Here is a 144179-nt window from a genome sequence, read left to right on the forward strand (position 1 = left end):
AATCCCACGATTACCTCTGAACGAAACAGATCCGTCTCATTCCTTCGGGCCAGAGCTGCAATTGTCCTCCAATGGTTCTTAAAGCGCGCTACGTCGTTCAATCCTTTCGCAATGTCACCGTCTCGAAGCCTGTCAGCCGTATCTGAATCTTTCAACAAATATCATCCCGGGCGAAGAGTCGGTTTTCAAGGAGAATTTTGAAACCCCAAGTTTAAAATCCGTACTTTAAATCCGTCCGGCACACTAGAATATGCGTTCTTCGTTCCAATCTTGAACAGTGACGAACCACGAATGCCGAGGGTTTCTCAACCATTTCCAAACTGCACTCAGCAATAAAAATGTAATTTATGCGTCTTTTTCTTTATTTTCGCACGCCGGGGTTTGTGGGAAGAAAATGCGGAATAATTTTTATTTATATTTTTCTGAATGACTTACCCTCATCCGTCATTTATGCGCATATTTCCGGCGATACTTGTATCACTTAGACAGTGGTTCGGCGTTTCAAAACTCTCCGCCATTAGGATTATCGATGTTGGCGGCCCCCACCAAAAAAAAAAAAAAAAAAAGAAACTAGTTTCAATTTAAAATGTAAAAGATTTACTCAGTGCACCGCACTGAGTTTCAATAGAAACTCAGTAGGTTTTTTTGTTTTTTTTTTGTTTTTTTTTAGTTTCTATTGAACCGCCACAAAATATTTGCCACTGAATTTTAATTAAATTTTTAGCAAGTGCGTTTCAATTGAATATTTGGCAATAGTGTTTCAATAATACTTTTGTTATTGAGTTCCAAAAGAAATTTTGCAATTGAGGTTCAATAGAATTGATTGCAACTGTGCTTCAACATCATTCTTTAGCAAATGCGTTTAAAGAAATTCTGCAACGTGTGAGCAATTTTTGTCTTACACTTCCTGAAAGCATGAAACATTGCGGAAACAAAGCACATGAAGGAAACAAATACGAACATCATAAAGCACTCACAACACACTAATCACACTCCCCTTGAGTACTCCCCTGCCTTATACACCCTACATAGAAAAGGTGTTTATTTGACCGGTGACCACCTCAGCATTTATTAAGATTCCCTGTATGCTATCCCCTCCTCGTAAATCTGATATTTGATAAACACTCTTACGACGTCATTAGACTCTATTTCTTAATAAAAAAAAACATTGGTACAAGCAATATTCTTCGGTTTAGTCACTAATTCTACAAAAGTGATTCTTAGCCGGTACGTTATTGCTTCTCTGCATTGCACCACTCAGGCCAAGAAGAGGCATGATAGTTGCTGGCTTTAAAATAATTTTACTCTTATTTGTCTTTACAAATTAAGTGACTAGTATGATAGGCTCAATGACGTCACCCTAGGCACTGACAGAGTGAAAACGGCATGGCGTGTCTTTCAAAGACACGGCCTTTAGCACGCGCTCCATGCCTTGCACCTTGTTTTGACTGCGCGCGCGCGCTTTATGTACATAAAACGTTGAAGCGCTTTCGAAAGGAAAACAAGGGAAGCTCTTTTGTGTTGTTCTCACCTTGTCAGTGACATAGAAGTTATTCGAATGGACGCTACGCTCACGAAGGTGTCAAAAGTTTTGGATTTCAATTCTTGCACAAATGAATATCAGCAAATATGTTTATTCTGAGAGATATAAGTTTACTAAGGGTTGTTAGCAGCTGTGCCCTTGCAGGGTTCCTCAACAGAAAAGGCGGCAAACCAGCTGACGTCAACTACTCAATGACAAAACCTCGTATGAATCTCTTATGAAAAACAAAGAAATGTCTGTCAAATAATAAAACTCAAGTGCATGTCCAGTGGCTAAGCTCAGAATAATGAATGACAAAACTAATTTAATATCTAATGAGTAAACTTAAAATAACCAATATTGAGTGAGCTCTTAGCAATGAAACGCATTTGCAAAGAAATGTAATAAGTAAATTCAAAATAATTGACTTTGTGTTATTGATGATAAAACTCGTTTGTATATTGAATTCGTTAATTAAAAAAAAACTCAAAGGAATATATATTAAGTTCAAAATAAGGAAACTCAATTGCATTCTTAATGACTAAATTCTAAAAATATATGGAGTTCATTATGAGCGAACTCAATTGAATCCTTAATGTGTAAATTCAAAATAATATGTATTCAATTCTTAATGAAAAAAAACTCAATTTCATTTTAATGAGCAAATTCAGACGAATATATTTTAAGCTCTTAAAGAGCGAACTCAATTGCAATCCTAATGAGTAAATTGAATAGAATCGATATTCAGTTTCTTATGGCCAAACTCAATTAATTCCTAATGAGTAAATTCAATAGAATCAATATTAAGTTCCTTATGACCAAACCTATCGCATTCTTAATGAGTAAATTCAATAAAATTGATGTTCAGTTTCTTATGATCAAACTCATTAGACGCTGAGTTTATATTGAGTTTCAATTGACTCTATAGAAATACACTAGAAACTCAATTGAGAATCATTGATCATTTCTGTAAGTAGAAAATTGGGCCAAAATAAACCTCGTTCATATTTAAATAAGCATGAAAAGCTAGTTTTGTGTGCTTTTACGCTAGATTAAACGCAGGTGCGTCGAGGTATTGCATTTCTTGCGTTGCGACCGCGGAAAACGAACATAGCTTCAATCAAAACTAAAAATCCTTACAGCAAAAAAAAAAAATACTACACAGGTAATTTATTAAAACTACCTGACGGCCGTTGCCCAATGCGAGTCAGCATCTAGCTCTTATTTTTTGATGAGTTTCTGTTGTAACCTACACGATATCGTGTCAATTTAATCTCCAGGTATTGCAGTCTTTCTTCATGAACGTCCCAAGGCTGCCATCATCCTCTAAATATTGAATCATTACGCTCACGAACTTGAATCGATATAAATGTCCCTTACATTTTCTATGAATCAAAGGCAACAAATTATTTACTGACATTATTGTAACTTTCGTTCTTGTTTAGTTCCGAGTGAAAAGCTTTCTTTTTTAATGGCAGTTGTTTATAAAAATTTAGACCCTGAGATTAGATGAAATACAATAACATTTTTCTATACAGTTTACAATGTATTACTTACTCAGCGTTATTCTCTAAGTACTGATAGTGCGTTAAGCTTTCTTGTCAACAACTACGTTTTTTTTTAACTTCTCATAGTGTAAATATCGCACCGTTTTTTTTTTTTTTGCAGGTTAATAAATTTGATTTTCTTTTTAATTTTTCCTGATCTTCCAAGCCGCACAACTTTCGAAAACCCAAAATTTAGCGCATTTTCTCTGTATCTTTCTACCACGCTCTATGGATTATAAGCTTAAAAATCATTTCAACACGCACTGGGAGCGTTTCTTTCTTTTAAGGTTCAATTGAATTGTTATATGAGCGCTGCCGACTTTAGAAGTCAACCAATCAGATCGCTCGGAGAACCTAATGCACGGACGTGGGCTCGGAGGAGCCACAGTGAAGGAAGTCACTGGATGCGCCTACTCTTCTATAAAATTACACAAACCCCGTCAGGAAAGAAAACAAAAAGAGAAAAAAGGATGATGGGAAGTGTCATAAATACATGGCTTGCATTGTTGTCACATCAGCGTCCATTGTGGCGGCCTCGCGTTTGAGCACCTACCTTTTGCAGCATGCATTTCGAAGTACCGAATTTGTTGTTTGTTTTTGTTTTCTCTCGGCAACAACAAGATAGAAATGACAACCAGGGTCGCTAAACTCGTGGAACACAAAGATTCTTTGCGTTATCACGTAACGGGGGGAGCGGCCGAAAGGGCGTCGCAAAGTTGTTATTTTTTTCTCAGAAACCCGCAGATCCGTTTATCTTTGTGACGTTTTTTCACTGAAGGGGCGAAACATTCCTACCACTGCGCCGAATAAGAGCAGCACGAGAGAGCGCACAGAAACGACCGTGGTTCATACGTGTGACCTCCCGACAAAGATTATCAACTGCGACCAACATGTTTGATGGTATCTAAAAAGTACGGCACAGGCTTGGTGTGATTGCACCCTAAGATCAACACCCTCGAAGTCGACAGTCTTATATCGTTCTTATTTCCTCCGGTAAAGCAGAACTTACTGAAAAACGACCCTGCTTTTTTTTTTCCTTCCTCTAAGTAGCGTTGTCCGCCCACGGGCTGATTTTGCCTCCGGACAGTTGGCCCCCCATAGACTGGATACAATCATTTTACTGTTTTATTTTTCGAAGTACTGACTATTGACCACGTAGGGTACCAAGAACTTCGGTCTGGTCGGCTTTCTAAGATTAGTCGAACTGGGGCAGTTGTTTTCATCAACAGAAAAGAGTAATGTCAGGTGGTTAATATTGAAAGGGAAGTTTTAAAGGAATGCTTTACCAAACATTTCAGTGTACATAATAAGTGGCGCACCATCTTTTCACGATCCAACAGCAGCGGTGTGTTCGAGCACGAGAAATGAAATTGACGTCATAGTCCTCTATTTACGCTTGAGGTGACATTGAAATTTGTGGGCTCCCAAGAAAGGGAGAATGAAGACAGGCTTTTTATCTCCATAGTGAGGTCTGGTGTAAAATGTGGGCGATTAATTGATCTAACAAGCACGTAGCTTTCACTTGTGGAAATGAAAAGCCTGTCTGTATTTTCCTTTTGCCCGGAGCCCATGCTCTTCACTGTCATCTTAAGTGTGAATGGAGGACTATGACGTCAACTTCGTTGCGTGTGCTGCCGCATACGGGCGGCTGCTGGCAGCTGGAAAGATCGTACGCCACTTTTTGTGGAAACTAAAATGTTTGGTTCAGATTTCAGAACGCGATGACCCCAAGCTTCCATAGTACACAATCAAAATTCTCACCTTCAATTCGAACACGCGCCATCGATTTCGTCATTCACAGCTTATAATCATGAGCCTGACGTCAAGGGTGGGAAGCGTCAAAAGCGCTACCGCACCCGCCTGTATCCTACGAGCCCTCGCACTAGCCTCTTGCTTTGACCTGGCATGGCCGCTCTTGAGTTGATGAAAGACAAACCGTATTAATTACATAACAACTAAAACCATCATTTTGAAAATTGCACGCTGCTCTGTTTCTCGTCGTCTCTTAGTTGGAACACCTCAAAGCAGGTACGTCGAAACAGAAGGACGGGGATGGGTGCAATTTAGCCCCCCCCCCCCCCCAGTGGCGAGGAAAGAGGGGGAGGCGATCGGCCTAGGCCCAGACCTTCTATATAGTGTCAAGACATTTTAAAAGGTGCAATACAAAATTAGGCGGAAGTGATGTCCCCTTTTTCACTATCATGGTTCCCCCCCCCCCCCCCCCCCTTCCTATATCCCGAACATTTCGGGACATTTTAACCCCGAACTTTGTGCGTGTGTGTTATGGTCGTACCCCTTTCTATTTCCCTTCCCCCAGTTCTTTTCTCGCCAACCCCCGTCGCCCCCTCATCTCTCAAACACTGCCGACGTCGCTGCCCACACCGCCCCTGGGTGGTCCCGGTAGCGTCGTTGACAGGGGCGGAACATGAGCTCTAAAACCGCGTACACCGCGCGAGGCTCCACAATCTCACAAATTTCAGTCTTCGCCTCGATTTCGAAGCGAAGATTTTGACCTCAAATAACTCCTTTCCAAAGTTGTGAAAGATCCCTTTGCCGTCACCGATACCTCCCACAAACGACGATCTTGCGAGGTGTAAGGTCAGAGTACTCACAGGCTGCTTAGGGACAATCTAGACAGCATTGACTCTAACGCGGCGTAGGGATGTAGGGACGCGCGGGCGCGGCGTCATCAGTGCAGCAGCCGTTCCATCGGCTGTCCCAATGGTGTTGCTCGCACGCGCTTCGAAGGAGCTCGCTGCGACTGTGTTTCTCAAGCACCGAGATAACTTGTATGATTGACATCTCGTTCCACGTGACGCCATTTTCGCGTTAGTCCAAACAGCACGCCCTGCGAACTTCGGCCCCAACTTTGTGTTTGACGAGTTTAGTGACCCAACACTGTGCAGTGACGTCACGTGCAAGCCATGTATACTTGAAACTCGGGTAATATAATTTCAGTACAACTGAAACGATACGTAAAGGGTGCTGTGTCTCATTTTAAAAAAAAACGAAAAAATCCTAAAAATGTTTTAAATATTTTTTTAACTTTTAACTTCTCTTTACTTCTTTTATGATTCTTCAGGGATCCGCGCCACCTGTGGTGACAAAATTTACCCGGGTGAAAAGCGTCGAGGCTTCCAGACCAGTACCGTATTTACTCGAGTAATAGCCTCACTGTTTATGAGGAAAACCTGGGGGTTCGCTTTTCCGCGGAGCTCGCAGATTATCAATCACCGCGATCATCATTCCAGCTGTTTACAGAACAGAGATAACGTCTTCGTGCGAAGATACCATTTGTGGAGATGGCATTTGTGTGGAGAATCGTGTTCTCGATCTGGTTATTCGCTATGTTATTTATGCGCAACGCAATGATTGGCTGTATATGTGTTCTGTGGGAAAGTAGGCGCGAGGGTCTTGCTCATAAATAGTGCGGCTATTACTCGAGTAAATACGGTAAGTAGTTTATCTAGGGGCCGTGGTACTACCTGCACTTCCGCGCCATTTCTGCTCCTTGCAAGAAAATAAAAATGATTAGGGAGGGTTGGGAGAGGGGGAAGGAGAGAGGATGGCAACCCCGCCCGCACTTAACCGGGTTCCCGGTCCCAGCCATCCACCTTTCCATCTATGTAAACAATGGGTTACAGCATCGGGTTCGACGGCTTCAGCAATAGCGCGACGAAAGCACGAGCTTTCCAGCGGACTTGCCGACAAAGGAAGTCAGCCTTCCCTCCCGCTGTCTGATATGATGGGCTTTCTTACGCGGAGCCCACTTACGTGACGCGCCGCGTCTACATCGCGAAATCTAATGGTGCGAGTGACGAAAGAAGCGTCGCGATGATGTCCGGCGAAGGGGGACAACACTCTTCATGGAACGAGCACGTTTAGTCTGCTCTGGGCGAGACATGCGGCCCGAGCGACTGGGCGATTACGAAGCCGTGTATGCCTCGGAAGGAGATCCACGCGGGTTATGCGTCGCTGCGGACGACAACGACGGACGCCGTGCATCAGTTTGACGCTAATCAATTTGCGGAACGCGGATTGTGTATTGCTATGGACTGACTATTGAGATGACAAGTACCGATTCTGTTGTGTTTTTTTCTTATAAAATACAAAGTCAGCTTTCTTCGAGAGCCCAAGCAATTTTCATCAGTACGTTAGTACGCCAATGAGCGCTGCTAATCGGTACCAGTGCCTTATTGCTACTGGGGTGTTGTTATTGATAACGCGTTCATTGCTCCGCCATTGGTTCCTGAACGCTAAAATTAGGTGACGTCACCATTTCCTGGGCTGCCTTGTTGTGCACGTTCACGACCAGAGCGTTGGGGCCACCACCATATCTCCGTTCCCTTGGGCAAGCAAAAACACGTGACAAAAATTAACCACGCACGCCTGCCGCACGTGCTTGTGCTCAAGGAGCACCAGTACTGGTGCCCATAGAGCAACGGTAATGCAAAATGTCTCAGTGTGGGAACCCTCCGGGCACCTTGCTTGCTTCCTCGTAAATGTGTTCGTCGTACCGAATAATGACGCCATGGGAGAGCTTATCAACAACACAGCGTAGCTATTGCTTCAATGTCATCGCGCGCACAATCAATGATGCGGCGCCGCGCGGAGCGGACCGGGGGGGGGGGGGGGGGGGGGGGGGGGGGGTGGTTAAGCTTTATGTTAAAGGACGGTTCACACACTTGCAAACAAGTAGGACCGGCTGAGACGAGGCCGGCCTTTAAGCCTCTGGCGACGGCTTAAGACTGCTCCCCATCAGCGCATGCGGTCCTACGGCGTCGCAGGTGTATTAATACCAGGTCTTGTCACACTCGGTCATACTCGGCTGCAAGTGTGCAAATGGCGCTTACACTGTAAGAAATGCCTGCACGTCTACTTACCCGCAAAAAAAAAAACTGGAAGAGCCAATCTCTGTGATCTACAAAATCAAATCAGCGAATGATGAGGCGGAACATCTGTTTAGACCTCAAAATTAAGTCTGCGCTTTGGCATTACGGAATGCAAGCATGACGCTTTGCTTTGCGTAATGCCACATCACAGACTTCATTCTTAGGTCTAAACGGATGTTCCGCCTCATCATTCGCTGAGGCGATTTCGTAGATAGCCAAGATTGGCTCTTTGAGTGTTTTGCGGGTAAGTAGACGTGCAGGCATTTCTTACAGTGTAAGATTCTTCACCCCCCCCCCCCCCCCCCCGGCCCCCCACTGCGTTGAGTAGAAACGGAGTATGCCTAGCATTGTAGGAGCTGTCTATTAGTAGAGTAAGCTGGTAAGTTGTATGTGCGGTGTCATTAAAAAAAAAGTAATACAGTTCTCCAGCCTCCTCCCTCCACCCCCCCCCCCCCCCCTTTTCCAAAAAAAAAGAAGAAAATGTGCATAGGATTCTAGGCAAACTGTTCACAGCCCCAGGCTGAGACCAGTTTGTTTAGGGCTTCCTCAGCTTCGTGTACGTCGGTCACGTTTAGTTACGACAAAGAGCACGAGATATCTCAGAGGGGCACATTTTCATTGACAAAATATGAAAAGAATTCATATATCGAATATAACCTAAATGTTTGCAACCCCGATACACTGTGAATACATTACTTTAAAGTACAAAAAATGTAATCGCGTAATCACGGGAAATATAACAAACAAGGTGACTTGCAGTCTCATGCCGTCACGTTCCCTTCTGCTGTTCCTCTGGTTTCTTTATATTTTGTGTTTAATTTTTTCGTTAAATGCACAATTTTATTGAAATAATGTATAAAGAGATGTCTTGCAACCGTATTAAAACACTTTGCATATATATATATATATAAGAGTGTTTTCTTTTTTCCTTTTTTTTTAAAGTTACCGGTAACACTTCTTCGTTCAACGTTTTTCTTTTGAGTGGGGGAAATTCTCTCGTAATACACGAAGCTAAAAGCGGACGCCCACGTTTTTCGAAGTCTTATGCGCAAAGTTAGCAGTAGGCTCCGTCCCACCCAAAAATAGATCCAACGGCGTAAATAAATGCCCCTCAAGAGATCCGAGCGCACGCCTCACTCGCCATACAAGACACTGGCAGTACCACCGACGTTCAATCAAACGGGGAACACGAGTTTTTTTGTTTTTTTTCCCCGTCTTTCTAGCTCGGCGTTTTCCGATATTAAGCCGATTACTCGGAGCGAAAAATGCAGCTAATTAACTGAGCACACTCTCCAGAAAACGGATTACCAGCGAGGGAGCGCGCGCGGGTGGGCGCGGAAAAGCCACACGCGAGCAGCGAGGCAGAAAGCGCGGCCGATGGGACTGCAGCGTGCCTCTACGACGTCACGGACCACGTCCTCGGGCGAACCTCGGGCCCAGGAGACGAATTGATCACGGGGAAGACGAATGGCCCCGGGAAGACGGAGGGAAGAGTCCTCTCTGTCGCGGATCCCAGGGTCGAAACCTTCACCCGCCATCCGTCTAATTGCACCTAAAGAGCGTTCTGATGAGGGACGAAATCTTCTCCTTCAAACCTGCGGGCCTTCACTCACCTGATCAAGCTGGGTATGAAATCAGCGTCTTCTGGCTTTGTTTGTTTTTTCCCTTTTTGTAGGTGTACTTTGGGTTACATTGGCAGGATTCAAGTTGTCGTGAATTACCGTGACCCCCTCATACACTTCTGAGAAAGTCTATCACATTGGGCCCGTATCGAATACCTCCCGTAGTCGCTCACAGACTAACAAATGCGGGGCGTGGTTAGTTCCGAACGCATCTCATTAACGTGCCGCAGCCAATCATATTGCGGCATTCTACGATAAGAAACGCCCAAGAACCAACCACGAGGTCAGGACCGTTAAGACAATAAGCCACGCCTCGCCATTATTTAGTCATCAATGGCAACAGGAGGCGTTGTTATACCGGAGCGCGATATACCGGAACGCCATGCGGTCACTTCTTCTAAACAGTTCAATTAATAAATAGGAAGGGTGATCGTTGTTGAGTCCCGACGGCTGTGCCGTCTGAGTGGGAAAAAAATGTATTTGCCTTTTCACCGCTAAAAACGCGCGGCTCTCGCAACATGATACCAATGGCCCGTCTAATTGGTTGAACGGATCAAAATAAGACAAATGATCGGCGTTTTAAATTCATTGCGGTGCTTTTACGCAGGAGAACTTATCAGAAGGTATTGATGCCGGAAAATTATGAGCAGACATGTACACGCTACCCCCAAAAAAGTAACTATAGTCGGTTACAAGTCAAGAAGGTGAGAGAGGCTTCTACCACAAGCGTGATGCGCCCGTTTCAAATCCCTCCGCAGTCGAAAGAATAGTTCACTGAAAACGCCCCTTGTTCCGCTTCAATGGATAGATATTGGGTACAAAGTAATTAATGCCAACTTGTCTCCGATCCCACTTTTTAAGAAAGCGACCTTAGTATTCATCGGAGAGGGAACCGAGCCCGTGAACGTAGCCTTTTTATCCATCGGAGGGGGAGCCTAACCCCCGAAAGTTGTATTTGTTTCTATCGGAGAAGGAAAACCCCAATCTCCCTCTCGTGGCTTCCACAACGCTAAGTCAAAGTCGAAAGATAAGGCAAATACTTACAGGAAGGCAAATACTTACAGCAAGGCAAGACCCTTCTCCCGCGTTGGCCACGACGTCACGGAAATGACGGGACGCTATTGGATGCGGAGGTGGTGGAGGGATATATGAATCCCTTTGAAGGGGCATTTGCCGCTACCGTCTTGACCTGTAATTTACTATAAATACGCTACTCGTTAGCGAATCCGCAAAGGGAACGCGTTACGTGAAAACAAAACTAACGGGTTACTTTTCTCGATACTTTGATGGGCAAATACACAACTGCTTAAATATTTTATTGTTTATTGTTTTCTTTTTGGTAGTCATTGCACTAAAGCAGTAGCTGCCTCGTAAAGTTTTCGTCGGTTATGTTTCCCCGCTTCCCTGACAATACATCTCCAGCGACGCTGAAGAGTCGTTCTACTGACGCGCTCAAAGAAACGGCAATGTTGTTCTTCAGGAAGAGCTGGTGAATTTGGAATTCTAGTCTCTCTCTCTCTCTGTTTCTAAAGTTCCAATTTGACAATGGCTTCTGTGCCTTCGCGTGTTGGCAATCTCCGGGTCTACATTCGGTCTGTACACGTTTCTAAAAGCTTCAACCAACGAACCTTATTGGGTTCGCTAGGTGAAAAACACTCCCAGCTGGAGGGCTCGACTGACGTATTCAGCGATAAACGTTGTATGCTGTCATGGTGCTTAGTCATTTTTCTGGTTGCCCATCTGCCTTTGTCGCAATAGACGCATACTGAGGTTAGAACTCAAAGGAGACTGCTTAAACGGTGTTGCACACGCTACTCCTATAAAGTAAGAAACTGTCGTTACGCGTTACTTGACCTTAAAAGTAACTAACTACGTTAGTCGTTCTTTTTTTAAAAAAAAGTAATTAAATACATTACTCATTACCAAAAAAAGTAACTGGGTACAACGCGTTAGGTACAGCTCTGGTTATGAGACACAATATGAAGATATATGTGGGACATTTTTTGCTGTTCGAGTTATTGGTAGGCGGATGGTCGGCTAATTATAAATGCTGCTGACCGCAGTCAACCAAGTTCTCTGTGCGTTGAACTCGGGTCTTCGAACGCTCGCTCGACAAAGTGTGTTCCTATATTGCAACAAAAGCGCTTCAGAAAAACAAAGACATGGGAGACACAAGACAGCGCTCAGTGCCTCCCTTGTCTTCCTCGTCCCTGTTTTTCTGACGCGCTTTCACCGGAATGAAAGTGGGAACCTCGTCAACAAGTGTCCACAGCTGCGATCTTTCCACACCAATTCACGTTTTTTACGCCGCAGACCAGCATGTATAAAATTTTGCTTCCTGTTATACTCGGTCATGTATCGGAGGTTTCATCACACTGTAGAAAAACACGCTTGTTGTTGGCTAACAGTTTGTGCCGCCTGAAGCATCATCAACATCCCTCACGTACTCTACGCTTATACTTAAATATTGATCAACTCAGTGGTTAGATTATATTGAACCTCCCACGCAATTGGACGGACATCAACCTTTTACATACGCGGGTTCAACGGGGAGGCAACGGGGAACTGAAAACATTCTAGGGATAGCTCCCCCCCCCCCAAAAAAAAGAAAAAGAAAACAAAAGGGCACACAGGATTTTTTCTTTCCATTTTCCTTCTCCCCAACACTTATCAGTGCTGAATCTGCTATTCTTCAGCGCAGTGCGAGGTGCGCCAGGTTCGACAACAATGTGTAATTGCTACTCCGAGCATCAACCTTTTTGTTCCCATTTCCAGAATCAGCCAGTTCTATCAGCTCAACACTGGCTGAACCGGAAACTTTACTTGGCACCTTTTTACGTGTAAGAAAAGAATCGAGGGAATTCGACTCCGCTCAAAAAGTTAGTCGGTCTCGAAACTTCGGGTAAACAGGACACGTTCGTCTAGCCAGGAGAGTTGAACTCGCAAAACCAATGTTTTTGCGCCCACGGTGGAAGGAAACAGAGATGTCTGAAGAAGGCCATCCACGGGGGCCTTTGTTCGAGCTTCGCGCATCTTCCGGCAGGGGCGCTGAAGATTGAGGGGCCTTCACACAGTCGAGAACGCGCGCCTCGATGTCTTGTAGACGTGTGAGCGAAAAAGGACGATTCCTGGAGTGATTCTCATTCAATGCCTGATGCCCATTGAGGTACCCCTAGACATATTGCGCAATCTCTCAGCGTTTGTGACACATGCGAGCGAACGTTCGTCACATTCGCTCTGCGGTGTGGCGGCGCCGATTAGACACCACTCTCTTCTGCCATCTTGGTCGCACCCCTTCTTGTCACTACATTATGAACTATCCCGAAATCCACTCCGTCAGAATAAATTCGCTGACCGGCCTTACGCCGTCACGGTGCCACAATAAAACCTGCAGTGTCAGAAACTCGCTTTAAGCATTCTATACTGAAACGAAATAAAGGCAATGGGATGAGCTGGGGGGCCTATAGGTTGCTCATTTAGGTTAGAACCAGCGAAAGGAGATAAGAATAGACAACCGACCACTGGACTGCCAACTATTTTATTGAATCCTCCTCCTCTACTGATGTCCGTCCAATTCCTTCTCATTTTTCTTCATTACTCCTTTTGTTGTTCAAAAGGGGATCGGTGGCCGGATTGGCTAGCGCACACTACAACCACTCTATTCCCCGACATTGTTGCGGGCGCCGCCATTTTGGTGCTTGTGCAGAGCAGACGCAACTGCCGATCGACACGATTCAGAAGTGCGGCATCTATCAGCATTAGATTCGGTGTTAGGAAGATCATGTAATATTGCTTTGCTCTGTCGCGAACTGTTTAAACATGTGGGAAGGTCGGAAAAGCGTTTCCTGCAATTTCAGATAAAGCTTCAGATAACTGGCAGCTATGATTTTAAGCCACAATATGGGCAAGGAGCGTAACTCTGAACCGTGGCTTATTTAGTGGCACTAGCGCGCATCAGCTCAAAGTACGCCGAGCGAAAGATCACGCTGCATAACCCAGGGATCCTGGAGGAAGGGGGTAGCTGGGCGAGTTGGTGCTGGTTGAATATGATCAAAAGATAGCCCACAAAAAAGAAAGAACGAGGACAAGAACAGGAACTGAACACTGAAGACAGAAAGCGCTTGTCTGTCTTTTGAGTTCTGTTCCTGTCCTTGTACACGACTTTTTGTGCGCTATTTTGTGCGCCGCTAATTATCTTGGGTTCAATCCCCGCCCCTGCTTGTTCCGATTTTGATGAGCATCGTACCGGCGTGCGGTCGTGTCTCACTACTGCGTGGTGCACGTCAAAGATCCCAGGCTAGCGGTTGCATCGCACTAGCTAAATTTCTCATCAACAGCTGAGACACTAGACGCTCACTAAGGCAGACTAACCTCCGGGTGTGTAAACATACACACACCAAATCTTATTGTGTTGTCCCTTCCTTCTACATTTACTGATCAAGAGGATTGGTGCCTTGCAGAAACAGCTGTCCTTCACGTTGCAAAGTGGTTGAAATGGAACTCACGGAATTATCTTATTTTCATTCCATAGCAAAGGCCTCCAGCATGTACTGTGAAAGCTGGTTTTTGGGGTGTCCAAGGATGGTAACTTGCTCGAGGTTCGCTTTCTATTTGCATGATCATCAATGAGCAGCTATACTTCGTTTCAGCTTCCGTCCGAGCGCAGCCAAAGCTACGTGTGGCCGGAGCCAATCACACGCCGGCAGTAGGTCACGCGATCTCGCCTGCACTTTTGTATCACTCCGCTGCGCCGCCGGTCGGCCGCGCCGTCCGCGCACGTCAAGTATTTCGTCTGCTACGGGTGTATCAACGATATCGTCTGCTACAAGTTTAAAAAAGTGCCCTTTCACGTTCTGAAACTTAGTCACAGGGGATTCAGTACGTAGGCTGGCCGCTGGCATCTGTGTCCGAGCTTTCCACTCGTTCGGCATAGTTTCGAGTTGTAAGTACACGTTGCAATTTCCCCGATGACCCGGCCGTTGATGTTTCCTTGTATTGTTTGGATATACCAGGGCTCGAGGCGCAGTCCTTTCCACCAGCTTCTCGTCGTTCAATGTGATCGGCAGGTAAAGGGGTGCCCTGATTTCGCCGCGTATCTGAATTGCAGTGGCCCGGACGCTTTGCTTGTTTACAATGCATTCGCGGTACGACGCGGCCGGATCGAGTCTCCTGCCGAATTTGAAAGTTGACATTCATCACGACCTCTCGCGCCTGACGCCCAAACGTGCCTTTGCTAAAGGGCGTTTTGAAGCGACTCGGTGGAGAAAGCAGCGAAGCACATGATTCGGCGATTACGGGAACGAAATCACACAGAAAAACCGAGCGCTGCAGCCGTGTTGCCAGCGGATATACATGTTTTCGGCAAACCACATGCATTTACATATATTAATAGAAACATAAACTTCAGAGATTTGATTCCTTTAGTTTCAAATCATTCTCAGCAGTACACATCTGGAAGATTGCGCAGTTTCTATGCACAAAGCAGTTATTTTAAAAGAAATTACTTTTGCGGACTACTTTGTGGTGCGTAGGAATGCTCTTCTCGAAGTTGCGAACCGTCCCTCAGCCTTTGGCTGCGCTCGGACGGAAGCTGAAACGAAGTATAGGTGCCCAGGTGTCATCAGGTTTTCGAGGTTAGCTGCAGGTTCTCGACATCGGTCGTTTATACAACGCCCCATTTGTCCGACGTAGCAATACCCTCATCTCAAAGATATGTTTCAAATTACTTTCGTTTTGCACGGAACGTTCTTTGTATTGCGTCTGGTGTCACACTATTATTTCTTATTGGTTTGTGCCTGGTTTATCTTGAGGCACATAAAATATGCCTTATTTGATGTCGAACACACAACTTGCACGTTTTGCCGGCTCGCAATTCTTTTTTTTCATCTGTGTGTGACCTCCGTGAATACATGGAACCACCGAAAAGGGTTTTGTTTTTCTTGTTTGTTTTTTTCATTTTTTTTATATTATAATTAGTTGTTCCCTTGACGGTGCGGCAGAGTTTTTTGCATATGGAGGCTAGTAACGGTCTTGGATACCCGACTGCGTGCAGCCTAAAAATGTGTTTTTGAAAGCTTTGTTTGACTTCGTGTGAACAGGTTTTTGTTAGGCTTACTGAAGAGCTGTGATGTGCACATCTTGCTTGATTTTTGTTTGTTTGCTTACTTGCTTACTGACAGAAGAAGAAGAGCACTCAATAAAATATTTCATGGTCCAGCGGTTGGTTGTCGTTTCCTTACCTCTTCCCTTCCTTCCTTCCTATGTTCAGCTAGTTTCACCCGAAAAGACATAAAGGCAACCAAAAAAGGCGACCGCAGGACAACCGACCTTAGAAGCCTGGACTCCCGCTCCAAATGTCACGCCTTTGATTACCCGAATGACCGCGCCGCGGCGCTGTCTCTCTTAACAACTTCGTCTCTAGTTCTTAAGTAAGACAGGAAAGAGACGAATAAGTAAAAAAATAAAACGAGAATGTCTCTCACTTTCTTATTTTTACCTCGAAAGTCGCTTCAGCCCATTCAGACATATATATATGTTTTTCTTTTCATTTTTTTTACGACGCCGTTCGGGCGGGTGTCCACGACAAATCCGGTTTATCGATCGCCGGAGAGCGGGTCGTAATCCGAACTCCCCACAGAAGGCAATAAAATCGAAAGTGCACGCTTGTATACGGCGACAACGCTTCGGGAATCAAACCGACTCGATTCAGTCGGCGGTAAAATGAGAAGTGTTTTGGGGGGGAAGAAAAAAGGAGCTCCGCGACAAGCGTGTATAGCTCTTTCGTTGGAAAATTCGGCTCGTCTTGGCTCGGCTAGTCACGGTCCGGCTTGACAGCCACCGTCTTTCGCCCTCGCTGGTACCGCGTAATTCGCTAACTCCCACCGACAGAGGACGTAAATTCGGGGATACGAGGCGCGGGGAGAAGAAGCAGGACGGCCTCGGGACGAGGCTGGAGGGAAAGCAGTTGCTTTCGGAAGCGACATTAAATAAAGGAGGCATAAAGGGGAAAGCGGGGAAAGCGACGAACGGGCTCCGGTCTCTTGTAGTGGGTGTTCGCCTTGGTCGGAGTGGCGGAGTCGCGCTGGTGTTTTGCTTTGTTTTTATGTGTATGATTTTGTGATATCGTTATCGGTCACGGGGTATATCTGTTTCCCTTCGTTCTCTCGCATTTGCCTCCTCCGCCACGGTTGTCATTGAGAATCTACGCTCTTGAGTGTTTCATAGATTGATGAGGTGGGTTTCGCGTGTAACTCACGTTCGGCGCTAGTCCACTTTCACACTGTGCGTACATTCCGAGGCATTTTTTTTTTTTTTTTTTTTGCGTGTAGGGTATTTTGAGCAAAGGAAAGACATCTCTCCTAGTTACTTATTTACACTATCACGTTCAACGTTCGTTACTTTCCTGGCGACAGTTGTCCCAGTCGCGATAGGCTGCAGTGATGGCGAACGAGCTCGACTGGTATTGCCTGCTTTGTGTTCGATCTGTTGCACCTGGCAGTTCAAAAAAGCAGCGTTAGCGACATCTTCGGTGACGGGAAGAGTTAACGAACCACGCAGGTGTTTCGGAACTCTGACATTCTCGTAGCCCCCTCTACACTCCACAGTTTCATGATTTTATCGGCCTCGAGGTAGCGCAAGACGTGTCGAAAGCAGCCCGCTCCGGAGTTGCCACTCATACTGTTCGCGACAGTACACCCAGAAACAACCGTGGCAATGAGCGTTGTCCGGGGGAATATCTATTGAGTCTGGACCTACCGTTAAAACAAATTTGAAGATTACGAGCAAGAGAGAGAGCTCGCGATCAAGAAAAAGAAGTGGTCCAATTTGGGTAAAAACGCTTTTCAATTGAGACTTTTCTTTTCTTCTACATTTTCACTCGATGACTTTCAGCCACTTTGGGCTTCTCCCACTTTCCCAATCCGTGTAGTGACTTTGCCCTTGGAGAAGTCCACATCTCCTTCGACCACCCTCTTGTCCGTACTTCTTCCAATGCCTCCTTGATAGCAACGCCGGAATGCTGCAGTTTCTGCGTCATCTACAGAAGTTCATCGCCAAACACAGATTGAATGCGGGGGCTGCGTCCAATCATAGCCTCCTGTATACTGACAAAGCCTGGCAGATCACCACGAGAAGCGGCCGCCGGAATGAAAAAAGGTGGAGCGGCAGACAGCGGATGAGAGGAGAGCCACGTGACTGGCGGCCCGCTGCGGCGGGACGCCGAAACACACATTTCCCGAGCGAACAAATGTGTTTCGAGTCCTCGCCGCTGCAAAAGCTCTGTACAGCCATCCAGGTTTCCCATGAAATCGCTCTTTGATTATCGGCCCCACCAGACCCTCGCCCTCCAAATCTGCGACAGGGCTCTCTATGGCTCCGTCATCGAACTGCCAGGCTTCGCGCGTATAGAGGGGGCTATGGTCCAATATAAGCCCTACTATGGTCTCTGATACGTGGCGTAAAAAATTTTTTGCCTTAAGCCTCAACGGACACGACACAACATAGAATACTTGGTGGAAATGTTATTTCATCATGTGTGTGTGTCTAATACATATTTGTCTTTTGTCGTTGTTTTTTTTTCTTTTTGTGAAACTTCTAAAGGCGATTTCTTTTTTTACGTAGAGATTCACAATCGTAACACGAAACACAAAGCTCGATTTATAGAAGCATTATTGTTGTTAAAGACTTCTATAATTCATTATTTCTTTAACTAGTTAATCTTTAAGTTTTATGTGTTCAGAAGGAATAACTTACGCCTTTCTTATGATGCAGAACAGATTGTTAGATATAGACAGAAAGAAAAATATATGACTCAAACGCTGAGTTATAAGCGCCAATGACATCCTTATATGAGAAATTTGTAAATCGGTCATAATTCATGAGACTAGCTGAAATAAATAAATCTACTAGAGACGGGAAGTAACGCTAAAAAAATATGAATCATTGAAACATATAGCTGAAGTTAGAGTTCAGCAACGAATTAAATTAATAAGGCGTTTCTACAAAGAATATAATGAACAAGAGTTGTATTCTTTTTAAAGTTTACTACGTGAAAAACTACAAGCACGAGTGGGGAACTTCAGCAGTGCTTCGCGCTGCCCGCGTATTTACACAATCGATGTTTGTTGTATTCGAAATGAGGAAAGCGAGAGCGGTTTTCTTGCTCTTGATTTGTTAGGCATCGAGATAACCTTAATTTAGTTGTTCCTAATGCTAGGTCATTCGGTCAGACATGCCTCGATGTTTCTACAATTTAGGATACATCAAATATCTCGTGTCTTGTCAGGTGGCGATACGTTTTTGTCGACCACTCGCGAACAGCGTGCCGACAATGATTCCCAAGCCCCAAGCGGATGCGGTATTACTCCTATATATGGGTATCCGCATAAATATGGAAATATTTAGCTTCAACGTCTCCAATTTCTAAAATAGCTGCTACAAAAAAAAAAAGATAAAAATCGGCAACGGCGTTTGCGTCACTGGGAGGGTAAGAAAAAAAAGTTAGTAAAAAAACGGTGAAATGTAAAACAAAAAAGCACACAATTTGGGGACCGCGAACGTTGCGTTGAGGAGGGGGGGGGGGGAGGGAGAAGGGAGGGGTCACACACTCATATTTCAGGCATCATTTGCGCTGCTGAGAAAGTTCAAAGGGCGACTGGCGTCCGTAAAAGAAGGATCTGCACGATATTCCTTTCGATTTCCCCGACTTTGCATCTTCCTTTTTAGAGAGTCCTTACGAACACTCTCGTGTTCGTAAGGATTCCGGCGAATTTCGTAAACTTTCTCTTGCCGGCTGCTCATCGCTCCTTGCCGCAACTACGCAACCACCAGCAAACGAAGCTTTAAAAACAATCCCTTAAAAAAAGTGAAAGATGCTTTTATAGATGCAAAGTTCAAAATCTTTTTTTCGTGCTTCCATATTAACCGCACGTTATTTCAAACGGAAGCACACACACAAAAAAAACAACAACACAAAATAGGGGACCAGCGACCGTTTCAGAAAGATACCGACAGCGTTCCTTTTAAAGGGAGCCTGCCGGGACCTGCTTTAAGAGTCCTACCGCGCCTTCACGATATATTCCCATTTACGCCGGAATTTTTATGTGCTTATTTATAATCGGCAGGAGGATCTTCATTTTATTTTAATAATAGTCACTGAAAGCTTAATAAACTCGGGGTTGCCGGGTTGCGGGCATATCTACTTTTATGTCGTACAAAAAAATACATACACCAATTTCTTTTTCTTTTTTTTTTTTTTCTTTTACGTAGATTACGATTTTTAGTGTGCAAATCTCAATGCCATCGTTTATGTAGGAGAGTCTCATACCGTGACCTACAAGGAGGAAGCCATTGGTTGCCGCTAGGGGTCACGTGACCGCTTATTCCAGCCAATGGGAGTCAGGCGTCACGTCACACACACTGAAAACGTTCTGCTACATTCTAAAAAAAGCCCGTGCGTCTGCTTTCCCGCACAACACTCGGAGAGCCAATCACCGCAACTTACGGAGGCAGATCAGCGAATGACGATGCCCAAACATATGTTTAGACCAAAAAATGCAGCCTGATTTGTGACATTAAGCAATGTAAACGTGACGTTTCGGATTGCTTAATGTCACAACTCAGACTGTGTTTTTTGGTCTAAACATATGTTTCGGCATTGTCATTCGCTGAGCTGCCTCCGTGAGTTGCGGTGATTGGCTCTCCGAGTGTTGTGCGGGAAAACAGACGCACGGGCTTTTTTTATAGTGTACGGCGGTGAAACTGTTCCGACGGCCAGCGAAGTTCGAAATGTGTAAGTCCAACACAAATCGTTAAATTCGTGACGTTTTCCCGCCTCCCTTTTGCATCTATCTCTCCATTCACCAAGTTTCTCTCGCCAAAAAAGTAATTTGTGTAAAGTACTAAAGGCGAAATTCTCGTAACGAAAGCAACGTATTTTGACGAACGACATCGTATTGTAGTGCTGATAGATTTAAATTTATGCAATTATTTTTTCACATTGCGGGTGATAAATGCGACCCAAAATAAGAATAAAAAAAAACGCTTTTGCCCGTTGGCACAATATGTACCGTGCCACAACACAAATGAATAATTCGAAGGTTTGTGACAAAACCAAACCGAGAAGCAAGCTAATGTTTCATGGAATATTTTCATACCTTTCTTAATTTACTCAAAAACAACAGACGCTCGAGTGAAGTTGTAGAACTTTACACAAGTTGTCAAACATTGAGGTATCAATTATAATGTAAGGACTTTTACTGTATCTGCAATCCGCATCTGGTACGCACACGAACGCTTCGCGGTAGCTGAGGCCGAGGCCGAGGAGGTTCGTGGGCAACCTGCATTTTATTAATTTTATTTATTTTATTTCTCAATACCGTTAAGCGGGTAAAAAAAAACACAAAAAACGGAGGGAGACAATGAGACGACAGCGCTGGAAGACGTGAAAACACCGAGCTCTGAACGGAAGGATTTGTGGAGAGACGCAAGACTAGCTAGCCGCCTCCGCCTTCGCTCACACTTCGAACGGGTTCGAACGCCAAACCCCGGCGTTCAGCGTTCGCATTCGAACCCGGTCAAACACTCCTCCTTCCACTGTTCCTCCGTCTTTCTTTTTTTCATTGTTTTCGTATTATTTTAACATGACCAACCAACTATCTCGACTGCACACCTTGCTACACAAGTCGGTGTTTTGGAGTCTCCGCACGTTGTTCTATATCCTCCTCTCTCTCTCAGTTCCTAAGGGTATATATAGTCATTGACAGTTAAGGAACTTCCGAGCGTCTTATTATTGTTCCCCAACCAAAAAGAGAAAGGTATTCGCCAACGAGCATTTCAAAAGAGCGAATCAAGAAGCAAATAAGCGTGAACGCAACAAGCGCCGCGCTGCATCCCTTAAGTTGTCAACGAGTGTAACCTTCTTTTGGCGGCTGGCGCCGGAGGGGTTACCACATTTTGCTGCACAAAAAACTTTTACGGCGAGAAAGTAGTCCAAAATGCGTCTTTGGCGCGCTGGAACAGCGAGGAGGGGCACGCCAGTCAGAGTGAAATACATATAACGCAAAAAGGGATTTACGCGCGATGAGGCAGTCAAGCGCGAGCAAGCGCTCGGTGAGATAGGGGGGGGGGGGGGGATAAAAGCCTATAGGCTCATCTGGATGGTAAACAAACGCCCGAGCGGTGCAAAGAGCAGACGAAGTTGCACAGCGTATACAAACGTGTCAGGAAATGTAGTAAATACGCAATACTAAGGTAAATAAATTACACGACGACGATAAAAAAAAAAAGAAAACCACGTGAAACTAAAGTTTTGTTTACAACAATAATTTCTCAGATGTACGCGATCCCACGTAATGGGAACCTTTCAGAAGCTTGTGCATGGGGTATGATTTGCCGCGATATACTTCTTGGAACAAAACTCGCGGGTATTTATTTCTTCGGTCAGTTCATGCAGAAGCAGCGAGCACGCTCACGTGAATAATTCTTTCAGTTCCCAAAAGGTCACATTCGTCTTCTTTTTTTTTTGACAGTCATACTGCGTGTTATTAAATCCTTACACCAATAGTTGTTTGAATTCGTAAGCTGAATAAAGGATTACAAATTATTGATATTTTAAGAGCTTTGCGGAGCAATGTACACTCCTTGTCTATTGAAAGTATGCGATGTCTTTTTCTGTTTTTTTTTTTCTGTACAACGTTTATTTCTCGTTTATATTTAGGCATACCATTAGTTTTATGTAGCTTTCATACAATATGTGACGTTTTTAAACTGAAAATTGCGACGAACAAACCGCAAAAAAGTCCGCAGTGATAAAATAATAAAATTTAAAAAAAAAAAATATGCACAGTACGCACCAGTTTGCAGAGCCTTGCGCGGACGCCGGTATTAACATGTGGATTGTTCAGCATTCCCGACTGGAGACACAGGTTCGCGTCTCCGAGTAATCATTCCAGCCGATGCAATTGGCTCAGGCGTACCTCCGACGTCCCAACCCAGACTTCGATCTACTTACCTATGACCCGGCGAACAACAGCAACAACAACAACAATCTAGCCAGACGACACGTGATGCCGCCTCTGAAACGCGCACGCACAAACAAAACAAAAAATCAGCAAAATACATTGTATTGCCAATGCCACTGGCCACAATGAAGCGGAGATGGAGCACCTCCGGTTGCCGGACAAAAGGAAACAGTCACTTTGGGATGCAAACCCGATCTCAATGCTACGGTCTCCCTCAACGGGGAAAAAAAAATCAAAGATCACAACGTCTTCTGTTCGAGCCGCCGGAAGTTTAGATTGACAAACAGTCTCATTCGGATAAGCAAAGTTCATTCGGACAAGCAGAGTCGATATCCACCCACGTCTGCTTTATATCGAGCATGAGACTCCGTGAATATTTCATGTTGCCCTTTTCTAAATAATTCCTCATGGGACGCTGCTGCCATAAATATTAAGCTGCTGACTCTTTTCTTGTGCAAAGGGGGCTTTCGCTTTTTTTAAAAAATCGGTGAGTCTTTTTTTTTTTAAAGAAAGCCGTTGTGTTTTGTTTTTTTTTGAGACCTATCTTTTGATTTTTTTTTGTTCGCGTAGGTGCCTCTTTACGTATTAAAATAGAGATTGGTTCGTGTTCCGCCAGTGTAGATATATGTGTTCCTTGTGTGAGGGTTTTCGCTTCCTACCTACGTCGCCGTTTGCGTTGCGGGAAGGTCACGCTGGGTTCCGTTTGTTGCTCGAGATAACAAAACAGGTGCGGCGCGTTACGGTCCTTCGGTGCGTGTACTTGAAGGTGGCGTTTTTGAAACCCGTACTATGTTAAAACCTCATTCATCTGGTCTCCGGATATACGTCTACCGCAAAGGCTGAAACGCGCCGCGAACCTCTTCGAACGCTGAGACGCACAAAAGCACGAGAACGAGATACGGCGTACCTCCAGATTGGATGAGGAAAGCTAAGCTGCTTACCGTGTTCTCTATCATCGTAACCAAAATCTTTAAATTGACAAGCCTCGCGTTTTGGTCTCGGTTTTTGCAACGTTACTCTGAAAACACCGGCCGCTTCACATATTCGATGGAATTAGCGTTTTAGAACAAAGCGCGCTTCAGTACTGTTTCTGTATCTCTATCACTCAGTCACTAAACTTATTAATTCAGCTATTAATTAACGACATATTGATCAAATAATAGACCGATCAAAGATTTCACCAATCAGCGCGTCTTTTCCTCTCTGTCTAGGTGGCTATACACCTCTTTCCCGCACTATTTATCAATCTCTGTCTTTCACGCTTTATTCATCTATCTTTTTCTCGTTCTATTTACCCATCTCTTTCTCGCTCTGTATTTTTATCTATTATTTTCCCTCCCTAGCTCTTTATATTCTTGACTATCTCGCTTTCTTTGTAAATAATTCAATTTATTAATGAATCGCATTATCAAATGATAAATAAGTAAGCCTGTTTATCTGTATTTTTTTAACCTCTCTTTCGCTAACCTAGCTTTTGAGCTGCAGCCCTGCGGCTGTTTTCACGATGACCCGACCCAGTAAAACGGCATTAAAAAAAAATTGATCGGCATCCTTATCTTAATCATTATAAAGCGATTGACCGGCATCCTTATCTTAATCATTATAAAGCGAGCAAAAAAAATAAATAAATGCAAAACAATATAATTTCCACTTTCTCCGAGCGCGAAATTAAAATTACCCACGAGGGGTAATTTTGGCGTAGCCTGTTTGCGCGACGGGGCCCGTGTCAGAGCGCGCATTCTCCCTTTATCCGAAGGCCGACCTTTTCAGGAGTGTCTCTGGGGAAGCTGCTAAATCAACAACAGGTGCCAATGTTTACAAGCATCGAACGGTGTTTTTGCCTGCACTTGTATGCGCACCTCTCGACGACAAAGAGGTTGTTAGGATCGTATAATCAGATCAACTCGTGGTTGTCGTGGCAACGGTATACGTGGGTCGCACAATGCGTGGAATATTTGCAGAGGACCGCTTCCTTCATTTTTGAATACCATGGCGCCATCTAGCGAGCGTCAAGTTCTCCGGCCATGCTGAGTGGTTAGAAATTGGAATACAATTCAGCGCTCAAAAGACAAGGACACAAAGACGAGAATCAGACAGCACAGTGCGCTTGTTCTGTCTGATTCTTGTCTTTGTGTCCTTGTCTTTTGAGCCCTAAAATGTATTCCAAGTTCCAAAACCAACTAGCACAACAATCTACTATACTGATTAGAAATGTTGGCGAAAGTGCTCTTCGGGGCGCCGCTCCCGTGTTGGGCGTGCTAGTTGAGTGCTCCAAAGGTCTGGGTATCCGACTTAGGGCGAGTCTTGTGTTATTGTGTGCCGCGGATGGTGTTTTTCAACTCATTAGAAACTTTTCTTGCCCCGCATTATGGCATCCGCCAGTTCGGCCATGCTGAGAAGAGCGGCTCTGAACGCCGCACTAAACGCGCCACCGATAAAAATCAGAGGAGAGTATTCAAAATGTGGTTTCAGTTCACAGTGATTTATCTTTTACTTGAGGTTCTCCGCCGTTTTAGATGCAGGATATACCGAGAATATTTTTGGCGTTTCGTGCCGTCGACAACAATGAATTATACCGTATTTACTCGAGTACTAGCCGCACTATTTATGAACACGGCCCTTGCGTCTGCTTTTCCGCAGAACACATATACAGCCATTAATCATCGCGTTACGCAAAAATAACGTGGCAAATAACTAGATCGAGGGCACGATTCTCCATACAAATGCAATCTTCACAGATGGTATCTTCGCGCGAAGACGTTATCTCCGTCCTGAAGACCGCTGAGATCATGCTGCCGATTGCGGTGATTGGTAATCTGCGAGCTCCGCGGAAAAGCGAACCCTCAGGTTTTACTCACAAACAGTGCGGCTATTACTCGAGTAAATACAGTACTGGTCTGGAAGCCCGTTAAATGGCTCTTGTCTGCCGCTCTACCTTTTCACTTTCGGCTGCCGCGTCACGTGACGATCTGCCAGGCTTTGTCAGTATGGAGAAGGCTATGATCGAGCAAATAACACGCGGTTTTTTCGGCCCCTATAAATAAGCTACACATCGAAGAAAGCGGAAACTCCGTCAGAATGTGACACTGAGCGGTGGTGATAAAATGCGAAAATTTGAGCGCATGACCTAGATCAAAAGATACAAAAGAAATAAAAAAAAATTCTATAAGCCGACGTCCTCTTAAACAAACCGAAATTTGAGATTACGGCCGCTATAAAAAGTAATCTCAGTAAAAAAAAAAAAAAAATCTTTTTAGCAGGAAAGAAAACAAAGTTGTATTTACTTAATAAGCTTTCTTTTTTTTTCTTTTTTTTTAGCTGAAATATTTGCTGCACACGCCCGCAGTCTCAAATTTCAAATTTGATCAAAATTAGGCTCAGGTGGACGTCGGTTTATTAAGAATTTGGTTATTCTGTGGTATCTTTTGATCCAGGTAACGCCATCTGCTCAAACATTCGCATTTTATCACCACCATTAGAGTCACATTGTCACAGAGTTTCAGCTTCCTGCGATGCGTAGTTGATTTATCCAGGTCAAAAAACCGGGATTCATTTTTTTCAATTTAAACCTGTACACTCTGAAAAAAAAAAAAGGGTGTCGTCTTACACCCTTTCGTCCGATATAATGCACCCCAAAGCTTTAGTTCTACGTACAGCCCACAGATGTCAACCAGACGGCCAAGATTTTTAGGAGAGCCTTGATAACGGTGAGATATACCTCATTAAACCGCTAGGGTACGTATAAAACCTATAGAGAAAAACACACCGAGGTGTTTGCAGTAAAACAAAAAAGAACTCCGATTATTATTATTTTTGAGGGTCAGTAACACGTTCATGAGCTATTTTAATAAGTTGTACCACTCGGCTATCAAGCAGCTCGTGAAAGTTGCTACCGTCGGTGCGACGTCAGCACGCTGATCGTGGAACTGAAGTTTTGGGGTGTCTTATACGGGACAAGGGGTGTAAGACCATACCTTTTTTTTTTTTTTTCTGAGACTGTACTTATCGGTACATCCCATTCTCCGAGACGGCAGGCTGTGTGTAAGAAGCAGAAAACAAAATCCTGTGCCTTGCCACCTCTCGCAAATGAACTACGCGCTGAAGGCCAAGGCGCCGCGCACTCTGTTTCCCTCAGGCTACACGCGGGCATTTTTTCGATAAAATTAGCGGATACATCACGTGGGTAATCGCTATGTTATCATGAACCATTTCCCGCTAAATTTAGCCGAGACATTTTTCCGCTCAAAATCACGGTGTCACGTGAAGCCATGACGTCACGTAACATTGTGTCATCACGTAACGCGGTCATGTGACGTCACGTCACGAGACGCCATGATGTCACGTGACACTGGGACAAAAAGCCTCAATGAAACAGACCTGGACATTCGCTGCCAAGCCTTGCCCAAAATGGCCGTTGCCGTCAAAAAACAACGGAAGCAACAAAATCGTTCTCTTCATCTGGAACTCTGTGTCGGTCGAAACAGTCGAACTCATCGCTCCAAACCTTCACCCAATAAGAACTGCAGGAACAACAACAAAGAAGTTGAACATGGCCTCTTGAGACACAGCTACCGGAACCTCAAGTTTTTCGACAAACGACACCCCAGTTGGCACGGAAACTAAAATGAGCCAGAGGGCTTACGGTGCTTAGAGTAACAAACTCTCCGGTGCTCGCATCCCCCGACGTAAACAAAAACGTCAGCACCGCAAAATAAACGCCCGTAGAACTATACTCTGTTTGACTTTGCAATGGACCGCGACGGACCTTAGGAGCAAATACCAGCCAATGCAGAGCTGTTAACATCTCACGTGACAACGCGGTCGTTGTTCCCCTCTTGAAGTCACCCTTAAACTCACACGGCATTTGGATTGGCTTGGGTGGCTGACTGCGAAGTTGAGAAAAAAATATATATATATACTCAGCCAAGAATTTGAGAGTGATATAAGTGCGGAGGGCAGCGTGGAATATCCCACAGATCACAAAACAGCCCCCGGGAGAGTCACTCGAAATTGCAGGCAGCTGTTTTTGTTTTGTTTTTTCTTTAAGCCGAGTAGATAGACATGTTCAACGAGAGCTGCTTTAGTCACTACTGAGAACGTTAATGCCTTCCCAACTGAGCCCGGCTTGTTCCCAACAAAGCGGGGTTTTGTTCTGTTATTTTTTTATTCTTCTGAATTTACGATCGTGCCGAATTGTTGTGGGAGTTGGCACAAAACCAAAAACTTTATACGAAATCAGAAATAAAACCGACGAAAGAAATGGGTCATGCGTTGACGTTGACGACAGCACCTTTGGGTATTGGGCACCAGATGAGGGGCGGCGCCTGAAAAACATTCGCGAGTCAATAATGATAGAAACAAGTACTCTTCTTTGTTACGACAATTGAACTTCCTGAAAAAGTTGCGAGCTGTATTCCAAAAATGTTTATAAGAATTAGATTCAGCGATTTGAGCACGCCAGACTGCATTAATGTGTTTAGTAACAAATCTTCTACCTTCGTTCTTTGTTTGTTTCAGAAGGACGTTGGCCTGTGCGATTTTACTTTTTGTTTTGTCTTTATGAAAATGGGGGGGGGGGGGGGGGGGGGAGGGGGGGCACGCGGCCCTGACGTCACGCAGCTGCGGTGGCGCTGTCGACAGCACTGCGCAGGCGCAGACGCGACGCTTCACGCGAATTCGGTTTCTGCGCACGCGCAGTGCCCACACCTGGTGTGGGCAAACGCGGGTTTGTTTGTAAACAGCGTGTCGGTCTATAAACTACTCCGATAACGAACCTAATCTGTCGTACATTATATTTAAATATATAAATAAGAAAAACACTGAGTCCCCTATACGCCCAATATCAAGCTGTTACCGTACGCAGGAGACCAAAAGAAACTGGTTATCCATGAAAATATTTCAAAAAATATGAAGGAGGAAATAAAAAAAAGAGAAAGAGTCATAATGAAAAAAAAAATTAAAACTGCTCCCGGAATAACATTTAAACTCCGCGTAGCCCCCACCCCACCCCCACCCCACCCCACCGAAGAACGCAACAAATTTAACAAAATATTAGCAAAAAACAGAAAAAGTAAGGATCAACCAATACGTTAACACCGGATGCACGTGACGTCAAGCCCGCATTCGAAATTGAATAAATCACGAAAAAAACGAGAGAGCCAACCGGAAACGGAAGTGAGGGGGTGCGGGGGAGGGGAGGGCAGCGAAACACAAGACCGTGTGCCGATCTCGGTGCAGTAGCGAAGCAGCAAACGATCGTCACGCCGCCGCCGCCGCCGCCGTCGCAGCACCAGCGTCATAGTCCGACGTAAAATATGATCCGCTTCCGGCTAAGACCGAGGCCGACGCTCGCAGTGCCGACCAAAGCCGCAAATCCTTCTCGCGGTTCGAGTCTCTCTAGAAACAAAAACAGTCGCAAACGACACTCGACAACAAGAAGACAACAGCAACGACCACGACGACAAGAGCACGCTTGATGCGCCCCGTCGTGGGCGTGAGGATTCAGCGCACATATCGCTCCATCAAGCTTTTCCTCTCCCCACCAAAGTATCATTTTGTTCTTCTTAGTTTCTCCCCACTTTTCGAGAGAAAGAAGCGCGCGGGCGAAGGATTTCAAAATGTTTACGGACGCTTTCAGAAAAACGTTCCGCAGATACGTTATTTGTTGGATGGGTGGAGGAGGGACGGGTGGGCACCCAGGGGTGGCCGAGGGAGCGACTCATTGCGTTGCTGTAGTTTGAGCCTCGAGAACCCTTCTCGATCCTTGCCCGCCTAAGAATAGAGAAGATGGAGTGGCGCGAACATGGTTTTCGGGAAAGCAGAAGGAAGAGAAGAAGAAAAAAAGGGAGGAAGTCCGCCTTTGAATTTGAGAACCGACACTCTCCGACTTGGCGAGGCACCGACCAACTTTCTTCACGGCGAGTCTGAAAGGGGTTTCGCGAAGTATTGACAGCTCGTCTTTTTTTTGTTTCCATTTCTTCAGTTTTTTTTTTTTTTTATGAAACGTGTTTACTATTATTTTTTGTTTGTGGTTTCGAAGCTGCTTTTGACGAGCGCTCCTACAAATTTGAAAGGCAAAGCAGCACTGCGTGGACGACTGGTTTGTAACTCCGGCAGAACGGAGGTATGTTGAAATAAAATGTGACGCTTCGTTAAATCCCTTGTCGATCGCCGTGTGTGAAGCCCTGTCTTGTAACTTTTGGCGTAATCAGCGAAATGTCTTCTTTTTTTTTTTTTACTTTCACAGAAATCTTTGTTGGCTGGCGGTCTATATGATGAAATGATTAAGTTGTGCACAAAAGGAGAACTGCCATCAATATTTTTTTCTTAGCATAAATGTAGCTGGCCACAGGGCGTTCCTAACTGACAAAAGAACCAAACTGCAAACATTTTGGACCCCATAAAAAATATCAGCAACCAAAAATCGAAGTTTTTGGCATTTTAGGTCGAATAACTCTTTGACGTTCCCGTATTGTCGTGTCTGTCGGCTGGCAGTTCAAATCTTTTTCTATTAATGCTTTTCTTTTTCTGGTTCTTTTTTTTTTCTATTGATGCTTTTTTCTTTTTTGCTTTGTACGTGGCTTTTTCATCGAAAAAAGTAATAACCTAAGTAGCATGCATTCCAAGCCTGAATGTGAAAAATGGCGACGTCGCACGCTCTGTATGTAGACAGAAGTCTTGTTCTGAACTTCTGACGGCCCGTCCAATACGTTTGCGGACAGAACGCAGCTTCTGGCGTGTTTCCACTTAACGTCCGTGACAACCCTACACTCTAAAAAAAAAAAAAAATCCTTTTTGGAAGATTTTTCCACGCCCCAAGAACTCTTTCAGCTCGTGAAGAACGGCTTCACCCCAAGCACTATATCGCCCCCTAGCGCACTAGAAAGGTAACTGGGCGATGAATAACTTTTTCAAACAAAAGAGGCGCTTAAAAAAAAAAAAAAAACTTACATGTTTTTCACGCAAAAAACCTTTTAGGATGTTCTTAAAATAACTTTTTTAGGCTGAAAATTCTGGACAAGCCGTACTATACTTAAAAGCAGTGTTGTACCCGTTACTAAAAATAAGTAACGAAATAGCTTGGAAAAAAGGTAACGCGTTACAAAGCTCCATTACCATTTTGCGAATGGAACGAAATATCGGTGTCGTTACTTGCCATGACTAACAGGCGTTACTTCTACGTTAGTTTGTCGTTACTTTGTGTTTCACTATTTGTATATGACAGCAGTTAGTATTTGACTGTAGAGTCTCAACCACACGCGTCTCTACAAGAGTGTCGAACACGTCTTGAGAAACGGGAGCTTGATGCATTTGGTCGATCTTCCTCTGCTTCAGCAAAGGCGTGTCTCGAAAGTGGGTTGTAGTCTCGGTATTTTGTTTCTTTTAAAATACAGCAAGCTCTGATAGCTTCTGCGAATGGAGGGACTGGCGGAAAAGAACCACTGTTAATTTCTAGTTATCAGTGGTGTATAACAACGAAATATAACCTAAATAAACTGCACTACGAAGTAGTATAGAAGCAAATTGTCTAAATAAATCGCAAACTTACACAAATATAAAATAGGCGTGTTAATAAATAACTGCCATGATTGATTTACCCTCCTTCTGAAATATACAAGTAAGCTAAACTAAGCCGCTTTCGAGGACGTTTCGCTAGCTTACATCAATGAGCATTGTGAGATGTATAGCTAAAAAACTGCAACAAACAAAACGATCTCGAAAGAAAGGTGCGTTTTTTTGGCTAAAAAAGCTTAATGAGAACATTTTAAGGAAAAAAAGTGAGATTCAAGAATAACTCACCTTAATCTGCTTTTTCAAATTAGATTTCGGCATCCTCGCTGTGCTCAGCAGCTTGAGTTTCGGCATACAGAGCAGACATTTAAACAGCAAATTGTCTGACTTCGTTTCCCTCAGTTCAAACACAGCACTTAGCCCGGGCCATAATAACGGAGTTTCGGCGGCCGTTGTCATCTTGCACGAAAAGTGAGTGCGAGATGGCTGTAAAAGGGGCTTTTATAACAAGCGTTCCAAAACGGTCTTGTTGATTAGAGGCAGAAGTTGCATGACCAACGCAACTGTACAATACACGGATTGCTCACAAACAGCATACCTCTTAGCCACACCGGTTTTAGTCACAGTCCTGTTTGGGCTACACAAGCAACGAAAAGAGAACACCTATAGCTTATTATAAGCAATAATTATAACCAAAGAAAATTATTGGTGATTATAAACGAAGTATAGCACCCACCATACTTTGGTTATAATCACATGTGTCCTCTCAGTATCGTTGTGTGTATCTTAAAAAAGGTGGCAAGCGTTTATAAGCTGTTTACCCTAAGTTTCTCTTTCGCATCCAAGAACCTATTTTTATTTTATTCTTTTTTTTTTCTTTTTTTTCACGCCGGCAGCAGCAAAGTAGGGTTGAAGCAGACCAAAGCCATCACTATTACTACTATGAATGTGTTTCTCTAGAAGAATGGTACAGTTGCCTTCACACACAACCAGGAAATGCGAGAAGGATAAGTTGGCGCAGCGTCCAGCATAGATAATTCGGTCTTTAAATGCCAGGGAGTTGGGGGCTAACTGCGATACAAACAAGGTGCCGGCCGTGGTGGTTACGCAGTCTTTCGTAAAATTTTTCAGGCGCTAAGGGAGAAAGAATGCCCGAAGGAATTAGTGAGTGGTGACTTTGTGAACAAAAGTCATTGTCCAGCGAGAGACAGCACCAAATTTGTACCACGGCGACAGGGATTCTAAAAGATGGTGACGCCTTTCTGACGACGGACGCCTTTCAATCCTGCGATAACCTTGCCACTTGCATTGGTTCAAAGCGTGGGAATGTCAACGCTTCCAAATTTAAAGTTTATCCTTTCTGTTGTTGACAGAAGAAGAATTTATTTATTTTGAAGTGAATTTTACCAGCTGGATTAGCTAGGGATGATTAGGCAGAATCCTTTGAGCGGCGGCAGACTGTGGCCTTCTGGGCGGATGTCTCTTTCCAGCGAGACGGCTGCTCTTTCAGGACACGGCGACGGTGGTCTAGTATAGCTTGGATACAAAGACTGCACCAAGGATGCTTAGGAATACCGCAGAGCAATAACCTCGCGTCTTTTGAGCCCGGTCGTGGGAACGTTTAGAGTGTCTTCCGAGGGAGTTTGAAATCACGCCGTTTATACATAGCTTTATTAGGGTTTCTTCGCCACTTTTTATAGTGCGCGGAATAAAAATCATTTTGCTTTCAAACCATTATGCAGCCATTTTATTCAGAAGTAACGAGTAACGGGTAACGTAATTTGATAGCAGATAGCGTAAAATAATAACGACATTACTTTACTCGTTACTCATTTGGGATTCTAATGAGTAAGTTAGTACGTTACTAAAAAATTAACGCGTTACCAGTAACGTCGTTACTTGTATCGCGTCAGTTCCAACACTGCTTAAAAGTTATTTTTCGAACAGATTTTTTTTTGTTTTTTTGTTTTTTTGTTAGAGTGTAGACAGCGACGCTAAAGTATAGGAGTTCTATCGTTGTTTTTCTAAGACGTAAATCACAGTCTTTGCGAAATATAAAAAAAAAATCGCAGACACAAAGTCTTATGCAGTAGTCGGGTAGAGCTAATTAGACTCAATCGACCGGAAGAACCCGCAGCCTGAGACAAGAAGAGAAAAACGCCAATGGTAGTCTCGAAGTCTTCTTACGGGGCGGTAACCCCGCTGGGCTCTCTTTCTGGTTTAACGAGGCTTACGCAACGTTACCTAACCGACGTCCCTGCGGCAATTACACTCGACTCTGCAAGCAGAAAAACATTTAAAAGAAAGTCAAGCACCTAGGTACGACCGGCTTTTGTGGAACGGTATAGTTGAGTTGGTGCCCAGGAAGAAGGAACGACTCCGGCCGGGTTTTCTGTGTGTTTATAGTTTATATTGTTTTGCTCATTCGCATAGATTGTGTGCCTTATATAATGTTATGCAAGCAGCGCGAGACGCGATAAACAGCACGGCATTTTGTCTTCTTGAATGTTCGGCGCACCGTTTGTGTTTGCGCGCCGTTCGAGACTCCGGAAGGCTTTCCCTTACCAGACCCGCTTTCGTGGTTTTGATTTGGTTCGATTCAAACTTGTTCTGGAAGTTCCGAACGAACAACAACCGGAGGCATTTGCATGCATGCAAATTGAGTACGCTTATATGGCATCTGCACAGAGCTGATACTTGAAATAAATATCGAATAATGTTGCCGCAACAACAAAAATATCTGTGGTCCTTTAGTCAGGGTTGGGGAAAGAATCGATTGGCGTTGCGAAATCGGGTGACTATAGAACTTTAGAAGCTTCCAGTGCAGTACACCAATACCGCCAAAACAAGCAGGCCTACACATTCTCTCCCAAAGGTCATTACTACTGAACCTACGTAGTGTTGCCTAGCTTGGGACAGCTAAGTCGGCAGCACTTGCGCCCTGTAGTTCTCCCGTTTTGAGCAGCGCCCCCGGCGAGCAACAACAGGCCTATTGCAGCGTGTCACAACGAGCGCGACACTGGGACGTGGAGACGCCAGACGGACGCTTCTGCCGGTTGGCGGTGCGCTTTCATTGTACTTCACGGTGTTTGCCGCTTGGAGGAGGACGAGGATTCACTTTCGATGACGTCATGAGCAGGTCTTGGTTGTCTTTTGAATCTTACCCAAATGCATCGGAGTTACTCCGGCGGGTCGTGTCACTCGCCAACACACATTGATACACGGTGGACGCGGGAAGGTTTCAAAACGCCAAGGTACAAAACCCTTACCCTGGAGTAAGGTCGAGTAAATTTTGGTACACATAACTTCTAGATGATGTTGACCCCGTAAGTGATGACGTCACAACATTGTGTTGTGCTTCAAACAAACCCGGTTGCTAGGGCCGCTTTTATGGATAAACGCAGGGGGGTTCGACGCGAGGTTAGAATTTGTCTAATATAAATGTTAATAACGTCTTTTCTAGGCACTGTGTCTCTTCAATATTTAATGGACCTTTTCCGAGAAGCGTTCTGCGCACGCGCGAGCGCCCGATGCCAAGCGGTGGAAGTCGGCACGAAAAATCGAGGAAATTCGGAATGAGGCTCTGGATGAGCGAATAGAACACGTAATTGCAACATATATATAATTGTGTTACACAAAAAAAGACAGTGGACGGAAAGAAAATCACGACGTTTGGGTGGACGCCACGGATTCCCCTTTTCAAAGTCGCGTTGGGCACACGACGCAGCTCAGAGAGCGAAGAAACTGGTAGCGTAGCTCCCATTATCGATTGGTAGTACAGGTAAATCACTTCCTCGATTTTTAGTTCGTGCAGCCACCACCTGGTGCCGTCAGTATTTGGAAAAGGTCCATTATGAATACTTTTTTCTATCGGCTCAGTGCCATATCACGATGATAAATGCCGGTAATAAAGTTTTACAACCGGTTTTGCCTTGCTAGCGGACGGCACGATGACTTCATGGGTCCAGTGGTCCTTTACCATAGAGCACGCGACTGAGTTCAATTAAGTTCGTGAAGAACGACAAAAATACTCTTCTCGTGATTAATTTTTGTGGGATTTCGGAAGCGAAAAGTGCCCGTCCAGAACTTTGATCGACGCTCCAGGTGTGCGAGTGCGCGAACGCCTGCCCATAGAGGTTTCCGCAATATTTGAGAAGGGGGAAAACACTGTGACGACCAATCACGTAATGATAATTAGTAACGACGACAATGTGAACCGCATCGAAGTCGAATTGCAGGGCAGCAAGCCATCCAAGATGTTATGACGGCACAGAAGTTGCCTAATGCACATTTGTGTGATGAAACAAAGTCTCCAGAACAGATAAAAACGGATACTGTATTTTACCCAGTTTTTTCGCAATTTGATCTTACTAAAACAAAAACAGAATTTGTTTTTACTGTATTAGTTACAAGTAGGAAACAGAACTCACTCTCATGTTGCGAGCCTGCAAACAAAATGTGGGGCCTCAAACCAATCATCTCCGAGTCAAAATGATTGCTCCTTCGTCACAATGCGGTCAACTGTAAAATAATTTTAAAAATAGCCTGACGCACGTTGTTTTGATATCAGAGTATTCAATCGTTGTAGTTTTAGTAGATCTATATACGTGCGATGATTTTCTTGAAGGAGTATCTCGTATCGCACGTAAATTAAATTCGTTTTATAAACATTCGGAGTTTTCTTAGACTTACAATCTTTCCAGTAAATGCAAGATTGAAATCGTATCATTATACAAACGATTGAAGTTGTTCCGACGACACACATCAGTCAATCGGCGTCCGTTCGGCGTCTTCTGCTGCAAGCATTTCAATACGTCTCGAGGACCGGAAGTTGTCCGTCGCAAATGCTTAAACAAAAAACAAAAAGATTATTGGCAAACTTCTATTGTGGTAAGTGTGAGATTGAGGATCGCTGTATCTGTTCTTTTTAAACATTTAAATTGAACCTCGGATTTTTTTGTTAACGATCGTTCTTTCGGAACGAAGTTTAATCCCATGTATTCGTTCACAGAAACGCCCCTAGCAACGGTTTGTTTGGATCATCCACGTAACACATAAGGGGTCACTTGGGCATCGACGGAAGCCTCCCAGTGCACACTGGGAGGCTTCCAGTACACGTTGGCTTCCAATATGTGGAGCGTAAGTTCGTCTACTTCTTGCGCAGTGGTTGCAATGGCGTCAGAACGCCGAGCTCTGATTGGCTCCGATTGGAAGGATAGTGGTCAGACCTCAAGGCAGCTAACATTGAGGTTTACCCCCTATCCCTCCACCAGAGCCAATCGGAGGTCGGCGTTTCGATGCCACTATACACAGGCAACCAGCATGTCCTAGTTCCTAGAACATTCTAGTGTACGTTTATGTATACTGGACCTCCTTTCCAACACGCTTCTTGAAATGTGCCGTGAACGTAGCGTACACGGTACAACCTTGCAATACCGACAGCAGCGGATGCTACGAGCCATCCAAGCCAACCGAAGGCCGTGTGAGTGTCACGTCACTTTAGAGAGGGGACGCCGCAACGAGTGGAGGGCGCGTTCGCAGAGCTGAATTTGCTGAATTAACTCGCATAGCGTACGCTGCGTTTCGGACGTCAGCTGAAACGGACTATAAAATTCCACATTGAATGGGGGCGGAGGTGCTGATAAACGGACGCTGCTGGCCCCCTCTACGGTCCCCGTACGACAATACTCTCGGGCACGCTCGCACGTCAGGCATCGCCGTCTGTCGGCCTCGGTTAGCCGCGGGGTTTCGGGAGGATTAAGGGAGACCGGCCGTCGTTCTTGATCCAAACCCCCTCGACGCATGCGCTCGGGGAGGCTTCGTCCTGTCGCTGTCGCGTGGGCCCGTCACCGCTAATCCCCTCGAAATTAATCTGCGAGCAGTCCAGACTGCGGGACGGGCCTGCCTGCCCGTCTTGGCCGCCTGTCTCAGCTGGCGTAAGGAGCTGTCCTTACACGTGCCGGGAGCTATTGTCGAGCACGTCTGTCTTGCCGGAAGAAAGAGGCGTCTTTTAGCGCTTCGAACTTTTTGAAGGCTCTTTTCTTATCAATGCTCGTTCGCACATTTGCGTTTGAGTCTGTTAGAGTGCATCGGGTTCTCCTTGTAACCCTAGTAGTAGTAGGAATATGTTTATTAAGAGGGAAAAATAGACTGGCTATTGTCATCATATCTGGCGGGGATGGGAGGTAGTATACGTCGGACGAGGCGGTGGGATGAGATCATATGTGTAGTGCCAGGTTTGCTGACCTGACATAGTCAAAGAACGGGTCAGTGATCAGCTTTCTTTGTTGTATTCCTTATCTTGGGGAGTCACCCAGTCTGCATACCGTGGGGTTCGTAAATTGTGTCCCCTAGCGCACTGATGCAGTGTATCACGAAGCCCCGGAACGCTTTTAAACTGCTCCTAATTTATGTTTATAATTATATTACACATCCGTGGCTTCAACAATTTCCGACAATGTTACAAGCGACAATTGCTCATATGCTATAATGCGTACATTTTCTCTGGAAAACACTGAAAAACGTTCGATCTACAGGGTGTCTCAAGTAGCGGCCAGGCTCTTTAAATCGACCGCAAAAATCGATTTCTTAACCTATCGCGCTACGATTTTGTGCAGAGTGGCCAACAGGTGGTGCATTTTTTCTATAAATCTTGTGAAAAGCAAATTTACCTAAGGTAGAAAGGTAAAAAAAAAAAGAAAACTTAACTCTTATGGAAACGCAGCGAAGCCACCAGTCTTCAAACAATAGGGCGGCGCTTGGCACGGGTGACAAAAAAATGGCGGAAGCGGTCGCGACGCCAACTGTCACCCACGAACGAGCATACGTCACCGAGTCGCGGCGTCAATTATCAGACGATATTTTCGACTCAAAAACGGCGTGAGCTTTTCCGATGTCAGTTGCGAATGCTTGATTTTATCGTCCTTACTAATAAAACACACTAAATTTATACATAATCGATTAAAGAAATGAGTGTCAAGATATTTTGACATTTGTCTTATTTATGGCATTACTTATGTCGTTTACTTTGCAGTTCCTTGTTTTTGGTTCTGCGACTGTCGAAGCCTGCGGAACGCACGCCGCCTTTGAGTCGAAAGTTCGTCTGATAATGACGCCGGCTCTCGGCGCCGTATGCTCGTTCGTAGGCGGCAGTTGGCGTCGCGACCGCCTGCGCCATCTCTTGTCTCCCGTGCCAAACTGCGCCCTATTGTTTGAAGACCAGTGACTTCGCTGCGCTTTCATATGAGTTAAGCCTCTTTCATATTTTACTCTTTTTTTACCCTTTGCCAATTTTATATAAAAAAAATTGTACCATCTATCAGCAACGCTGTACAAAATTGTAGCCCGGTAGGAACCGAAACCGACTTTTCCGGTCGATTGAAAGAGCCTGGCTGCTGTTTGAGACACCTCGTAGCTATGAAGAAGGAGTGTTCGTCAGCTTCTTTTGCAGGGATTGTGAGGACGTTAGAACGCCGAGCTGTGATTGGCTCTGATTGAAGGATAGTGGGTAGCCGCTTGCTTTGAGGTCTACCCACTATCTTTGAATTGTAACCAATCAGAGATCGACGAACTTGCGCTGCGCAGACACAAGTTGAAAATGTTCCAGAGATATTCGGTAGATGGCGCCAGTGTACCAGTGTGTTAAGCGCTAACAAAAATAGGCAACACACTCGTGCACACTCAAACGTAAAGCATGAATCGATTTATTGATCCGTAACAAAAGTGTGCCTGTTAAGTTAGCAGGCACATTTTTCTTTCATTAAATAAAAGAAGTCAGCGTAAATTGGCTACGCGTGAACACACATTGTACACCGCTTATAGAGCTTTCAGTCCAAAAATTAATGTATAAATCTGCCTTTAAACATTTGAATACAAAAAAGTAATATAAATGTAGCAACAAATAGATTCTTTTTGTTTACCTCAGCGCGGTGAACTAGCTTTGCTCAAAACATTAAACTCTTTCAAAAAGGTTCGAAAAGTTCGTTCGCCTCTCTTTTAGTCCCTCGAGCTGCGCAAAAAGAAAAATATAATTAAAACAATTCTGCTAAGCAGGCGCCTTGTCTTTAATCCCATAATGAATGTTGACAAACTTTCGAGACCGAAGCCATCGCCGCTCGAGTTGAATTAATTCCCGCCTCCCACAAAAATCCTTACAAAACGTTTCCAACCTACGCCTCAACTTTGGTTCACCTAAAAAGGGCTCCTTCATTAATGAAACCGTAGGACGCCACAAACAGAAAACAAAACGTTACAAGCGCGCACAGCTAGACAAAGAAAACAAAAATGCGGAGCATGATTAAATTTCTACGAGCCTGCTTGCAACAACTCGCTCTCGTATTCCGAGACGAGACAGAGGAGCACATGACATTTCCGAAAGCGGACAAATAAATGGATGGCATTCGCTCGCAGAATGCATTGCCTGCAAACACTATATGAACGTTGCGTGTCGTATTTTTGCGGCGTTCACACTGTTTACCAAAGGCGAAGACACTCTACGTCGATAGAAATGACTCGAAAAAAAAAAAGAAACCATTTTACAGCGGAGCAGTTAAGCGCTCGTTTCTCCACGATAGTGTCCACGAGCAAACAAATGTCGACACAACACTCTTGACAGCTACCGCCGTCGTTTATAGATGGCGGCAACCTTTCAAGCCTTTGAACGCTGGCTTGCTGACTTGCGACCGGCCATTACTTCATTCTCCCCCCCCCCCCCCCCCCCCCCACCCCGCGAGCCAATTGCAACGACAGAAGGGAAGCCCGTCAACGCTGTCCACAAGGGCGAACGCCGACGACGGAACGTCATCACATCTCCAACGCTCCGATTGGCTCTCGATGGGGCCTTAGAATTTTGTCGTTTGGCCAGTGAGGCCGAACCGAAACGTGGAAGCCTATGCGGTTCCTATTCGAATTCACGTGTGGTTCGATTGCGGCCCACGCTACAATCCAATGGCAAAAAATCAAGCCTCGCCAAACATGCCCCTTCACGGCGATCGTCGCCTTTGTGCTTTTGCTATCACTGTGGCGAAACCAATAATCGCGTGCATAAAAAAAAGTAAGACCATTACTGTTAAAAAAAAGGCATCCCAGTGAATGACAAAGCTCGAAAATATGTTAGTCCTGCCAAAGACCAGGTCCGCAGGGGCATTTAGCATTTATTTATTAACTGGATTTATAACATGCAAGAACTGTAGAAGAAAGCGAGAAATAAAACAATATAGAAAGACGATTGAATGTCGGAAGCCTGGGTACGTGGCCCTAGTCGGCTATATTCTTCTGGTGAAAAAACAAGGATAGTATAGCATCTCAAATTCAGATCGTGCCACCGCCTTGACCTGATTGTCAGATGCCTGACGTCAGACTGGGGGACGGATGGGTGGATGGATGGGGGCATACGGCTGGATACTTAAAATGAGGCGGCGGCTTGGGCCAACCAGCCAGTATTTTTTGAATAATAACACTGGCTAGTCAGGTCAAGGCGGACGCGACGGAGCAGTTAACGATGCCCCGTTTCTTTCGGAGAAAAAAACAATATTGTTTTCGTGCGTCAGCGTTTCGCTCGTGCGTCCTATGCAAATGCACTTGTTTATGAACGTCGACTCGGAGCATAGTATGCAGATGCCCCAACAGTCATAGAGGCAAAGAAAGAAAAGCTCCAGGTCTCCGTTTGGGCGAAGCTAAACACGAAGAAAGAGATAACCGGACCATCTTTTAGAGGCAGGGACCATCCCGAAAGGCTAAAAGCACGTTTACCGCACGTGATTCTCATGCCTCACGGTGCCCTCCTCGGTGAGCAACAACGACTCCGCGCCGCGGTGCATTCGGGGCTGCGAGAGGAGCGACGGCGAGTATACGAAGGAGTCGTGTGTCTGTTTCATTTTCCTCAGACGCCGCTTCTTCTCGGCGCCCCTTCCCGCGACTTTGTATTCCGGAGTTGTTGGCGAAGCGAGTCGAGCGCTGTATACGCTCACCGGTGCTTCTTTGCCGCATAGTCGTCGACGTGCTCCGAAAGCCCGAGTGTCGAGGAAGGTGTCTCGTTGTCAAAGCTGCTGACCTGGTGTCTGTGCGTCTTGTAGGTGTACTTCCTCCTCCTTCCGCGAAGCCGACGAGTCAATTTTAATCTCGGCTTTGTGCGTGTGTGTGCGTGTCGGCGCGTGCGCTCGTTTGTGCGTGAGTGTTGCGTGTGTGCGAGTTTCTGTGTATGCACATATATATACATAGAGAGAGAGAGAGAGAGAGTATTTATGTACAGCGTGCGCGAAATAGATTGAACGCACATTAAACTGATTGCATAAATCTGTTTCTTAACTTATCGCGCTGTGATTTACTTCAGACGTGTTCAAAGCAAGTGCCTTCGTTAATAGAGAGTAAGTATACATGAAACCTCTGCAGTCAAAATAAAAAAATAAATAAAAACTGGATTTGTCTATAGAAAATTACGCAAGGCCTTGTATCTCAAAATCATCAGTACCCCACCAACGTCTTTTAACAAAGTTTAACGATATTAATATTCATCCCTCTGTTGTTAAGTGGATTTCTGAATTCCTAATATTCCTAATATTCCGTAAGCAATATTCCTCCGTTAACAACGTAAAATCTCCCACCTCTACCGTAACGTCAGGTGTCCCCCAGGGAACCGTACTGGGCCCCCTTCTGTTCCTAATCCATATTAATGATCTCCACCTTAATATCGCTTCTTCTGTGCGGCTGTTCGCCGACGATTGTGTCATTTACCGACCCATTCTTTCAAACCATGATCATCATGCTCTCCAGGAAGACCTAGAGTCTGTAATCCATTGGTGTGAAAAATGGCAGATGACATTAAACTTCAATAAATGTAGATCCCTATCAATTTCCCGCAGCTCGCGTGCCACACCATTTTCGTATTACCTCTCTAACACTCAAGTAATAGCATGCTCATCTTATAAGTACCTGGGTGTTCATCTCACCTCTAACCTATCATGGACTACTCACATAGCTTCTGTTATTTCTGATACTAACCGTTCTCTCGGATACTTGCGCCGTAACCTTAAACTTGCTACACCCTCCGTAAAACGACTAGCGTATACTACTCTTATAAGATCGAAATTAGAATACGCCTCATCTATATGGTCCCCATGGCAGTCCTACCTTGCAAATAATCTAGAATCCGTCCAAAACAGAGCCCTTCGTTTTACTTATAACAACTACTCACCATATACCAGCATATCAGGACTACGCCAATCAGCTAACCTTCATTCACTTTCCCTTCGCCGCCGACTATCACGCCTTTTTCTCCTCCCTCGAATTTTCTATCACAATAGCCACCTCAAAGAATCACTGCTATCACCTCCCCGTCGTATTTTCCCGCGTCTAGATCACCAATGTAAATTACGTCCAATTCGACCATCAACTGTTTCTCACCAGACTTCCACACTACCATTGGCCATCGAGGATTGGAATTCACTACCTCATAACATCGTTTGTATTAATGATACTACTAAATTTGTCGAAGCCATTACCCTCTCTTTATCTAACCTACCTAGCTAGCTTACAGTGTTATAATTGTGTTTACTGTTCTATTTGTTTTTGTTCTATTGCTACCCCCCTTGTATAATGCCCCACGGGCCCTCAAGGAAAATAAATGATGATGATGATGAAATCGCCGTGGAGTAATCTGGCGTTTACTACGATTGAAAATATGGGAAATTAAAAGAAATTTTAATTGGCTTACTTATTCTTCATTTATTTTTACTTATTTTTCACGAGCAAAGGCTTTATACTTGTTGTCACGTCAAGAAAAGAAAGGACCCTTTGCGCATTCTCCATGCGCTGCACGAAGTAGTTCTTCCGAGATTTCGTTCTGAAAAAGAGAAGCGATGATTTTCTTTTTAAACATTTACGTTTTGATAAAATATCATGAAGCTGTTCTATAATACACCTACATATACCTTAATTCAACGCAGGAAGAGACAAGTTAGTAAGGTCCCGCAAAAGGCCAAACTTTTTTCTTTCTTTACTACAGTTGTCGAGGCGAACGGGAGTATAGACGTCAGAAAGAAAACCTTAGTCGGATTCATTGATCGACGAATTGTGTACCCCCTGAACGAAGTTATTATTATCAAACGCAAAACGTAGGCTTTGTTGACGTAGGAATGCTTTATCGTCACGACGCGGCGAACTAGTTGTAAAACCTTTCCGCCTTCCTGAGCATCGACTTGAAAATAACCCTCCCCCCCTCCACCTTTTCCCCCACAATTCTGCCAGGAAATAGAAAAGAAGAAAAGAAGCAAGGCACTTCTCGTACTTTTCCCGATCAATATTGCTTATCGATATCCACGTCTCTGAGCCCTTGGAGTAGCCGGGGAATGTAAGGGGTTCCCGTCGCCAATGCTTACGGACCTGCGCAAGATCCATTTAGCCTAGGAAGATGGCGATAGCGATGGATGGGTCGGCGCGGAAAGCTTGACGAATGGGCAACCGGTCGTCCAGTGACTCGAGCCGCCCTTCGTCTCCGTTTGCTATACACGTCCGGTTTTCGAGACTGTAGCGACGTGATGTAGTTAGGTTGCGTCATCTAAAAACAAAGAGTTGAACTGTATTAGTTTTTTTCCGGCTCTTGAATTAGGACACGGGCCGATCTGATTACGCACGAACACGACGGCCTCCTTCCCATCGGACGCAGATAAAATCTAGTATTGTGCACTCTCAGAAGTGTCCCTGACTGTATACTGCACCACGAGGCACGTGAAAGTCCAATCATTGGTTTTTCCATAACCGGTTCAACCAATAAAAAAAACGGTCTGTAGCGTCCTCTGATAACCAAGCCGTCTCAGTAGCAATAAGGTCGGTCACCACCCGAGATGGCAGGATTGTTAGTATTCATGCCCATCTCCCTTCTCAGTGGCTATCGTCACTGACAAGTTAAAAAAAACCAACACGTGGCTTATGATAATGACGTTGTCTTTTTCTTTTTACGAAAAAACTAATGCTCGTTATTTTCCAAGGGTATACCGAAAACGTATACACTCAGGACCTCCTGCGCAAATGGGTGGGTTTTTTGCTCCTGCGTGGAAACAAATCGGAACGCACAAACGTAAATGCAGAAATATTTTTATAGGCACTCATTTCGCCACCTAACCCAAATCCCCACAAACGTATTTGCACTTTTCAAATAAATAGATCTCCTTTATAGAAATTTTTGAAACAAGCGTGTGGAGATACAGCGCGAATTAGCAGCCGTCTCCTTTCTCTTTAGACTCACCCCCCCCCCCCCCCCCCCAAACACTGAAAGCGATTTCTGCTCCTTCTCCCTCTTAATCTTTTTTTCTTTTTTAGCTTTAATTTAAGCTCAGTAATTACTCGCGTCTGCTCCGCCTAATTAGAAGCTGCTTCACGGCCAAAGCCGTAACGACTTAAGGAAAAGAAATGATTTCGCTCTCTTTGTATTGTTCTGAAAGGCGAAACCATTGCACGTCTTATATTATCTGAATAGAGCCTGTCTTTGCATAAACACATCCTGATTATTAAAGCTTGAAAGTTTTGGGGAAACGTGGTGTTTTCGAAACCCTCTAGTCTCGAACACAGGAACACGTGTCTCGTGGTACATACTGCACAATGACGCGGCTTGCTCAGACAATCAAGGAGTTTGATAGTAGAGTCATTTGTTCGTCTATAATCAACATGCTTTGTAGCTCGGCTGCGCGTGCCTGACACTTGTGTCGAGGGCTACTCATTGCCATTATCATCACGATAACCATCATGATCATCATCACCACGCTTTTTGGAAGTTTCTGCGCGTATAATGCGCCACGATGTAATAGGAATATCAGTCATGACTCTCTTTATTGAAGAGGAGATCCAACTGTCGTATCCTTAGCGGCCAAGTCGAGAACAAACCCGTAGGGACAACGACAACCTTAATTCTTTGTTTGTGCTTTTGACGCAGCGCTTGCTCTGCGTAGACGAACCCTGACACAGTGTTCGTTTACGTCCAAGTACGGCTCGCGTTCAAGCAGCGAAGTAAGAGCCGAATGACGGCACAGCACTCCCGTTTGAAAAGGGGGCTCGCGCTCGATCGAGGAAGGTAACGTAAATAATCCAGTCCGCAGGTCTTCTGTTGGGTAACCACTGAGGTCTGCGGAAAAACACTATTCACATATAGAGTAATATAAACACAACCATCACCAAAATATCCCTCAGCACGCAGTCCACCGAATGCGTAGAGGATCTTAGGCCAACGCATCGACCATCTCTCACAAGCCAAAATCAAAGTCACCGTCTTAATATTGAGCCCTTTCGCTTCCTCACTGTAAGCGGCCAGGCAACAAAGACCCGAAACTAATCGAATCTGATCAGAAGTCCTTGAAGCGAACCTCTTACAAACTTCAAAGCTGTATCTGACGTTCATTCAGGTACAGCTCTGAGATTCAGCAACTTATAATGGACGCCACTATCGGGCAAATATGGCTGTATGGCCGTGCCACGTTCCAGCTCAACGCACAACGGTGGGGCATCGGCAAAGAAGCTCTGGACTCAAAATCGATTACCCCGATTTGTATCCTCCACGTGCTGAACCTGCGGTGATGTGTTGGGGTAAGCGAGCTTCCAGAGGGTTGACTTTCTTCGAAGAAGCGTTGAAGGAACTGCCTACTGTCCTTCCATGGTGCTGATGAACGTCGATAAACGCGGAATGTCTAGTTCACGCGGTTACGTAGCGGTGTTCGGAGCAACCTGGGTAACAGGGTGATACTATACTTACAAAAGAGTTACCGGAACAACTGTTCCATCGCGCAAACAACCGAAAATAGGTAAAAACAGAAGCCACAAGAAACACGCAGAAATTGCGAAAGGACCTGTCCCGACCACTTCTCTGTTTTCCCGCTAGGTGTCATTTCTTTTCCTGAAGTCGCAAATAACTATGACGTTGGCTGCCACTTTGTTTCCAGGAGGTTTAGGATTTCAGCTACAAGAGCTCAGCGAGTTTGGGTCTTCTTTGTCTCTGCATCGCCTTTATTTATTTCCCTAGAATGTACGACGCACCACCGTCCCCAAAACCATCCGCAACTCCACAAGGCGACAACACATCCCACGTACGACTTCCCCGGACGAGCACACAACAAAAGCAGAATATAAGCCCTGCGGTAACAACAGAAGCAGTAGGTATGGAGGTACCTATTGGTGCCGCTCTGTGTGGCGACCATAGAACCGTATGAGAGACAAAGAGATAGCTTTCTTTTTCTTGCGTTTTTTTATGTTCTTTGTCGTTTTCGCTGCTTCTCTCGAGGTTCGAACCGCGGTTTCCCGCTTTTTATATGATGCCGTCTTTGTCAGCCGGTCGGTCCGGGAGGGAGGACACTGCTGTCGTAAACAATTCAGTGTACCATTAGAAAAGTGCACCTCGCGTACTCCACCCCTGGTTCGGCGAAGAGGAGCGCACGGGGGAAGAACCGCCGGATGGTCCGCCATCCATTACCTATATTGGCAGATAAATTCTGCACACGCACGATTCTGCGAAAACTCGGTCACAAAAGAATAGAGCTCTGCTGCCCGCCGCCTTCTCCCGAGTTCGGGCTTTATCGCATCCTCGGATAACAAATTCCTCTTACTCAAAAGCACGGGAGAGAGAGAAAGGGGAGGGGCGGGGAGGGGTATAAGTAACATCCGAGAGTTTACGTGTAATAGAAGTGTATCAGCTAAATGTTTGTTCCAAATATGCGATTCAAATAGCCCTTAAATTAGATGATTTATTCATTCTGGTGAGTCGGGCGCCCTAACGACACGACAATCGCATTTGGCACGAGGACAAAAGAAATAGTTTCAGGAGACACTGAATGCGTTTGGTTATTATTTATGGGTATGAGTAGCGGCATTTTTGGTATTACGTTTGAGGAACGTTTAAAGTGTGTATGCCTGCTGCCTTTACATAACTTAAAACGTTAAGAAGAAACGCAATATCTAACAGCGTAGAATTTTTTACGAAAACCTATTCAGCTTAAGGGCAACCTACTCTCAGGGCCTCAGGGCCATGAGGTTAAATAGATAAATAAAACAAGTCACAGAGTGTTGAGTAAGTTGATTATATAGTCTCTTAATAACAACGGCAGAGAATTTCACAGTAGTACGATTATTCTATGAGAATATCACGATTCCTCACACTTCTTTGTAAATATGTGCTGAAAAACTGAACCTTTAAACTAAAGCTAACGTTATGCGATAAAAATGTAAAAATAAAAAAACTCGAAACTCAGCTAAAAGAAGGTGTTCGAGACATTTGTGTTTTTACGGACAATTTGATTAGTGAAAACTTGGAAACAGCGCGAGAAAAAAAAGGACAAGAACGAGAAGTGAACGAACACAACGCTGACTCTGTCTAGCAATTGAAGTTTGTTCCTGCGAGGAGTTTTCTGCGTCTTGGGAGTTTATTGTCAGCTTTAGACCCTAGCGCAAGGAAGAATACATTGTACTCTATGAACTTGAAGACAATTAATATACTGCACAAAAAACATTATATCTGTTCGTCCACTTTTTCACAAAAAACTCGATGGCCAACGACTCTAATCCGCGAGTACGTTCAAAAGAATGACGAGGAGCAAAGTCCCAGTTTGTCCCTACATTCTAAAAGGCCAGTGTTTTCACATTCTTCCAATGCTCTTGCGAAGGCCAATCGCGGCAGTCTACTGATGGAGCTGCCACTCCATCATATATTTAGATCTAAGCATAACAAAAGCATGAGAAACGTCGTAATCAGTATCAGAGTGCATAGCGTTTTATTTTTTAGGTCTAAAAAATATTTCCATCCTTGCCGTTCGCCGAGTTCTCTCCAGTGTATCACATCGATTGGCTTTTCAAGCACTTTGCGGGAAACTAAACCGCTGGATTCCTTATGGTACATTCTGCTGGTTGATCTCCAGTCTTTTGGAGCGCTCTGAAAAAAACGATGCCTATTTGGCTGGTCGAAGTCGGGCTCTCTGAGCATATTCGCCTGGTTCTTTCAGAGCGCTCTCAAATTTTCAGATCGCGCCGTCCTCTGAAGGCCTGTTCACACATTCAGCGCAGAATCAGCGCAGCGCTCTAAGCACAGCGCTGACTTTGCGCTAAGTGCGTGATTACGGGAACGTTCACCATATTTGAATCGTACCGTCAAAACTATTGCTCATGGCGGACGATAACTAGCTGACGACACGTAAGCAGCGGATCCCACATGGGGCTCCACTTCATGTGGAAACCGACCTTCACGTAGTGCTGTGAGGCGCTCTGACTTCAAAATTGGAGCAGTGTGAGCGCGGGCCAGAGAAACAGTCACATTGGCTCAAGCATGTTCCGTTGTTGGGTCGAAACAGTAAGAGGCCGGTGCAGCCGAGAGGCTTAGCGTCGAACACCACAGCATTTGAAGACCGCACCGATCCCGCTGCGCTGTGTAGTAAGTACAGATGGTGCTAGACACTGAGGGTGTCCTTTCGCAGCGAAAACCAGCGTCCACATTGAAGGCCGCCATTTTTCATGCGGGCATGCGGACATGCGGATGGGGCTGTGACAGGATGAATGTATTGTCTAAACATGTCGTACCGGGTGGCAGCTTGCAGCATCGCAGTGAAGCGGCTGCGGAAGTTGCCCCCGGGCGTCCGGTTCCGTGTCGGCCCTCGGGCCACTCGAAAACGTCGCCGAAGATTCGATTGGCGCGCCGTTCCTCTAGCGAAGATTTGGAAACGTTCCCGGATCTCGCAGATGACATTCAGAGGATGGGAGCGCTGAAAAACACCCAGCCGAACATGCCATTAAAGAGTTATATTCGTGTTCTAGCACAGACATTCGGTAGTCCCACGGATTTTGATTTGCGCAATTTTCAATCGACTGAGTAGCGGCCGTTGCGAAATCCCACACAATTTACGAGCGGGTGCGCTTATGTTCGGCAAATAAGGCGCGTTCAAAGGGTAAACCTGAATGCCGAGCATAAAACGTTAGTCGATAACAACACGGTAGCACCGTGGGCTAGAGTCAGCTTTCGCTGCGTTACGCCTGCACGCCATTGTGTCTACGCGCCATAGCCGTACAAACCGACGAAGAGTAATTTGCGTAATTGCTCGTCCGTAATTACGAAGCGCCTTCATGCATTACCGGAGGGTTGCTTGTGAACGTTGAGTCCTCTTACAAGGCTCAGAGTGAGTGTGTAATCTTGCTTATAATTCTCTGAATGACCAGTCTTTCTTTTCTTTTTTCTACGCTATCTTGTTGCCTAATCTTTCTTTTTTTCTTTTAACACGAGTATTTCGTTTATTACGAAAGCAGTTTTCAGGAACAAACTTGGCGTGAAATTAGCCGCATGCATGATCGATAAAACGGAGAGGTGGCGTGCGAGGTGGTGTGAACGTAGCGTAAACTTCAGTCTGAGGGTTGTAATTGCCTTAGCTTGACGACCGGTGCTCCATCATATTCGCACTTAAATCCATCAGTCTTTGCTTTGTGGCGTGTTCGCAGGCCGCGTTTAGCAACCCTTTCGCCTTGAAGTAAGCCTTTTCAAAGGCTCTAAGACGGCGAGTGTTGCTTGTGTTTTCCGCAAGTTTTAGCATTAACTTATTTTTTAGTCTGAAAAAAAAAACGTATGACGAATATGTGTTATATTCCTCGACGAACATAGTAAGCAGAAAGTATGCCGAGCATATTCTCGACAACACTCTGAGCTTGACACTTGGGTAAACTACATAGTGAAATGAATACGGTATAACCTTTCTTGTTCGCCTTGTTCTCCCAATTTACACGCACACAGAAAGAACGGACCTAAGTCGCTTCTGTCGCTACGCTTATTCTCGAAAAAAAAAAATGTTTCTGTCGTTTTACGCGATGCGCGTAAAAAAACAGAGCCATTTTGTTGCGCGTATGTATTCACCGCGAACGTACGTTTAATCCTGCGGCGGATGGATCATGCACACGAGCCACGCACCCCACCCGCCACGTGACGCGTGTCACGTGAAGTACGCCACATTTGCCGCCGTTTGAATGCTATGCACGTGGCGACTGAGGATAAACCCTGTGGTAGCGCCGTTGTGCGACGTGGCTTCATTAGTGTCCGTGAACAGCGTCAGACCAGACCGCATCTGCTCTAGCAGCCACTGGTTGTGTCCGCCTCTAACGTTAACGTTGAAGTCCCCCCACACGAGGAGCGGCATCGTATGGTGTCCCAAATCAGTTTGGCTGACGCACATTCGTTGGGTCGTTGAACGGAAGCGCATCCCCGTACGTGTTCACAGATCTATAAAAACGGCGTCATGAGCTTCTGAGGGCGCCCAAAGCTCGCACCACGCGCCCCGCCCGCCATCTGTCGGCGCTTGCAGAAGTTTTTTTTTAACCAGTTTCCACAGCTAGTGCGGTTGTAGCGCCGTCCCGTGGCGACGTTGCGAACTTTGGTTAGTCCAAACCAGTCCAAGGTCAGCCAATGTACCGGACCACTAATGGTAACACATTAAAAAAAAAAACTCACAAGTGACGTCCAGCTCCGTTAAAATAAATTAAAAAAGAAAGGAACAATTATAATAAAACTTGGACGTAAATGCAATTCTTCTGTATAAAGTTTCTTTCCCCTAGAAGGAAAAGTATATATCCATTATGTTAATGTATCTTGCTTCATTACTCGTATTCTTTTTTCGGTAGTCTTAACGGCCAATGCTGCAATTCATTGGCTGCGGCCCTATACCGACTCGTGACTCGCTCTGATTTCTGCCCCGTAGACTTACGCCCTTACGAGTTCGTTCTCGCAAGAGTACCTTTCTCCAGACGACCCTCTGCGAATTTCAGAAGAAGTCCAATGTGTTAGTCTTTAACCTTGATTGGCTTCTAAGAAATGCGAGCACACTGGCGCTCGTAGCTTTGATTTCCGCGGCGTTAAATAGTCGCCCCAAAAAATTGTAAGCCAAAACGGAAAGCTTGCTTTCCCTCAGAAAGCGTGTCAATGCGGTGAAGCATCACCGCACTGGAGGATATGGCGAGCAGCGTTTGAGACACGAACCGACATGAAGAAATTACTTTAAAGGGACTTTCCGGTAAAAGTTTCTATTTCAGAAGATAATGAAATTATTTTTTATTGGTTTTAGCAGTCTCATCCGCACAATAATTTTAATTTTAAATTATCTGCCGCACGAGTAATTCAATTTTAAATAGATCCCAACTGCTCAGATTGCACCCTCAAAACACAGCGTTTTCGTCGGCAGTAGCGGAAGCTCCTGACGCAACATCGTTCAAGGAGGGCTACTACAGATTCTGACTGCTCTATCAGTAAAATATCTTCGTTCCAAGAAAGGAAAGATTTGCGGTATTGAGGGAAGCTCAATTCTCCGACGATGATCTTTACACGCACCATCAACCACCTTGATCGAAATCGAAAATAAGTCCACGCCCGCGACTCCGACGTTACCATGCCCATTGATGTGATGTCACGATAGGAAAAACCATACATACTCGCGAAATGTGGCGTGAGGTTTCGTACTGTGGCGTCTTTAAAACACACACACACACACACATCCGACTGTAATTAGGCTCTCTCTACGCGACCTGAGCAAAAAACTTACTAACTTCTGAATATCACCGGACAATCCATTTAAGCTAGATATATAGTCACAGAGAGTTTGAATACCTTCAGGCATAACAAACAACAGTGTCGTCATCATACCTTAACCGTCACAGGTTTGACCTTACTAAGACTCGGAGCTGAAAGGTCACTTGCAGCCGAAACAATGGGAAGAGTCATTATATTCGTGAGTGGTGAGGGCCTTTCTCACAGAAACTAAGGCAAAAACGCAAAACGAAGAGCGCGAAAAAAACCCAAAAAGACCTAGGGTACCGGCACAAGACACCCGCAAGGATGATGAGAGACAATAAAGGCGACGCGGCTTGCGATAAGACGGAAGATCAAAACACAAAAGGTAAAACATCATAGGCGGGGTGCGGCGAACAGGAAACGGGTGCTGGGTGAAGGATCATGGAAGGCATCAGGGCACAAGCACGTCAGAGGGGCTCCCGAACCGCGCTATCTACGCGCAAAGAGGACTCCAGTCGTTAAAGCGAGAGAGGTTCGTCGAGGGTAGTGAGAACAAAGGCGAGGCTTCGAGTTAACCTTTCGGCCATCTTGGGCCACCCTTTTTTCCCACGAGATCTAAGGCGATCTCTCTCTTCACGAGCACGTTGAGTTAGTGAGCGTTAATGAAAGACGACGAGCATACATCACGGGCCAAAGGGGTCCGCGAGCGGCCGAAGAAAGCCCGTATTGTCTCGTCCTCCTGAATTAGCGTGCGTCGCGAACGACCGTGTCTTCGGGTAGCGGCCGAGTAAAAACCAAAAATACAAACGGGTTTTTCAATTTGGGGTAACGCCTTCGGGGGATGGCTCAGGACAATTAGAACGCCTTCACACGCAAACGAGCCCGATAGCGCGCAAAAATGGTGGTTTCCCTTTAACGCGTTCGGGATCTCAGACGCTTCGTCGAACCCTTATGGACGTGAGAGCATCGCCCAACTGGTGTCAATGGGAAATGGGTTTTCAAACTGGAAGGTCAGCGCGGGAGGAGGCCCTTTGTCTAGTCTCGTTGAAGCGAAAGGAGGCGATGAGATCGATGACCACGTTGATGGTCGCAACAAACCTACTGCGTGTTTTTTTTTTTTTTTTTTGGAAGCAGCAATTTTTGAATAGAGAATGAATTTCTCCTTTCGCCCGATGTCATACGTGCAGTGTCAACGTAAAGTTTGTCCTCGTCGTTTACTTCAAGTAATGACTGGACCAAATATACACTCGGCCGTTTATATTAAAAATATATATAATCATTAGAGTGGCTGGCGGTACATTATAAATATACCAATGTAAAAAACGCGGTCACAAGCCAATATTTTCTTAATTATAAGTCAAATTGCATTTTCTTATTTATATAATTAATGTAGGCTCAAAATAATAGATAAAAATACCGAGAGAAAAAAGGAAGGAAGGAGAGTAGTATATAAAACAGATAACGCGAATGACTATGAATACTTCGTGTCCAAATGATTATTCTCATCTGAGTTTCTGCGTGTAATTTGTGCAGAGCGCATTACGGATAACATGAGAATTAAACCGGGAGGATCTTAATTTCATTTCCAGCAGCCCACTTTCAGCAGACCCGCTGCTACACTCTAAAAAAAGGCCCGTGCGTCTAATTTCCCGCACAACACTCTGAAAGTCAATCACCGCAACTTACGGAGGCAGCTCAGTGAATCACGATGCCGAAACACATCTTCAGACCAAAAAACGCAGTCTGAGTTCTGGCATTAAGTAATGCAAGCGTGACGTTTTGCATTGCTTAATGTCACAACTCGGACTGCGTTTTTTGGTCTAAGCATATGTTTCGGCATCGTCATTTGCTGCGCTGCCTCCGTAAGTTGCGGTGATTGGCTCTCCGAGTTTTGTGCAGGAAAGTAGACGCACGGGCTTTTTTTTGGAGTGTAGCGGCGCAAGAAGTGCGCGTAAAGAGACGGCGCCGCGATGCGCTACAGATGAGCAAACTAAGGTACCAGAAAGAACGAGGCAAACTGCATCGCACCACGGGTCCTCACGCCATGTTATTAATTGAACATTATCATCACCAGCATTACCATTCTTAGTCCCCTGAGTCGTGTCTGAGTAACTATGTTAAACTTCCATTGTGTTGTGATTATGTTTATCTATGTAACCGTGTTATGTCACTATGTAAGTTTGTTAAACTATATCACTATGTTACTCTGGTCAAATTTCATTGCATTTTCATTATTTTGTTTGGTGTCCTTTGTCACAACGTTTTCACATTGTCAGCATTCGTTTTACAACTGTCTTTAGACTTTTGCACAGCGTGAATGTGCCAAAGTTCCCATGCGCTTTGATTTATGCTTGGTGAGTGTTCTTGGTCACGAGTGTTGTGTAATGCCATAATTAGCTGAATATTAAATCTTAATGTCGAATCTGTGTTATTATCCACGTTAGGTTTTTTTTAATACTTACTCTAACATTCATTTTTACGTTTAAATGCTCATCTGGGTTTATTTGCCTAGCTCTTCTTTTTTTAGTATTAAGTATTTTTAGTACGGCGATCGAGACTGCAACAGATCGCTAATCCGGCCCTTTAGCCAAAAAGTTTTGAGACCCCTGATTTATAATATTGAGCGGGTGTCTTCCCAGAATGTCACGACGCATCGCCGTGAGTTCAGGTGCTATTAACGTGAGACTTCTTTTTGCTAACTGTGTTCGGCATCTCGTGAAGCCTAGATAAAAGCGTGGCCGCGAGGCTCGTCACTGATTGGTTGACGGGTGGGAGGTCATGCGACCTTGAGCTAGGCGAGGAGGAGTTCGACCACCTGTGCGCACTGAGGGAGAAGTGCACGAGCGTACGGAAGTCTCTCTAAGATCGCCAAGTTTATCAGCCCGATTGGTGGTAGTTTCGCTTCATTCTAGAAGCAACTATTAAATGTACACGTGATACGCATTAAACTATCTGATCAAGAGCGCCGTGAACGTAGGCATCTGGCGTCTGGAATCTTAGAGTATCGCTAAACGTTTGCGATGCTAGAACTTTTCATGTATGCAACATACCATACCATCCATAGACTTATGTATAGACCCATGAGTAAACCTATGCATAAACCCCTGCATTTATCTACGCTTTTACCTATGTATTGACCTCTGCTCAGGCATATGCCTGGATCTATGCATAGAGCATATGCATAAGTATATGTATAGACCGATGCATATACGCTCGCATGAACCTCTGCCTAGACATAGACCTATGAATACACCTAGCTATGCATAGACCTATGAATATATATAAACCTAGACTTATTTCTAGGCGTATGCATGGAGGTATCCGCAGCCCTATGCATATTTCAAGTTGCAACGACCCTGGGGCCTGGTTATTTCGCTGAGTACACGGTCTCCTGCGATTGCCTCTCAGAGCCTACTTGGCGTATAAGCAGACACGCGGAGGTCCTCAGTGGGAACGCTGTAAAGATGGAGTCCCCACCCGCTCGACTGCGGCGCGGTGCCAAATACGATTCCACCGCAGTCGTAACGCTGATTCAAAGCGCAGCGCGTTAAAGCCGCTGGCTTCGGGGAGCGGTTTGGAAGCGACAAATGCCGCAGGCGAGATTTCGTGTCGGGCGTTAATTAGAAGCCCGGTGGCGTGCGTGGAAGTCAGCGCTACCGTTCCGCGTGGGCCTGCCCTTAACAACGCCCCGGGGACTCACACGCACCGCCTCGCAAGCGAAGGGCAACTCGATGCGTTGACTCCGCCGAGCTCGGGACAAAACAAGTTTCGGGCGTCAGCAGCGCAGAACGACTCACTCCTACGGCGTGCGCCATTGACAAAGAAGCACGTCTAACAAAAAATAAAACGGAAGGTAAAGCTCCTTACCAAAGTTGGTGACAAGACACCCTACGCTTCATTAAGACTAGTTTGGTTTACAGCGTTGGCCCCTCTGCCTGTGATTAACGAAAACACGCCGTAGATTTTCCTTCTTGTGTCGGTTTCGAGTAATGACATGCTGAGAGTCTACGGTATCCGCACCTACAATGACGCCTTTTTAAATTATTTCATGACTTATATAGTGAAGGTTCAATGTCACAGTCTCGTTCACATATTCTATCGCACATAGGAGCTTGTTGCCTTTTATCGCTTTCTATTGTTTCTGTGGCTGAAATGCGTATGCGTTTTGGTCAGGAGACTTTAGAATATACAAACATTATTAATTCTAGCGAGCTAAATACTTGTATCATGCAGCTATCTCCTTTGAATTTATCCTCTCAAACACATGAATCGGGATCTAACCATACTGCGTAGTAGTGTACATCATTACCGTTTTAGTTTTGCATTGACTCAGACTCACATAATTTGTTGGGACACGATATTTTTATACTGTGCTGTCTGTACCAGTTAAAATCTTAAAACTTTAGATTATTTGCCATCTGCAAATTGATACATGCCGTCTGTTAATGGGTCTGTTTTCAATTTAAGGCATCGCGTTTATTTGTCACAGCGACGTAGATACATATTGCGAGGCAGTTTTTAAGGTACATATGCGAATGTCCGAATATGAGAACAACCCAAGTAAAAGAGAATGTATTTCTAACTAAGCGTTTAGGGGACGACGTTTTGCTAAGAGGCCTTGGTTCCAAAAACCCGTAAAATGAATTCAAACAATAAAACATGTCCCTACTTGTTTCTTATCAATTTTTTTTTTTTTTTTTTAGCGCGAGATGTTTAACATGAGGTGGTGCACGGAGGCACCCAATATCAAAAACCCCATGTCAAATGCCCGGCGACAAACGCCCCGTCCTCTTTGCCCCGCTTTCAAAAGCCCGAGTTTCAGAAGCCCATTACGCGAATCCCCCGTGTCAGGTGGCCGGATCCTCAATCTGACGCTGGAGCATCAATGCTCCACCGTCAGATTGAGGATCCGGCCACCTGAGACAGTAACCGCCGAATTCAGAAACCTCACTCAAACTACACTCAAAGTGAAGGGCCCCTCCACTTCCTCGGGGAAGGCGCGAGGGCCGGCGCTGGCCAATCGCGAGGACGGATCCGTCCTCGCGATTGGCCAGCGCCGGCCCTCGCGCCTTCCCCGAGGAAGTGGAGGGGCCCTTCAGTTTGAGTGTAGTTGGAGTGAGGTTTCTGAATTCGGCGGTAAGTCTCAACTGAGAGACAGTAAGTGTGCAAGCGCCCTTGCGTAACCATAATCGGGCGTGCCCGGCACTCAAGTAAGAAATAACTAGGCAAAACTTCCGTTCTTAAGGCGTGCGCTAAACAAACTCACGTTTTGTGACGTTAGAAGTCAAAACAAGCAAAATTTATCAGTCGCATGGCAAAATATTTGAAGTGATTGCTTTTATCAACAAGCATTGAATCAAAGCTTTTGTCGACTCTAAAAAAGGCGTGAATTCACAGATCCAACGAAGTGGATTCTGTCAAGACTGACACCCTGCAGCTCATGAAGCCATATACTTATCACGGCACCGAACCTGGAGATTTGTGTTTGTCCATTGTCCCTCTTGTTCCCTTCTCCAGGGGTTATTTTCATCATTCTTGTCCAGCTCGCTTGCACCTTTGCATTTAATTGCATTTTAATCATTACCGAACACCAGTTCTATTTTTCTTACGTCGTTCTAAAGAAATATATGTGTATCAAACTAGGTAGATAAAGCCTAAATCTGCGTGTGAGCTCCCACCAGGACAGCGGAGTGCCTTGCTGGTGATGCAGATTTATGTAATTGACCACTCCTACGTCATTTATAAGTTTTTCGGCGGTTCAAGTTAACCTTATGTGTAGCTCGCAAGTGTCTCCATTGTTTCGTACGGACGGTTATTTCCGCTCCCTGGTTTCTTCGTACTACAACTCCTGCGGTGTGCAACTAACACGGCAAACCGAAGGCTCGCGGTGCATAAAATACTGACATGACCGCGAAGGACGTCCCATGCAACCTATGTGTTTTGTTGTTCCTTTCACTTAAAAGAGCCTTTGTAGACTCTCAACAAATTAGCGCAAGACATAGAATTACGATAGTTGAAGCGCGAAGAAGGTAGGACGGGGCTTTTGAGAACACGCAGCGGGGTAATTGAACGCGGGGCTTTTGAAACGAGGGGCCAATGACGCGGGTCCTTTGCGGAAGGGGTTCTGCACGCGGGGTGATCGTGCTACACCCGGGATGGCCTAACCTAACCATATCCGGTTAGGTGTCTGCAAAAAAAAAAAAAAAGTCGACAGGCCGACTGCCAGCCAAAAGCTGACGCGTCGCTCGTCTCCTCACTGAATGGACACCATTGCCAGCCAAAACCTGTTCCTCGAGTGCCTCCGTGCTATACCTGGCGGGGGCAAAACGTGTTCAGACATACAGTTGTGCTCCGCTTCATGAAACGAGCGCACTCCGGGCTTTTCCGGAGAAAGACCGACAAAAAAGGGTGACAGATAGGCAGAAAAATAACAAAAACAAACTCGTTTGTCGCAACGGGTTGAAAGTAGTTCCGAGTGTTTGACTCTCCTTTGCGGCGAGCTGGTGCCAAGGCTGTGCTCGGCGCTGCCGCCTTCCAATTGTTCTGTACTCCGCACACTCCGTCCATTGCCTGTCACACTCCAACAGGATCTGAGAAAGTCGCATTCACACCGCAACCACCGTAGATGCCACCCATAAGAGACATTCATGGGGCGCTCACGCGCCTACCTTGCACGTCACTGAACCGCTTCGCGCCATCAAGTCTACACATGTGTACTCATTTTGTTCCACACTAACACATCACATTCTATGTTACCACTACCTTTGCCACATTATATGCGCAAAAGGAGGTACTCTTTTTTTTTTTCGCGCTCCACTTATGTTTTTGTATTAAAGTAAAGACTAATTCAAAATTTATGTAGTTTTTGTGAAAAAAAAAACAACAACGTGATTTGAAAACAAAAGCGGGATTGGGGTGTTTCGGGAAATCGGTTTCAGAAGTCCGATCCGCTCCGGATCGCGCTTCCAGCGCGAGCTCCTGTTACACAGGTCATTTTACAGAAACGCGATCTGCAAAAAGCATTCATCGTCTTCCGCTTTGTTGGATAATGCATTACGCAACACCTGCTTCGCGAATATGAGCGAGCGCGCGAGCGTCTTTTTTAATTATTCTTTTTTAGACGCGTATCACCCAAATATTGCACCGAAACCAGACCGGAAGTCACGTAGGTGGTTTCGTAGATTGTCTTGTAATGGCCTATAACGTTGCATAAAATGTCTTCTTTCATTTTGAAGGGTCGCATTTTATGTCAATCTCAGATTATATGTCAATCTCAGATCTTTTGTCGCCTCCTATTCTTCCCCCGCAATGCATCTGCGCGGAATAATTGCCGCATTCGTTGTTGTTAATTATTTTTTTAATTTCTAGTTGCTAAAGCGTATTCATGTTTATATCTTACGTATTACCGTCAGGCGCTTACATCCCACTCTGACGTAAGATTAGTTGCGTAAATGAGGTTTCGTTTGGCGCTGAGATGTGCTGCTGTTAAGTTATATCGACGATTTTCCCTCGCCGCTAGTAATTCTCTCGGAATATGTGGGCAATTATCAGCACTCTTCCTCTTCACCAATATTTTATTTTTTCGCGTAATGATGAGCATTTAATAACAAAAAATCCCGATAAACGTTCACCTTATTGAAAATGACACGTACAAGAAAGCAAAAAGATGCAATGCAGGAATGCAGTTGAGCAATAAATCAAAGCAAGCACCGCATTTTGCCCTCATAATGTGAGAACAAAAAAAAAATAATGACGCGATAAAAATTTTAGTAGCCCGTGCCGAGATCGGTACTAATGAAAGAACTATAGCGAAGTGGGTCACGTTTTCTTGGTGATTTCATGAGTCGACTATTACTATACCTTTAAAATGCTAGAACCGAAAACGTACCTGCAATACGTAATTTAGTATAACCTTTCTTACCATCTTTATTGTAGCTAAGTTACAAGTATAAGCTACTTACTGTTAGAGTTTCAAAAATGTCAAGCTTCCAATACTCGTTTTGTAGTGCTGTGCTCCTTCGTTGAATTAGAAGAAGCTGTGGCCGATAACAAAATTTCTACAAGAGACTTTCGAGTCACGCGTGTGTGGCAAAACCTTGGCTTCGTCGCTGTCAAATTGTATTCCAGATCCGATACGCCATTCATGCGAGTGTGTGTATTTGAAGCCAGCCTTCCAAATAAGCAGACACAAAAAATACGGATTTCATCAATGATAATCTAAAACGTACATACTCGTGCAACTTTCAAAATGTCAAAGGAACAGCGCTTAAAGCACCCCTGCGCAAAGCTGCGCTCCAGTTTCTGCGACACAAGGGACTTCTTGGCAGACCACGTTTCCCCATCCGCTAACCCCTCCACCACGAAGAAGTCGCTACTGCGCCTGCGCGCCGATGGCCTTGACTAGGGAGTTTTCGTAGATCGTTTTCGCCGTCCCGCAACGCTTTCCGCAACCCGCTACGATGCCCGGAACTGTACAGTCAAGGCTATCGGCGCGCAGGCGCAGTAGCGGCTTTATCGTTGCGGAGGGCTTAGCGGAGAGGGAAACACAGTCTACGAAAACTCCCTACTGTGGTTCCGGTTATCGTAGCGGGTTGCGGAGTGCGTTGCGGGACGGCGAGAACCATGTACGAAAACTCCCTATTATCGTGGGAATGTTAGTTTGACATAAGACGAAGAACATGGTGACACTTGTAGATTGGTTATCTTACGCATGCTCACTAAGCGCCTCGGAAAGCTATTCATGTTTGTAAATCTAAACCCCAACATTGATACCCTCTATTTTATAGTGAAAGGCGTGTGAGCAAAAGTCGCGTCGCGTCACGCCTCCGAGCGCTCTAACCCTAGAAACCATCGCTAACGTTGAAACGTGCGGGCGCAGCATCTGGCCACGTCACGACGTTTGCGGCGGTTGCTATGGTTACGCCACTCGGCGGAGCGATGCGATGCGACTTTTGCTCCCACGTGTTTCACGCTTTAGATCGCAAGAAGGATTGAAACGTTTCTGTTTTCATCGGAGATATCTGATGTTTCGCTTTCAACTTATTCTTCCATTGCTACCTCTAGTTGAAGACTGTGCCGAGTCCGGAACTGCTCAGAACATTTAACGTCTGCTTTAGAAACACGAACGTGCGACGGCTACTTTGCAAAAGAAAAAAAAAAGAAAAATAACTTAATCTTGTTTTTGAGTGATGAACGCTGCAGCTGAAATGCGTGGTCGTCGTACTCACCTCCTCGCCCCCCCCCCCCCTCCCCCCCTCTCCTGTTTTGAAAGAGGGAAAATCTAATCCCCGGAAGCGCGTAGTCCATTAGCCTTGAGCCCTGAGCCCGGCGAAAATGTTCCCGGTGTTTTTGGGAGAAGGCCTGGAGGCGCCTAAATTAAACCTCGGCAAAATTCAATTTAAGCCCGCGTTGTTCCCGCGTTTGTTGGGAGGTCACGGTCGTGTCGAGCGTGCTCTCATTGGGGTATATCTTTGAAGTTGGGGGAATCGCCCTGAGCTAACTCAGTTTACTCGTTAGCGCACGTGCACATGAGCTAACGAGTCGCTCATTTGCACGGAGACAAGCATCACAAAGGACCTCTTTTAGTGACTTGAGACATTCAACCTTTCGCTTGACGGAATCAGATCAAAGATGAGATCATGTCATGCGATCAATCTATACTCCTCCTGTCTGTTGCCGAATTCAACGGTATAACAGCGGTATATAACACAGTTTCGCCACATCAGATAAACAAAAAAAAACGTCTACGACTGCGGGGAACAGGCATATATCATTTATTCCTACACATATTCACAAGTACGTCCCACATATCAACAAATAAATTAGTATATTTAGTACATGGCAAACAATCCAATTGAAGACACTGACATGACTATATCTTTCTCGGAGACAGGCGAACATCAAGGCTCGTTTAGCTTTGTCCTAAGCCACGTAGTTCACATGTCCCGTAGATGGTACAAAAAAAAAAAGTAAAACATTACAACTTGGGGCAAGCAAACAAATAAAAAAGCAAAACAAGAACGAGTGTCAGTCGCAGTTAAAACGTGAACACCTATTGGCGTGGCAAAAGCAGAAAGGTACTTCCAGCATACTGGAATATCCAACATTCAAAATGGCTGCGATCACGTAGGAAAGGTCTATACTGCCCCGCAATGCAGTCGAGAAAGACATCTAATAATTGATTAGTCTAGTCAATATAAAAATGACGACCGAAAAGCAGTAAAAAAAAAAAAAAAACTAAAATTTTTACGTTCGTGTTTGGACAGCGTAAGGTCGATCTGCCGCACGCCGGTACGCTGCTCCTCCAGATCGAAACGAGCAGGGCATTCGACCTGGGAATCCTGGGTTCTGCGGCCTGAGCTTTTGCTGCAAGTACTTTACCTGCGCCGCCCTAACACCCTCGGCCACCGATTCCCCAAAATGTGTATCGTGTGTCAATGGCGACTCAGTTGTCGTGGTTTCCAACTTTCCCTAAAATAGCTTTATTATTGTAGGATGTGACACCGCTGGCCTTTATCACTGGCTAGACGGATTTAAACCAGTCTAGCCAGTAATAAAAATAACAATTATTCCCATCTCGAGTGCATTTCGGGACAGTATTCACTCGGGGACATCTGAAAGTCTGAAAGTACAGCTGCAAGGCAATCCACTACTCTGCCCCTTCCCTTTTCTCTCTCTCTCTCCCCTCTCTTCCTTGTCGTGCGTAATGCTATCCTCCGTTTGACACACCATAACATAGCAAACGGCCAAGGATACGATGTCAGGGAGTCAGTCAGCGTGATCGCAGTGAGCCACGTGGCATGCTATCGTCGGCGTGCATCCCTCCGGCGGAAAGCTGTCACGTGCCCGCCTCCTTTACTCTGATTGGTCTGAACGGGCCGTAGCCTTCGCTCTTTGCCAATTTACGGTGAAGCGAGGTATAGCCACGACACAAGAGCAAGAGTGTAGCCCCGCGAAACGCTTTGTATACAAGAGCACTCGGGCATAGTAGGCACACTTAACATCCACGCACACGAACGCGCGTACCTCTGCTAGCTTCGCTCTCAACTCGTGAGAGGGTAGAAGGCCCCATCGATCGGTGGCCTGCGTAACAGTTCAGGCGAGTGCGCTATGCCGAGCCGACGGCTAGAGGTCGGCTGCCGCCTTTGACATGAACCAGACGCACTGATCGCTAACGGCCCCGGCTACAATTCAAAACGCATTGCGGGGGGAGGGTTTTGCGCGGCGTTGTTCGAGAAACAGGCGCAAGCGCGGGCCAATAGAGAACGCTTTCCTTGCGCGAGTGCCACCGAACTTTGTTGACTATTTATGGCGGACTGAAGCTCCTACTTTCATGCACTAGCTACGCCGAAGGTACAAGAGTGAGCACCAGGATTTACGCATGTACGCTCGGGATGAAAAAGCGTGATTCGAGGTTACACGCTCGCGGTTGTAGCTTTGGCTTGGCTCTCAGTTAGGGTGAAACGAAGCAAGTGAAGACGACGTATGTTTTGCTTGGCTGGGAAGTATTACGCAGAGCTAACGGCTCGTTATATTTGCCACTCGAGGGGAGGTGACGCTACTTAGCGGCAAAGACATGACTTTTATAAATGAGAAGCTCGCGCCTGTCAGAACGTAAAGCGCTAACGTTCGCTGCCTGGCGGCGTAAATGTTAAACGCAGGAACGCGTATTAAATGCGCGTCATTGGAGTCCCGAATTAGGCGGCCCGCAAGCTCTTTTTTTATCTGTTGCTTGTTCTTTTTATAAATAAGTAACTGATTAAATTTCAAACGCGGTTCGTCCCGCAAAAAAAAAAAAAAAAAGGGCTAAATTGTGCGGGTCCGTAGAGCGGACTAAACCAAACAACGTGCATTATTTCTAACTCAATAACAACGAAAAAAGCGGAACCAACCAAAAAAGAATGCAGTCACGTGTTTTTCTTTTGTGGTGAGCACGCTTGTTCTTGTAATATAAAAAAAAAATTAAAAAAAAACACGAAAAACTAGAAGAAGATAAAAACCGCTCGGTTCCTTTTTGTTTCGACCGTGGATTCGAAACAAAACCCGGAGAGCCAAATTTAGAAAGTTCATCTATTATTCAGCGCCCAAACCGCACGTAAGTAAACCCACGTGGAAATGAAAAAAAAAAAAAAAAGCAGGTACCAGAGTCTATACAATTCTTTTTTTTTTTTTTACTTTCTATTTTTTTTTTAGGGTGCCTCGCTCTCTTTCTCGAGTTGGAAGCTCGTAAACACCTGCGTCGTTAACCGAGCATTGATCGAACCGCCTGATCGGAAGGTATAGTTCCCAACCACGTCACTAAGCGTAAATTAGTCCCCCAGCCTCCCTTTTTTTTTACTTCTTCCTTCTTATTAGGAGCACCAATCCTCTTCTTCGAGCTTCGCTCCTTTGACTTTCCGCATCTTTCTCGTTCTGTGTATGTGTGTGCTACGTTGGTTGTACGTTTGCTTTGTTTTCCCACGAGAACACACTAGTGGGGAAGAGGAAAAAAACAAATGGCGAAAAAACAGGAGGAAAGAGAAAAGAAGAAACCGAACTATACTCCGTTTCACCATACGATGGACAGCAGAGGACGCTACGAGTGAGCGAAGCCAATTCGAAGCCGCCGTGTCAGTGTCACGTGACCCTAGGAAGGGGCGCAGTGACAAGCGGCGTACGCAGTGACGTCATACGTTCAGAGCACTTGGATTGGCTAGAAAGAGTTCGTAGCATGCACTGTGGTTCATCGTAAGGGGAAACGGACTCTAAGGAAGAAGCGTGGCGCGAAACTCTTTCTGTGCGTGTATGCGTGCGTTATATAAAGTAAAAGAGAGACATAGTGAAACACAAAAGAAAAGTAGAAGTGGAAGAGAGGAAGACGTAAGAAAACGGTGGATCCGAATCCGAAGGGAGCAGCCAAAGACGAAAACGTGAGAAGCGGCTGAGGGAGGAAGAGAGAGAGAGAGAGAAGGGGGGCAAATAAAGAGAAGGGAGAAGGAAGGACCGACCGAAACGATCCGGCCCAAAACGATCAGCCTTGAGCCCTTTCGGTGTGTGCGCTCTGAATGGACCGTCCCAAAATAGAAAACAGCGCCCCTTTTTTACTCTCTGTTTCTTTTCTTGCGGGCAGCATAGTTATTCTTTCAAAACAAGACGAAACAATCCACTAAAAAAAAAGATATACGCACAAAAAGAAGTCTAAGAAAGACGTCATTCGCGATCACTTCTACTTTTTCTTTTTGCTTTCTTTCTCCCTTTTCGCCCCCTTTTTTTTTTTTTTAAGGAGATGACCCTTTCAGTTTTCCGTTCGTCGCACTTTTCTTTCGAGACTTGGGATATCCGAGCTGTTCGGGCATTGTTTGGCCCTCCCAGCTACGATCATACACCCCATCTTTCCAAATTCTCTTTCTTTTCGTTCCTATCTCTCTCCCCCGACTGTTTCTTTTGTCCATTTCTGCCATTTCCCGCATGCCACGTGGAGAGGAACGCGAGGCGCCAAACGGGGTGCTTTATTTTGCCGCGTCATTTCTCTCGCTTTTGTCGTCACAGGCAGCAGCCGCACGAAACCGACGCGCTGCGCCGAAGTTGAGGAGGAAGAACATGCACTTAAGCTTGCTCTGAAAGAAAAAAATGTATAAAAGATGCGCTTGCTTTTTGAGGACCAATCTCACAGAGTCGGACGTTCCAGATTGGGGCACGGTCTGCGCAGATTATGGAGCTCCCGTACAGACCGTACACTGTGCCTCCCGCTACGCGCAGTAAAAGGGGAAACTTCAATGAACGCGAACGAAAGGATCTAGTAATCTAGTGGGCGGGATCTGATGTCACAAGAGAAATCCGCTTTAAGGCCGTGTCTTCGTGCAACTTTTCTGTCTTTATTATTTTAGTGCGCTTTTAAGGGAAAAAGAAACATAAAAATGTCTTGCAGGTATTGACACACTCCCCCGGCATTTTATGCTGTAACGGAAGGAAACGCTAAGATCTAGCGTATTTCTTTGATCCTTAAATGCTTAGACTACGAAATATCAAGACAGAAAGTGGGGCTCGAGCAAAAAATGGAATAAGATTACGCGGAAAATATACACTTTCCGCATAATCTTATTCAAAAGCACACCCCTTACAGTTCCCGGGTGACATGATCGGGCAACCACATCGTTCGTGTCATTTAGCTTCATTTATGGGAGCTTATAAATTTCTTAGTATTTTGTGTACAAATGTAACGTTGCTGCAAAATTAAAGAGCCCCCATGGAATCATGTGCAATGCTCATAAATTGTTTTCACTAGTAAGCGGCGACGTGTATAATTAAACCAGTGTGTGGATGGATGGATGGATGGACAAAGGCAGGTTCTCACATGCAGGGAAGCGCTGATGGAGCGCGGATCACGTGTCGTCAGCTGCTTGTCGTCTGCCGTGAGCAACAGTTTTGACGGTGCGATACCTTACGATACAAAGCTAGTGAACGCTCCCGTCAGCACGCGCTTAGTAGCGCTCCGCTGCATGTCTGAACAGGCCTAACCGCTCATTCACACCGGAAGCGGATCCGCTTTCGCAAAGCGGTTGCGAACGAGGTTGTATAAAGATCCAGTGCAATTGCACGCGCATCCGATGACATCAAGTGCGCGTGCCATTGTACTGGATCTTTATACAACCGCGTTCGCAACCACTTCGCGAACGCGGATCCGCTTCCAGTGTGAATGAGCGGTTAAGGCTGAACCCTTTGAATTGGGCAACGGCTTGCGCCACCTGGCCAATTTTTTTTAAACATTTATTTAACATAGCAATATAGGCGATATAGGCAATATAAGCAATTGGCAATATAGACATTTACTTTTAAAAGCTATATTCAATCCATACGTCGGAGGAACCTCTATGCAACCGGCTGCACACACATTCCGCCCTACGGGTAGCCCGGAAAGGAAGAAGAAAATGTTCAACCTTCCCTCGACCTTTGCCACCTGTCAGATAATCTCTTCTTGGATATCTCCAAGGTATGTCTTTTAAAGTGCCATTTATTGGTCCGGTATCACACTAACCGAGGGTGGGCATGGCTTCCGAGTTTCTTGGCTAGCCAAGCTATCCACGGGGTGAGAGGTTCGCCTCAAAGCTCTGGAACCAAAAATGACCTATTCGCCACTCTACTTCCGTGTATCTAATTTTTTTATTGACCTCATATGTCAGCCACCAGGTTGCGCCCGTTTTCAGTGTACAATTGGATAGGTGGTAGCCTATCCAATTGTGGAGCGAATCATCCGCTGGGTGGCGTTCATTCTCTAGGAGTTGCGAATAATTGCCTAAGTGGCAAAGTTCTTAACTTCGACCAACATTTATTTTTTGTTCGGGAATTCAGTGCATTAAAATGCCCTGAGAAACCAAGGTGGATTTGTACTCGACGTTTTTGGATCAGAATCTGACTTATTTACCAAACAAGTGTTAATGTTAGGCTTCACTTCTGGTTTTTCGGTTTTCATGCGGTAAATTGGGGCCTAAAATAGCAAACAACTGCCAGATTTAGACTTCACAGCAGGTTCTCCGGGTTACGTATGTGGCATCTTTTGCTCAAGTCTGGCACATTGCCAATTATGTGGTGATCCAGAAGAAATCCATATGAACTAAAGAAAAAAATTACGTACTTTGTCACCAACTAACGCTTTGAAGCGAAACCGTATTAGGCCTAACTCAGGCTCTTAGTCAAGTTAGGCCTGTCTCTGGCGTACTACCTGGGTGAGTTCTTGATGCCTCTATGAATTTGGAATTGATTTTTGTTTTGTTGACCCTAATCATTGGCTACACAGACTGAGATTGGCGCCTTTTTTTATGTTAGACGGATTTATTTCATTACTAGCGATACATTACACAACGTTGAAAATAAGGAAGTGTGCGTGAGAAGTCGTGATATGCGTATATACAAACATGTAAACAAAAAATATAATTAGTGGTATAGTCGCTGACAGGTTATTGGTAAAGCAGAAGCTCCTCCCTCCCCTTTCCACGTTAGCAGAGCGAACCTGTAGAGGAGGCAACCTCCTCTCTTGCGTTCGCTCTTCTAGAGCGTAGAGAAAATTGTGAGCAGCAGCAGAGGCTTTATTCGACGTATCGAGCAGAGCCTGCTCTTTTTTTAAGTTTTCACAGCTTTCCTTAAGCAGTTCCATTTGCTTGTCTTCATGCTAGATTCAAAAATGTGAGCGGGAATTGGAACGGCATGTCGTGACTCAGGGAACAACAACAAAAAGGTGCAACCCCCTAGCCCAATGGCAACGTTCATTGCTCACAAACCTGTGAAAACCTCCCGCCCCCTCCCTCACTCTCCTTCTTCCGGCCAAGAAAAAAATTAAGAAAAAGAAAGAACGAGTGTGTGCAATCCCCAGCGTACTGGAGCACAATGCGTACTGGGCGTCTACTTTTGTGTTGGCCAATCCTCTAAAGAAAGGGCGCTGACCGATGCTTCTTTTTTTTGTGTCATAAAAATGGCGGGTCCGTATTGTGTAGTGCAGTGATGTAATTTTCCTTTGGGGATTCGGGGGCAGTGTCTACACTAAAGAGTTTCTGTGGGAACAAACCATAGGTCCCCTTAACCAATTGCTCAAAGACCGAATGTCTCTGCCCCAATTTTTTTTTCTTCCCCGAAAGATTCATTTGTCACAGCATTTTGTAAACACGTGTCGTGTAGCGTAGTGTGAATTGAGCGCGTGCTCAGTTCCCGATGTAGCGACGGAACCAAAGCCTTAGATCAGAAACATGAGTGGGTGTACAAAGAAAAGTTACATGGACACGTTGGCGATAATATTGATCGAGGCGGCTACTCTAAATCATCGCAGAAACGTTTAACGGGTGTAAAAGTAACGCACGCAAGGACGTATGAATATGCGAAAGTGTCAATTTATTTTATACCATCCACACAAGTGGTACATATACCTCTTACCATTATCTAAATAGCCGTAGAGTGCAGTAACAAGAATGAAATATTCAAAACTTATTAGCTTCACGACTCTAATGGCTCGCATCAGAAACGTCACATCAGGAAGCCAGGTAAACAACGACTACCTCTGACTCGTTACGTGCTACCCAGTCTGGGACAGCCTCCAGCCTCCCCTCCCCCGGGACGCCCAATGGAGCGGGCGTCAACCTCGAACCCCTGATCAATTGATCGAAACCCCAGCCCGTACCGCCGTAATTCAATGCCCACGCTCGCGCACCTCCCGCTTCCCGACTCGCTCGCTTGTTCGCAGCACCCGTACGGCAGGCCGCAAAACACCAAACGAGACCCAAGTCGTGCGGAAGAAGCAACACCGCCAACCACCTCCACCGATCCTATCTGTGAGAAAGATATCCCCCGTGAGGCAGATGAGCTAGGCCTTTAGTTTACCAAATCCAACGCCTTCAAGCACACAGACATAACAAAAAAATCAGGAAAGAAAAGCAAAAATCAAAAGTTCTATCGTTTGTTTCTCGGCTCATCGTAGGAGGAGGTAACCCTTTCGCATCGACCACGAGTTGTTCCTCGTTTGCCCCGCCAGCGAGCCAGTTAGTCAGGGCAGACCAGAAACGCCGGGGGGGTTGAGGGGGGAGAGCTTTGGCGAATGAACCAAGATGTAGCGCGTGCCCGCCGGCGTTCTCAGACATCGACGACGATGCACCGATTCCGCAAACCGCGTGGCGTTCGTTCGCCCCCACCAGACTCTCGCTGATCAAATTACTACAACGCTACGGGAGTCGACGATGTCTGCGTCTTCTGTTAGCGAGCTAGCGAGCTAGCGAGCGAGCGAGCCCGAGATCGAGCCAGCGCGGCGAAGCGGCAGTCTGCGTTGTTCTTTCTTTTCTTCTTCTTTTTTTGTCGAGGCTCTATGTAGGCAGGAGGGTGTGTTCTACATTTTTTTTCCTGCTTTGGCTAGGAAGAAATAACTGTCTCTCTGTTGGGGGTTGGGGGTCTGATGTTCTCTGATTTTTTTTATTTCCTTTTTTTTTGCGTGGAGGAGAAGGAAAAGGGGAAATATAGGGAGGCATCCGGAACATACCATATCGCCTTGTTATCGATTTGGACAAAAACATAAACCATCAACGAGGAGATGGGAATTGCTCGAGAGAAAGACTGCGTCTTAGTTGCACAATATCTGGCTCCTTTGGGATAACCGATGAGTAGGATAACTTTTTATGCTCCCAAACACCCCCACCCCCCCCTCCCCCCGGCGCCTTGTTTTATTTATTTTTTTTTTTTTTTACGGTAGCGCCCGCACAGTTTATAAACGCGTGAAGAAGAGCACATTGGATGGAAATTTTGATCCTCGAAACAATGTAAAAGAGGAGAGAAAAAATCTAAGCCCAACATATTCTTCATCGAACGCTCGCTGAATAATATAATTTTCTGACGAAATATTGGAGCATTTCTTTTTTTCTTTGCTTTTAGTTCGTAAATTATATGGTGTTATTTAATCTGCGAGTATGAGTGAGTGGCGCAGTAAGCGAAGGTTTCGAAACCCCAAATTAAGGCACGTTTGCAGAGGGCTGTTTTTTATCCGCGAATGTTGTAAACGAGGGATGCAGAGGATGTGGCTGTGTCGTCGTTAAAACTCCAATTAACAAAGAAGAGTAAAACAAGTGAGATAGACAGAAAGAAGGATAACACGTATGACGAGGACGTAACAGTGGGCTACAGTCCGATTAATTACCAGGAAACTTAATTGACATAAATATTAACCTAATTATTGAGTTCAGTTTATTGAAGAGAAAACGAAAAAAAGGAAGGAGGCGAAGAGGAAAAACAAGGGGTTATGGTCGCCGTTCTAAATTCCTATATATATATACAGGGTGTCACAAAAAAAAATTACACGTTTTTATTTTTTATTTTTTTTTACCGCGAAAGTACACTATGCATCGCCAAACGCTCATTCTCCGCCAAAAGGTAGCGCTAGAGGTCACAACCAGGTGCCAAAGTTTCAGCCCGATCCGATAACTGATTCAAAAGTTATAAGTGATTTTCTGAAAATTTCGATGGGAAAATGGTGGCTGACGGAGTTTTCGAATGCATTGGTCTCTGTGGCGCGAGAAACCAAGAACGGGCAAAAATAGGTTCCATTTTCGCATTGAAAATTTCAGAAAATCACTTATTACAACTTTTGAATAAGGCATCGGATCGGGCTGAAATGTTGACATCTGGTTGTGACCTCTAGGGCTACCTTCGGGCGGAGAATGAGAGTTCGGCGATGCTTAGTTTAATTTTACGGTAAAAAAAACCCTTGTAAATATTGTTTCGTGACACCCTGTATATACATATATATATATATATATTTGTACGTGTGTTTTACATGGGAATCCAATTTTTGTTACATAAACTGTCCTAGAAAAGATATATCTTTCATTTCTAACCGATACATGTAAAAAGGGCCAGCGATGTTTGTTAGTTTCTTTCTTTCACACGGAAAATAAACTACATGACACCAAACATTTTCTATCTCCACCTGAATGTAGCGCTAGGGGTTAGAACCGAAGCTTAGCGTAACTTATTTGAAAAGTTATAAACAATCTTGTAGAAAGAAAAAAAAGTAATCCTGGAATGCATGAGCATGAATGCCGTTGGCCACAGAAAGCGGGCGCCATTTGTTCCCATTTAAAATTTTCGTAGTTGGCTTCCAACGTCTGAGTAAAAAGGAAGGCAAGCTCTGTAACGGTAAAATCTGGTCCAGGCCCCTAACGTTGCATTCGTGCGGAGACTTGGAGTGGGCCGATTCAGTTTATTTTAGCAGTGTAAAAACGCTGTAAATTAAATTTCCCAGACAAACTGTGTACGTACTAAAACCATTGTCGGCCAGTGTGTTTTTTTTTTTCTTATTATTCTTGCAGAACGTTGTAAATACTGTGACTTTTTTTTAAGTGGTAATCTATTGTAATTGTACCCCACAGTTGTGACATGTTTTCTTGAATTGCGCAAACGTATCGTGACAAAACATTGAAATTTAATTGAGTGTGTTTTTTTTCCTTTCTTGAAGAGAGCGACTTTTAGTAGAGATTTCTGCCTGAATATTTGTAATACGACTAATATATACTCAAACTTACTTACCGGATGTTCTATCAAATAAATTTACTGCTGGTTTACTTTCGCTTTTTTTTTCGGAGAATTCTCATGAGCAATATTATGCCATTATCTTGAGCTGCTCAACTTCAGGACGCAGAGGCTTTGTCACAAGCACCACGCCTTTATATCAGCCAGCTACTCGGTAAACCCGCGAAGGAAACAAAAATTAAACAAAAAAACGCAGGTACGAAGCCTTCCCGATTATACTTATAAATAGAACCTTGAAACTATGTACGTGCCGCGACGTTTACCGACGCAGATGATATCTACCGACGACTCTTAAATGTCCCCGGAAATAGACTTACCACCACCCATAATGGTAGAAACGTGTCGGGTCTCGGGTCAATAGACTATACTCTTAGACTTTGTTTTATATATATATATATATATAAGAAGCCATGCCGTTCGCAGATACAGTATGTGACCGCGCCAATACTCGCGGTCGTTGTTTGCCTTTGCACGTTCTTCTTTTGTACTTCATACGCGGAAAGCAAAGAAATGTAACAATGAGCGGGTTGTCCCTTTAGCCAAGGTGAGTGTAAGTCATTTCGGCTTTATTATTCAGGCATCATTTACCTCGCCGTATATTCTGCGCGACAAATATTGATTTCTCTGTTTGCGCGATACGATGCTACAACAGATCGATCGCGCTCCAGTATGCGTATCGTTCATCGTCGGGCAACTTTATTTTCACTTCAATCGGCGCCAAGCATCTCTCACGGGGCACCTGAGTTGACGCGAGTTGTGAAAACCGCGCTGTGCGTCAACGCGAAAATGTAAAACAATCAAAAACAAACAAAAAAACGACCCCACAAAGTGCGTCTGAAGTTGACGGTGGAGATTTTTGCGTCTTTGAAAGATATGCTTTGGGAGGTCTGCTTTTAGCCCGATGTGCATTAGTATAATTGCTTTAGGTGCTTTGCTTTCAGTAAAATAGTTGTAGGAGATTTGCTTAGGAGATGGTGCTTTGGCGGAATATGTTTTTGCCAGATGTGCTTTTACGAGGTGCGCTTTTTGATGTAGAAATAATACTGAGACTTGGAGTTTAGTTTAAATACTTTTATAAAACGTGGTTTTGGTTAACTGCTCCTTGTAGACGCGCCGGGGAGGCTTCCAGTACCACAAAGCCGCGGCGACGCCCGCCGCGATTTCAGGAGCGGCTGCTTTGTAGGCGGCGGCGTTTGTGTATGTGTGTGTGTGTGGGGGGGGGGGGGGGGGGGGGAGGGGGGGGGAGTGAGGGGGTGATGGCGCGTCTTGCCATAGATGACATGGTTGAGGAAGGAGCAACTGCAACGCCGTGGCGAGAGAGCATAGCTCGGCGGCGATGGAGCAGCGCGCTCCCCGCAATCACGTGGAATTTTGCCTACGGACGACGCCGGATTTCGCCGGGAAAGAGCACCAACAGCTGCCGCTGTAAACAAAGGCACGAATTAATTCGAGGTAGCCATGTTTCACATGGGTCATTAATTCCTTCAAAGTCAGGTCCTCGTACGGGCTGGGCAAACCAGCACAAGCCGAGCGGAATGCACAAACTCGGAATAGCGAGATAGTTCGTCCGAAGGCCTTTTATATACTTGTAAAACAGAAATATGAATCTCCGGATTGGCTATCGATGTCATTCATTGACTAATTTACGTTCTTGAAACCCCGCAGTGTTTCTAACCGTGATGAGACAACTATGATTGGGTAAATCAGGAGAGAGGAGGACATGATGCGTGCGACTGGTTTCATAGTGAATCGATGCGCTACGATCGCATTCGTATTGGAACTTTTCGTAGATCATAAGTTGCAGATTCAGGACACTGCGTGTACGCACTGATTCTGTAATAATGTGACCTTAAAGTAATAGTGCAATAAAAAAAAGAGACGTGACTTTTTTAAAGTTTCTTTGCGACACTTTTTTTTCTTTTTTTTTTAGTAACTTTTTTACGAAACTAAAAATTCGCGATATGTTTATGCCGTTACACGCAACTTAGCTGGTGGTAATGACATGCTCTGAGTCCCACCCACACATCATTGGCTCCGCCAATTAATGGACTAGCTTGTCTGCTCGACCGAACACGCTAGCAAGCCTAGTGTTTCCATTTCGCGGGTAGCGGACATTTCATCGAACGCCGTTTCATCGAACGCCGTTTCATCGAATGAATGGACATTTCATCGAACTCCATTTCATCGAACGCCGTTTCATCGAATCGCTAAGGGCCGTTTCATCGAATTTCTCTGTATCGAGTTTTGGGGCATAACAGTGCTTTATAGATGTTTTACCTTACATTTGTTAAGACTAAGGTAGTCACTTGTGAAAGTCTCTTTAGGGTGGAGCGAAATTACTAGAAATAAAACCATTGGTATAAAAACAAATGGGCATGCGACTTACTGAAAAGTTTTACTCCTGTACCTGTCAGAAAACATGACACTGGAGGTAAAAGACCGACACTTAAAAGCTTTTGAATGTCTGTGTCGTTTTTTTGTTTTTTTTACCGGCTGTCAGGGGGTTTCGGTAATGTGCCATTCACACCAGCTCATTTGCGCACTTACGCTTAGTTGAAGGTTTATTCACGAAAAAAATTTAACTGCCAGGGCAGCACGCTTATAATAAAACGATACTCTGCCGGGGAGAGCACACGAAAAAAAAATATAACGATACTCTGATTATCAGCTTTATGCTGAGATTGAACGTTTCTGCTTTTGGTTTTTTTAGTTTTCAAACTCTATAGAGTCAAAAGCTGCACAAAGTGTCAGCCAACATGGTTTCGGGCTACAGCTGGACTGGAACCACCTCCCCTTCACTGTCAACTTTATCACCGACCCTTTTGCCTATGAATCATCTTCAGGACGCTTTCTTAGGAAGGCCAACCCGCACCAGACAATAGTAAAGCCCTGGGTGTGCTCTGTCACCCAAGAAGACAGAACCCTTTCGGATCCCCACATAACCCAAGGTTACACGTACACGCTGTCAGACAATAAAACACTACCCGCTTCCCAGAAAGCACATCGTGCTTTGTTTGTTTTTTTTTTGTCTAATTTTTAATTGTTTCATGTGACATGGAGAGGGGTGATTGTTTCATGGAGGCTTTCTTCTCGAAGCAGGACATGTTCACAATGGAACTTATCTCGTCACTGCATACTGTAATTTCAAAAAGGGAGAATTAGATGACGTTGTGTATAAAAATCAAAATAAATTGCAAAAATATTGCAGGCTGTAAAAGCGTTCGATGAAAAGGCGTTCGATGAAACGGCTTCGATGAAACGGCGTTCGATGAAACGGCGTTCGATGAAATGGTGTTCGATGAAACGGCTTCGATGAAACGGCGTTCGATGAAACGGCGTTCGACGAAATCTCCGGACCCACCATTTCGCGAGATCCGGTGCGTCTAGTCTGGCGTCCGACACTGCCTGCTAGTCGTACGAGCAGACGCGCGGCAGCCTACAGCATCGCCTGCTGTTTCACCACCGTCTATCGTCCTCTGCAATGCCCGTGGGACGCGGACACGAAAGCTGCCCGCCGGCGTCCGCTTTCGCCTTCGTCCGTCGGCCATTCCGCTCCCATCTAAGAACTTATGCAACGCTCAGAAGACGCGACCATGACAGCGGCGTTCTAGCGTTCCATCGTGCACGAGCTCCGGTCCAACACAAGCGTCTGTCGGCGTCAATCTATGTGCGGTAATAAGCGGCCGAGAGAACTAAAATAATCAACAAAATAAATATGAAGTTTTTTTTTAATTTACTGATTTTTTGTATTTTTTTTTTTTTCCGATGGCATCCCCAAGCAAGGTGAGGAGGCGTCATGAAGCAGAATTAAAACGCGACGTCAAGGCTAAAAGTATTCGTTTTGTTAGGCCAGGTGCACTACAAAACTTGAGAGCTAACTGCCTTTCGAAGCTAAATGACGGGAACACACCTGAAGTTACTTGACGCGAGCCGAACGCCAGATTGCCTCCAGCCAAAATGCCTCGCAAACTCTTACCTGTGTAGGTATCTTCTTGGGTATTGGAACTATGGTTTCAATCATGACGGTTGCACAATTCAAAGAGCAGCGGGACACTTTTACGGAAACCAACATCTTTATTCTGAATCAGCACGCGCAAACGAACAAAGCAAGCGAGATCGAACAACACAGTGGGCGTGGGACGCTAGGCATAGGCCAGTCTCGCTACGAAAATAAGCATCCGCACAGAGTTTTTTAAGGCGCGTATTAGCGAAAATTGTTTACTGCAAACTAGGTCGGTTGAGATCTTCTTCGAATACCTCGATGAACGTAGAACGACTCGCACCCATAAAAAGAAACGAGGTGAACGAGCTACGCTCGTTGAGCGCACCGCAAACGCCGACAGCGATGTTTGTTATCGCTCGAAACTGAAACGAAAAGGCAACTCGGGATATCTTCGAAAGCAATAATTACTCTATCTAGATTGTTGATTTTTCAAACATACAACAATTGTCGATTAAAATACTATTACGGCACGGAAATACAAATTTACAACCAACCTTTCACATGCCAATCATCTCGCCAGCCAATGAGAGATGTAAGCACCTTGTAAGCACGGGGCGGGGCTTAATGGGCTGTGACCTCCACCTTCCGCAAATTTAATTGCGTCTAACGGCGTAAATATTGCCACGAATGTCAAAGGAAGAGCCAGGAGAAAACGGAATGAACTAAAGATTTAATGAGGGCAAACCTGTACCTTAAATTTAAAAAAAAAAACAGACGTCGAGAAAACAGCAGCGAGCGTCGACGGCGGCAGCAGCAAACGACGGTGCGTCGGCGTAATCACCGGATGAATCGGCAATACGATGCTCGGCTCTTTATCTATTATGATTGTCATCTGGAATATTCCGCCTACAATGTCCGGAAAAGAGCTGGGGCGAGACTGGCTATGCAAGGTCACTCTGGCCTCCTTATTGTTTGCGCTCGGGCAATATTGCTAAAAATAAATTTTTAGCAATATTGCCGCGCGCATGATCTAGGAGATACAGTCGTTCGTTCGTCTAGAATGCGTATTCTAGACGAACGGACGAGTGTATCTTTTAGATTATTCGCGCGGCAATATTGCTAAAAATGTATGTTTTGTAGTAAATTTTTTTTTTATATATACGTGCACCATTAAAATATTTCATTTCATTGCAGTGTTTTTTTAGAGCTCCCGCTAGCGATGGAAAACCCATGGGTACGATCTAGGCAAAGTCCTTATTACAACAGCAAACAATGTTCTCGACTGCTATTTTTTTTTTAAAGCGGCACGAGCGTGAACATTGAACACCAGAGAATCTTCGCTGTTTCAGAACTCGGGAAATGTACCCGCCTGCTGTCTGCAGTCATGCCGCTAAAGTGGAAATATCACGTTTGTGTCCATAGACCATCTGTAAGATTATAACTGTTTTTAAATACCGCGGGTAATTAATTAGTAATGGTTTTTATTTGCACTCTACATGATGGCGCGAACAACCGTGTTGTTGTTGCTGTCATTTTTTTTGTTTATTCACTGTTTTTTTAGGGTTTTTTTGGCAGCACGTGGCAGTTTTTTGTTGTTTTTTTTGTACCCACACAATACGTGAAGACTGTGCACACGCACACACCACTGAGGAAGACTGGGAGCACTTCGGAAGTATACCTCCTCCGCTCAATCGTAGCACGTAGAAGCAGCGCCTTTCACGGCTCTTTACGACCTCGTGTCCTAAATCGTCGAAGAGCTCAACATTGACAAACCCGAGCAGAAGTGTCGAACTTTAAACTCGTTATAATCAATGGCTCTTTAGAAGAAAAAAGAAAAAAGCGGTATGTAGTGAGCCTCGGGAATGTAATAATCACTTCGTTGACAATGAGATGTTTTAATTTGCCTATAATTACGCCTAAGAGCGAATCGCGAACCCAGAGTTACATAAACATAATATGCTACGCCATGCGTTGCTTATGCTGCCAATGGGTGCACGAGCATCAAAGCCGCATATATATATCGATAAAGTTTGGTCAATGAGAATGGTTGAAACAGCAGCAAGAGCGCTGCGCCCCATGTTTACAAAAAAAAAAAGGTACCTCAGATTGAGACGAAATTAGCTGCAAACTCAACGCGCTTATCCCGCGCCTATTTTAAGGATTTGTATTCTTTTGGCATTATATACAGGTTCTAGCCTCAAAATTATTTCGATACTTGAATTGTCGCTCTCAGTATTTTTTTTTTTTTTTATTTCATAAAGATATAATTTACTTTGAAGTCAAGGTATATAGTTTCACCAGCCGTCAGACAAAATTGTGTAAATAAGAATCACGTCGTGATATATTTACGTAAAATAGCTAGTACAGATCATACTGTACCAACGATCGATGAACAGTGCTTATACAAAACAGGTCAAGTACGCGCATTGTACGTTGCCACATTTTCTGTCGCAACTTCGGGGGTATCCTCCTTCGAATTCCCCAGCGAAAAGGGAGGCGTCAGAATGCGATTAAGTACGACCTCGCCATTTTAGCTGACGTCAATGAAAGAGATTAGCGTACCCGAGCATCTTATTCTCAGTATTGACTATCAAAAGGAAGGACCTCTTGCTAATGCCCAACGCGCCGGTGCATTTTTTTTTAACTCAACATTTTTTTGTTTTCTTTATTTTGTGTAAGCTGAACGTATTTTTCCATTCTTATGTTGCACCAGACTGTAAGTTCAACAACTCTTTAACAAGCTAAAACGTCGCCAGCCGGCAAAAGAAAAAAAAAAAACGTTTACGGAAACAAAACAAGGCAGCAAAAAAAAAAATGAAAAAAAGTTTCCCCAATAGCATTGTAAGCAAACACTCCTTGCGTGAACCGACCTTTTTAGACGTGTGGCTAAAAAGGGGTGGGTCTTTCAGAATCGCCATGCCGTACTAGAAGGTCGAACGGTCTTCTTGCTTCGCAGCACGACGAGGCATTCGGCGCATAAGATGGGACGCTCACGGAGTGTGAGTAGTGCACGTGCTACTCGCGCGGTTACGTTTAAGTTTTCGTGGTGTATAGGAGCTTGGCCTCGCACGGGCTGGCACCAGCAGAGAGGAAGTGCCCTCACTCCGGGTTGCGAAAAAATTCCACCAGGCGGCGGTTCCCGAAATTCTCGCCGCGAATAGGCACTGACAGTTTAAGAAACGAAGGGTGTAGCAAATCTCGAAAGAGTCTGGCTTCTCACGTAACGTTACCAATAATCCGCCCCCCCCCCCTTTCCTGTTGAATTAAGATATAGGTAGGCGCATCTCAGACTAACATTAGGTTATTTTATCTAGACGTACGCGTTTCAAAAGCCAAACTCATTGCTCCTTTTTTTTTTGACAACCAAATCTCGCAATAACTAGTTCGCGCAGTGCATGAGTACTACTCAAAACGTCGTTTTTCTTGATGTACCAACTAGCACCATTGTCTCTGATTGTTTATTTCAAGTTGCCGTCAATAATCTATACAGTTCCGACTGATTATCAAGGTGTACTAACCCTCACGCCCCTTCGTAATGCCGATGACCCTGAGGGTATTTTAAATAAATAGATAAATAAATAAATAAATAAAGAATGTTTCAGTTGTTAGTAAAGAAAAAAACACTGGGTGTGGAAAGCTAAAGAAAAAAATGACGTCAGCAGGAAGAATGCTTCCGGCACTAGCCAAGGGTGATCTAGCCCAGCGCGCATAGGGCGAAGCGCAAAACGACATGATGTACTGCCCCTGTGCACACAGTGCAGATTCGTAATAACAGCGTACGCGCTTCCAGCCATGAATAACCATTACTCGACGCTACCTACATTACTTGGAACGATAGCGTATAAAAAAAAAAAAGGTGTCTGGGAGCTGGACTGATATTCATTGTTCCTGATGACCCCATTTTTTTTTTTTTTTTTTATAAAAAAAGAAAAAGAAGAGGCGTGGGCAGAGTAAACTGCAGTGTTCGCATCCTAAATTATGTCTCCCTTACATCCGACAAGCGAGGGAGGGGTTTTTCATTGCTCATGTTTGCTCAGAAAGAAAGTTTAACACACCCGATTTTCGCGCAGATTGATAGTAGCGCTGAGGATTCCGTCTTTACAGGAAATTTTACGGGAAATATGAGATGGAAAATTTTGTTATTTTTTTCTCCAGCGTTTTTCCGCTAAATTTTAGTGGGAAATAAAATTCACGAATTGTATTTTATTGTTGTTTTTTTGTTTTTTGGTGTGGGGGTGGGAAGGGGGGGGGGGGGGCAGAAACAAGAGCCTTTTGAACCTGTTTGACGATCAACAATACAACCTAACACCGAGCCAGCTTCCTGCCGTCACCCGATTCAGAGGCACGTCAGAGGGCCGTTTCCTTTTCCCTCGTATTTATGAACGTTTTTAAGACGCCCCCACAACAAAAACAAAGCGAACCGGGACACCGACACCGACGATAACACTCACCCCCATCGTCGTCTTCGTGCCTCGTCGCCGAATGCCCCGCGCCTTCACGAGAGTGCGCGCGGGGGGGCACGCTTCTTGGGAGGCGACACTTCCCCGACTCCGACAGATCGGCCTTCGGGTTACTTCCCGACGCAGACAGAGTCGAGGCCGGAGTGCCTACCCGTGTTGGGAGACGCCTTCCCTGATGCCACGCCGACGTCCGCGCAACATCCAGCGTGTTGCTGCCTTCCCGCGGGAAATAGACGATACTCGCTCTCTCCGTCACGCTACACGACGCCTGTCCGGTGAAACACAACTTCAATCGCTCCCACATCGTTGCCGCGGCCTCGGTTCTTTTCTTCTTTTTTTTTTTCGTGCTTCTATTTAATATTTTTTTTTACTTTACTTTAGCTGCTGCTTTTCTTATATTGTGCACTCTGTTTTAGATACTCCTTTATTTATTTTATTCTTTTACATTTCGGAATCTTTCCACTTCTTTCAACGTGCCGCAATTGGTCTTTGGATGATGGGCCTGGCTCGGCGGCTTATTCGCTACAGCCCAAGACCTCAGTTTGGTTTCCGTGCACACGCAGTTTTGAACGCGTAGAGCTTACACAAACGCACAATGCTCGCGTTCGCTCCTATACGCAATACTAAAACTTACTATTGTCGTCGTGTGCGTGCTTGCGTATCTGCCCGTGTGCGTGCTGCGGCGCGTGCGTGTTCGTGTCTGCATGTGCGCCTGTTTGTTTGTGTATGTGTGCGTGTTCGTGTGTGCCTATGTAAACGCGCATGTACGTATGCGCGCGCGCGGGCGTGTGTAAATGTCTGTGTGTTCTTACGAATTTAAAGCCTTGTTCACATTTTCTTAACTTAGTTGCCTGACTGAAAGGAACTGGCGTCTATGGTCATTGCGCATTCAGTATATTTGAAATATCTGTACACAAGATTGGCTAATACAGGGTTTTTTGCGGTTTCGTTCATATTAAAGGGGTCATGAAACGATTTTCCTACTTTTTCCGCCTTAGTTTTAATCCTTAACTCAAATGCGAATTGTGCAATCACGTCGTCGTGACATTGTGCGGCACCGGTGCAATGACTCCTAGCTTCCACCGTGCTTTTTATGCACACCATAGAACTTGTCATTCGTCACTGACGATAATTTCCGTCAGGGCACTCATTGGTCACGAACGCGAATCCAAATATTCGTCGACGGACTGATTGTTGGCGAGCGCATACGTCCGAGTGACGCAGTTCTCGTGTCCAATGTGTGAGCTGCGCTCGGCTGACGTCAGGTTGGCACCGCTGACGCGCTTTGGGAACCGCGGATGTATCATAGTGAGAAGGCGGAGAGCTTTCGAATGAAAGAAGGTACAAAATACTCCGCTATGTTTTCAAACGTTCGTACCGAAAAGCTGGCTTTTGGCTTTCTGCCTTCTTCCTTTTGGCCAACTAAACAATATGTGATTAGTAATGTCCCAATTTAAAATTATTTATTCCTACCCAAAATTCGCTTCAGGGCCCCTTTAAAGGTGTCACGAAACGATATCGGGTTGAAATGTTCACGACTCTACAGAGGCGTACTGGTCCTAGTCTGGCCCAGGTGTACTCGCAGGAACCACCACTGATTCAGAAGGTTCTTGGTTACGGTGAAATCGCGATAATAAAAAGGAACCATGTCTTTCAGTCTTGTTTTCGAAAAGCCTAATTGTGGGATCGGAACCACCCGCCTGACGACGGTCGAGCGCGGCTAATGGACTGGACACGAGAACTGCGTGAGCACTTGACTTCGGCTCGTAACAGTCACTGTCTCGACGGACATTCGGGTAGTGGCTTGTGTCCAACCACTGCGGGGATAAGAATAGCCTAACTCTAAGAATTCCTGGAGCTCAGCACGCGTTTTCTTTTTTGTCAGCCCCAGCTCGTGGCTACAATTAACGCTGGCGGCACATAGGATAGGCACCAGGCCCCGTGGCCACTTGTTCTGGCTCCGAGTTGAGAAGATGAACGTTGCTCAAATTTCTGGAATTTATTTGACAACTGCCATTGCTCATAAAAAAAAGCTAAGGCGAGTTTTATGAGTTATTAACGTTAGGAGGTGGTCCTGGGTAGTATTTAGCGATAGCGAAAAAATCGTTTCATGGCCCCTTTAGCTCACCAACGTAAACGTTATAGTTTCAGGGGCGTCCGTGCATATGACACCACGTCGCAGCCAATCCAAGGAATCTCCACGAAACGCAATCAAGAAGGAAAAATAGGCGCCCACAAGTTCTGCCCTAAATAAGAAACGTTTCGCGCGACCCCGTTTTCTCCACCGAAGTGCGCTCTCTAAACCGTGCATGTTCAGAACTCTTCTCGACAACGCCGATCCATTTCACGGGCCTTAACGCCGAACATTTATCGCGGAACTGCTCTCGCCCCCGCGGAGAGGGTCCCCATCGCTGCGCTCAGATCCGATGCCCTTTCGTGCATCCGATCGCCAACCCGAACTCTCGCGCCTCAACCTAACAAATGGAGTCGTCATCTCGCGTCCTCGCTGTCCTCTCCGCCTCTCCTGTTGTTCCCCAACTTCTAAGAAAAGCGTCCTCCCCCTCGGAAGCCCTTTTCGGAAAGCGGAAGAAGACCTATTGAGTCCTTCCCGCTCGGTCTTCGGAAAAACTTGGATCGTCCTTCTAAATGGCGCATCCCAACGTCCCCTTTCTTTCCCGCTGCCGGGTGTTGTTGTCCCGCGTACCATACCTCCCGAGCTCCCAAAAGGGCAGTTACGAAACAAGTGATCCGTTCTTCTATCGTTTTCCTGGCTCCTCGCTGTCATTCTTCGGTGCCCTATTCGTCAGTGGTAGGTTAATTACCTCACCTGGTTTCTCACCTTCCGAAGAAAAGAACCCCCCCCCCCTCCTCCCGGTACGTGTTGTTGAGGACCCCCTTTTTATTTCCTGTCGTTCTCTAAGTAGCTTTGTTTTGTTTGTGTGTTTGTTTGTTTGTTTTTGTTGGCTTTCTCGTTCGTGCCATAGCAGGATGGGTAAGCAGGAGGACTTCAGAGGACGCATGTTTTGAAGTTCGGCGAAGATGAACTGCTTCTAGCGTGAAAAAGAAGCGAGGAATGAACCTCTTTTTTTCCTCCGATAAATTCTCTAGAGCTCACCGCGTTTGGCATTCTTTAGCGTAGCTTTCGGTCTCGTTCTAAAATATATTTTGTCCCCGAAGTTTGTGTTAAAACGAATTATTTGCTTTGCTGTCATGTTGACGAACCCGACGTTTACCTCCAATATAAAAAAATCACGCGACCCGAATTAACCGTAATTGAATTTATCTGCTGATACCCACAGGGGCTATCAGCGCCAAATCAAACATAGTTTTAATTTTATAATAAAAAAAGCTTTACTATTTATGTAGCTTCCCCTACGTACAATTAACGGTCATAAATGAATGCATGGATGAATACCTGGAAAACGTAATAAACAGCAAGACAATCGAGGCCATATCGACGTGTAATCAGAAGCGCAGCAACAGCAAACCAGAGGACACCGGTTACTTGTTTGTTTTAGGCCCCAATGCGACGCACACTGGCCTCTCAATCTACCCAGTATTTGGAAATTCGGGCAGGAGGACGTACGAAAACAAACAAGGCGTTGCGAAAGTGAGCAGGTTGTGGACAACTTTTAATCTAATTAAGTTGGCAAAGCAATCAAGCCTTTTAGCAACGCCCGGTGTTTGGGGAGAGAGAGAGAAAGAGGGGTGGACGTGAGAGAAGTAGGGGAGGGTTTTTTTGCGGGAATGCTGAACTGCTTCCCTGTGAAAGAAAGTAGAGAGAAAGGAAAGAAAGGGGGATAAAGGAAAGGGGGAAGGAAAATAGAGAAAAATATCGTGAAGATCCGAACGCGCTGAGAAGCTATAGGGAGTATTCACTGGGCGCCATATTTGTGGGTGCTGTTTAGAGCGCATGCTCAGAACGAGCTCACATTAATAGGCTGCTAAGACCGGCACTCTTGATGGTGCTGAATGCTCGTTACAAAAGAACTGTGGAAGTTCGCCATCAGCACGCGCTCAGCATTCGCGCACACAGCTATGGCCAGCGCGTGCAGATGGCGAGCTTCCACAGTTCTTTGCAACGTGCATTCCGCACCATCAAGAGTGCCGGTCTTAGCAGCCTATTGATGTGAGCTCGTTCAGAGCATGCGCTCTAGACATCACCCACAAATATGGCGCCCAGTGAATACTCCTTATAAATAGATGATTGCAATGTAGGCAACTGACCGTCGCCGTATGTCTGCAAGTGGGGACAAGCCCGTGCAATTTCAAGCTGGCCGAAGCTATGTTCACGCGCATGCTGCACGTGTTTCTACTCATAGAGTTATTACAATGTACGCAACAGGTTTCGCTGGCGCTAGTGTGCTGATGCAAACTGAAGCAGACTGCAACCAGTCGAAAATCGACTTCCTGTAATGGCTTTTATTGGAAAAAGTGAGTGCATTTTTTTTTCCTGCGCTTGATTATAAGAGCAAATATCACGAGTAATTTTACGCACTATATAGATTGGAACATTTCTCAGTCACACAGACGAAATGAATGGTGAGCTACGTTGTTTTTCGTCAAAACTTATGTAAATAAACACAGTGCTAAAACAGCTTTCTAAATGCATTTATGTGTATTGTCGAACACTGTTAACGGCTCGGCGCTTTTCAGCGTGAGGGATATTTGTACCAAATGAGCGAAAGACATTTAAAAAGCCAAGTGAGACTTCAAGAACTACGCAGTAAACACTAGATACGTAACTTCTTGTGCATGCAGACGGTCAAAATAAATTGAAAGCCAGGTAATATAGTCTAATTCGCAATAAAACAAAAGGACAGCTTTATTGTTTTTGCTTATGAATATGTGCGAAGATGCTTGTTCTGCGTTCAAAACATCACCGACACGTGTCTAATTTTTGAAAATAGGATCAGAGAAAAAAGGACCGATGAAAACTTCTCGGCACAGGAAATATAAAAATAAGCACCTTTCACAGCCAACGGACTTTATTCTTTACGTTTCGAATGTTTTTGACTGCTCGTAGAAATGTGCGACGGGATCATTACCATATAGTGAAAAAACGGGCATGTTACCGATATGTAAGCGTCACCGGAATGCTGGCGAACCTTTTTTTTTTCTCGATTATTTTACTTAAACTCGTCGCTCGTTTTTACAGACCATCTATGGAAGAGAGGTTTGGGCATGAACTATAGCAAAGTTTAACATCGGTCACTGGTAAAGAAAAAAAACTGCAGCTGAAGAAATTAAAATTTTTAAAGCGATAATAAAGGTACATACTATTCGGCAAGGCCGGAACCACAAAAGCTATCCGTGTTATTTTCCGACGAAGAGGCAAAATGCACGCGGGTTTTGTTTTTTCTTCCATAGGAATGCAAAGAAGCCACGCAAAAGTACTTTGCTGTCGGCTTCAATTTGTATCCCGGAAGTCGCCTAGACACTAGCGTCAGTAAAACCTCTAGCGTGAATTATTATAACTCCATGGTTGTACTCATGTGGCACCAGTCGGAACGCCGTGCTTGCAATTGTCTGTAGTCGGTGTCAGGTTAAGTACCCAGTACGAGGTCTCCCTCGAACGCAAGCTTTCTGCCCTTGCTATCACCTTGTCGTGCACAAAGCCGAACCCCGATGAAGGGAAACGAGCACATGCAAGAGGCGAAGCGTCTACTGTGTTTTGACACCGACCATAATGTGTAGTCGCTTCGTAAAAAGAAGACGTCACACCATTCTCCAAATATTCGCGGCAAAATAGCCACCTAAGCAGAAGTCTGAGTTTACACCTTACAGTGTATTTTCTGCTATTCTTCATGCTACTGTAACTTTTTTTTTTAATTGTGTAATAGGAAAAGACCGGTCAATTTATAGATGCGCTCATACTCGTTATTTTGTTTCTGGAAAAAATTTACCCATTGTGTTTTTTTTTTGTTTTTTTTTTTTATAAGAAAACTAAACTTATCTCAATTGTGTCGATGGGTGTCACGTTGCGACGAGATGCATGTTTTTGTTTCGACTTCTGCTCTGAGCAACAGCGTTTGCTAAACAAAAAACAAAACAGAAAGGGTAATTTTGTTTTAGATCGCATTTTATAATTAATGTTAGTACAATATGGTTTCTCGGTCGTACTAGCGACCATTCGCCTTCAAGCGCGCATTCTCGGTGTTTTACATTTATGAAACAGTCCCAACAAATATGGTTCGTAAAAAGACGTATCCTGGCAAGTTACAACGACCAAGCACTCTTGGAAATTTTTTAGTGGGTACTTTACCGAGATGCACTTGAAACAACACCCCAATTGTTTTATCTTTGATCAGTTAAACCAATGAGGGATAATTCACATTAAAAAATGGCACTTTAAAAAAATCGAATCGTTAAAAAATACTGAGTAAATTGTAAGTAATAAATGAATTAACATAATTTATTTAGCCATCCACATTGTTTTTTTATATTCTTCAATTAATATAACCCAGTCATTGTTACCTCATTGCGAATGTACTTTAGTCTAACGATGTATAGCACTATTTATTTAATGGGAACATCCACACATAAATGTTTCTACGCTACAGAACAATTCCATCGTAATAAGGTGTTCGCTAGATTTATTTTAAGAAAGCGTGGGCGCAGTAAGCTGGGAGCTCGTGTGCAAGGTCGAACAACAAGAACACGAACATAGATACTTTTTTTCATGGCCTTTTTTGAGCGAGGGCATCGTTTCCTAATGAAATTGAGCCCCATTATTTCTGCTGCTTTCAGATAAATACGCTTCGCATCTCTGTTGTATTATTTTAATTTTTTATCGTTCATTTGTCTGGGAAACACATATTCTTGTGCAAGCAACGGTGATACCAACAAAACAAGTGCTTTAAATCGTATATTTAAAGAGTTTATTTGAAATTATAAACATTATATACGCGACTGGTTGCTTAGTTTGGTTGAAGGACTTTCATAGATTACTTTTTTACTCTTGTTTTAGGATATTATTAAAATTCCTAAAAGAAAACAAACATATTAAAAAAAAACAGCAGGATGCACATGAATCATACGCAGCCAAAATGCACAATTTACATGTCCGAACATGCAGTTTTCACACGCAGGTCATGAAATCCGGGCTTTTGATGTATCACATTACAGACGCAACACCTTAGTCACTCGGTTATGGTAGAAAACACACTCATTAGATGCACATACGCCATCATACGGGATGACGTTAAACATCATAATGCAGATTTCCTCGTGTTAAGAAAACTCCTTTCAGCTTTTAACTTAAATACGATCAAACACTGGACTTGAGAAGTCAAGTTTAACCAAATTTAAAAGAACAATGTGTTTATGGCGAATTGCGTTCTTATCTAGCTGCGACATAGTATTTAGATTAGCCAAAAATTAACCGCTGGTACTTCCTGGAGTTTGTGGTGCATGTCTACTGCAAGATCTTCCAGCCTAAGTATCCTTACTTTTCTTGTGATGCTTTCCCTCATCAAGAGTCTGTCTGCAAAGAAGCTAACTTAACAGTCACTCACGTTTTCTTTTTACGTTATTGTTTTTATTTCTTCTTCGTTTTGTTTTGTTTTGTGTACACACGCGCACTGGTATACTCTGTAACTTTCTTTATTCGCTTATATTGTTTATTTTTCCCACCATGGTACGCAAACCTTCAAACAGTTCCGAATAGGCGTACAGATTTGAGTGAGAAATTGAGCGAGAATATGAATATCGGGAACTAAAAATATGCGCCAGTGTGTACAGTGGCGTTTTTGTTGTTTTTACACGAATTTTGAGTAATGAAAAAGTATCGAAGGGTCAGAAAATGCATCCCAAGAAGTAGATTTTAGAAGGAGCATAACAAGATACTAACTAAGAAACAAGCTTAAGATATAAAATGCCTGGGTAAACACATCAGATATTCAATTTGCCACTCACCCGAGGCAAAATTTTCGAGAAACTTTAATTCTTAAACAAGAATACGTTTCATCCTAATTTATTTGCAAGCAGTTTGCGGGGGGGGGGGGGGGGGGGGGGATCCTAGTTTAATGTTCAAATATATAAGCGTCAATCATTCACGTATTAAAAAAACGAAGTTCCACAAACAATAAAAAAGCAATAATGGAATTTTTCACGCCAGCAGAAAGTATGGTGCAAAGCATAATCCTATTAAAGCACGGTAAGCCCTCCCAACCGCCGTTCCAACTGGCCACGTCGATGCGAAACTCTCGCAGCAGTTATTTTTAAGATATTTATATTTATTCAAATCCGCGTCAGTTCGTTGATGTATGTGCAAACACAGGCTAAAAACGGAACGGACAACATATCTATTAGTCCGGAGCCAGCATGCTCAAGAAGCTCCGCCCCCTCTCTTTCTTTCATTCTCTTTCTCTCTCTCTCTCTCTCTCTCTCTCCCTCTCTTTTTCTCTTTATAAAACGCCCCACCCTTCGGAGTCGCTATAAATATCTACACGTCGAGATATCGAGCCATATTGAAAAGACCCAATCGAGATCCCCCAACGTGGAAGGACAACATTCACTCAGCCTTGGAGGACGCTGTCTATCTTTCTTTTAGAGAAGCCTTTCACGAAAACCTTGCGTCCAAATAATAATAACAAAAAAAAAAAAAACATCACCGGTCCCAAAAATAACGGAATAAAGCGTTCACCTTCCCACACGCTACTCCGATCTTCAAAGCCCGCTTCCGCTATTCTGAGCACGCACAAACTCAAGCGAAGGAAGGAGACGCTGCACTCAACCCCTCCGGATGGAGAGGTAAACTGAATCTAAAAAAACAACAAATAAAAAAACTGCTGCAAGAAGCAATTGTGCCGCCCTCCAAAGGACCCGTTCAAGGCGATAGCCTCAGGTCGGCAGCGACCATCGCCGCCGGGTCCCTCTTAAGGAACGGAGCGCGCTGAGTCGTGCGTGATCTTCCCTAATTCTAATCCCCACACGCGCAAGGCCCGGGTGGAGCGCGGCTCGTGGAGATGATCGTCCGGGCGTGTCTGTGGCACCTCGCCGCTCTTGCCGCAACAGCCACCGCTCGTCGTCGTTCAGACGCGGTTCGGGGAGGTCGTTGGGCGCGCGTGCACACGGCGGCCTTACTCTACGCGTGAGCGTGCGGTGACGAGCGCGCGCGTGATTCGGGATCGCCGGGCCACTTTCAGCGTTCGCGTGCGTGGTTCGCGTTTTCCTCGCATCCCAAAGCGACGGACGTACGCGTGCCCGGCTGTGGTTACCGCATGCCGAGTTGCGATTTTGTAAACATGCCAAGGGTGCAAAAACTGAGGGTCGAAAACCCGAGTTGTTATGTTGTTTTTTTGTTTGTTTGTTTGTTTGTACTTGTTTTTTTTTTTTTTTGACATCCTAATTTTATAAGAAAAATTGAAAGTTAGATTTGTGCGGAGATCTATAGAAATAGCCGTGTACGATTGAATCCCGGTGGCTCGAAAGATGGCAATTTTGTTCAAAATCGGCCATCTTCGAAAGGCTGTCTCTCTGGACCGTAGCGCTTTCTATGCTTCTTTGATTCTCATTCACTAGAGAGTGATTTAAGGCTAGTCCGAATCTGGTTTCGGCATTGAGATCGTGCAACTCACCACAGTCCGACGGAGAGCGGTGCAGGCTGCCTGTCATGGCGCCGTCTTATTCGTGAAAGCCAAAAACGCTAAGCCAGCTGCCGGACTTGTTTCCCTTTGGTTATGGCGGCGTGCGCGATCAAAAGCGTCGCTGGGGTCGGCCTTCGGAATTCGCCAAGCGCTCGCTATCACGTCTTAATTTTCACTAGTTTCGCTTTTATCGACGGAGTTCAGATCAATGTCGGGCTGACAAGTTTGACAGTGTCGGTTTAAGAACGTGATAACTCCAAGCTTCCGTCGTACATTTTACACACACCGTCGAACTTGTAGCTCGCAGCCGATGATAAGTAGCAAGGGTTACAACTCGTGACGTCACGGCGAGAAAAATCTCGGTGGTGACGTCACGAACGAAGACCCTAAGAGGACGCCACCGAAGCATCTCCTTCGGCACTGGCAAAACGAGAACGGCGTGGCGTCGCTTTGACTGCGCTCGCGCGCTCGGGGGTCACGAGATACCAAAGTTTTACCGAATGTAGAAAGATTGTGCTGAAGGCACGGAACAATCGGAAGACCTCTCCCCTGTTCTCGCCCCTTGAGGGACCGTAGCGGGACTAGGGTAAAACAAAGAGGAGAGGAGGAGCTCGTATTGTTTTGGGAACGTTGCCGAGGTGAGTGCGGGCGCTTAACCTGTTTACAATTTGGGCGTCATGGGAGCGCCCGCGCTCCGACCTCCCAAAATCAACAACCTGAAAATTAAAAAAAAAAAAAGACGCATCCAACTAAACGCGCATATTTTTTCCGGCATCACCGTTGTCCTGAACAAATTTCCGGGCGTAGCAATCTCGATGGGGTTTATGGAGAGCCGTGAAATGTCCGGTTACGCGCGTGTGGGCGAGCCCTTCCCACTCATCCGTTGCCATCCCTCATTTACGGTTTACGTCAAATATGTTTCTTCCTTTTTTTTTTACGCAAGTAATGTATGTTCTTGGGAGGGAAAAAAGGTGGACGAAGGGAGCTACTCTCGTTTATTAGACTGAAACAAAGCAAAAACAGGTTCGTAGTTTGAAGGGCAGTCATCTTTTCTTTCAGGTTCAAGTACAATAACGAACCGACATGCTTGTCAAAAATATTGACAGGCGCGTACGTGCGACTTGCTTTTATTTTCTCGGAGCGCTGACATGTTTGGCTCGACGTCAGTATTCTTCCGCGCGACGGACAGCAGAAGGGAAGTGGAGTGAGGCCCTTGGGTACCTGTCCATATGCCCCCCGCTGTGGACAGAAAGCGCCAGCGTCGGCTGCGGCAAAAAGCGGGGGCGGTTTCCAAAAAAAAAAAATTGGAAGACCTGGGCGGTGCCTCGGGCGAAGAGCGATAGGTCACGAGCACCGCGTCGCAGTTTGAATGCTTAGCGTTCGTATAATCAATCTATAGTCGATTAATTTAATTAATTGACTACAGATTAGGTTAATAATTAAGCAGATGCTCCTCCTTCAGCGTGAGCTTTCTGCCTTTGAGAGCGCATCGTCGAACGCGCGGCCAATGTCCCTCAGGAGGCGAAAGTGTGTGCTGGAAGCGGTGCTTCAACTGAATTCTTAGAATATAACACACGGTAGAAGACAGGGTCAGCTACTTTTTTGTGCCTTCCAGCTACCTCGGAACACAAAAGGGCACTGAAGCGGACATTGGTGGATCCCGTGGGCCCGGATTGCTGGCAGGGCTTCGATAAGCATAGAGGAGCAGGAAAATCTTGCTTGTTGTTATAACTTAGAGATTCCGAATCTTGTTTAAATTGACTCTGTAAGAAACTAATGGTGACATATATTGGATCAAAAGAAACGTTGACAAGCGCTTGAACAGCCTCCCCCCCCCCCCCCCCAAAAAAAAAAAAAAAAAAACCGTCGCGACACAAAATAAAGAAAGAAAAAAAAGCTTGCCTAGCTTTTTGTTTGGCTCACTTTTTTTGCCGCAGTTTTTTTTTTTTTATTTCAGTACCACTGAAGATAGTGCCCCCCCCCCCCCCCTTTTCTTCCCGTGTTTAGCAGGGCACAAGACCACTGTAGCTCTACGTCTTGACCGTTGAACGTCCCAATTTTGCGACAGTTTCACGCTAGGTAGTGCTGTGTGTCGAAAAAAAAAAGGAGATCAGTTAATAGGAGATTAGTCAATTGTTAAAAATGAAAGCTCTGGCTGGTTAGCGTAAGCCGCCGCCTGATGAAAAGTGTTCAACCGTATCCATCCATTTATCCAGGTTGACTGCACGGCGCTAATGAACTATTCCCCATTTCACATTGACGTGAACTTCCTCAAAAGCTGGAATGGCCAGAAAGCAACTTCAGTTATTGTTCTCACTGTATAAGAACACTAACTGCTGAGGTTTGTTCCAAAACTTCAACTAAAGACTTCACTCCAGCGCACGTTTAGCTGAGACGGAGTATTAAGTGGCGGGCGAAACCAAAATATGAAAAACACAAAGGAAACGATGAACGTATACTCGATAAATATAAGCTTTCATAAGCTAGTAGAAGTTAAAAAAATCAAAGGTATGACAAGTTTGAATAAAAAATCATGCTCCATTTTTTTAACGTACATCAAAGCTTCATATATTTAATTATTCGGAAATCAAAGATCTCTGAAACAAAAAACAAATACATACAAACAAACAAACAAAAAAATAGAAAGAGCTTAAGGGTGCTATTGACTTTGAACCACAAGTAATTAATAAAAAATCTTTCCCGGGGCTCGTTTAATTTTGAACACACTGATATTTCTTATTGTATTTGTCCCGTTTTTGTACAGGAAAGGAACAAATAGCTTACACTCGCAAAAAAAGCAGGTATACATGGCTATCCTTACCGTTTTCTTGGGGGCTTCACCAATTCTCCAAAGAAAAAAAAGGCATCTTTGCAAACGAGCATTTAGTGTAAGACATTTTACCGATGGACCAAGAAGCAGAGTTTGTACTAAGGTTCAACTTTTCTCATCTAGCATGGATAAGCCAGTAATAGTACGACAAAACTTCCATAAAAAGAACGGCTCTCTTGCTCCTTTTGCTTGTTTGTTTGTTTGTTTTATGTTTTTTTCACCCTGTAACGGCCCCTCTGGGCTAACAGTATTAATAAACAAGCAAACGAACAAGGTTCATATAAGTAAACTCTCGATCCGACTGCGCATTAAATGTGAACATGAAGCAGTTGCGACCTCGAGTCTATAGGTTCCTTTGTCCCAACTCAAACCAAACTGTCGACTAATTTGCGTGATGGATGGCTAGTACGAGCCGTTACTATCGGTCGCTCGTTCACGGCGAACGTCTATTATTCATTTCGGACACCTCTAAAACGGGCGACGTCCCACGCATTCTAATGGAGACCCGGCCCGACGCGCCACGCTCATTCCGACCATAAGCTGACAGTGTGGTGGAAACCACGTTCCCGCTGAACCCGTCTACGCCCATCTTCCCCACCACGTGATCACGCCCCCGCCCTCATCCACGCGCGGAGAGCGGGCTCAGGCGACGAAAGGGAGGCAGCTGATTGGTTCGGCGAGTGCGTGGCTCTTACCGCACTGTCGACTCGGTGGTTGAACGGAGCGCACGGTCGGCGTAACCGAACACTAAATATGCGGTGCATGAGGCGTCGTGCCTTTTCGCATCGCAGAGGCGGGACACGTCTACGCCCGCGCGTCTTTTCTGTCGGACCAAAGGGTCGTGCGTGCTTGATTCCGCAAATGGTATTTGTTTTCACTCAGTTTGTGTGTGTTCGGTCTCGCAGCTCGCTTATAATGCCCGAGTCCCACAAGAACGACAAACAAAAACAAATGACACGGACAAGCCTCCAACACATGCAGCATGCTCGCAATGGCACCTTAGGCAGGCGTTTAGTCGTTCGGTGCTCGTGAAGTAAGCGCGAGTGATTGCGAGCCTGCCCAAAGATACCCTCGCGTGCAAGATGCTCGTGTTTTAGCATAGCCTCCTTTATTCTACAAAGCCTGTCAAATCGCGAAAAACTCTGGTTTGAGGTTTGTCGCTGCCGTTTGTTCGTGTTTGTCGCTCTCCTGGAACTCGGGAATAGACCCTTTCCGAAATTCAGTGCCATCTGGTGGTTTGTAAAGCAGTTCAGGTTTTGCCATATCAATGGCGCATATGAACTTGTATCGGCACCGTCACTTTCGGAAGTCAACGGCACGCGAGGAATTGTTCAGTGTGAGTTCTTTCTCGATCACTTTCAGTTCGATGGTGACCAAGAACCTGCATTCAGAACAAAGCTCCAACCAACTCAGATGCCTCGAGAAAATTCTATATACCAAACTGCTTTAAATCCGATTGTGCGTCGCCCACACATTGACTGAATTTGAGTTATTAGAAATAAATGCTTACGTAGCTCTTGTGTTCCATTCCTACGTCGCGTCGTACTGACCCCCTGAATGTACAGGCCTCGCAAGATCCGCTTAGGAGCATCTTCAACGTCTTCCTTTATCATCACTAGAAGGCCGCCATTGGTATGGCAGAGATGCCTTTCTACAGATGATGATAGTGGTCAAAGTGGCCAGACTGAATTTCGGAAAGGGTCTATTCAAATTCGATTTAGTCACTCGCGAACTTTTGGTTTCTGCTTTATGTGCTTCTTTCTAGAGGTGTTTACAGATTTATTAACACGATGCTCGGGCAGAAAATTCGTTTCTTTTTTTTTTTGTCTATACATGACCCCGACATGTTTCGTAATTGTTATAATACTTCTTTCTTGGGGAATTTGGTAAACAAAGCCATTATCATATTTCTACGGGGTGATTCCACAGCTGAAAGCTATACGTGGCTTCCACGTGATGTCATTGCTCCGTGCTGGCGGTCATTCCGGAACATTCTTACTTGTTCCTTCCGAGAAAAACAAAATCGGTGGTGCGAGATGCGTGCCGCAGAGGGTGAGCGCTCCACCAGCAATGGCGGGTGTTGTGACGTCAGGCCACTACGGTGGCGCTGCTGTCGGCACGGCGCATGTGCAGACGCTTCTCTTGGCGCAACTCTGGTTTCTGCGCACGTCCAGCGCCCACATCCGATGTGGGTGGCCTTGTTTGTGAACATCACGTTGGTCTGCGTAGCGCTGGAAAAAAGTCAAGCATCACGGGCGGCGTTTGAAAGAAACAACATAACAGATTTAATGATACGAAACGAGCCCTTCATTTGTTCAACAGATCACGAACATGGTGTTGATCTTGCCTTTCAGTAAACGTTCAAGAGGGACAAAGAGAAGAGAAAAAAAGGTGAAATTCTCCAATTGCAAACCCCAAAATGGCAAGCGGCTTCGACCGATTCTGCCGCATCTGCTTTCATTCTTCTGTCTCATTTTTATTTTTACATTTTTCTCTTTTATATTTGCATGCCTCAAAAACATTCGAAACGGATATACTACCGTGCAATCTAAGGCCTACTTTTTGATTAATTTAACCCGCTCAATGTTTTCTATAAAATCGGACAGATATGTGAATAATTATCCGCTTCTCTTTGTGGCTGTTTTCGTGGTTTTGTCTCCGTGAGCATCGATACTAATGTTCCCAAATAAATCTAAAAAGACAAACATTTTACCAGGGAGTGTTTTCTTTTTGTTTTTACTTCTTCGACTTGATTAAAGTATTGTGAGCCCCATTAATGACCCATCAATTAGGGGATATATTCTGTTGTCAGTATAGCAACAATGTTCTGGTTTCCATCTCATTTCGCTAAAAGCTTAGCTGACGCCCAGCAGTTTAATATGTATGAACTGGACTAGTGAAAAAAAACTTTACTGCTTTTCCACTCCCCAGCACGACACAGTTTTCGTATTTTACCTTTTTTATACTATATGCACTCAATTAAATTGATAATACTGCTAGCGACTGGCTCATTCGCCTGTCGAGTCTAATAAATATTTTATAAGCTCCAGAAAGACGTCTGTCAGGAAATGTTTGAGAAGAATAAAGAAACAAGATATCTCCACTACCCCCCCCCCCCCCCCCCAAATTTCAGCCGAGGGTTCGGTTTTTGTTAGATCTCGTTTATTCATTTACATACAAATTTCTATTCACTTTCAGAGAAAAACCTATTGACCGCCTCAAGTTTCCTTCAATATATGCTTGCAAAAGTACTTTTTTTCCACCCCCTTCCTTCTTTTTTTTTTTCGATAGTCAAGGTTGGTTTTAGGAGTTGTTTTAGACTAAGACATTCAGTTATTTAAGTTTCTTTTTGTGTATCTGTGTGTGGGGGCGTAATTGTACCAGCAGTTTTTAGATTAATTTACCGTTTTTGTTGTCGTGCAGGGATGGGCAAAATACATGAAAATATGTATAGAAATAGAAACACAAAATACTTCGTCAAAAAATGTATGTAATTACAAATCTAATTACAATTCCAAAAGAAGCATTTAAGTACAAGATACAAATACAACCAAATGTATTTAGTCTCCTCCAAATACTTTTCTAAATACATTCCTCAAAATTTGCGTCAGCGACTTCAGGGCACCTGCAACGTGTTTCTGGGTATCTCATTTTAAATTTGCATCGCACACTCGAAAGTTAGTGTGCGAGGCTCTAGTAACGTAATAGAAATATAATCACAGAAAAATGTAATCAGCTTGGCCATAATAGGTGAAAAAAGTACAGAGCTTCAAGTAGCTTTTTTTGTCGATTACATTTTGGTATAGACCAACAAAGAACCGAGACGACCAAGACGCGCAGCACAAGCTAGAGATTTTTTTATTGTTGCAACTCGCATCAGTTACGAAAATCTGGACGACCCGCGCATTTAGAATGTTCCAGGCAAAAACATGGATAGAAATCAGGCTGGAAAGCATCACAAGTTGTCACAGGCACTTATTTAGCCAGTCTGCCTGTGAACGTCGATTTCGTCACTATTCTTGCCCTGAACTAGCACCGCAATCACAAAGTCACTAAACGCTTGTGCTTGATTGAGAGACACTGCATTCGCTACAGAACGTAGTTTTCTTCCTGCTCTGGACAGTGACTTTAAAATGAAGCCGGAGGAGAAAAAAAAAAGCCCCATGGCTGAATAAAGGATGGAGACTATATCTTACAACCACATGCATAAAAAAAAGATGTATTTTCGCCCACAAAATTATATTTAATTACAATTGTATTTGAAATACCCACGTTTTAGTATTTAAATGCACACGTGAAATACATTGCCCAATTTGTAATTAAATACAAATGCAAAATGCACAAAGTATTTGAAATACATATTTCAAATACTTGTATTTGAAATATTGCCCATCCCTGTTGTCGTGCAAGGTGTAACTGAATCCTGGTCGCAAAAAAAAAAGTTCACAAATAGGCGTAGAAAAAATGGGGCCCGCAAAAACACATTGTCCCTTTTGTAGCAATCTAACGGGCGTGTGTCTTTCTGGTGTGTTTGCGGTTCGCAGGCATGCCTGCCCCCTTCACCAGGTATGGCCTGGAGAAGGTTAAGGGGGAAGGCAACCCGTAGCGCGACAAAAACACAAAATTTGTCCTGTGGACAAAGCAGAATCTGCTTTCCTCGTTATATTCGACGTGTCCGTGAATAGAAGTTGTTGTTTGTTTGCCAAATAAGGTGATATTTTTTCCTCGTGAAAAATGGCCCCACCAGCGGCGACGCATCTGTGTGCTTCGTTCGCTTCTCCGCCGAAGCAGACGATCGGCCCGTTTCCACAGCAAGCCCGGCGTCTCCTTTCCCTCTGATTGGTCGACCCTAGGGCCCGGGCCGCCCGAACGTCACAAAGACCATCCACTTACGCGACCCCACAGACCGTTCCACCCCGATACTGAGGGCCCATGCGAAAGCTACCTGCTTCATCAAAACCAACCGACGGTCAGCCAGAACGTCACGTGACCTCTACGCGCGTTCGTATATATATCCTCGAGCGAAAAGCGCCATCGGGTGGCGGAAAGACCGACGGTCGATTGGATCCCCCAGTCGCGGAGGTTCCGCTCCGCTGTCGACTCGCGGAGTCATGGGACAGAGAACGTTCCCCTCGCTGGCGATGTTTGCCTCGTATCCGGGCGTTTGATTTGCGGCCCTCGGGGTCGGTAGTGTGGCCGCATCGGGCACGTTCCGTGTCCAAAAACAGGGACCCCTGGACGTGCTACGTGCTACGTGCTCATGCTACGTGGAGTCCATCCTTTCCCTTTTTTTTCCGTCTCCGCCCAAGAGAGGAACCCCAAAATAGAAAACTTCCCTCTACACGGCGGGACGATCTATTGTTTTCGTTCAAAGTTTGTACGCGGGTCCCTTTTCTGCGCCGCGTTTTCAGCGGCCGCGAAGCTATACTCCACTCCCTGGCGGTCGAGCCCATTCTGAAGACCGCCAGCGGGCATGAATTTTTAGTGGCGCAGTTTGTTGGAAACATTAGCCCTCTTTCTTTTTTCTTTTTCTTTCTTAGTTTGGGTAGCCGGCGCTTGAATGAACTGACCCTAAAGCAGCAGTCAGACTATTGGTACGTCACACAAAAGACGGCCTGCAAACACTGTCTGAGGCCTGCTCATTCCTTGTATAAGGGTCACGTTCATTGGTCATACGAAGCACTGTCTGCAGGCATGCTTGAAGTATACATCTGTGGGAAGTAAACGCGCTTTGAACGTGCTGGAGACGTGCCGGCCGAAGATTCTGTCATCCTTCCTGCAGCCAACACCGTGTTTTTTTTAAATATAAAACCACCGACTTAATAAAAAAAAAAAAAACATACACTAATTCTTTTAAAGCCTTTGAAGACAAATTTGTTTTTGTTTTTACTTGGCGTTTTAACTTTTACTTGTTTCAATTATTCCTTTATAAATAAAAAAAAAAAAAGATTGACAATATTATCAACATTACGGAACCTGCTATAGTTTCAGGCTTACAATGGCTACTTCAATAAATATTTAGTCAACATTTCGTTGTTCTTTTTTTTTTTTTTTTGGGGGGGGGGGGGGGGGGGGATGGGGGGCATTTTTTTTTTAGATTTGTTGAGTTTGTTCCTACTCCCTGATGTGAAACCTTGTAATTTCAATTATCAGCCCCTGAAGAGCGGCGCAAAATGGGTCAAAAGGAAACGCGGGTGCAAACGACACCATTTTACGCTTACATTATTTGTTTCTTATACCAGGGATCTGATGATATGTTTCAAACTTGGTCAAGGAGATACCTTGGCTTAATTTCATTATTGGAGTCACTAACGCGTGTCAGGGCGAAGCAATCTAAAAACAGTACGCTCTTTGTGTAGGGAGCGATCAAAATTTGCTTCTTTTGGCAAAAACAAACAAACAAACATTTGTTTAAACATATGTAGCTCAGAACGCGACAATGTCTTGCCTTAAAAGACGTGCACCAAAACTACTGATTCACATGGTCCGTCCTCGGCCATAGTATTTCCAGTCATTCTCTAAGCAGAGTTGAACGTACAGTTGAAAAAATGAGAAAATTTATATATTTCCGAGATTTCGTAAGGATTACCTTTAGAAGTGTATAGCAACAACGTCGCTCCATTCGAACTACTTCCAAAGCTTTCGGCGTGCTAAATGGCTCGCTGCAAATACATGCCCGAAAACTCGTAGAATGTAAAAGCAGGTGCTTTACAAAATGTTGCATTTTTTTTCCAGGCTAAAGATTACATTAACATAAGACGTCGATTGCCTAAAAAGCGTGCTTCGCTAAACAAACAAAAGATGACTGAAAGAAATAACAAAGAGGCACGCAGGCGAGCGCGCGCACTTTCAACATCTTGAGCATCCGAGGCCGAAGAAAAAAACATGTCTGCGTGTCGTCCCGCTTTTCTTTTTTTTTTTTTTTCTTTTTTTTTTTTCATGTGACTAGAATATTGAAGATATTAAAATATTCTCTTTTTTGTTCACGGGGAAGTCTACCGCCCTATTCCCACCGCCGGCAGTTGAACCGCGTTTGCGGTTGTGAACGCGATTGCTTAAAGATACAATTCAATTTTACGCGCTTTTGATGACGCAAACGAGCGAATCCGCTTCGCGTTTGCGAATCGAAAGCCAGTGGGATTGCACCTTAACTGTTGCGAAAGCCGAGATAGGCTGCGGTTATTTTTTTTTTCACTTGTTTCCGAATGTAACCTGCATCGCTTCGTTTGATTTAGAGCCCTGTACACATCTTCGTCCTACGGCACAAGTTTGTTCGTCTCTGGGGCTCAGTGCGCCAGAGTAACATTTCATCGCAACACAATTACGACCGGCGCGACCTTTGTGTCACGGTAGAGTTACAATCCCGCTGACGTTGTTTGCACGGTAAATCACTCGCTGCTGGAAGTATACATAATCCAGAAAGGAAAACGCGAAGTATTCAAAGGAAAGAAATGAAAAAATAAACGATACATATACTAGGATATGACGTCACTTGTCTTTTTTTTTTTTTTTTTTTTTTTGCTTTATGGTATATCACACGAATTGACTTCTTGAGTGAACACGAGTCGAAGGTTTCGAATTCTGACAACTTGTCCCAAAGGGCGCTCTCGACCCCGAGTTTGGAGTATAAAAAAAAATGGGTAAAAGTGAGTGGAAGTTGCCACCCTGCGAAGAGGTGTAAAAGCGTTTATTTCCGGCAATATGAAAACCGTCTACCAGCTCTATCGTTCTTCAGGCCGCTTCAGTTCGATATATATATTTTTTAAAGATATTACTGATTTTAGTGTTTTTGTGACTATCTCTGTGGGGACAATTCCTACCACGGAGCGTCCCCACCCCTCCTTCACTCCTCCCCCCCTCGGGGGCTCGAAGTTTTCGTTCCCGCCAAGTGAGCTGGGAAAAATACTCGAGAGCGATGCCGCGTCGTAATACCCGTGGAATCTCGCATGAAAAATGGTCGGCGTCTTTTTTTTTTTTTTTTTTTTTTTCACGTCATGCTTTTTAGTTGTTTAGTAGTAGTACTTTTTTTTTTGTGAGACAATGTGAAGAAGTTCGCGCATTCGGTAGATTGTTTTTAAAGGAGCTGTGCAACGATTTTAACGTTGAAAGAATTTGCATTTTCTGCTTTTGATATTGTTCACTGTGTCACAAATGGCAGAAAACACACCTCCTTTCATCGAAATGTTGCGAGTCCGCCGCGTAATAGCGAGGTAAAACTTGGAATATTTTCCGACCTGCAGCCACGAGCGGCGACCATGAGAAACAAGCGGCGTGACGTCACTTGGGTAGTTGTAAGAAAGATAGCAAGTTGTGCGAATACCTGCTCGATGAAAGGTAACTTTTTTTATAAATCTTGTCGTTCCAACATATATATAAATGCGTCAAAATCCTGGTATCATCGACAAAACTTTTATTATACGGAGTTTTAGTGGCGCCATCTATCCTAGGTCCACAAAACCGCGAACAGCCGCCAGAAGCCGGAGGGGGAGGGGGACAGCGCCGGACGGGCAAGGACGGGTGGTCACGCCGTCGCGAGCGGATGAGTTCTCGCTGCTCGCTGATGGCTCTAAAGAGAGAACTTTTCCGGAACTCCGCGCCTACTCAAGTGACGTCACTGTGCACGTGACCCGGAAGACGCTGCACGAGTTGAGAGGTGGCGAAAACCTGGATCTTTTTCATTTTTTTTTAAATAAAAACTAGGGTATCCAGGCAAAATCTGTTTTCTTTAGTTCACTGCAGAAGTGTCAGGCATCAACTTCCACAATTATTTAAGCAAAGCCCTGAAATTGTTGCACAGCTCTTTTAACGGCGTAGTTGTTTGGTGTTTGATTCGCCCTCCTGTTACTTTAGTGCGCAGGCTTTCTCTTTCCTTGTCGCTCAATGAAAGGGTAGTGACAGAGACTTTAGCCGGGGTTACACCGCCCATGCCTCATACAAAAGACAGTCTGCAAACAGATGCGAATGCATCTGTTTGCAGATTGCCTTTTCTCTTCGAAGCACGAATCTCGCACCGCGAGATTCGTGCTTCGAATGCTGCATGGCAACGAGTCCGGGGAGAAACTTGGCGGGTGGCAATCGAAACACGGATATCGCGGTGACTCATGTCTGCGTACTGATGTTTTTTTTCGTAACGTCGTGACGGTTTGTCTATTTCCTGAAAATAGCAACGACTGATGTATTTTCGGTATTTCTTGGTTCGACTAGCGATCAACGGTTCTTCTTTATTTCTTTTTTTTTTTACGTATACTACACTAACATGGCTGTATGACCCGATTAGGGCTGTGGCTTTGAAGCACCACATGAATTAATGAGGAAGGAATTGCAACCTGAAAAGTAACGCCCGACTTTTGGGTTTATGCAAGGAATTTCTTCTGAGCCTCAGCATGGAGTAGCGTCTTTATCGCTCTTTGAGCGAGTAATGACTCACGGCAGCTAATTAATCTTCTTTTTAAGTGTACGTATCTGCGCTGAAAGCCCTTCTTGGTCTGCATCAGAGCATTGTAGTGAATACAAGCAACACCCTCGAATCTCCTAGCATGCACAATAAGCCGAAATAAAACATCAATTTATTGTAAATGTTTGTTTTTTTCCTTATGGTTACATTAATTTGCTTCTTGAAACGCCCGGTTGGGGTTTTCAATTATTAATACATGAAAGAACGATAAATGGAGGTGAATGTGTAAAAAATAAATATGTGAAAACAAGTGTTGCCAAAACGGAACGCAATAATGCATTAACGTTGAATTTGAGGATTATATCAGGACCTAATGGCTCAAATTAAATTTAGTTTTAAACTTAATGTAACAAAAACAATTTTTATGTTTTGTTCATTTTGGCTAATTTTCTCATTTGTACCGTTAAGTCACGGCTATGTGTCTGAATTATCGAGTCATAACAACACTTGAGTTTGAAGAACCCGAAATTGAAATTAATATTTTTTTTTTACCAAGAAAAAGCATGTTACAATATTTTGCGACTACTACTCTATCACTATTTAGTTATGGCACAAAAAACCAACTGGCGGGAGATATGTGTATGATGTGGGAGGCGGTGGCGATGAATCTTTAAGAACGTTGCTCATCGTGTCGAGCCTTAATTGTAAATTTTTTGTTTAAGTGTTGCAAATATTTTTCGACGTGTCTCACACAGAGCATGACAAGCTGTACATCAGTGCTAAGGATTTTAAAAAAATAGTTGCGAAATATCTTATTCAGAAAAGCGACCCTCTCTTCCCCGGCTCTACTTGAATCAACCCTTAAAAAGAACCTCACATATTCCGTTCCTAAGAAAACCGAAAATGCATCTCCACAAAAGCACGCTTCGAGCAAGATTGACCAGGTGCGACTGTCACATGGACTCCGTTTTTCAGTTGGGATGCAGGTCGCATACGGATGGGATTGCTTTGGCGTAAAAATAAAACAAAAACCGTCTTCTACGTACGCGAAACAAAAGCGCTCGTGAATGATACACAGGCTAGAAGGATTCAATCAGTCCTGTGGACAAAAACCTTCGGCATATTGAATAGAGTCTGTACAAGCCTGCGACGTGCAAATACGAAAACTCGGGAGAGAAACTGCAACATACTGCAAATCAAAAAGGAAAAGCAACAAACTCCTAATAAGTGTACGGTGAGAGAGGGAAGCGTACACCCGGCCAAATACACATGGAGATGCAATTTCGATGGTAACATGAAATTAACGAGAGCTGTTTAGAAAGAAACGGCTACCTTACAGCAAAACGTGGCTTCCGAGGTGCGGTATATTATTATTTATTTTATGGTGAAGCTGAAAGCCGTAGGCAGCTAAATCAACTCTTCCGAACAAAACTTGCGAACGAAGCACACCTTCGTCTTATTTAACCGCAGCCGTACCCCCATTATTAATACGTGCGCGTGATATTTCCGTTCGAAACAAGAATGAAAATGTTTTATCGCGCTGAACTTAAAGGTCAAATAAGAAAGTGAACCTTTTCCCTCCGCTAAAGGCGCCAACTGATTTCTCAATATTCCATTTCCTCTCCTTCAACCTCTCCGAATCGTTCGACCCGAATTCCATTTGAATCAATCCTTTTTTCCAGCCGCCGCGGTTAGATCACATTCCACGGCGAGTTAACAAAGCGCAGGTCGCGCTTTGTTCACTCGCTTTGAAGCCAGACATTCCGCATAAATCGAAGCGAGCCAGGCACAAACCGACACGACTGCGAACTGGCCGGCGGGTGGCTGCACTCCTCCGCACTAAGCTGCATTAGTGCTCCTTTCAGATCCCACACCTCAATTCATCGGGTCTAACTTCCCACTTGCCTCTATAGCGGCAGACGGGAACCGAAGCGACTAATTATTGACCGTCCAAGTCACCCCCGTCGCGTCCCAATTGCCTTGCGGCGGGCACTTAGGACGAGGCTGACGCTCTCTGTCGTAAGGCGCATGAAAACAGAACAGAAAAGATGTTCCACGACTCCCACTCTTCATCGCTGAATGGATGGATGAAAGCAGACGGTCGGTTTCTTTGAATCGGCCGGTAGCTCGCGCCCCCTGGCCAGTGCTTTTAATTCAGGCAGTTAAGTTAAACCAAACAAAACAAAAAACGACGTATTAAACGTTTAAGTAACACTTCTCAAAACTACCAATTGTGCGACAAAAACAGAGCAACCACACGTACTGCTCCAACACGCGAAAAAAGAATAAAAAAACAAATTCCCCCCTTAAGTTTTGCTGTTTGTCAAATGCCCTTAGCTTGGTCATCTGAACCTTCTTGCAAAGTCTATTTTTTACCTCGCGGTTCTCAAAGCTTACTATATTTATTAAATAAGTGTCGCCTTCGGCAAGTGCCGGGCGATGTCCCATGCGATAAACCGTCAAGTGTTCAGTCCTCTACTCTTCATACAAACTGTTTCTTAAATGATTGCCGTCACTCTTAAACGTAGCTTATTTACTAGACCTAGGAAGGAAGGAAGGCGCTCAAATTACTCGAGAGCGTCAAACTAACTCAGTGTTATATTGAGAGGTCAAAGGCCTATTCAAAAGGTCCAAACGCCGGCAAAAAAAAAGCAAAAGATTAAAAAAAAAAAAAGCATTGCCTGCTGCGTTTGGCCTTGTCTCGACAGACTGGCATCAACATCCCGCACTGTTCCCGTCGTCTAAAGCAGGGGTCTTCGAACCTCTTGGCTAACGGGCCGGATTAGGAATATGTTTCAGTCTTGAAAGCCGGGGGAAAAACTAATTCTAAAAAAAGGAAAAAGTAATAAATAAACCTAGATAAGCCTTTGAACACAGGAATGAATGTTATAGTAAGTACTAAAAAAACAACCTGAGGTGGATGAATTAATATACTTCAATCTCAAATTTAATATTTAGCTAATTATCACATTACAAAACAATGGTGACCAAGTCAACGCCTATATCAAAGGGCATGGAAACTGGCACACTCGCGCAGTGTAAAAAACTAATGAGAATAATAAAACTATTGCTGATATTACGTACCTAGTAAGAGTGATCGTTGTCTTAAATTAAGAGAGTACCGCGCTATGACAAGCATGTTTCTTATTAGCAGCGGTTCTGTCTGTCTATGCTGGAAAAAGCGGTGGAGAAACTGCATCGTGACGCCGCCGGTGGGAGGAGCCTAATCTCCATCGCCAACCAACTATACTTCGTTTCAGCTTCGGTCCGAGCGCGGCCGATGTTATGAGCCGAAGGGCCAATCAAACAGCGAAAGAGGCCCAACGTCACGGCGTGCTCTCTGCAGTTGATAGGACCAGCCGGTATTCGCCGCCTCTCTGTGCGTGCTCCTCCGCCAGCTAGCCTTATCAAGCGCAGAGAGCACGCCGTGACGCTGCGCTTTTTGCGGTGTTGGATTGGCCCTTCGGCTCATAACATCGGCCGCGCTCGGACCGAAGCTGAAACGAAGTATACATCGAAAGAGAACTGCACCGTGACGTGTCCGGTGACGTCGCCGAACAGTGGCGATTGTATTGAAACTACATCGTTTTTTTTTCTTCCTCTACAGAGATGTTCGGAGAATCGTCAAACCCCTCAGTGAAGGGTTCTAGAGAGCAATACTCTTAAGCATCCGAAACATATAGCGCAGGGTAATTTAATTAAACTATTTTTGTTGAAATTCGTCGCATGAAATATTTAGTTCACTTAAGTTACACAAAACCTATTATCATTAGCTGCAGCCCTTTACGTTGCGTAGAGAGGAAGTCATGGCCGACAACACGAAGAAGCGGAAGTAAAGTCCTCGCGTGTCGGTCCACCAGATTAGCTTTCCAAACGACTTTTTGACGGGAGACCAAGTTTTAGTGAGGGTCTCCACTGACAGTCCTCTGACCAAGCCTGAGCGGGACGAGTTCTGGGAAAGAATTTTGGACGAGCCGAACGCCCAAGACCCGTCCATCAAAACTAGAAGGGCCACTGGACTAGAAGGGCCACTGGAATACTCGTGTGTGCCAGGCCCGAGCACGCGATTTGGATATAGCGTGCGCTGCTCGGCCGTGTATCACTACTGCGTGGTGCACGTTCAAACTCAAGGCTAGCAGTCGAACTGCACTGGCTAAATTGCATATCTACAGTGGGTAACAATGTCGCCATGTTCAGGCAGACTAATACCCGTGCCACACGGGCAACTCGGATGCCGTTTACAACGAATGACATTTGAACGATCGGCCAATCAGCGCGCGACACTCAGAGCGTGGGGCGTTCCACGCGCGACAGATCGCGAGCCGATTCGTTAATCGCATGAATGTCATTCGTTGTAAATGGCATTCGACTTGCCCGTGTGGCACGGGTATAACCTCCTGCTGTATAAACAACTAATGGAAAATTTGTCTTATTGACTCTGTTTGACTGCGTTAGTGCAACTTCTCTTGTGCTGCACGAGAACGAAAAAATGTTCTTTCGGGGTTAGATTTTTGGTGAAGTAGGAAGCAAAAAAGAGAAGAAAATGTTTCCCTCAAGCGGGGTTCGTAGTACAAGAAGAGGAAAAAGAAAATCAGTTGTTAGTACCAGGGTGTGTATGGTATTTTCTTTATGTGTAAGTTTATTCTACTTCAGCTGGCCTTACCTGAAGTAGTCGCTTTAAAATAACGTATATATATATATATATATCCCTGGAAGTATGAACCAACTAGCTCAACTTAAGCCTGTTACCGTTGCTTGGCTTCTCGCTCAGTCAAATCGCGTATATGGGTTGCACTCAAATGAAGACACAATCGTGTTGAGTCGTGTAAGAGTACTTAGAATATTTATCGATCACGCCGCTGAACTTGCATCGCTCGAAGAGCTTCCTTTTTGTGAGCGCCTTCTCTGTTTGAGTTTGCTGGGAAACACAGCCACTTCGATCCGAGGCAATCGATGATAGCGTTGGTAACATCAACAAGTACGCGACTCACAGAGCACTGATGAACACCAATATGTTTTAAGTTCGCTGGAAACACAGCCACTTCGATCCGAGGCAATCGATGATAGCGTTGGTGATATCAACAAGTACGCGACTCACAGAGCACTGATGAACACCAATGTGTTCGTCGCTCCCGACGGTTCCCTGGAAGCCGCCAGCGGCGTAGAAGCGTAAAGCTGCGAGGACTTGTTGTTCGACCGTCAGCACACGGGGCCCTTCGCGAAGCCGCTGAAGCTTTCCGCGAAGCTGGTCGCACAGCCAGTGGGTCACCCCTTTGGTCAGCCGGCATTCGCCCACAAACCTTGCATCGCTCGTCTCGAAAGCATCCCGGTGATCTCTAAAAACTCGATCCGCTGGCGAAGCCAACAGTAGACATGCATATGTTAGGATCGCCGTCTTTTGCGATGCAGACCGATCTCCGGCTTCGTCTCGACCACTCAGTTAACTGCATCGTCAAAGTGCATCGTGACGACATTTTAACGTCACCGCCAACTCCATAATTTTACGAGCGTAGCTCGAACTGCATAGGGAAAAACTACATTTCAACGTCATGTCACGTGACCCGAGAGAATAGCCAATCAGTGCCCGATGCAGTTTTCTACATCATTTAGTTTGCGTTCCAGCATAGATACTGATGGAACCGGTAGCAGCCGCTAGCAGCGGATCTGATGGAAGCGGTTTGCGGGTCGGGCTTCATTAGAAGGACGGCGGCGACCCGCGAGCATGGCTTTGAAGTCCCCTGGTCTACAGCTTAGACGCTGGCCTGGACGCTTGTTGACGTGGGTGGGGACGCAACGTGGAAGTCGTATAAAGCGGCACCGGCTCGACGTATCTGTAGTCGACAAGATTGTTAATCACAGCTTCATTGACGAACCAATTACCGGACCCCCCCTCCCCGACTCTTCAGTAATCGACTCCAGTGGGGCGTCACAGTTCGGCCTGCGAAGGTTGCCGACGGCACTGTTAATTGGTCGCATTAGCTAAGCCTCGCTGCGTGCACGCCGGGGCGTTGTTGCTACCGACGCAATGAGATAAAGTGCATTCCGCCAGTAAGAGGGTCGCTCAGCGAAACGGGCCTCATCTTTCGTGTCTATAAATAGACCCCGACAGCTTAAGAACTTGCCATGGCGGGGCTTAAAAGGATTGTGCTGCGATATCCGAAAGTTACCATGTATTTTGCGCTGGTCACGTAGAAAGGGCCTAAACACGCTCATATATGATGATATTCGTGAAATCAATTCCGTCCATTACTACGAAACTTCACGCCAAATTTCGCAAGTATGCTTGGCTGGTCGTGTCGTGACGTCATTTCAGGCATGGTAACGTCAGGGTCGCGGGCGTTGACTTATTCCCGGTTTTGACCAACGTATTTGATGGTGCGTACAAAGACCACAGTCGAAGAATTCGGCTTCTTTCAATAGTGTAAATGTTGTAATTCTTAGAACGCGGTTATGTTACCGAGACAGCAGTCAAAAGTTGAGGTGGCTCTCACTGTCTGCTGTTACGTCAGAGCTTCCGCTGATGCAAGCGAAAACGCTGTGCGTTTTGAAGGTGCGATCTGAACAGTCGGGCTCTGTCTAAAGTTGAATTATTTGTGCTGCGGGGGATTAAAAATCCGAATATTGGCAGGATGGTATTCCTAGGAGCAATGAAAATATTATTTAATCGTTTCTCCAAAAGAAAATTTTACCGGACAATCCCTTTAATGTATTCATACTTCCCGGATGACGTCACGACACTGCAGTGCAACTGCTGTTAACATAGCGCTTGCTCAGTTGCTCCGCCTCACCCCAAACTGGTTTCTGCACACACGGCGTGGGCAAACGTCTGATTCTTTGTAAACAGTGTGTTTGTGTGTATAGACTCGGGGAGTAAATGGTAAGCAGTGATCTCTTCAGCCGGGGTCACACCGCATATACTTCATACAAAAGACAGTCTGCATACAGATTCGAACGTTGATCATAGCTAGATCCGTGCTTCGAATGCCGCGTGGCAATGAGTTCAGGGAGAAACTTTGCAGGCGGCATTCGAACCGCGACTACTGCGGTGACTCGTGTTTGCACACTGCATTTTGAATTATGTGTGAGCAGTGTCACCCCCGCTTTACAAATATGTTAGATCTCCCTTTCTTTCTAATGCGAACGCATAGAGCGGAGCCGGCGGCGTCTGTAACCGATATAAAAAACGCGAAAGAAATGTTATTCTCGCACTGGCTGAGCAAAACGGATCCTAGATAGCCATTGACGGCCGCTTCACGAAAGCGCGCGCCAGGCCGCCGCACTCGTGTTTGGCGTTGCTGGAGGGTGGTGGGGGCTGCGGCCGCTTCTGCCGCTCTCATCGCCGAGGAACATGGCGGCGCCTGAGGCATCTATATCGTCGGCGGCCGCAACCTCGGCAGTAGCAAAACGTGGCCATTCACGCCAGTACACTGCAGACGAACTAAGGGAGCGGAAGAACGACGTTCATGCTTTCGCATTCACAACTCATAAGAAGTGCTGAGGTGTCCTCGGAATTTTATGTAGATCTCTCTGACTTTGTGTACACTACTATAACTTTGTTCAACCTTAAGCTGAGACTGCAGCCAAAGCTACGAGCGCAAACTAGACTGCGCTCCTGGCTTTGAGACGTGCATTTCTAGCGCGAGCGCTCGTTCTGCGATAGGACGCTTCAAAGCAGCGACCATGAGCTGTCGCGCTCGTGGCATTGGCTACAGTCTCAGCTTAAGGTTGAACAAAGTTATAGTAGTGTACACAAAGTCAGAGAGGGTGAGTGAATTATAGATAATCCGTAATAAGGACCGCACGAGAGCATTAATTGTCCCTATGTGGATACTGCACCGCAGAGCTGTTTGGTCAATGGGAGGAGCGGGCAGAGTCAGGGCGTGCACGAAACGTAGATAGAAGGCTTGACATGCTCTCTTGGCCAACCAGAAGCCGAAAAGAATCCTCTATGGTGGTAGCGAGAAACTCTTTTAATAAGTGCATAAGAGTTAAATGGAGTAACTCTTCATGGTTGAAAACATGGTGCACGTGATGTTTCGACTATGATCATGCAAAAAGATGTAAGAATCGAACGTGCCGCTTCTGTTTGGCCCGGACGAAGTCTGACCACACGGACGGCAGATTCCCGGCCCTAGGTGCCTCGCGTACGGATTCCGTCGACTGTTCTGCTAGTCGCGCACGCTTTTTCTATCTTTTATGTCTTTAGATATCTTCCACCATGATTTTGTATTACGGTAATCCAAACATCACGTGCGCCATATTTTCAGCCACCGAGAGTTATTCCGACGCACTTAATAATTTTGTTTTATCGCGACCACCGCCAAGATGTTATTCTTGGCTTCTGGTTGGCAGCATTCGAATTTGAGAAGACGGCCTGGAACACGCCCAGCCAACACCACCTAGACAGATGGCCTTCGCATGGTCTCCTCTCCCTCCACGAAACACCACCAGAGTCGGATCGCGCTAACTCTGCTATTGGGCTCGAGTCCCACCTTCGACGCGCTCATTGGACACGAGCCCCAGTCGAACACTGACACAGCACTCGTGACCAGTATCACGCTTCGATCGATCTGAGTGTGATGACGCGTGTGGAGGCCTTCCTCTAGGTGTTGTTGGCACAGCCCTCTTTCGGCCGATGGCGCCTCCTCATTGGCCTCCTATATTTCCCAATGAATGACCAAACTCTCTCCATATGAGGCTCTGCCGCACCGTGATGCATTCACTGTTCTTTTATCTCTGATCAGTTTAACCAATCCTTATGCTCCAATGGCCGTGCACCTTCAGTCGCAGAAAGGTGTTAAGTCGTGTTGCCACCGAAACCAAAAGACTATATACACAGTTCAATAACGATCTTGCTTCTCGCTGGTTGAACGGATTGAGGGAAGACCAATAACTAGTGTTCATATTCCGTCGCAGGAAAGTATACATTCAGGGGCTTTTGAGAGTGTGCCGTCAGGTCGGCTGTAGAGGTCCTCAATATGTCTCTCGAAGGGGCAGCAAAGTTGCGCATTTCACTCCCCCCCCCCCCCCCCCCCCCCCCCGCCGCTGCGCTGCTATTCGCCGAGATCGCTCACGTGAGGAGCAAAGCATTCAGCGCCGTGCAGGAAAGCCACCGCTACCGTCGCTCCGCCGACGTTGCACGCGCACCGGCGTACGTTCCCCTGGTTCCGCCTCTTTCTCCTGCTTTTATATTTTCCCTGGACGGCGGCGCGCGCGGCTCTACGATTCGCCGAATTTCATCCCGTGACGAGCCACGCATCCAGGGCCGTGCAGCAGCCAAGCCGCCGCTACGGCCACCCGCCGAGGCTGAATGCCCAACTTTGCAACCGCAAGTAGCTGTATATAAAGTAACTCTCGTCGGCTACCGTGCCCTGCGTTCGCTCAAAAGTATTAAAATCGGTTTACGACTAAGGGATATGTAGACCTCTTTGTGGCGCTCACCGTTAACTCATAAAAAAAAATAAAAATAAAAAGGTGTGCATTCACTGAGACGTTCAGCTATTTTTCGAGCGTTCCAAATGTATTTTGCTTCTGCCAAGATACAAAAAAAAGTTTAAGAACATGAATTCTAACGTGTAGACAAAACTAAACGTCTAATCACCATAAAGAGACCAGACGCCAGCTCTTTTCTTATCGGCAAAGTGTTTATAGAGAGTTTTAGTAGATCGTTCCCCTGACTCCGATAACGATACCCGATACTCCGCCACCGCCTCCCTTGCGCATGCATAGTCCCGTTATCGGGGCTATCGGAGGTATCGGAACGATCTACTAAAACTCTCTAATATGTAGGAGCAGCCTCAATAAATACAAACTTGAATTTAAATAATTGTCTCACTTCCAAAATTATTGAAGAACACCAACGTAAGTTTAGATATTATTACAAATGCATATTATAGGTGAGAAATATCTCAACGCGTTTGTTAGGAATCAGGTTTGATAATAGAGAGTTTTAGTAGATCGTTCCCATGACTCCGATAACGATACCCCATACTCCGCCACCGCCTCCCTTGAGCATGCATAATATCGTTATCGGGGCTATCAGAGGTATCGGAACGATCTACTAAAACTCTCTATTAAGAGGTTAACCCATCGTGGATGAACTTTTTTATACATACTTTATTTACATATTTAGTAGATAAAATTGTGTATCAAATTTATTTCAATGCGTGTTTTATTGTATTGAATGTATTCCCTGTTTGGCTGAGCGTATTACTTATATTTCATAAAATATTTCCTGATGAATTCGCAATATTCTGTACAATCCTTTCATCTTTTGTGCGATCATATCAGCTATTGTCTGAGTGAATTGTGTATTTGATTGTACATATTTATTCAACATTACATAGGAATTATCATATTGTCCATCGCATCTCCACATTTATTTGTCAGTAACCGGTCTGTACAATTAAAAGTACGTTTTCGTTCCATGAAATTAACATACATCAAGTTCAAAAAAAATTAGCAATCGCTTTAAAGCACGCAAGTCGATTTTCTCTTTTAATCGTTTCAATACGATTTTTGCAGGAGGATAATTTATTTTATATTGCGTTAAGCTTTTATCGGCGCTGCGCGTGTACCCACGTGAGGTCTTCTCCACTCAGTGTCGGAACAGTTTCAAATTCCCAACATTTTGCAAAGCGTAGGCAGAGAAAAGGGCGCGAAGGCATGGAATAAAATTTCGATTTCTATGATCAATGTTCTCTTGCATACGAAACGTCTTTCAGACCCATGCTCGCCCAGCTGTGACTTTGGCAGTATTTTGCACACCTCACACACGGCCAAGGAAGTTTACGTGACCGATGTTACTAGATCACTTCAGCTGTGGAACTGCGCCTGAATTTCGCGGCGGTGGAGCTGCCGCAGCATTTCTCCTTAAAAGCTGGAATTAGGCCAATTTTTCGTCAGACTAGCGTGATCTTCGGGCAAACAGCCCAAATTTTTGTTTCTAACCTCTATAAAGATTATTTGTGGAAACTAGTGAATCAACTATAAATATGCCCCACTCATAAGGCAAGGCTGATAATTAAGAACGTATGAGTCAATAGTAATTAAATAAGAGCTTGTTTTTTCAAGGTGTTTTTGTTGTTAATGCAACATCGAGGAATGTTTAGACAGTTGCAAAGTATATTTCTCTAGAATTACCTCCGCAGCAAAAAAAAAAAAGAAATCCTATTTTTTTTTGTGTGTGTGTGTTTTACCATAGCCTCCTCTATACGGAGAAAGCCTGGCGCGTCGCGTGAAAAGACGGCCGCCGTAAATGGGAAAGGAGGGGCGGAGAAACGGGAGCGGAGAAAACCTTGTCCGCTAGCGCCACAAAAGAGCGAGCGGCCAAACGCAGAAACAATTTTTTTTTTTCTCTTTTCTTGTCGCTATCGTGGAGAGGAGAAACTCAGCGTCCCCCCTTTCCCGTTTCTCCCTGCGCCCTTTCGAATCGCGGCGCCCGTTTCTCCCGGAGTACAAAAACGACTGTGACGAAAACACAAAAACAAGCGTGGTTCGGGGAGCGGCCGCTCATGACCCAAGCGCTCGCTGTCTAGGTCTGCCCTTTCTGCTCTGCGCTACCATATTGGTCACCGTTCGGCGCGCTCCTCCTCTCCTTTTTCCTGCGGCCGCGCGCTCTATGGCTCCGTCGTCGATGTGCCAGGCTTCCTCCGTATAGAGGAGGCTATGGTTTTACATATAAAAATTCTGTGACGTTTTCAACCACAACGGTTGAAGACGTCACAGAACTAATTAAGAAATATCTTAGGTTGTCAAAATGCCGAAAACGTGGGAGGTCTAAAAATGCTAAAAACATAAAACACCGAAACGTCGTGAATTGCCAGATCCTCGTAACTTACCTGTTCGTTTCCTTTCTTTTCCTTTCATTTTTTGTTTTTCTTCAAAACCGCCTAATTTTTTTTTCCTTTTTTACCGCGGATTTCATTCATTCTCTCCGAAAGGCCCACATAGTCCCAAAACACGCTACCACACCTGCCACCTCCTCCCCACTTCCATCCCGACTTCCCTTCAAACGCATTGGGAAACGCATTCCCCGTGGAATTGGTCGATTTCCAGTCGGGCGGTTCGAACTGCGCCTCTTTAATTCGAATGTATGACTCTCTGTCACGCGAACTCCCACGTGAGTACGACTCGTGACGCGCGATATTAAAAACAAAAAAAAAATATTAATTAAATTTTAGAGGAGCCTATACGTTAACTGAACTTAGGGATTCCAATTTTTCCTGCGTATACTCCCTACGGATTTGAAGGGCGTATAACGGCACTCCAGATGATTGAATTTTTTTTTCTCCCTCAAACACCGAAGTTATAATGATTAGAAATAATGATTTTGGTCTGACATTTCCCCAACTGACATTTCAATGAAAGCACGTAACTATCATTTCCGCTCGTCGGATATACGTTCGTAACCCCGATGCAGTTAACCAATGAACGTTCAGCACCGCCTCCAGTGTCGCCGGAAGTATATTTTGTGTGGGAGGCCCAAGTTCCTTAATGTCGTGTGTTTCTTTCTCTCCTATTGTTTACGTACTAAATGTTTTGCAGATATTTCAATCTGAGTTTCGTTTGCTATCATGGCCGGGTTCCTTTCTTCTTTCACTACGTCGTATGAGTATCGCCGGGCGTCTGGCGTGACGTGATAAGCGCCTGGCGTCTCCCTACCAAGCAATCTGAACCCCCCCCCCCCCCCGATAATAATACTTAAAAGGGGTGAGCTTTCCCCCCCCCCCCCACACACACACACACACTCCACCCGGTTCCGGCGTTCCTGTTCGCCCGATAAATAATAATGAAGAAACGGCCGAACAGAACCAAAGTTCTAGTGTTACTGGGAAAGTATAATTTTTTGTCTTACGTTTAAAAAAAATTAGGATAGATTTTATTTTTTTATTTGTTATACTAGTGGTAGTCACGTCTGGTGACTTCATTACCTCACGTGACACGTAGGAGGGTAATAGACTTTTTGCAAGAAGTCCGCGCAAACGCGTGTCCGCCATTCCTTCCTCACATGCACTGAGCATTTATTGGACACGAGTGTGACGTCAGAGCTCGGCGTGAACTCGGGATCCAATCGCACGCTTCGTGTCCAAGCAATGGCGGCCGCAAGCGTTGCTCGGTGGACTTCTGGAAAAGGGTCTATTAGGTCAGTGCAGCATACATTCGTCAGAGGGGGTTGTTTGAACCTTGTACACCACGCAGTACAGAAATCGCACAACTCGATCGATGTACTGCCGCAGCGGCGTATCAACGCAGTACCGCGGCTGTTCTCAAGCATAGGCTCCACGCAGTGTACCGGCTTGTGCTATAGGGGTGGCCAGGCTGACCCGGCCTAAGAGCCGCAAACAAAACCACGAAAACTTCCAAGAGCCGCATGGAAGAGGAAAAAAAGAAAAAGGGGAGGGGGACCTTTCACAACAATAAACGAAATTCGAACTATTTTCAATTTATCCGAGTCAAAAGCAGTCCTACTTGTAAGGTTGCAGTAGCACAAGACTACCAAACCGCTACCGGTTTTGATTTAAAACGTGTTCCATTTCTCATTTTGGGGAAGTGCTCCTGTGACCTGGAAGGAGGCGGGTGTGTGTGTGTGTGTGTGGGGGGGGGGGGGGGGGGGGAGAGGGGGGGTAGTGGAGGGAGCCGCGAGCCGCACTTTAACACGCAAAGAGCCGCAGCTTGGCCACCCCTGTGCTATACGTTATTCAGTCCAGCAACTGTGGAGATTGTAGTCAGCGACCGGGTTAATAACCGCTAGGAGGAGATTCAGTTGTCCCGCCTCTAGTGCGGGCTTCCTACCTTTCGACCACGCTTCGGAACGCTGACACCCCCCCCCCCGTTTTATGTATACTTTTTGTTATAAATTTGTTTATGTTACTTTTTGTTTGTGGTTGTTAGAAGACTACCCAATCAATATTTTGCTACGAGTCATGTATATATTTAGTGAAGTCAAAAAAAGCAACTGCTCGAAAACGAAACCTAAACATGTGCTTGGAGACCCACAAAAGAGAGAGTTGCCGGAAGTCACATGGATATCGCTCCCTAAGCTACCAACCCAGTTGTTTTTTTTTTTTTTGTTTTTTTTTTTCGCTTTTTTGTTTGTTAAGCGTGGGAAGCAGACGAAGACGACAAGGGGGACGTGGCTTGAACCGTTATTCGAGCGATTGTTTTGCACTTATATTCCTTCCCCTCGCTGTTCTGTTCTTGAAGATCGCTTGGCTGGTACCACGAACCAGAGCTCCGAAGTAGCGGTCCCACTTCCGTCACAACGTTGGACCGTCGCGTGCCGCCATCTTGTTGTCCAGCCTGCGGTACGTTTCCATATTGAGAATGACGCGTATCACCTACTTCCTGTGATCTGTACAACCATTTTTTTTTTTTGGATTAATGTACTTTCAGCTTTCGAGAAGTCACAAAAAAAAAGTCGGTTCATGTTCTTTTGACGCGATAGCGTTAAGGATCTCGTGTCGCAAAAAAGCCGGCGTCGGTGGCGTTGTAACGACAAAATCCTGATTGGTCGATAGGGTCATGATCACGTCAAAGCCACATGATCTCGTGCGGGAGTTTCAAACAACCTACAAACAACGTTCACGTCAAACGTGTCGCCAAGCGTGGAATCAAAGTGATTAAAAACATGACAGGTAACGCCAATTAAAGGTTGCCGCATATGTCAAATTATTTCACTTTATAAAGTAATTCATTTGTTTCAAAGAAACGTTGTATGAGTTTTAGGCGGGATACAAACCTTCGGTTGCCAGTTAGACACGCTCCTGACTAGACCACGTATGCCGCACTTCCTGTTCGCTGGCAGGAACAGCACGAGAAGCGAATGAGAAGGCGATGCGAACATCAGTTTGAAAGGCACGTGACCATGGAAAAGAGAGTGAGTGCGCCGGAAACCGGCCAAGTGTCGACCGGCGGTTTTCGGTAACAAAAATGCAAATTTTGAGCCGCAATTTCTTTTTTTGGGGGGGGATGATTGGCTTCTTATAGGTCACGTTAAAATAAAAACATCGTCGAGCATAAATACCCCGTCACTGTCCGTTTCAACCCTTGAGCGTGCACGCCCAGCTAAAGCATGGTGGAAAGCAACGGGCGTGTGTGGGAGGCTGAGCGTTCGAAAGAGACTCCCGGTCGTTCTCATTTTGTCAGTGATTACAGTCTTGTTTATCGCGATATGAACGAGGCTCATTACGGTTGGTGTTGTTGCAGCTCGGGTTTTGCCCTCGGCAAAACAATGCACGACGAAATATAGCGCAGCTTGAATTCGTATTGAGAACGCCAGATAAATCGTGAGTGATGTCTCTCAGAAATAAAAGACTTTCCCAAAAAATAGCCAATTTTTAAATAGATAGGTGCATATCGTGTAAACCTTCAAAGCACGTAGAATATTCCAACTTGGTATTCCAGTCGCGCCACGTGTACCTCTTCGTCTCCAATGCAAGACTTCTTTTTTTTTTTTTTTCGTTTAACAACGGACCCATTTAGAGATTCGGGATAACATTGAAAAGGTCCGCAGCGTGGCATACGTGCTCAAAATAGCATCTGCCTTAAAACACAACAAAAAGAAACACAGTTTTTTTTTGTTTTTCTTGTTTACGTCGTTCTCGTGTCGCATTGCATTGCTCGCCCACGCACGCGATTGGTTCCAGCTATACCTTTCTTTTTAACTAGATGAATCCCTCACTCGCTCTCGCATCTCAGCGGGATCAGAGAGCTTCGATAGATGAATGTTGGAATTAAGAAACACCAAACAACTCTCCCGGGTGACCGCGCCGTATATCGAGTTGTTCTGGGAAGGAGGGGGGGTCAACTTGCGTCATGGCACCGAGTAGAGCCTCCCACGCCGTTTACGACGGGCCATTTATATCTTCATAACAAAAAGAGTGCCGGCCATAAAACTCGACGTTTGCGAAGAAGGCAAACTTCTTCGTTGGAGCCCGTCTTCAACAAGTTAGCGAATCAGCACGAGAGATTACACCCCCCCTCCCCCCCCCCCTTCTCTCCCTAAAAACAAAACAGCTTTTTTGAAGTTTTATTAACAGTCAAATAAAGACATCGACCGTCAGCTCTATCTTTACCCCGAGCAGATGAGCAGAGGGAGGGTCTTCCGAACTCCACAAATGGCTCTTTTCCTTCGTAACAATAATAAAAAAGCTAAGGAAAAAAAAATAGGTAGGCATTACTGACAGTAACAAAACCTGGGAGGCTGTCGCTTCACTAATGTCAGCAGTTCGTGCTTCGATTGACTTGGGGGAGAAAGGGGTTCGAGGGAAGCAAAAAAGGGAATGATGAGGAGAGGGGGAGGGCGTGGCGTCGTGTACGAAGCCAGTCCTGGTTCGTGACGTGAAAACCGAACGCGAGTTTGCGAGCGCGCATCGCTTGGAATTCAAGCGAGCGCTAGCTGCTGGTACAGCTCCTGTGGGAGCCGACAAACTTGCTCGGATTACGTTGTCTCCCACCCATTTGGGTTTCGAAGACGACTCTGATTTTGTTTCGGTCGCAATCACCGGTATATCGGTTTCTTTAAACTTCATGAGGCCTTTCAACTCTCGGAAGTCTTTGAGTGAATCCTGCACCGCGATACACTCAAACAAAAATATACCGGGCTTCCGCGACATCACCGAACCCTGTTTTTTGGACCGCAAAACTAAATTTAACATCGCGGAGAGCTCGGACTCAGTCAGATCGTACGCCCCCATTCGTTCGAGCAAGATGCCAAAGTTTCAACCCTTGTCCTTACAGGAATAAAAAGTTAAAAGAGAAAGACTGTTTTCGTGAATGAAGTAGCAGACGGAATGTCGCTGTTTGTGACCGCATCTCACAGATGGCGCTGCTTGCCCTCGAGGCTTCCCGCGCTCCCTCGTTTGTCTAAACCGAATGACTAACGGTAAAGTTGCAATACTTGACAAAAATATCGTATCCTTTTCCCCAACCTTGTCAGCTGCTAATACAAGGAAACAAAGCTAAATAAGGAATTTGATCATATAGACATTTTTTTTTTCTTTTTTATGAAAAGACATCTCGATGAATACCGAAGCAGACATCATCTGCTTTTGTCTTCACGAACGCCGATAGTCATTTACGCGGGCCTGCATTGATTTCTATGTTCAGTTTTATATTACTGCAGAATGGTGTTCCTTATGCGGCACTTAACGCGCAGGCAACGGAGTCAGGTCGTACTGTGGTACGCCGAACTGGGGAAGTTTAAAAAGGTCAAGCGCAAGTTCTCCTTGCATGACTTCAACTTACGGCCATCTTCCAAGTCGGTGATCTGGACGTGGGTCCGGCGCTTTGCAGAAGAAAATAGCGTCGAGAACAAAACGCACGTCTTCCACTCCTCCTCAATAGGAAGAGCTTCGCTTCGTCATCGTCCGTGCCTTCGAGAAACATCCCCAATTGTCTTTGCGAAGAGCCGCACTTTTTTTCGGTGTATCCAAGCACACCGCGAGTAAAGCTATCCGTGAGATGCGCTCGTACAAGCTCTGCCTGATTCATGAGTTGTTGCCCGGTGTCTACGAGAAGCGACTCGACTTTGGCCGGGACGAGCTCCTCAGGATTGAACAAGATCTATCAGATCTGCAGTTTTTGCTGTTTAGTGATGAGGCGACATTTCACCTGGATAAGCAGGTCAACACCCTGAACTGCCGTTATTGAAGTACGACGAATCCGCACTGGACGCTCGAGAGGGTATTGCAATCGCCGAAAGTAACAACCTGGTGCGGAATCTGAATCGAGGGCGACGTTAATCCCTTTCTTCTTTTTTTTTTTTTTTTTGACGGCAATGATGTCTGGAGACACCTACCTGCAGATTATGCAGGATGATTTTCTTCCCGAGTTGGAAGCACTGCACATTCAGCAGGACCTATCCATTTTTATGCAAGATAGCTCGCCACCCCACTGGGCGACAAGTGTAAGGCACTGACTGGATACCATCTTCTCAGGACGCTGGACGGCCCGGGGATCGCCGTACTTGCCCCGACCGTCATACTTCACAATATGCATGCGACTTTTCCGTTTGGGGGTTTGCGAAGTCTCAGGTGTACAAGGTCCGCATACCCACACTCGACGCTTAAAAGCTGCACATCGAGGCAGCATTCGCTCTTATCACGGACAAAATGCCAGCTGTATCATTCGGAAAGTACGAGACCGGGCTTGGCCTCAGCACTTGGCGCTGGCCACGTCGAAGCCCTGGATTCGGCTGAAGCGCAGCCGTAGGTCCCTGCCTAGAACTGATCATGATAACAGTTTGCGGAACAAACTTACTCTATTTACACCTACCCGTTAAGAGTACGGCTTATTCGTTTTAATACCCCGACAAAAGCACTTTTGTGGGCTGCCAAAGGCTGTCGTCACGGAGCCTGGCCACTCTTTTTTTTCTCAGACATCGCTCCCTTTGTTACCAACATCTTACGCACTCCAATCCCGCACACTATGTTCAACCTGTAAACCTGTGAAAGGCTAGCGTCACGTCAACGAAAATTCCGAGCCAGCCGATGAAGAAACAAAACGTCTTTATTCAGGATAAAAGAGACATTGTAGAAATACGCAACTTAGCGAGCCTAACCTGGGTTAAAAAAACTCCTGGGACTGCGGATGGCCGTGTCTATGCCAAACCGTTTCGAAGCGTCTGAAGCGGCCCGAATGCATGGGGTATTTCCCTCTTGATCGTTTTATTAACTCTATGACCCCAACGGACGGTAGCGGAGACGCCTCTCTCGTGGTCGCATCACGCGGATTCTACAGCGCCCCCTTGTCGTAATAAACAAATCTATAAGAACGAAAAGAAAAAAATCACGAAGCACGAACTGTGAACACAGGAAACCATGCTCTGCGTTTCTTCAGCGCTCAGTTGACTATTCGTACATCGATATGGCAGTAGCGCACCATATCAAGATTTGACGATTGCGATTGGGTAGATGAGGAAGAACTAGGGGTATTGGGCACCTGCGACTGGTCCCCTCTTGATCGGTCCGCTACTATCGCATTCATGTAAATGTAGCCGGCGACTTCCGTTATGTAATGCAGAAAATCCATCCCTACGGTTGCGTTACCTGTTTTCACCGTCAACGTCATATCCGCGGGGAATCACATTAGGACGTTCGGGAAGCTTTCTTCGTCATTCGTTCTTCGGACATCAGCTAATGCCGCAAATATTGTTGGCCGCAGAGCGATAATTAAATTCTGAGACTCATCACGCCATGTGCTTCTTAAGATATAGGGAAGGGTGTTAGCGAGGCTGCCGTGTAATCGAGCAGATCGAAGTGAAACCATTATAAAACAAACAGCCAATGTCAATAAAGCTATTGCATCAGACATTCTTCCGCCATCATTTTTACGCGTCCCCCAAAACAGATCCAACGATAAAAATTTAAAAAAAAAACACCGGGGCCAGATTTAATGGTAACCCACGGTCATAATCGAACAACCGAGGACAAATACGTCGCAGAAAAAAAAGAAAAAAAAAAGAAAAGGAGAAGAGTCAGGAGGACCTTGGTCCATTCGGGTCTTTTAATCCACTCGTGGATGTTTTCGCTCCTGTCGAGGGGGGAGTGGGTCGGCCTTGTCGTTGTTCTCCGAAGAAGTGCCCCGCTCCGAAGCCAAGAGCGGTCATTCCGCACACACCGGGGTCGGTCATGACCGTCATCCATTGCACTCCCCTAATCGCCGTCGTTAATGGCACTCCCCCATGGCGTTGCAAATGGCCAGCTCCCCGGCCAGCGCTCTGGGAAAGGCGACCAATGAGCCGTAAATGAGCGGGATATTTTCGGGAAAACCGCTATTATTGTTTATTCTTGGTTGTAAAATGTTTACTTCCTTTTTTTTTTTTTTTTTTTTTGTTCTTTGGAATGCGTCTAAAGTTCTACACACCGTTTCACCTTAAACACCGAAGTATACGCTTCTGGCTTACCACTTTTTCCCGCCGCCTTCTTTCCTATATTCTCTCCCACTTTTTATCTTGCCCCAAACTGGCCACTTGGCTCGCCGAGCAGCTCAGGAGAGGGTGAGCGCGAACAGAGATGTTACCTTCTCTGCAGAAAACCGAGGTTTTGTACGTCGGCCTTTAAGTCCGCCCGCAGCTGACACTACGATTGGCAGGAGCCGATCAAGGAGCGCCAAAGAAGTGCATCGTCACGGCTGTCGCCATTTTTATGCGTTTGTCATCGCCGACTAAATCAATCGCGCGCAGTGTAAGCGTCATCATCCTTCTTTTTTTTTCTTTTTTTCTTTTTGCGTGATTGGTCTACTTGGTAATAGCGAACCGAGAAAAACAAAAAGAACGCCGTGACTATGCAGTTTTTTTCGTTGTTTGACTTGGAGTAAAACCAAGGATAGGAAAACAAAGCGTGATGTGCACTCTACGAAAATGGGGTTGTGGGAAAACTTTAGGTGCAGAACGCGAGACGACGAATCGAGGAGCACAAAACGTGGGCCGGTTCGCCAGAGACAGCGTCTCAGTTGAGGCTGGACGAAAGAAAGCACTGGCAAAGCCAGCGCACGAGCTGATCGGGAGACTCAAGTCGCGTCTCAAGACGCTCGCGCGCCGCAACTGTTTTACTGTTTTGACGCGCCGCTCGCGCGTCAAGACAGTAAAACTTGTTGATTAATATTTTAAAAAGACAACGCAAAAGTAACGCGCGTTAATTTTTATCGGTAACGGTAACAGTAACGCGTTCCTTTTGTTTTAAGGTGATGTAGGTTGGCAACCCGTTCATTTCATTTGCAATTAACCGAGTAAGGTATTTCTTCTCTTCTTTTCAGTAGCGCCTACAAAACTGCTTAGAAGAAATAAAAGCCTAAAAATAGCTTTTTTTCAACTTTTTTCTATTATACACGGAAGGTTAGTCCACTACATAGTTACAACCGATTTTCTCTTGATTTTAGGTGGGCGATCTCTCGGGATATCACGTAGACAAAAAGAAAATACGCGCAAGGATATTAAGCGTGATGTTTCACTCGTTCGCTGCATCTTCCAGACCTAATCGTATTCTAAGCTTCGACATTCGTTGAGGTCCTGCTGTTTTTCTCCGTAACAGGCTGTATTTGTGTTCTGAAGGAAAGTGAACTAACAGGCGTTGTTTTTAAATTGTGGTTAACAGAAGCGTGAGGAGTCGTATGCACGCAAAAAAGTACTACATCCTGCACCGCTAAAACAAAAACGCCTCGCTAGTCTTTTGCTCAAGAAGTATCAGTGGGTCATAAACCGAATTAAGGGAATCACGGCTAAAACCAAGAACCGGTTAATGTTATCGCACTGGAAAAAAATTTAATTAACCGCGACAATTTTTTTCTTCTGTCCCGCGGTTGCAAGACTGAAGCTTCGGGTGACTCAATTTGTATTTTTTTGTGTTTTCGGCGCTATAATTTTACTCTCCCCTCTCACGCCACCTGCCTCCGTAGTTAGATACACTCGCCGTGTGGACTTTGTGCGGTCGCGTATTATAAGCCACAAACTTTGGTTACGTTGGAAAAGGTACACGGTCGCGGGTAAATTAAAACATCAATTCACAAACACAAATACCGAAGTGTCTTTTTTTTCGTGCTTATTTGGCGCGCGGAGATCTCCACCACAATTTTAATTAATCCCGCTCGGTAAACAATAGGGCGCCCACTGTTCCAAAACTGTCAAACGGATTTCCCCGCAAACAAGTTGAGCGGGTAATTTATTTCGAACAATGAACGTTGTTGAGAGAAACCGGAAATTGGACATTTTGAATGTTTATACAAGGAAATGTTTATACAATGAACAAGTTTGAAGAGTCCACGCTGAGCCTATAGGTAAACTATAGTGTATGCATTATAGGGCGGGGTTGTTCGGCGGAAAACGGGCGCCACGGCCTTCTCCCGCCGATCTGCGCCCAGTTACTAGGAGGGCGGTCGTCGTAGGACCGCAGCGAAAAACCAAAAGGTTTGCTGGAGTTTCTACGCTAGGTGGCGCGAGCTACCACCCGTTATAAAGGGTACAGCCATCAGCGTCCGTCCATCCATCTATCCATCCAGCGCTCGCTTGTGGTTGCAATTGGTCTGCTGATTTCCATTCACCAATCAAGCGCAAAATAAACGCAGGATCACGGCACACTCATTGTCCGTGATTGGTTTAGCCGTTGTTATTGCAAACACCCAAAAGGCTACGAGCGCCACGAGCTTTCGGCGCTCCTTGATGTTGGCTTCATTTGATCCTACCCTTACAGCGGTTGGACTCGACGGGAAACAGGGTATAGACGTAAGCTAGTAAACAAAAGTGGAGTTAGTCTTAGGGTAAAGGAAGAGGGTCTGGGGACGTCCTATTCCGGAAGTGTGCTAGACAAAACGTTTGGGAGAACAGCCAAAAGTTGATGACGTGTACACTTGGTTCGAGAAAAGTGGCAACTCGAATGCCGCTTCTCGGTGATCTTCTAAAATACGATTCTAGAAATTATCGCGCTACGTTGCCAGGTTCATGATTTTCGGGTCGGCTTCCTAGTCCTCAAAAAGCCTTCTTTTTCTCCTTTCCGCGTCCTCCCTCTGTCTCCTTGTTTTTTTGTTTTTTTTTTTAGAAGCAGTTTTTAGGCGCCCGTCTCCGGGTTGCGCGGCGTCGGCGTAATCGCGTGTTGCATTAGGGAGTTTTTGTAGACCGCGTTGCCCCCTCCGCTAAGCGTTCCGCAACGAAGAAGTTGCTACTGCGCCTGCGCGCCGATAGCCTTGACTGTGGAGTTCCCGTTATCGTAGCTGATTGCGGAGGGCCTTGCGGGACGGCGAAAACGATCTACGAAAACTCCCTATTATCTGACGTTTCCCCGCTAAAGTTAGCGGGGAAATGTTTTCGCAAAATTAGCCCGAAAATTGTTCTAACAAATTTAGCGGGCAAATTTTTCTGCTAATTTTAGCGGGAAAATTGGCGTCACATGATTTCAACGCCAATTAAGTTTCTACGCTAAATTTAACGTGAAAAATGACGCCACGACTTCGTGTCACGTCACCCATGAACAGATTCGGTGGCAGAAGGAGAGGAGGAGTAAAGAAGGAGGACGAGGGAAGGGGGAGAAGGAGGATGAGGGGAGGATGAGGAGAGGAGCAGGGGAGAAGAGGAAGAGGAGAGGAGGAAGAGGAAAATGAGAGAAGGAAGGCAGGAGAAGGGGGAGGAGCATGACATGAGGAGGGAAGGGTACAGGATGGGAGGAGAGGCTTACCTTCCCCTACTCCTCCTCAAGAGCTGCGCTCTAATTCGGCATTACAGAGAATTGTAAACGTCTTTCGTTTTCTTATGTAGAAAATTACATTTGGCAAACACCCCGTATCGCAAAAAGATATTCCCATCCGCCGCAATTTTTAAAAACTAGAGAAGACGTTCAGATCAAAGGAAGGGAAATGCGGTAGGAATACATTAACTTGACCCCAGGACTCTCTTTCGCAAACACGCATAACTCGAGAGCAAACCTTGAAACAAGCATTGAAAAAACAAACCTCCCCTTCCTACTGTTGTTTACAGATTTTTTTGCCTTGTTCTTCTTTTCCTCGTTACTTGGTTTGCAAAGAATTTTTTTAATGTTTTTGGTTTTGTATTTATACGGATTACCTGCTTACGGACCCTTCTACAATATATAGTTTTATGCATTTCTTTATTCCCATTGTTATTTTTGCTTTTAATGTTATTATTATTAGTAGTAGTAGAAGTAGTAGTAGTAGTAGTAGTAGTAGTAGTAGTAGTAGTAGTAGTAGTAGTAGTAGTAGTAGTAGTAGTAGGAGGAGGAGGAGGAGGAGGAGGAGGAGGAGGAGGAGGAGTAGGAATGAGGAGACAGTTTTCATTTTCAGAGGAAGCGCAACCATTCCCTGGATTTTATTAACCTGTTTATTTTATTTAGCCATCCTACCGGCGTCCGTTCCAGTAATCCCCACTGCGCGACGTACAATAACGAACCCCAAGTAGTCGCAATGCACTGCCTAAATGCATCATCTACAATGCGAATTAAGTTCGCCATACCTCAAAAGGAGACGGATCTCACGCTGTCTAAACGCTCACGTCCGATTTGCTTTTTGCTATCACTATGCAAGCTCCTTGTTAGAGAACGACAGATAAAGGTAACGCAGAGAAAGGAGGAAAACAAAGACGTAAAGACTTTCGCAGCAGCGGCCGGCACATGCGAAGATGGCTGCGAGTACCGGTTGCCAGAAAATAAGAAAGCGGAAGGAGATTCAAGACCGACTGTCAGGGCGTAAAATAGGAATTGCACTACTGATACGAACAATAAATAGGGTGTGTATTTTCCGGTTTTAACCGGAAAACACCGATAAACATCCGTCTGTGACGAAAATATAAAATCGGTTAAAACCGAAAAACACCGGAGGTTGGATTTTTTCATTCTGGTTAAAACCGAAAAACACCGGTCGTGGCATGATTCCGACCTAGCGAAACCTTTTCCCCGTAGAGGTTCGTCAAACGTGTTATCTCGTGGATCCTTCCAGTGTTTATACATGGCTTGCACATGGCGTCAGTCCGCCCACCTTTCTGGAGGTCAAAAGCGTCTAGTGAACGCAGTGGAAGCTAAGCTCTCACACGCCTTTCCCCTATTGTGTCTCCCATGGCCCCCTTTTGTCGAAAAATTAACGCGGTTGAGGGTAGGCTCTCGTGCCCTTTCCCTATTGTGTCTGGTCAAGTGATGTCGGTGCAAGCCACGTATTCAGAGGTTGCTGTGGTTCCTGGAAGACACTGCCAACGTCCGTGTCATACACGAGCGTGCGTTTTCATAATTGTGGGTTGTGAACCGCAAGCAACCTGCTGCCATGACGGATGCAAGCCTCGCAAAGTATGCTTGCATCTACTATAATAACCAAGTGTGAGAACAAGATGCTTCCTAAAAAAGAAGTGTATGAAATATGGGAATAAAATTGGAACTCTGTCTGTGATCAATCGCATTTTTTTCCACCGATAATCACCGACTTTAGCCTTGTCGTGAGACGTTGCACCGAAATACACCGGTGTTTTGAAAATAAATAAACACCGAAAAACATCCGCCGATTTTTCTCACAAATAAACACCGGAAAGTACACACCCTAACAATAAACGAGCGAAAAAAAGAAACCGAGACGAAGTGCGCGAAACGTATAAAGAAAGTTACATTATTTCCTTCAGATATTTTCTTCTGTTCCGTCTCCACTGTGTGGCGATTTTGGCTAGCGCACTTGTTGGCTCGCTCCGCGCTTTTTTAACCCCCCCCCCCCCCCCCCTCCATTTCAAACGTCGCTCCACATTTGGCGCCTGATTCGCGCGTAGCCCCCAGAATTATTCATGAGGAGCCGATGAGGAAAATTGTGGAAAAGGCGCGAAGACTAAATGGGAAACTGGAAAGTCGGAAAGAGGGAGAGAAAGAGAGAGAGAGAGCGAAAGATGGCGAGAGCGGTTCCGGTGCGAAACATAAACGACCGACAAAGCCTAAGAGGGGATAGCAAGTTGTTTTTCGGAAGCTTTTATTACTAGTACCATCTCTAGCCTCTTCTCAATGTTACGTTCCTCTCTACCCAAGCGGTTTTGTTCCTCTCTCTTTCTTTCTCGTTCATTCTCTTCTCCCTCGGGCACAGGTGGCTGCCATGGCAACCAAGTTCAGCATGCTTAGTGCGTCGTGCCGTCTGCTTACTGCGACTGTTTGCTTATACCGCGAAAACTCGCGTCTAAAGTCGGCGTGCGTCGCGAAACGGTGTTTCTGCAGCGGCTTACAGTTGTTCGGTAAAGCGCCCCGCTTCGCAAATTTTTTAATGAACCGCTTGGTGACCGGTTTTCTCAGAGTCGTATTGCATGTGCTAGCATTTTTTTTTTCTTTTTTTTATTTCTTTTTTTGGACACATACGCAACTGTAAAGTCATTTGTTGCCTCCCGAATTACGGAAGACACGGAAATATGACGGATCGGATCGTTTCGCCTTATAAAGCTTGCATGTTTTTGTTTTATTTCCTTCATAACAAAGGCGGTGCTCCTATCAGAAAGTATTGAGTTGTCCACATAATTAAAACCCTGAGACTAGTAATTTTTTTTTTTTTTTTTGAAGTGGACAGCGCAGTGCGTAGCTGCTTTTTTTTTTTTTTTTTCGTCTCGGTGCTTAAAATATAATGTTTTACAAACCAGATCGCGTGCGTACTCTCTTTCCTTAATAACATCTGCTTTTTTTAAGCAGTTTTTATTGACGATTTTAGAGAAATGACTTTTCTTGCACAGTTTCGGTGACGGTTCGTCAACGTATGTTTTCTAGAGGACTTACCGCATCAAATAAGTGGTCGAGAGGAAAAGAGAGCAAGTTATATGTCTTGGAGAGCTCAAGTTTCGTCGGTAGTTTTTCTTTTCCTTTCTTATTTCTTGCGATTACAGTTTGCAAGCTCGTCGAGTGGGGCACGCGAGATAGATTCAGAAGGGCTGAGAGCACACGCCAAAACGTTGCTTCTCGATAAACGAGTTTCCGCGGATGCCCGGTAGGCAAACGGGCCCATTGTACTCGTAACGCCGATTCCCACTCCAGCGACAAATGGAAAAGACTAACACTGACCAACCTCAAGAACGTACAGCGGTACGGACGCGAAGGTATCTTTGACAGGTTGGAAATCACCCGCGCTTACCTCGCAAGCCCCCGAGTTACTGCGAGCCCCAGCCAAATGTACTAGTACCTTCGCGTGCATGCTGCAAGTGCTCGAGGGATTCGTCGGTGTCAGTCGTTTCTGTTCGTCTGTAAGACTCGGGCATAACAAAGTTAGCCGCTCGATCTTTGGCGAGTTTGCCATTCGGTTTGGAGCTCCGATGTTTGACCCGCCCGCGTCTTTATTCGTGCGCAGAGTGCCCCAGCGCGGAGGACGGCATGGAGCGGTTCGCCTGTCCGTCCGCCGACCGGATGGGCCGCTACCGGTGCATCGACGACCACGTCCTCTGCGACGGCTTCATCGACTGCCCGCAGGGCGAGGACGAAGACCGCATGTCCTGCATGTTCTACAAGACGGTGAGTCGGCCTTCCAGGCACGTGTCTTCAAACCGGGGTCCCGTTAACGGGCTAATGAACGCTTAGACAGCCGAACTATGGGCGTGATGTCCGCTCTGCGCTTTGGCACGGCGCAGGAGGTGCATCCATTTTTCGAGCACTACGCCTACATCCTAGGATTCCCACGCTTGCGAGGGCACCGTACACAATCCGTAAAGCCAGAGTCGTACCGCTCATACATCATACAAAAGACAGACACGATCGTGTCTGTGTCCAAGGGAAAGACGAGAACAAAGAGGAAGCTAAAAAGTGGGAAACCGGGGAGAAGAAAGACGATCATCATAAAACATCATTTCATCCTGTTACACACTTTGTATCTCTATAATGGTGAATACAAACACGCCTCAATCATTTACGAACCACGCCTGCTTCATGCACCTGTATGCTGCAAAAGGTGTCCAAAGACAGCTCTTACATGACCAATGTGACAAAGTTGTCATGTAGAAAAAAGAAACATGCCTCAGACGGTGACTGGAGACTGTATTTTGTATGATGTGTTAGCGGTGAAACCGCGACATTGGTGTCTTAAGAAGAGCTCAATTGGGGCCACTTAAATAATCGGTGAAATTCGATGCCCCTCAACTCTCCCCTTCTCAGTGAACTCCGAGAGAGAAAAAAGCGCTCGTGTCGCTTTCGCGCTAGGAGTGTCGCACAGTTTTCTTGGGCGTGACATTTGAGAACATATGCGTAGCAACACTAGCGTTTCCACGTGTCACGCCGACAATGTGACACCTATTTCTAGTGTGTCCTGTCGTGGCTAGCGCCCGTCACAGAGGGCCCTTTTTTGCAGTACCGTGCAGTTTTTTGGCGTGACCGGAGCAGCAGCTCCTTTCGTAATGCCGGAAGGGTGATACGGAAGTCACGCCTATTGGCGTGACGCACGAAATTTACGAGCAACAGCTAATATTCGCTAAAGTGCTGCTGTAAAAAACAACTGTCACGACACGACCGCTATCGAATTAAGAGCATAAGCTCGGAAAGAAGCTTCATCGCGTCTTTATTTCAGCGAGTGAAACAAAAGTGTCCCGAGGCTGATCATAAATGTTAAGATGAAAAGTCACCACTTTGCGTAAGTGTCGACGCGACCGGTACCATGACGTGAATCTGTCGTAAATACTGACACCGGTCTGAGAGGAAGACCTTTCCAATCTGGGATTCGTCGCTTGCTTCCCGCGCTTCCAAACGGTAGCGGATGGATGGGGCACTGACTGGCAATTAAACTCATTAAATCCTAAGAAAGTAGCGTCATCGGCTTCCCCGCCTGCTGGCCGGACAGACCAACAGATACTAACGTCAACGCGACCAAACCTCAAAAAGAGATGACCTCATCGTCTCAATTGTCATGGAAAACACCATTTCGGTCCACCGTTCGAAGTTCGAAGCTTCGACAGGGTCTTTCTCAACCAGCCGCGGACCAAGATCGCTACGGAGCGTCGTCGTGCTGAAAGCGTTCCTCGCATATTAAAGGGTCATTGTCGCTGTGCGTGAAATCCGCTTATTAATGCGAAACCATTAAGTGTCCCATAGAGTGAAGCCTGTACTCTCAGACAGCGATCTGATGGATAGGCTCCCATTGGCTGGCACGCGTCATAGTTTCAAGAAACGCCACCCCATGGCGCGCGATCCCCTGCCGGCTAGAGTTCCTGTATAGGCTCCCTACGGGAGCCAGAGGAGCGCGTTGATCCCCGTAGCTTTGTCTTTCCTGCACGGCATTTGGAGCCTGCTCCTCACGTGACTGAATTCGGCGAATAGCGCCGCCGCGCGTTCGAGACGCGCGGCGCGCTCAGAAGCAGAGGGTCATACGCCGGGGTGCGTGCAAACTCTACTTTCCTGCACGGCATTTGAGTCTGCTCCTCACGTGATCGGACCTCGGCGAATAGCGGCGCAGCGGCACGTGGAAAATAGACGCGAAACTCTGGCCAACACCACAATTGGGCCTCTCCTCCCCCCCTCATCTACTTTCACAACGCTTACACACACACACACTGGCCAACACCTCCTAGATAGCTTTCAAGCCTGCGCGTCACGTGACATGATGTCACGCCCCGGAGGCTCGCAGGCTTTGAAAGCTTTCTAGGAGGTGTTGCTCACTCTGCAGGGTGCGGGCAGCGCGCCGGTGAAAGAAACACGGTGGCGCGCGCTCGGCCGCTTCTACTCCTCTCGACGCCGACGAACATGGCGGCGCCTTAAACATTTACCTCGTCGGCGGCCGAAACCTTGGCAGTAGCCAAACCTGCCCGTCCACGGAAGTACACCGCAGACGAACTAAGGGAGCGGAATAACGCAGCACAACGAGCGAAGAGGCAAGTAACGAAATCCACCTACGTTATAAAGTCTGCGAATACGCGGCGGGCAGAATGAGCAGCGGCGCAACGCGCTAGGAGGCAGAACAAAGCCTTTCGAAAGCGTGAGGCGCAAGCGGATCGCGATTCAAGGCGTCTCAGGAGGCAAGAGGACGAGGCCCTTCGACAACGCGAGGCGGAAGCAAGACGTCGCAGGCGGCATGCTCTCGCATTCAGAACTCATAAGAAGTGCTTAGCTGTCCTCGGACTTTTAATCACGCTTATTTCCTTAAATTTCTTACAGTTGTATTGTTGTTTTGGCGTATTTCAAGACAGGAAAATTAACTTGCAATGTCGCCAAGCACTGGCGCAGCTTGTGGTGGCAGTGTGAAAATGTGCGTCTCTTTTGCCAGTGTCTGGCTAAAAAACCTTCCGGCATTCAAGAAACGTTTCTAGAAAGCTACCAGACATCAGAAAGCTTAAATCGGCTCTCAAAAAATGAAGAGGTCAAGAAGAACTGCTCATCCCTTTAGCCAAAATGGCCACTATTGGGGGAGCTTGCCGCTACTTAAAGTAGCGCCATTACCTTCTTTGCCTGCTAGCAGGACACAAACAGATTCGAACCTACAGACGAAAAAAACCTCGCAAGGTGATTGGCTATCTCGTCTATGCTGCCATGGCGATCGCCATTTCGGTTTCATCAAATATTTGAGAATTTGAAAAGGGTTCTTTTGTAATTAGTCGCGTCAATATTGCTATGGAGCGTCATGGTACTGAAAGCATTCCTCGCCAAGATAAGACTGTTTGGCACTGTGTATGCAATTAACGTACCAATCATTCTGATCTCTACAAATATATTATACTTATATAGTTCTTCTCGCATATTTCTAGACAGGGAAATTATTTGTCAATGCCTCCAAGCACGGATGCCGCTTGTGATGGCAATGCGACGATGTGCGCTTGTTTCACTGGTGTGTCGAAAAAAGCTGGGTATACAAGAAATATATTTACATGCTACTTGTCACCGTGATCTCGGATCGGCCCGCCAAGAATGGAAAGGTAAAATAGAAATTGCTCATTCCATGAAGCAAAATGGCGACTATACGGGGAAGCTCGGCGCTACTTTCGAAAGATCTAGTGAATTTAGGTGGATCGATGCATGGTGACTCTTTCCTTTAAATCGGGCTGAAAAAAGGCCGGGTCTTGTGCAGAAACTGTGATGTTTTACATACTTACACCCACGGCTACACCCTTTGTTGAATCTGGTTTTAAGTAATACGCCCTTTATAGCTGTAAAGTACTGTAACTTGGTACATGAAACGCCGTTCATTTTTGAAGGGTGCTGCGGTGCAGTGCGGCAAATCGGAAGCTATAGAAATCTGAGCCATTCTCTGACTAATTAAAGTACTTTTATATTGTTAAACATGAACTGTTTTAACCGAGGTTATGTCGTCGAACATTTTGTTGATATAAGCAGTCTGGCCCGTGCTGAAGGTGAGCACTCTGAAGATTTACATCAGGTCCTCAAACTGGTAGTGCACAAAAGCTTGTAAGTTTCACCACGCTGACATTTAACAAGAAAATGGCGGATTGATGTCATGGAAAACCATCCTATATTATGTAGTGGAGCAGTCAACGATCATGCATGATACCGGTCTCGTGCACATTTCGTGGCATTAGTATTTGTTTTTTTCTGACTTTGCCTGCATCTGCATTCAGTGCATGTACAATGTACCAGAACGTATTCCAAGCATGCACAAAATATATTTACGTGGCTGCCAGAATGTTATTTCAGACAAGTTAATCAAGTTTGCTGCCCATCCTTCCTTCTATATTAACCACCATTCCCCTAACCGCCGTCCATTTTTTCGTTGTATATATATCCTGCGAAAACCATTTGCTTCAAACCTCGCTGAGCGACGGCGTCTATAGACCTTTCCAATGTTTACAAATCCACAGCTCAGCGCGCGATCTCCACAGCTCAGCACGCGCGTGTGCGTCGCTTCGGAAAGCGAGCAAATCACGCGCGATACGCACGAACACTGAAAATGAAACCGGCCAGCAGCCCTTTTCTGGAAAGGTCTATACAGTAAATGGAAAGCAAAAATTACGTTCGCTCGGACCGAGGAGCGATCACCAGTGCACGCGCTTCAAATCCCACGCTCACCGGGAGGACCCTTCGGGCACAATTCTTCGTGGATTTCGGGGTCCAACTTTTCAGCTGAGCCCCGGAGCTCGACCCAGAATGTCATCGAGCGTCCGCGAGCTTGGCTTCCAACGAACGCCCACTTCCTCTCGCAGAAGCCGGGTACGCCGAGATACCGTCTCGGAATAAAGCTTATATATCTCGACCGTTAACGAACTGGGCTTAACTCGCGCCGGTCGCCTTCACTTGGACACGGGAAGCCCGGTCTTGTCTCGAACCTCGAATTGACACGGACAGGATCCCGTCGCCCTGGGGCAACACAACCTAGGAGACAAGTCCTGCGCCGCCTCCCTCCCCCCCCCCCCCCCCCCCCCCCCCCACACACACACACAAACTAAACGCAACGTAGAGCCGTCTAGCTTGCGCCAGCGTCATCGCCAGCGGGTCTTGCCGGGTCTCACAAGAAGCGCGACGCGATACCACGCGGCGACGACAAGACGTCAGCGGCTTGCGCAGTACTCTCGTAGAGCTTGAGCGCGTATGCCGCATGGAGAGGGTCCGAGAACTTACTAAGGATGACGTCATGCGGAGGCCTTGTCTTCTATGTGGTATCTTCTCCCCCCTTTCCTTTAAATGAGGCATACGCAGAAAACGTCTATGTGTAACTTCCATCAAAAACAAGGACGGTGTGAGTGTCCCGGACATACAAAAGGTCGATACTTGGTCTCACCTCGCGACGAACCACAGCGAATGCTATACGGGCGGTCAGATCCACTGGGGAGACAGCTAGGATCCACGTGGTACATTGCTCCGACGTGCGTAGCTGAGTGGCACACTCGTACCCACGTTGAAGCAATTGATATGCCACGTGGTTTCTAAGGTTGTAATTGGGTCTGGAGGCCCATAGCTCTGGCTGTGGTCCATCGTAGAAATAAGCGAAGTATAACCGTCCATGAGAGCTCGTGTTGCAATCAGTCTGCCGACGCCGCCGGCGAAAGTGGTACATCATCGGACCAGATAGAACTAAACAAAACAAAAATGCCACGAAGGAACAGATATTATATCTTGCGAAATGAGAGTGTCCAGCCGTCATCGGACGTCGAAAGCAATCGCGCATAAACTGATTTGTAATAAGTAGTTCGGCGTAACTCATGACCTTTTCGGCTGACGACTTGGATACTTTTGTTTTGCGAAAAAGAAAGAACGAGTGATCTGTTCTACCTACTGCATGACTGAATAAAAAATAACGGTATTTGATTGACTGTTGAGAATAAGCTTTACGGCATCAACCTTGCTATGAACCTCGACTCCTGCTGCGTTTCTACCACAACCAAGAAGCGGAACGAAAACAACTTTCTTTTAAAATGCTTATATAGGCTTCCAGTAAACTTATGAGAACGAAAATCATTGGTCTCCGTTGTGTTGGGACACACTTTTAGGCTTCGGCGGAAGGATTGCAAGCTAATTTTGGAGGGGATGAGCACTCTGTACATAATGCTGCACCTGTCTATAACATTACATGTTTTATTCACCTTCCAGCCAAGAAATAAACCGGTTTTCGGTTAACACTTAAAAACTATTCCGAAGGCTGCACACTCACTGCAGCGAGGACAGTTGGCTGTTAAAAAGCATCTTATCTGACTGCCCTATTTGTTTTCACCAAAAAATGTCTCTATAGTCGGTGACAGGTTAAGAAAAGTTTTCTGGGTGGGGAAGAGGAAGCAGACGGAATTCTGAAGAGGAAAAGAGGTTTTCTCCTCTCCTCTCCAGCATAACGTCTGCTTCCTCCTTTCCTACCTTCCTTTCCCAGAAAAACTTTTCTTAACCTGTCGCTGGCTATAGGACTCAAGCTTCCCAGAACAAGGAAGTTTAAAAAAGTGCAACGCAAAAGATGCAAGGCAAAACTGGAACAACCTGAATTTAGCGGAAGCGCTTCGCCGATAAATTTAGCTGGGGACTTGAGTTGCTGCATAAAATACACGAATTCGAATTTTCCGGCTAAAAGCAACAATAGACGACGATGCTGATGATGAGGATGGTGCTACTACTCTCTCTGGATCGGGGGGTTTGAACGGTCTTCATGCCAAAGCCTGGGGACGGTTGCGTGTTTAATGTCGCCTGAGGTTGTTCTTCCTCCACCAGTCTTATAACCTTCCTTTTGTGACCTCTAAAGGAGGCCTCTAAGGCCCTTTGAAGGTCGTCTGCAGACCTCTTTATTATTAGCACCATCTCTCGGCGGCCGCGCGAACTATCGAACCTCCAGGCCATCTTTGAGGAGTCCCCACCGTCCCCGTTCTACCTGCGTAGCGTTCTCCGCGCTAGTTCTTATCGTGTTTTTTCTTTTCTCTTCTTTTTTTTTTTCGGATGTAGTGGCAGTTTTTGGTATTTTAAGCCCCCCCCCCCCCCCCCCCCATGAAAATTTTTTTTTTTACCTCTTCCTTCTCAGCTTTAATCCTTAACTCATAGGCGATTAGAAGATTCACGTCGTTGTGACATGCTCGGGCAGCGGTGCGATGACTCCAAGCTTCCACCATGCTTTTTAACCACACCATAGAAATCGTCATTCCCCAGTGACAATAATTTCCGTCAAGGCGCTCATTGGCCACGAACCCGACTTTATATATTCTTCGACAGATTGATTGTTGACGAGCGTATACATCCGAGTGACGCAGTTCTCGTGCCCAGTGCGTGAGCTGGGGTCGGCTGACGTCATTTTGGCACCCCTGAGGTGCTTTGGGTACCGCGGGTGTATCATAGTGAAAAGGCGGAGAGGCTTCGAAGGAAAGGAGGTACAAAATAGTCCGCTATGTTTTCAAATGTTCGTACCGAAAAGCTGACTGTTGACTTTCTACCCTCTCTCCTTTGGCCTACTAAACGATATGTATTTAGTAAAGTCACAATTTAGAATAATTTATCACAGCCCAAATTCGCTCCATGGCGCCTTTAAGGTGCAATATATTAGCAAGCCTGGTTGAGACAGTTGCGTTGGTTCCTTTCAAAATCACCGGAACGACACCAACAATACAGTCACCGATAAAACTGTTTGCCGTGCACAACGTGACACAACGCCCGACAGATGGAGCTTCAATCTGAATAAGGTCCGCCAAATTCACGCCTCTCCGCTCAATCTGGCGGGGATCTTTTCCCCACTAAATCTAGCGGGTGTGTAATTCTCCTAAATTCACGCGAATCTAGCGTGACTACCGAGCTCTTCAAGCCGATTTTGACTGGGCACTTTATCAGAAAAATTAAGATAGTGTTATCTTCCTTTTTCTTTTCTTTTATCGGCAAATACCGGGCATATGTAGCATCATATGGCAAAGAAACGTTTTTATCGTTTATTTGATTATGTCGTTATGATTAGATAACCCTATCGCCGCATACGCCACCGCAGCAATTCGTTTATTTCTCAGTAATCACAGAAGCGCTTCGCGACACACGCACCACGGGCTATAATGTTGTTGTTTTCGTTCTTTTTTCATCAAGTTTTTTTCTTTCGTTATTTCGAGCAGATTATGCCGAACTGCCAGGAGATAATGACCTTGAAAAATATCTTCTATGTGGGGCAGAAAAGTACCTAAATTTAATAATAAAACAAAGCAAAAAAAAAAAAAAAAAAGAAGGGCAGAGGAATAGGAAAGGAGTGGTTTCATATGCGCCGCAACCGGGAAGCAAACGATCGATCTCGTGCTGCTTTTCGTGCGAGCAACTGCACCTCCACCGCTCAACGTCTCACTTGCACGTCAACCGATCTCTGGGAAACGGACGAAAGGTTAATTGCCGGGAGATGCATATATTATACCCGTGCCCCGTCGTCCATCTTTTTTTTTCATAAACTCTGCATTTTCGTCGTCACGCATTCGAAAACTGAACGTGTATGTATAGAGCGCGGGGAAAATATTATTCACGGAGCCCTGCGAGGAGGGTGCCTGCTCACGTTGATTAATGCGGGAACCGTGTTGAACCGCGCTCCGGTTCAAAGGCAACGAACATTCATTATCCCATGCACATAAGTTGGAAATGTGTTCTTTATTCAAATATTTGCGACACTGCTGCCAAGCAGAATGACCTCTACAAATGTGAACTGTTACTGTCGGCAGTGAATGCTGAATATGATTTTTTTTTTTTCAAACATTCGGAAGTTTTGTGAGATCCGTTGTGTATAGTATAGGGCTGGAAACTAGCGATACAGCTTCAAAGCTTGCTTTGATGGGGCCACTTCAGCGTCAGTGAACAATACCGTTCTAGGGAAAGCCTATCCAATAAAATGTATCAATGATATAAAAAAGACGCTCCGAGGGCAACTTTATTACGTCATGTAGAGCGTAATTATTGATCCTGCAGGCAACCCACGCACACACATACAAACACACACAATATATATATATATATATTTAAGTCAAAGATGCGTACTGTCGGAGTTACTACTTCGAAGTTTATTACGACGTTTCAAGCGGGGACCGCTCTCCGACAGTACATATCTTTGACTTATAAACTTTTCCCGATCCATTGTTTTTTTTTTATATATACCTTGCTTCAGCTACATATATAGATATATATATATATATATATATATATATATAATGTTAAGAAGATTGACGTTCATACTTCGTCATCGTCTTCATTCACAACCACCGTGATCGTCATCGACTCACGCGGCGCACGCTGGCCGAATCAGTTGGAACCTAGTGTTCAACCCACTCGGTTATTCATTAAAAGCAATCTTCCATTATCCATCTAAGAAGATATATATATATATATATATATATATATATATATATATATATATATATATATATATATATATATATATATATATATGCGAATAGTGGGGAATTCGGAGCGAATACTGGTTTGGGCCGACTATTTTCGAATCGAATATCCGAATAGTTTTTCCACACCTTTCACTACCATTGCGCAATACTCAGATGAAAACCCAGCTAGACTTGTGAAGGTTGTTCCACTTGTTAATTTACAAGCTAAGTTTGATCTATCTATATTTATGAACTGTAAACTCAGAAGGTCTCATGTCCTGGGATGGCAAGTAAACGACGTATTTGACATAAAATGAATTCTATAGAGATGGCAAACTATACCCAAATGAGAGAATTTACTAATCTCGCTATATAAAATATTTTTTCTTTAATCTCGAGTGAAAAGAAAATGAATCGCGCATGATGAATGCAGGCTGTAAGGCAATCTCTGCCTAACATAGTATATTAACAGTAAGTTTAATTTAGAAACTTTTACTACAGCGTAGACATACAGATTCACAGAGTTCTTATTTATTTTCAAATGCGAACGGCACGCGTGCACAATCCCGCTTTGAATGTATGCTTCTCTTCCAAGCACGCAAGGGCGATATTCATACTTTTCCAAGTGTTTGCCACGCCAGGTTACCCCGTTGAATGTGCTTCTTACCGAGAACCGATGTAATGCAGAGTATTGCTTATGTATTGCTTCACCGCAGTGCACCGGTGCTCGGTAAGAAGAGCACTCAACGAGGCTAACCCGCCGCAATCAACACTTCGAAAAACGCAAATAGTGCAGTTTTTCTCGGAGTGAAGATCAAATTGTGTATTATTCTAAACTACTATTCGAAATTTCGAATATTCGCACAATCCTAATATGTTTATATTCAAACGCGCAGACACGCATGGGCTTACGCACGCACGCTCGCACCGACACGACACACACATTGACACGCATATGCACACACACACGAATACGAACATGTATATACACATACACAAGCGCGCGCGCACGCGCACAAATCTGTTCCTCTTTTAAGTGTTGGGGCGGCCTCCTTACAGACTGCGGAACAAGATTAGCCATAGTTTCGTGTCGATAACAAAACCCGGGGGCGTTCATCGCCTCGAATCGAGCGCAGCTGGCCGAGAACCGGCAGAGGCTGCCTCGAATTTCGTAGCAAGCTTATCGCATTCAATATTTTTTTTTAATAATCTTTGACGTTGGATAATATCGGACTTCAAAGCGGACTAAGAAAGCGGCCGCGCGGGTAAAAATGAAAATTAAAGCTTGTGAACCGCAAATTGCATTGAGTGCCCGTATCTGAATTAAGTATAGCCCCTTCCACAGGAAGCTCGCAACGCATACATATATAGAAAGAGAACTTACAGCCGACGTTGTAGTTTAACGCCCTAATGTATTCTTGATGCACCGGTCTAATATGAAGTGCGTTTTATTTACCTTTTTTTCTATTCTTTCTTCAGGTTTCGAAATTGCGGTCTGCGTAGCAAGGATAAAACACTTTTCTTTGTTAATATAACTTTAGAAACTCTAGGGTTTCGAAGTTCGAAAGAGCCGAATTTAGGCATCTCTCTTATGTGCCCGACTTTAGTATATCGGCTTATTTTTTTTCTCACTTTTTTTTTAGGTTTTGTGGGCGTTCGAAATATGTGCCCCTTTTGCAGTCTATGGTTTAAACGCTACGCATATTTTAACCTCACACAAAACTTCCGACCTCAGGATAACTAACCTTTGTACGTTAAATGTAATTATCTACTTCATCTAGACCACCATTAAACAAAACATTCAACTGTCAGACGTGAGTCGCGTGACAAATGCGCTTTGATAGCAACTTTGTAATGAAATAGACCATTTGCTAAATCCCCCAAGAACCCCGGCTTGCACTCGTGAAATCATGGGAACAATGTTCCTTTGGTCTTCTAGTGATCGCAAATTTCGATCAATTCGGCGGTTACACATTTTTTAATGTAATCCGGAGTCATCCTGAATAAGCGCTTTGTAGATTGTAGAGACCTGTCTTGTCACATTTAATATGTTCGCGTCAATTTCCGCGTTTTTCACACTGTGCACGCAATCCATCCTTCAACCTAGTTGAGCTGCAGAAATTTCTCACAATATTATCATTGTTGAGATTGTTCTTTTCGCAAGAATAGCCTAAAAATCTGGATACTTCACAACGACCAAAGCCAGAATTTAGCTCAGAGTCAGCGGGGCTGTTTATAGCACTTTTAGCGTTTTTAAGTTAATATCAGCGTCCTTGTAGCTGTACGAGATGTCATAGTTATAAACTCAAAAGCGAATAAAGAAATCACGTGGTAGTAACAAATCAAAAGCTTTCGAAGGAAAAAAGGTACGAAATACTTCGCTATGTTTTAAATTTTTCTTACCGAAAGTGAGGTTTCTAACTTCCTACCCTTTTTTTTAGCCCAATTAACAATACGCGATTAGTAAAAATTTATTTTAAAATAATTTATCCCAGCCCAAAATTCTACGAACGACAAACACGAACCCGAATATCTACCGACGGAACCGTTTTACCGAGAGCAGGCCGACTCGTAACCCAGCTGGTGCTCAAACCCGCCTTTAGCCGTGATGTGCTCGGCATTGTTTGCATCGGTCAAAAATATTTAAAAAAAAACCGTTCTTCATTTTTTTACGGAAAATTACGTTTTGGGTTTTTATCTTTTATGTATGCACGGTTCCAATGTTCAGAAATCAACAGCCCAAAAAGCGTGAGTTCGTAAATTCGGAAAGCGAGCAATGAGCGCACCACACGCACGAACAGTGCCAGTGGCATCGACCAGAAGAAGCCCTTTTCTCGCATGGTCTAGGCGGATAGAAAATGGAAGAGAGCGTGAAATGAAAGGCCGCAAGGACGTCAGAGCACAAAGCTCTGGCTGGCATGACGTCCTCTCTCTCTCTCAGTTTTTGTTCGTATGAACCAGGGGCTTCCAAACCTCGGCCCGCCGGGCCAGAGTGGGCCAGCGGAGGCGCTCCTGCCGGCCCCCAGATGGAAGCTGTCTTTCCAGTGACGCCCATTAAACCAAATCTACCAAATCCTTAAAAAAAAATGCGTGCAAAAAAAAAGAAAGAAATGGCGGCGCGACGCCCATTAAAGGCGCAAAACAAGCGTATGAAAAGCGAATAAAGAAATTTACAGGCGTTTACGATTCCCTGTAATGCCGAATTAGAACGCAGCTTTTGAGGAAGATGAAGTTGCTGGAATTCATTCTCAATAGATGTTTTAACTGTTTGATTCGTTACAATTTTTCTATTTAAGTGGTTATTAAGGTATATTTATTTACTAGTTCCTTAATTATATTGTGATTTATTTTCTGGCACTCGTGACTGCGACAGGTCCGCAATCCGACCCCTTAACACAAAAAAAAAACAGTTTGGAGATTTTTATTAATAGACCATTCCAGAATGGGCTGCGGCCCGGTGCCATTTACAGCATTCGTTGTCAATTTCTGAAGCTACGAACGCGCGCTTGCTCGCTGGGCTTTGGGGATAGCACACTGGCTTGTGGAATTGCGAGCAATGGAAATATGTGTAGTCCCTGGCAAGATAAGGACGGTAGAAAGGAATTTTAGTTGTCCCGCCTCCCGCGTGAGATCCCCGCCTTCGATGGCACTCCGGCGCACGACAGAAGGCAACAAGCGCGTGCTAGAAGCCCCTTTAAATAAGCGCCCTGACGTTCTTATCTTGTGAGTGATGACTAGAGCAGTTTTATTGTACCCTGCTCAGCGAGACGCGGTCAGTCTAACTCAAACCCAGTATTGTAGCACGGTCTCGTTAAATTAAAGGGGTCATGAAACCCTTTTCCAACTTTTTCCTGTTCAGCTTTCCTCCTCAATTCATAAATCGCGCATTGTACAAAACTGTTGAAGAAGACAGAAAAAGGGGGGGGAGCCTCTTGCTCGGACTCTCGTTTGTGTACGTGCACCCGGACACAGCCATCCTCCCCCGAGAAGATTACCCCGTCGCTCAACATTTAGACAAAAGTTGCTTTCCCCACCCCGTTAACCCCGAAGCTGACAGCGATGTGGAAGCTACTTGCTCGTTGGGCCTAGGGTGCCTCAATGCCCTTCTGGTTGGGAACGCCACACTTTTGCCACATGATCACGCTCTCTACAGCATACCAACGCGCAGAGAATGAGGTTAGGTGATGGAATAGAGACGGCTGATTGGTCCGGCAAGCGCGTAGCAGCGCGTAGCTTCCAACACAATGTCAGCTTAGGGGTGAAGGGAATAAGTGAGGTCCTGTGTCGTGTAACGTGCGTTTGGACCCGGTGACGCGCTTTAGGAACCGCGGATGTATCACAGTGAAAAAACAGAGAGCTTACGAAGGGAAGGAGGTAAAAAATAGTCCGCCTTGTTTTCAAATTTTCGTACCGAAAATCAGGTTTTCGACTTCCTACCTTTTTCCTTTTGGCCCACTGAACCCGATGAGCTCTTAGTAAAATCCCAATCTAAATTGATTTATCCCAGCCCAAAATTCGTTTCATGGGAACTTTAATGTTATATGAAGACAAAGGAGCATAAAATCGTTTTTTTTTTTCTTCCAACGTAACGTTCCCCGCTTCGACAAAACAGTAAATAAGGGCAGCGTTTTCAGCAAATTCTTTTATGTATAAAATTCAAACGCGCGCACAAAAACAGAAAAACGTTTTCTTTTCTTCACTTTTTGAGCACCAAAATAAAGAAGTGAACCTAGAACAAGCCGGATTTTTATTGTTTTAATAGCTTTAAAAGTCACGACAACTCCAAACACATACAAGAAAAAACGTCCGTAGCTTTTTGGAGCATCTCCACGAGCCTAGCTAGCAGAGGTCGGACGCGTCCCCTTCAACGTTGAGGTGTCCTTTAAACGGATAAGTCGTGTTACTCGTTCGCAACCTGTAAGCCTGCAGCTTCGAAGAAGCGGGGGCGGCAAAAAAATAAAAATAAAACGGAAACACACAAAAAGGCGGTCCCAGATCCTGTTTTATAAAGTCGCTCGTGCATCTCAAGTCGACGCGATACAAAGCAAAGCCCTTTCTTTCTTTTTGCGTGCGCCAAAAAAAGAGAAGCTTCACAAGACGTTTTCTGTCGGTCGACACCGAGCGCACAATGGCGGGACGACGAAGCTGAATGACGAACGAGGAAGGGAGTAATCGCGTAAGGTGCACCGTTGTAACATTTAAAAAAAACAGAAACGGAAGCGATCTCTTTCCAGGCAAACGCAGGACCCCAGTAGGGCACAGACGCGCAACCTCCATCGATCACTGTAGCAAATCCCCCGCTAAGAAAACGCAAACAAAAAGTCATAATAGATACAACGCACGCTCAAATAGATTGCGTGGCAACGCAAAATACTTAGGACTACGTGGCTATCACCGGTGGAAGACGTGAGGCGATTCTCGCCCGCCCACCGGGAGTGCTGCTCCCGGCAGGAGTGGCTGAAGAGTTGACGTGAAACGTTTCAATTTTGGAGGCGAGAATTAGCTTTCGCTGGCGTCACGTGATGTGATTGTCTAATCCTGATGCGGACAGGTTGGTCTATGCTTTTTGTTTCACGTCAAGTCCGGCAGCCGTCGATGCTACGAGCCGATAAGGAGCCAATCAAACGGCACCAAAAGTGCATGGTCAGGACGCTCGTCGTCTTTACTAACCGCTCATTCACACTGGAAGCGGATCCGCGTTCGCAAAGCGGTTGCGAACGCGGTTGTATAAAGATCCAGTGCAATTGCACGCGCACTTGATGTCATCGAGTGCGCGTGCAATTGTACTGGATCTTTATACAACCGCGTTCGCAACCGCTTTGCGAACGCGGATCCGCTTCCAGTGTGAATGAGCGGCCAATACAGAACCTCCCAAAATCCGAACCACGCTGGAAGAAGGAAGGTTACTAAACGAAATAAGAAAAAGGGTCGAAGTTTCCCTCGGAGTTGCCGCATCTCCCGGCGGGACGCCGTCGGGTTGAGGCTAGTGCGCGCAGGCGCTGTCGAGCGCCTCCATACTTCGAGCCCCTCCTTATGAGCTCCTGCCACACTGCGCCATCTCACGGCGCTTGCTAGACATGATAGCGATCCTTCGGCACACTTGCTCCGTGGCGAGGCGGTGCCGCTCGGACGCGAGC

Source organism: Ixodes scapularis, unplaced genomic scaffold (assembly GCF_016920785.2).
Source record: "Ixodes scapularis isolate PalLabHiFi unplaced genomic scaffold, ASM1692078v2 PGA_scaffold2__306_contigs__length_199485367, whole genome shotgun sequence".
NCBI lineage: Eukaryota > Metazoa > Arthropoda > Arachnida > Ixodida > Ixodidae > Ixodes > Ixodes scapularis.